General features: G+C 39.5%; 1 protein-coding gene and 1 long non-coding RNA gene across 4 annotated transcripts; one reads left to right on the top strand and one right to left on the bottom strand.

The window, feature by feature from the left end:
• The first annotated feature begins 26,228 nt into the window (after nt 1–26,228).
• On the top strand, nt 26,229–110,332 carry Itprid2 (ITPR interacting domain containing 2). Of its 3 annotated transcripts, XR_001783177.2 has the most exons (21): nt 26,229–26,370; nt 59,485–59,593; nt 72,106–73,110; nt 73,399–73,444; nt 76,623–76,672; nt 77,512–77,568; nt 79,328–79,367; nt 79,457–79,555; nt 80,770–80,978; nt 81,771–82,474; nt 88,754–88,826; nt 92,453–92,541; nt 94,513–95,715; nt 96,036–96,212; nt 97,599–97,676; nt 97,759–97,886; nt 98,220–98,370; nt 99,005–99,070; nt 99,675–100,130; nt 108,096–108,213; nt 109,125–110,332. XR_001783177.2 is itself a non-coding variant. In NM_080558.4 (18 exons), exons 1-17 carry the CDS (start codon nt 72,906–72,908, stop codon nt 108,198–108,200), a joined length of 3,759 nt encoding a protein of 1,252 aa, NP_542125.3. In that variant the 5' UTR covers nt 72,791–72,905; the 3' UTR covers nt 108,201–108,213; nt 109,125–110,332. The 3 variants fall into 3 exon arrangements, 2 of the variants coding, with proteins under 2 accessions (NP_542125.3, XP_006500228.1); NM_080558.4 differs by lacking the exons at nt 26,229–26,370; nt 59,485–59,593; nt 96,036–96,212 and having other exon boundaries at nt 72,791–73,110; XM_006500165.3 differs by lacking the exons at nt 26,229–26,370; nt 59,485–59,593; nt 72,106–73,110; ... (7 more) ...; nt 88,754–88,826; nt 96,036–96,212 and adding an exon at nt 89,331–89,424.
• Gm46751 lies at nt 67,085–72,428 on the bottom strand. The gene is made up of 2 exons (XR_001783386.2): nt 72,348–72,428; nt 67,085–68,831 (listed from the first exon to the last, which is right to left on the bottom strand). It is a non-coding gene; the product is annotated as a predicted gene, 46751 (long non-coding RNA).
• Nucleotides 110,333–144,179: the final 33,847 nt, after the last annotated feature.

Consider the following 144,179-nt stretch of genomic DNA (forward strand, 5'->3'; position numbering starts at 1 on the left):
GTTCCCTTTCACTATTTGTCCCTAGGAGCCCAGCATTTCTGAAAAAAACTAAAATGTCAGTGTCTGGAAATAAACATCTTTATGTTACTGTCTCCCCTCACCAAAGGGATTAGAACACACATTTATTTGGAAGGTTTTTGGTCCCCATGTCATTTGTTGCTTATATATCATTTATATCATTATGTACTAATAAAGAAGTATGTAGAAGAAGGATTTCTCAAGAAGGTGAAGATTAGCCGGGCAGTGGTGGCACACACATGCCTTTAATCCTAGCACTTGTGAGGCAGAGGCAATTGGATTTCTGAGTTCGAGGCCAGCCTGGGCTCCAGAGTGAGTTCCAGGACAGCCAGGGCTACACAAAGAGTCCATGCCTTGAAAAAACAAACAAACAAACAAACAAACAAACGATAAGGTGAAGATTATTAGAGATTTACTTGCTTAGTTAGTGTTTTCTCTGCATTTGTTAATGATGCTGAGATTAGCATTGTACGTACATGATTGTGGTTAGACTTCATGACAGCATTCCATGGCATTGAAGGCTGAAATTCACCTTTAGCATGGGACTGCAAGTCAAAAGCAAAGTTCTTAGCATCTGTGTTGTATTGGCCTCCATAATCTCCCTCTCCCTTCTAGTCTAAGAATAGAATAAAGAGGGAGAGAATAGTTGCAAATCAGTGAATAGTGATTAGAGTGGGTGTTTGCCTATAATAAGTTACTGTTCGCTAAAGGCCTGGATTGTCACTGTTCACTGTCATGGTTCCTGACTGCATGATTGCCTAACATCGCTCAGCCTAGGCAGGAGCGACTAATTTCTGACAACTGTAGGTGGAAAAAATGCTCTTAGGCTGGTTCCAGGTCAAGACCCCCCTGGGATTTCTAATGTCAAGCATTTGGTCAGTTTCCTAGTCTCCACTGTGAAGCTCTTAGGTCCCAGGCAGGTTAATCTGAGGCAAGATAAGCTGCCTCATTAAGCACCTGATCATGGGCTCAAGGTTGGTAGGCTTAAGTTCTTGCCTGAAGTATCAACAACAGATTCTTGTTCTTGAAGTCTGGGGGTAGATACAAGTTCATTCTGAATTCAGGTAGCCAGTTCTGACCTGAAGCTGTCAATAGGAACAACAGAAACCTATGTTTTTGGAGCTGAAGGATAAATGATATAATACTGATAGCCATTACATATAAATACGTGGCGATTGTCTGAGTCTCCATGCTTTTCTAGACATTAAGCTTCATTAACAATGATTTTTTAAAGAGACAGAATATGTGAAGAATAAACTATAATTTTATTGTATAAAATGCATGCATATCACAATTAAGTTGTGAACATGTAGTCTTTTGTTTTCCAGTCTTATTTTTATGTGTGTTTACATAAAATTATTGTTGTTTGTACCTTTTAACCAAACCATTTAATGAGTCATAAATTTCATAATAAAATAACTTGAACACAATGCCATTGTGAGAGTAATTTGGCACCAACATTTCCACTTATTGAGAGACTATTAATGTGGTCAGCCTAGTCAGGCGTGGTTTGTTTCTTTGATCTCTCTGAGGAAGTGAATGTTTTGCGCATATATATATATATATATATATATATATATATATATATATATATATATATATATATATATATGTGTGTGTGTGTGTGTGTGTGTGTGTGTGTGTATATACATATAATCATTATCATCACTGATTTACTGAGTAATTCAGATACAATGGAGAAAGTTCTAATTACCCTCCACTTACTAACTTAATGCACTAAACAGCACTAATCACTACCATATGTCACTAAGGAAGGAACTAAAATGGTTTTCTCCACTGTCCCTGTAATGCATAGAAAGTAGAATAAGAACCCTGTCAGGTTGCGTCCAAAGCCTTTGTGTGTCTCCATGATCTTTAAGCTGCTCACTCTGCACCGCAATGGTTTCCTTCCTTAGCTTTTTCACTTCAAGTTATCATGACTCAATTTGAGTATATTAGGCAGTGATCTTTCTCATTAATTTTATCACTGTGTTTATTTACAAATCTTGTTGCGACATTTAAATCATTTTTTGGATGGATTAAGATAAATATGACTCAAACTGGATTAGATGAGTGGTTCCCAAAGTCAGCCTATATCAGAATTGCCAAAGCCTGACTTGTTCAACCCCATCCTGTCTCTGATGTTCCGGAAGGTTGTAGAATTTTCACTCTAAGAAGTTCCAGCAGAGGCTTGTGTTAGGTCTCTAGGACTAAGCCTTGAGAAAACTCATTGTTCTTCGAAGTCAAGATTTGTGCAGCCTTGGGTTGGCTGAATCCAGTTTCCCCAGCCCCATTTCTTGGCATTTTTGTTAGTCACTCTCCCCTCAGAGCATCTTTTTAGCTACAGTCACTGGTTTCATGCATTGGATCTATATGCAAAAAGGAAATATGCAAGACAAAGGAATCTAGTCCTTTTGTTCATTTTCATAGGAACAAAAGGTACTTACCAAACTTCCAAAACCTCTCCTTTGGATCTACATTAATACATAGAATTTCTTCATTCTGAACACATTCTTGTTCCTTTGTGTGTGTGTGTGTGTGTGTGTGTGTGTGTGTGTGTGTGTGTGTGTGTGTGTGTGTATCTATAGGCATACACTTGCCATAGCACGTGGAGGTCCATTCTTTATGGGAATCAGTTCTTTCCTTCCATCACATGGGTTCCAGGGATGAACCGAGGTTTTCAGATTTGGCAGCATGAACCTTTATCTACTGAGCCAACTCACTGCCCTGGAAGAGCACACCTTTAAACAGTGCTGGCAACACCAAACAAGATTTTTTTTTTTCTCCTAAACAAACCATGTAACTGCCTAGAACCATTCTCCTTTTCAGTGGACACTGAACATAGGGCCTTGTGCACACTGGACAAATGTTCTACCATTGACTTACATCCCAGTCTAATCTAAAATCTCAACTTAGTTATAGTAAATATCAGTAATTTATAGGGTAGCTTAGATTAATAGGAGCTATACTTCATAAGCATTATATAATTTTATATACTTGCCGGCCAGGCCTAATTAGGTTATATAACTATTTCTGTTATATATATGTAAGAATTATATAGAATTATGCTAATATATTATAAAGCAGTATGTAATATCTTATGTAAGTAACTATAGCAAGACATTTTCTTGATAACTACATACTATATGTCTTAGTATAACTCATAATAATAATTTGTTTTAGAAATTATCTCTATGAAGTATATATAAAAATAATAACTAATGTTAGGGAGTCATGATGACATTTATGGTTATCATATATTTTGCTTCATTAAACCTATACTTATGTGCTTACTAGGTATAAGATATTTTTTATTGTGTATCATATACAAAATCAGTCATGTAATGTATGTTTATGAATTTACATTAAGTACCTGCATATGTCTACACACACATATACACACACTCAAAAAGAAAGCAAAAATAATCTCCATAAGGCTCTTAATACAATGTTTAGCTCATAATACCTGACAATAACATTAACTTTTATTAATATGTCTGTTTAATACAATGTAGCAGATATTTATTGAGGAACTATTAATAGTGAAACATTGTTCAAGGAAATAAGTACTTATTTATACAAACAAGCATTATTAAAGAGCATATATTAAGCATTAGATCCCCTAATATTGGCTATTCTCAATATACTCATTCCAGAGGCAATTTATCAAGCTAATTAGTCATGTAACTTATTTCTTGATAGCAGTAAAGGGAGCTAGCAGTGCCAATATCAACAGTCCATTTTAAAGGCTTCCAGGTTCTCTGTAACAAAGTCTGAGTAAGCCATGACTCATAATCTGGAAATTTCTATTTGAAGGCTTTATTATCTCCCTTCATTATCTAGGGTGTGGGAAAGGCTGGTAGCAGTGGGCAGCCAGCAGGGGAGGAGTTCCGCTCAGTTTCCAGAGCTCACAAAGTGAGTGAGAAGTGCATAGCTCAGGTTCGCCTCAAAGGGAACTCTGGGAGTAAAAAAAAAAAAAAAAAAAATCCTCAGGACTATAGAAACAATGAGGTGAACCCTAGCAATCTTCTTCAGTATCTAGCTGAGCTAGCCATGCTTGACAACCTGGTAAACTTGCCTCTTTTGTCTTGCAGGCAGCCACTAAAGTTCCTGCTACTCTGGTCTCTGTTTGATTCCTTTGTGTTGGGGGCCAGGGTGCGGGTGAGGCTCCTGTTTGAAGCAGAAATGTTGTAATTGAAAGAGAATGGTTTCCCAGTGGCCCACAAAGCTTAAATTGTTACTGTTATGTACTCATGTAGCATTGTGGCCTTGGGCAAAGTCTTAACAGTTCTGAAACAGTTTCTTGTGTTTTAAAACAGTGACATTATCTACTTGGTGGATCTTTGGGGAACAATGAATTATGTTGAAAATAGAAAAAAAAAAAAAAGGAGAACATCTCAGTGCCTGGCATAGGTAGATTCTCTCAAGACAAAATAAAGAATTGAAACAAACAAAAACAAATAAGCAAACTCACTTGAAAAGGGGGATTGGGAGATAGTTCATTGTGCAAAGTGTCTGTCATACAGTCACAAGGAACTGAGGTCAAATCCTGCACCCATGTAAGTGACAGGCTCAGTGGCGGTGGCTTGCCTGTAACCTCAGAACTTGAGATGCAAGGACAGGGGATCCTCAGTGACTAGCTACACTGTGAAATAGTGAGCACCCGGTTCAAAAGAGCAATCCTGCCTCCGTAAATAAATAGATAATGGTTGAGGAAGACAGTCATCAACCTCTGCTCTCTCCATATATGCATACATATGTATTTGCATGTACATACATGCACAGGTGCGTATGTATGTGCACCCACAAACACCCATACACCCATGCAAAGAAAAACTACTAATGAGTTTATGCCATGCTAAGTACTATTTGTACTCCAATGCCCACGGAATTTACATTTCAAAGACTTTTTAGAGAGCCAAGATTCCTCCATGAATAGTGAGCCCAGCTAAGGACAACAGGTCAGACAAGGACCTTGTCAGCAGAGGTGAAGGCATGCACTCTAATTATAGCCATGCTTCTCTCAGCTGGGTCTGAAAGGAGTCAGAAATACTTTTGAAATCATAATTGCACAATCACTTAGACTTCCTATTGGTATTAGCCTGGAAAGCTCAAGGATCCTCATCTTCATGATTATCCGTGAATAATGCACACAATATAGATTATGGGACATGGTAGAAAAGAGTACATGACCTGCTTTTCCTTCCCCTCATCTATACCATCAGCCCCATGCACTGAAGGAAACCTGAATTCACTTCTTGTCTGTACAAGGGCAACAGCCACAGGACTTAGAACCCACACATATTCTATCTACTCCAGACCTCACAGAGGTGTCCTCAGAGGTAGAGGGCTAAAGGAAGGAGGGGGGCTTCATTTGGGCCTGCTTCAGAGTTCTGCCATTCCAGCTCATGGTCCAGACAGCATTTCCTCCTTTTGGGCTGTTATTTAACCCAAAATATATTTTCAAGATACATTTGATGCCATTCAAGAGAATGGAAAATTTTGAGGAAAAGGAAAATGCCTCTGTTTCTTGATTCATTTCCCTATTTTATATGGAAAAATATTACCTGAAAATAATATAGGTATAAAACAGAGACAAGGACAAGTATCAGCTTTAAAAATATTTAATGCTTTATAAAATTTTTAGACATGGAAAAATATAAAATATAAAGTAGAGACATGACCCTCCATATCTTTTCCTATTTTTAATTTTATTAATTCTGATCCTATACTGTCTGAAACTTTGCTGCTAACCTTGGCTTTCCTAAGAAACCAAAGCAGGTTCTTCTAAAATTTATGTGAAATCATTTAAAAACCTTTTTTGAGATTATAATTCAATTACATAATTTTCCTTTCTTTCCTTTCCTTCCTCCAACCCTTCAATGTAACCCTCATCTTGCTCTTCAAAATTCATGGCCTCTTTTTCTTTAATTGAGATAGATAGATAGATAGATGATAGATAGATAGATAGATAGATAGATAGATAGATAGATAGATAGATAGATAGACAGATAGAGAATATATATTTCTAACTACATAAAACCAACCTGCTCAGTCTGTAAATACACTGTTATTGGTATGTATATCTTTTTACTTACCATTTGGCAATGGACAACATTTCCCCTGGGGAAAACTATTTTTCCAGCTCCCTGCATTTCTGTGCTGCCTGTAGTTATTTGTGTAGGGCTGTGGCCTCCTGTATGTTCTCCCTTCCACATTAGCATGTCTATTGGTGTCATCCTTGCTCAGCTCATGTTAGGTGAGACCTCATCGGTGCAGCTTCTTACATTAGTAGGAGACATAATCTCAGAGCAAACTTCCTGCTCCTCTGGTTCCCACAGTCTTTCCACCCACTTCTCTGCAGTGATCCCTGAGCCTTAGACACAGGAGTTGTGTTGTTGATAGTAATCGGCAGCTTCTAATTAGACTTAAGACCCACTCAACAAGAGGGAACCATAGCCAACTACCCAGGGCTAATGAAGCCACTGAAGGACAACCTACAACTGTCACCGTACTAAACCAGCATAATCTCTAACTACATTTTAAACACTCCTTATATCCACAGCTAAGTGCAATCCTAACCGGTCATCAAGGAAACTTCCCTTTGCAACAGATGGAAACCAAAACCCAATCAAAATGCGGAATTGTGGAGCCCATTCCCATGTGATATAGACAACAGAGCTCCTACATCTAAAAGCAGGTTATAGAAGTCCCATTCAAGAAACTGTCTATTCCTTCTATCTGCATTTAAAAAACTATCTAGAAGAAGCTAACTGTTGACCTGCAATTCAAAGGCTGGGAGCTGCTCAACTAGTACCTGGCAACTCTCAAACACACAAACACACTGGAGCAGATCCTTCGTTTGTCTGTGCTTTATACCACAGGGATTTGCTGTGCTTCTAGCAAGTGTCCTTGTTTGGGGCTAGATTCTGGGGATTTACACAGGCTTAAAATCCAGTGAAGAAGACAGCAGTAATTTAAATAAATGTTACAAAACACACGATTAACAGCACAAGATACTTAAGGAACTTTGGTACCCAGTCATCTAGGAGCCAGGGAGAATTTTATAAAAAATACAGTTTAAACTGAGTAAAATGAATGATGTCAGTTATTTTAGAATGGAAATGAGGTTCTGAGCAGGACAGACAATGTAAGGGATGGGAGGAGAGAAGTTGGTGTGAAGATCTAAAAATAGACTAGCTGTCAGCATGAGGCTGGCAAGGAGAACAGAGCCAAATCATGAAGTCATATTAGGAGTCCAGACAAATGGCTTTGGCGCTAAAAAACCAACCCATGAGATTTTCTGCATAGATTCTGACATGACCAGAATCCCATCCCATCAGGGGTTAACTGATAAAAGGAAATCAATTAAAGAATGATATGATAGTTAAGCTCAGAATAAATGGAAGTTCCTACAAACATCGCATCAGTGGTAACAGATCAATTTAGGAAGAAATATTCCAGGATATTGATTCCTAAGTATATAGATAGTAGAACCCCTAACTGAAACAGAGACTATTTAAGGAAAAGAAGTGACCTTGAAGGGTGGTGATGGCTCAGTACCATTCCCACACAAATTGAATTGAAATGGCCTTGATATAGTCAGGTAGATATTTCAAAGAGAGAGTTGGATGTCTGAGCCAAAGGCAGGGAATGGCTTTGTAAAACATGTTTACAAATGTGAAGCTGTAAGTGTGTCTGTGTTTTTAAGCCCTATAGGATAGATGATGACACACCCTGATAGGGACATGCCAAAATAAGAGGGCAAGAATCACAGAGAGACTCCTAAGGAACATCAGCAAATAGAAGGGAAGGGAAGAAGGGTAGCTCTCCTATCTGTCCATACTCAAGGTTTCAAAAATTCTACAAAGCAGGCAGCAGCATGTGAGCACATTCTAACTGGTGATATGATATAATGGAGCTAATATGTGTGGGGTTAGAGCACCAGTAACAATCTACAGATGTTTTTAAAGCTAGATTCCAGCTCAAGAAAGGCATCTCTTGCAGTAGCTGGATGTGAAGAGCAATTGGCCAGATCGTCTCACAGATGCTTTTTGGCTATTTCTTTGCCTTTCTCTCCCTTGTTTGGTGATGGTGTATCCAGGAGGCTCTACCCTGGTTGCATTCCAGGCTGAGCAGTTTGAACTGCTCTTCTTTATTAGATTCTTTTCTCATTCACAATACAAAAGGAAGAAAATGTATAGTCATAATAGTTGGAAAATGGAATCTGCTTCCCCTAGCCATGAGCTATAATTAGAAAGGCCAGAAATACCATAAGAGTATTTCAAGTTTCGCTTTTCTCAGATATCTCACGAATGTTAAGGAATAACATTAAAGGCCCTGATAACAACTTTCAGATGTTCAGAGAAATGAAATGGATGTTCTTTTCTTGTGTTTTTCTAGCCTGAATCATAGAGTCAGAGTGTGGTAAATCTGATAAGATCTCAAAGACGAGGCAGTTTCTAATTCAAGTTCTTCCTCCCTGGGACATTTAATGCTTTTTAGAGGATAAACATGAGATGTTGAGATGATTTATATGTTGCTATATATTTAAATAATATTTATACTCAGAGGAAAACTCACTCAATTGGTTGCTCTGGTTTTAATAGGAAGCCAAGCCATGAGAATCTTTATGCAGAAGGTTGACAGGATCAGAGGTGCATTTTGAGAATTATCTGAAAGGTCACAGGAACTCCTACAGAAATCCTACAGTCAAGGAATACATTTAGGAAGAAGTATCAGGACCCACTGATTTCTAAGTATATAGGTAATAGGATTTCTGAATGATATACAGAATATCCACGAGAAGATTTACATTAAACAATGGGAAACTCATACTATAAGCTCACACACACTTTAGGGACAAAATGTTATGAAATTTGAGTAACTTAAAAATCCACTTTGGCTTCTTTGTGAAAGACTCAAAATCAATTTCTAAGTTTCATATGTCACATAATCTCTGAGTTCAAAGAATCCTTAGTGCTAATTGGTAGATTTCTAAGTATTTCCCTAAGACATTTTTGATGAGTCATACTTCTAATTTAGTATTTTGCATCATCATAACAATGGGAACAACAGTGTCTACTAATCAAATACTTGTTTTGTAGCTGATTCACAGGCAGCATTTTATGTGCTTTCTGTTATTGAGCCCTCTCAACACACACCCACAAAGTAGAAGGAGTGGTAGGTGGCCTTTGTTTTCCTGTTGAGAATGTGAGGTAAATATGTGGGAAGTTCCAACTAAAAGTAGTACATAAATTGCAGTCCTTGCTCTATCCTCAGAGTGCTGCCACCATCCTTCAAGTGTGTTTGTCACTGAATGACTGTAGTAAGAAGTAAGGTTGAAATGAAGGAACCAGATTTGTTCTTTCTACCCACTGATAGAGGAAAATCACTCGCCATAACCAACAATACAAATGTCAACTCTCCCCCATCTCTTCACCAAGCTGCTCAGCAGCTGCCTGGCTCCAGCTATGCACTCTAAAAATATGCCTCTCACTCCGTTGATTGTCCTCATCTCTTGCTGCTTACAGGATCTCACAGTACCGCCTCATCCTGTCTTCAGTGCTGAAGAGGTTCATCCGGGATTCTTACGACTCATAATTCTCTAATTTTTTAATGTATTAATTTTTAAAATAGTTTTTTTTCTGACAATTTCACACACAAATACTCTGCATGTGCCTCCTTATTTTTATCCTTTCGAGAACAAGTGATGCTACTATACACTTTAGGATGTGTGGCCTTTCACATACAACCCACGAGAAGCTGAACTAAAGAAAACCTGATTCTCATTTGCCCAGAAGCCATTAATTGCCAGTAGTGCCTTAGGTAGGGGTGGGACTTTGTGCCAGTCTCCACTCTCTAGGCTGATATTTTTATTGCCTGGATTTTTACAGGTCTTGTGAATTCTGTCTTAACTGCGGTGAATTCATATGTATAACTTAAACACTTATTTTTTTATATATATTCACCAATTACCTCTGACTATTACAACATTTTTTGACCCTCTTTTAAAATGCTCTATGAACCTTGGGAGGAGTGTGTGGGATATAAATGCTCTAGACATGAGTAGTTGTTATTATAAAAAGTTCCTTACCAATTTGAACTCTGAAGACAAGGGAAAAAAATCAGGAGTAAGGTAGACAATGTCAGGGGTGAGAATTCTACACTGAAGCACAAGGAGACAGAGAGGTCAAGGATTTGGAAATGCTTGAGTATTTGCAAGGCCTTATTTGTCTCCCTCTACTGCCGTGGTTCTCAACCAACCTAGTGCTGTGACCCTTTAGTACAGCTCTTCATGTTGTCTTAACCCCCAGCTATAACATTATTTTTGTTGCTACTTTCTAACTGTAACTTTGCTACCTTTATGAATCACAATGTAAATATCTGTGTTCTCTGATGGTCTTAGGTGATCCTGTTGAAAGGGTCATTTGACCCTCCCAAAGGAGTTGCAACCTGAAAGTTGGTAACTGCTTATCTGCAGGGCAAGCATTTAGATGATGGTAACTGTAAGACATATACCTTGCCTTTAAGGCACTTTTGGTATAGCTAGAAAAACTAAGCCTACAATGCCTATGTAGAAATTAAATTACTATGTTATGTGGTGTACACAAGACTGTTGATCACTCAAAAAAGGAGGAAAAATGATCTCTGTATTCCCAGTAGTATTCTCTGGGAACTGCATGGAAAAATGAAAGAAAATGAAGAGGGGTGGTAGTCAAAGATAGAAACTTGAATATCTAAACGGCCTTTTTCTACTAGAAGTGTTGTTACTGTAAAGTTAGCCATGAATGTTTTTCTTTTTTCCGTACAATGTGGCTTTAAGATAGAGATGTCTAAAAAGAATATTTGGGTTCCATGTGTAGCCATGATTCACACAAAACATGGTTGTTTCATTTCTGTATTTGTAGAAGTAAATTAATGGAAATTGGTTGCTAACCATCCTAACTCGTGGTGTACTTGGCTCCATTGTATGATGGCTGGCATTACCCACAAGCAGGTCATGTGCCAATTTCTGTATAATGACTGCAGTAAAAGAACTCCATAAACTCTTGCATTGCTCTGTAGGTGAGTAATATTGTCACTTTAGGAAACACCAACAACAGAGGAGTATCATTAGTGTGTTGTTGTACAAGAAATGAACTGGAGGGCAGTGTGTATATTGAAATAGTGTGACTCACTCTCATTCTCCTCAAATTCATACTTCTTTGCAAAGTGTCTGAATGAATATTCGGATAAAGGTTAGAAAGCTTTCTCTAAGAGGTGACAGTTTTGAATCCTGACAAGATAGATATGGCTTTCAAGGTTTGCTCTGTTCTTGGAAACATTTCCCAGGTAATTGCTACTGGTATTGATTTTATAAGACCAGAGTGTTCAAATTGAAATAATCTAATTGACTAGAAGGAATATATCAAAAGAATTAGAACAGAGGGTTTTAGGAGTTTTAAACCTAAGCATTCAAACAACCTTATTTTTCTTGAAGACAAAGTATTTGTAATACTGAACACTATCATAGGGAAGAAGTTGTCAGTAATTCTCTCTCTCTTTCTCTCTCTCTCTCTCTCATGTGTGTGTCTGTGTCTGTGTCTGTGTGTATCTGGGTTTGACGTCATATACTGAACAGCAAAATAACTAGAACTAGATACTCAAGTTTGATGCTTTTTTTTTTTTTTTTTTTTGCAGTCTAATGGAGAATTTTGGGTAACTTTTGTATTCAGAACAATAAGGAGTCACCAATTTTGCAAAGTTTATAACAAAAGTAGGCTTGACAAGGAGACATCTTTTTTTTTTTTTTTTTTTTTGTTTTTTGTTTTTCGACACAGGGTTTCTCTGTGTAGCCCTGGCTGTCCTGGAACTGACTTTGTAGACCAGGCTGGCCTCGAACACAGAAATCCGCCTGCCTCTGCCTCCCGAGTGCTGGGATTATAGGCGTGCGCCACCACGCCCGGCAGGAGACATCTTTATAGTTAGTTAAATGCTATATGATGCTATTGGCTGTATTTGTTATCTGGGTTTATAGCTAGGAAATGTAGATGACAAATAAGATTCTTTCTATTGTGAGAGTTTTGAAGTTACTAATATCCGTGGGGTTTTTGGAGGATAAATAGCCTTTCACCATTCCGGAACTGAAAGTCTATGTTCATTTTATGCTTTCTTCAGAGTTCAACACCTACTGCACCATTATCAATTAGGATAACTTTGAAGAAAATACTGTACAAAGACACAGAAGTCATAAACCTAGTTAATAATATTTTATAATAATATATAATAATACTTTATTGGTTTTGTGAGTATTTTTATGAATGCTTACAGTTTCTTTATACATAAACCTGCTTCAGTTGTACTTCCCCCTCTTATTTACTTAGAAAGAGTTCTATATGTTGTAAAAATAATTAAAAAGAATAAAGAAATAAATGAAGTAGAAGAATAGCTGAATCATCGGGTAGGAAGAGTTTCCTTGTGTATTTTCTGCAGGCATGAAGGAGATGATGTGCTAGACAGCTTCTGGAACGTAGCAAGAGCTTTGATATATTGCTTCTCGTTGATTGATATGCCCAGGAAATGGTTGCCCTTCCCAACAGCGAACATAGGATGTGAAAAGTCAACAGAGTCTGAAAGGGCAGCTTGTGTTATAACACTGAAAATTCCCTCACCCTTCCTCCTCCCAGCTCACTTGATAACGCCTACAACACAATGAGACATCTAGGGGGTAAGAATAAAGGAACAGCTGAGAAGGAGGAAACAGAAACGATAGACTGGATCTTAATAAAGAATGATAGCAGAGCTGAGAGTAGAAGGAAAATAGTGCTCTGGGTGAAAGTGATATAATCTGAAATTTGAGACTTGCATGGGACATATATATATATGTGTGTGTGTGTGTGTGTGTGTGTGTGTGTGTGTGTGTGTATGTATATGATGTATATGTATATAATAACATATATAACATATATAATTATGTAATATATAGTATATCACATATCTTATCATAAAATACGCAATATACATAATATATTTATATATTGTACAACAATATTGCATATTATTAATATAATTAATTATTAATTATTAATGTTTATTATATTAATATATTTTCTTTAGGCATTAATGTTATATATACATATATGTGTATGTATATATGTATACATATACATATAACTGCACACACACATATATACATATATATATACATATATATATATGAAATAAGGCATAAGTGGAATGTGGAATCTGGGGCTTTAGACCCAAACTGTACAGGGCTCTCCAGCACATGTTCTGTGTTCCCTGCTAACGCTAAGATAGATGGTCCTGGGGCTTCAGACCACTACTCACTTTAGGGTAGATGGAACTCAGAGTAGGCAAAAAGCTATCTATCTATCCTATCTCCTGACACAGTCCCGAGACAGTGGAACTCTGCACTCTGATCATTTTCTTTCTTACAACTACAAACTACCAATAAAGCCCAATTCACTAGGTTAGTGAAATTTTTCTTTGCAACCCGACTCGGATGCCAGTCTCAGGATTTAGAGACAATCTGAAATGTTTGATAACAGCCGCTGGGTGTCTGCTTTCCTATAAAAGTATTCTCCACTCATATCCGATTGTTAAGGTTAAATGAGATCAGAGCATGAGATTTCTTTCTAAGTTTATAGACTTATTTTATGCTTAGCATAGGAGGAGTCTCAGAAAAGACACCTGTGTATAAATTCAAAGGTACGTGCCACCGTGAATACGGTTCCCCAAGTTTTGCGTGTCTGCAGGGGACTTGTGAAAAGCACAGGCGTGGGAAAAGAACAAAGTCAGGTGAACTGACAGTAGGAAGGCTGTGGGTTACCTTGAATATTGGGAGAGCATGACAACTCTTTCTCTGTTATCCATTCTGAAATAAAATGGCTAAGGCTGCCTTTCTTCCTTGTATCATAATAACTTGTGCTTCCTATGTACTTAAGAATGACAAAGATAAAAGCCATGTCTTGTATCTTCTAATCTTAGATAACCCGTGACATATTCAACAAATATCTAGTGGGTGAATCATGTCTGTTGATTTTCTCAGTTTCCTGTAAAGATAAGTCTTTGCGCATATGTTGTTGATGTCCTAAAAGGTAGCAGACAGTAAAAGGGAGCCGCATCTACGGAATAGAGGAAGCGTGGCTTCCACTGCCTCAGAAGTGCTTCCAAGCAAAGTCTGAGCAACTGCTAAAAAAAATCAACCTTTGTATCTGGCTTTCACCCCAGTGTCTGGACATCTCTTCTTAATTACAACCTACTATCAGTTGCAGAATACGTGTTCCTCAACAGCCTAGCTCCAGTTACGTCCTCTTTAGGACAAAGAACGCCTGGTCTGTTTCACCGCTTTAAAATGCAGCCTGTCAGATAATACTGGATATACCCATACTTTATCTAGCATGCCTGTGCCACTTTGTTATGTTCTAGCTTTGACAAACACTAATTTCTAAAAGAAAAGCATCCCAAAAGACAAATTTGATTATTTAAATTTTCATGCCCAAAGTGTTCCAAGGATCATAACAAAATGAAAGATAATAGATAATAGTCAGCAAATGATTACAGATTGCAGTTTTCAAACTCTGAAAGCAAGAAGTGCTTTAGACAAAACAAAACCAAAAAACAGACACACAAACAAATCACCGCCACCACCACCACAACAAAACCTTCCAGGAGGGTGCACACTGTTGGTGAGCACACAAACGTTTTCTAGAAAATTTCAACACAGTCTAGACCATCCACAGAAGCAAGATCCCTTCTCACACTGACAAACACACTTGCAGATGACATTCCAGTTTGTGAGGCAGACTTAAATAGTGTGTGAGCTTATTATGTCTGGAAAACACAGCCAGTGAAAGACTTGCCAGTGTGGCCCTTTTAAAGAAATCCAAACCTAAATTTATCTCCAAGTCAATCATTTTTAGTAGTAGTTATTAAACAGTAACTAAACTATGTTGTAGGACACATCTTAAAACATAGAAACTGTCATCTACACTACAGAGAAATCACAAGGAAAAAATGTGGTTGTGGTCAAACTAAGAAAAGATTTCAGGACACAGACTCCCTCGTGCCACATTTGTGGGGTTTCTCTGGGCTGTGTGAGTTTGGAAACTCTCTCTTGCTTGCTGTTATCTCTGCCGTTGCTTTTACTCCATAGTCACACTATGTCTCACTACGTGAGAGTAGGATCTCACGATGGCTCAGTTATTAGTTTCCTTCACCTCGATGAAGGGAATGTTTGTTTTTGCTGACAGTTCAAAGGTACAGTTCACCATCTTTAGAAAGTGATGAGGGCAAGAGCTTATGGTGGTTGATCATGTTACATCCACAGTCAGGAAGTGGAGAGAGATCAGTGCTGCTGGCTGTCCAGCAGTTAGGGTGGCTTACCCCACTTAGCATGTGCAGGAGCACCTTTCCTAATGGTTTTGACAGTTTATACAAACTGTATGTATGCACAGCATGTTGTTGATAATGAAGGCCTACTTCTTCCAGTAAAGACTCTGACACTAGAGAAACTGACTCTCATGTGACTCACGGTGGAGTTAGTAGCAGGGGAAACCTTGTTGATAGGAAACAACAGTAGGAGATTGGCTTGGATCTGAGGAACACCTTTGGTATGGGTATTTCAAAGCCACAGAATCAGATGCAATGGCAAGAACAGAGGAGATCTATACTATCATGGACACTTAGGTGATGAGTTGGTCTCAGAATTAGTGCTTCTGTGTGACAAAATTTTATAATTCTGGACATAGTTCCTTAAAGGAGGTAGCTACTGTACTCTCCCTCTCCCCTCTCCTCTCGTGTGTGTGTGCGTGTGTGTGTGTGTCCTGGTGAATACATATGTGTGCATGCTTATGTGTGTGCATGTATGTATATGCATTTGCATGTATGTGTGTGTCTTGGTGAATGCACATATGTGAATGGTGTGTGTGTGTGTGTGTGTGTATGCATGTGTGTGTCCTGGTGAATACATATGTGTGCATGCTTATGTGTGTGTATGTATGTATATGCATTTGCATGTTTGTGTGTGTCTTGGTGAATGCACATATGTGAATGGTGTATGTATGCATGTTATCTGAAAAAGTGAGAGCATTTATCTCCATGAACAAATGAGTAAACAGAGATGGATTTTCCATGGGAATTAAGTTCTCTTACATTAGAAAAACTTCATACGGTCAATCTAACTTTCTATGACTGGTATGTCATAGAATCTGTGATTTTAGTATAGCTAATTGTAAAGGAAATTGAGATTTCAATAATGTATTTCAAAATAGGACTTTAAAAACATGTATAATAGCAATATCTATCACTTGAATCCTTGCTAAGTCATATATTCTAATAGGTTCTGACCAGGCATTATCATGTTGTCGTCACAAAGAGACAGACAATGAAGTCAGTATGGAGACTCCAATGGTTAACACATTCTGAAAACCATAGTAACAGTAGAGCAAGGGGCTGTATCCAGAAGTCAAACACCATTCTTAATCCTGGACTGTCTTATGGATTCAATCAATGGGTGTTTTAATAAATTTAAGCTATTTACTCATTTTAGAATATGAAGTGATAAGCCCCTTCCAGAGGCTAAACAAAGCCGAACTTTGACATACCATTGCCAAGGATGTATGTGGACAAAAATACTGCCAAACTCAGGCCCTGATGTGAGCCCCACATGTACCCATATAAACACAGAAAGACAGGAAATTCTATAATATCATGTAGAAAAACAGAAATATGAAAATTACAGCAAAAACATTTCTAAAGGGTTCACCACAGAAGTAAACACATGAGAGAAAAATGCCGAGACACTGAATTTTGGGAGTAGTCACATGTTCTGAGACGAAAACACCACGGGGAGTTTACTGCGGCAGCATTTAAACGTGGCCCCTAACTTTAAACACTAGCACAGCTAAATCCCATGTTTCTCTCCTCACCTATCCTTTACCACATCCCTTCAGCCTATACATTACACATTTGTCTTCTTATTTGTTTAAAAGCTCAGAAGTGTTGATTTTGTCTCCATTGTGGACCAGGAACCATGCTGGATATGCACTGCTGTAGGAGGAAGAGCAGGAAGATACAGAATAGAAAGGGCACTGAAGGCAGCGGCCCACACTGTAACAGTGGGTGGCCAATGAAAGCATACCTAAACGGTAAAATATATAATGTATTATAAATTCAAACAAATGGTTTGAAATAAAACAGAACAGAACTGGTCTGTCTACAGGTTGTATTTAAAAATAGATTGGAGTCACTTTTTTTTCTCTCTCTTTATGTGAAAAACCTCCTGGAGGATAAGGTCCCTATTTTAATTTTGAAAAACATCTTGCAGTGTCTTAACATCAAGTCATCACTAAAATCTTCAAGTTAATTTGCTAAGGGTATTATTGCTAATCCTCTGAGAAGGGAAGCTGACCTATCACGTTAAGGAGAAGACTAAAGGGCTCTGGAGCCAGCAGGGAACACACCCAAACACCAAGTTTTCAGCACAAAGATTTTATTACCCCGGAGGGGACAAGCAGTGTGTGTGTGTGTGTGTGTGTGTGTGTGTGTGTGTGTGTGTGTGTGTGTGTGTGTGTACACATATGCATGTAGGGGTGCTGTTTCTGGATGGGCAAAGACAGCAGCAGTGAGAGATTCCAAGCTTCCAGCCCATGGGCTTGTGGAAGATAAGCCATCTATCTTTAAATCATCACACTCTCCCTACATCATTAGACATTTCTTCTGACATTTGCACATCTGGGATCTGCATCATTGCAGATTGATGATCCCAGCAGTAGAGAAGAGGCTCTGAAAAGTAAGATTCTTGCTGGCTAAAATCATCAGCTTCTGGGTGGTTTGTCTGTTCCTGGGCCTTCCCTGTGTAATTCCAGTCTTCAATGGGAGCAAACATCCAGCTTTTTATCCATGAGGCAAATTGAACTGTCAGGACCACGTGTCTCCTTCTCTCTTCCTTATTTTGTGACCTTGGCCCTAGATGGCTAAGAAAAGAACCCCAAAGCAAGTGTAATTTGCTAGAGAGGATGATTTTTCAACAACCAAATTTGAAAAGTGGAGAGGAAATGTTTTCATTTTATTCAGTAGCTCTGGATGCCTCCAAATTAAAGGTAGTTTTTACTTAGATCACCACAGATGATTTCTTTGTGATTATATTTCATACACTAAGAGTAAATTACTAGATATAGCTGGGCCCTGGGGCTTTATTTGTTATGGGTTTGGGCTTAGAGCTAAAGGCTAGAAATCACTATGCTACTGGCCAATAAATATACTAACTTTGAAAATGATTAGCTATTATCATTAATGCCCCCATTCTTGCTATGCCTCCAATACACTCACTGCTTGGTTTGGTTCCATATAATCCTGCCCTTCCCTTTTCTCTACTCTCTGAATCTGTTCTTCCTAAAAAGGAGAGCTCAGATTTCCCATGGGCTCCAAAGCTTCCGTAATGACGCTTCACTGGACATTGCTCTTGTAATAACCCACTTTGACAAAACCGGACTTTCCAATCTGCTCAATAGTACCTCATCATGTGGATCATTGCAAGGATTCTAAGATCAGCACGTTTCCCAAGAGTTTTTCTCCTTCCTGTTAGTACCTAGTGGGCCAGTGGATGTACGAGTCCCAGTAGTACTCCATGATATCAGGGCAGTCAGAGTCTCATTACGCATGTGAAGCCATCAGGTCCGAGGTCATGAGGCTCTCCTAATGCCAAGTCCTGTCTATTTCTGTTGATTTCCTTATACCCCAGCCTAATAAACCTACCAGTACTGTATCTTAAACTCTGCCCTGCAAACTGACAATCTTTGTTCTTCTAACTGGGCTTCCTAGGACTCTGGAATTTGTGGTTGTTAGTATAGCAACTTCTGGGTTCCATTATATACTTGGTAACTGGCTTGGCATATGTCCAGGATCAAACAGACTCTGATTCAAGATGAAAATCATGGTTCTTCAACAATAACAACAACAACAAAATACTTCGGTGTCCATAGAGGTAAACATCTAAAAAGCAACCCTTGTATGAAATAGTGTTTCTGCTTCTAGTTCCTGCTTTTATCTTAAAATGTTCAAGACAGCTTTTGCTGTCTTTTTTTTTTTTCTGTCTTTTTTTTTGTCCCTGTGTAAAAGCAGTAAAGCTGATATCAATAATTTCTACCACAGGCACCCTTATGAGTGAGGTACGGAAAATATTTTTTAAAGTTCTTAAAATGCTATTATTTTAAATAGACATTCCTTGGGTAACATCCTGAAAACCAGTTGAAAGTTTTACAAGTCTATTAAGAAATCACCTTAAATTACACTGCTATCTTAAGAAAGGTTGTTGTTGTTGTTGTTGTTTTTCTTAATAAAGGTTTTTTGATCACACTCTTACCTTGTTATTTACTGTGATGTCATGCTTTGGACTGCATTATAGTCTTGATTTTTACTCCAGTATTCTTCTTTAGTTTTGAGAGTTTTCTCCTAAAGGGATCTAGAGATAAAAAAGCAATCTTATTTTGTAACCCAGCAAACCCTGACCCAATTTTGGTTTGTTATCTCTAATGAAATTGGGCAATTTAGTCTTTAGCTTCCATTTGTCTTCACTTTATGATGATATGCAGCAAAAAGCAACTGTCATTTCCAACACACATACCAGAAGATTCAGTAGTCAGCTCAACTGTCTGTTGGGTAATTTCTATTTCCTATGGATGAAAAATCCCTCAATCTTTCAAATATTATATATTGAACATCTCCTACGTTTCAGACTTTAATAATATTTGAAACTGCTTACAGCTTTAAATGGTAGTCTCTGTGAGGCTTTCTGGTCCTAGTAAGACCTTAATTCCAGGCACCAAATTTCTGTTAGTATATAACAAATCCATCTAAAATCTACTAACATAAAACAACATTTACTTTTCTTTGCTTATAATCTTGTTTGATTGCAATGGTTAGAATGACTTAAATGAGTAGAACTTACAGGAACTCTCAGTTGTAATCACTGTTAGCCAGTGCTCCAGCCAGAGAAGAGTCTATCAAACTCCTTGTTCACAACTCACTCTTTGCTAACACTCTAGCAATTTGTCTCATTGTCAGCCATAGTTGTCTATTAGTGGTCTCTATGCATTCCTCACATCACCACAGCTTCCGGTAGTTGTACTTCTACATGATGACTCAGAACCTTGTCTTGGAGGGTCCTCTTGAACAAGATGGGAGTTGTTATCACCTTTTCTGACATAGTTTAGAGGTAGTATAACATCGGTTTTCTTACATCGTCAATGTAGTTATAAACCCACTCTTATGACAGTGGCAGATCTGTAGAAGATTATGGTAGATACTTGCTGAAGTAGTGAATTTGCATAGGAAATAAAGGAGTCATATGGACCATGCTAAGACTATGAAGCACTAAATGGGATTTCTACCTCTGAGATCCACTAGAACACCAAGCACTATGCTTGTCTAAAGGCAACAGGCCAACCCTGGTGTTCTCTTGATACTTTTACAAAGCTATGCTGTGGGTGGGGTTGGGGAGATACTCTTCCATTATTAGATACTTTGTTTATACTAAAGGAACAGTCTCCTAAACTACAAAATTTATGGAGTTATGATAACCTGGAAGAAGCCTTATGATAAGCAAGTCATCTTAAATTATCAGGGATGATGCTGTAGGGACCAGCATCAGCCACAAATATCCAGCTGGGTTGGATCTTTGTTCTGTGTTGAGTATAAAAATTTGTTTTCATTTTCTGATGTGAAGAAGAACTGTAGGAATATTTTATTCTGGGACCAACTTCCTAGATTTCAGGCTAGGACACATTTCAATGAGTGCACTTTAAAATTATCATTCAGAGACATAAGCCGAACAAATGCTTGTAAAAAGAGACTTTATTATTGTTCCTTAATGCTCCTACCCAACCAGTTACCATATTTCTAAGTGGAAACATCCACTGAGAAACGTCTGGCTTCATGTTTGAACTTCTGAAACAAAAAAATCTCTGTGTGCATGCACAACGAAGCCAACAAGTCCATCTGCCAGCAAGAATTTCATCCTTTAAATACCTTGTTATGGCAGCAAACACAATACAATGAGATTTGTTTAGAATGTCACTCTTCCATCTCAGGGCTAAAAGGATTAGGTCTAAATTGAACATCATTACAAAAAGCCATGCATGAAAATGTTTGCTTTTTGTCCTTAAGCACTTTGTGCTGTTTAAATACCCCCTCCATTACTTGGACTAATGAAATTCATTCAAAGAGTCATAAGCAGTGGCTTTGTCATGGGTTTTAATTTATGTGACCGACTATTTATTTCACACAGCATGGAGTTCACAAAGAATTGTTTGTTGGCCAAGTCAGCGACTGAAAGTAAAAGGTGTTAGTTAAAATCTGGTTTAAATCTCTCTGGTGAAGATCTGATCTTTGTGAATTTACTTTATCTCTCTATGGCACATTTTCCACCCATGTAACAAGGCATAAACATATGGATCACCTACAGTTGTTTCAAGGGTTAAATAACTCTTGAAGTTCACCTATCAGTTCTCAATACAGAGTAGAGTCACAGTTTAGGTTAGATGAGAATGAGCATATATTTTCAATAGACTGTGTGTTGGGTGAGAGAGAGAAAGGGAAGGGGAAGAAGGGGAGGGAATGCTTAGGAGCAGATCCTATAGGGAATACTACTGGAACTGAAGTATGGATGTGATGGTGAACACTGAGTTGTTAACCTTGACTTCAAAGCAGGATGAAACAGGCCTGCAATGATCGGAGGCACATGAAGACGTTTGTCGTTTTGAGAAAGTCACATCTCTGGCAGAAGGATTACTTCCCCAGAGCTGTGTTTCCAGGCGTGCTCTCATGTCTGGCTTTGTTACATGGCTTTTGTACATCAAAGCCAGGTCCTCAGGTCACATAGCAAGCACTTTGGCATCTAAGTTAGCTCCCAGGCTCCCTCTAACACTTCTCTGCATCTGTCATGTGAACAAAGCTTAGTGGCTACTAGATACAGAAGTTGGGGAGATATCAGGCCACTGTATTTTTATCTTAGTGGCTGGAGATGGGAGGAGTTCAAAATGATACACAAACATAGGGAACTTTACAGTGAATCAAAAGTTGAAGGAATGATTCTGAGGGAAGCTAGACTTTTCTTCTTTTGCAAATGAATGGTGAGCCCCACCCCCTTTGTTTTTAAATTATATGTTAGGCATTTGTACAAAAGATATCTGATTGTCAAACCTGCTTCAAAGCAATACTCTCACCATTATTAAGTAGAACAACTAGTTCTATTCCTAAAAGCTACATTCTATGATAGTTTTGTTCAAGGAACAATAACAGTGTCGTTAAGTTGCGTCTGTAAAGAAACGGGACATAAGTGACAAATTTCTGTGTTCTTTTCAAAGCTCCCACAAAGACGGATTTTTATTTCATCTCTGTAGTACTGAAAAACAATTCTGTTAACACCATGCACCTTATCGTTTAAAATATTACTTATGAAATCTGTGTACCTTGATAAAACGTTTCCTGTTTTTCATTCCCCAAGGCTAGTGTGGCACAATTATTAGCTTTCAATGAGGTTAAACAATAACTCCTCATGCTTACCTTTGTGAGGACTAAAAAACAATATACCTGCAAGCATTATAGCAGCACGTATGCTTCCTTTACTTTGACGTTTCCCTGGAAGGGCAAACAGTAATTTTTAAAAACTCCAATAGCTCCGTGCTTTTATTGCCAGTGCTGAGTAGTTCCTTTTTATGGATACATTTTAACTATATGATACTTTATTACCATTGTGTTTTATTTGGTCTGGACTTTCCCAAGGTTCACAGTCGCTAGGCAAGTGCTCTCCCACTGAGCTGTGTCCTTCAGGCCAGGCTCTGTACTTCTAATTCTTTGCAGAAACAGAATGCCAAGCATCATTCTAGAAAGGAGGGATACTCCATTAAATAAGAAAGAACAATACCTCTCCCTCTGTGACTCACAGTATGGAGGGGAAGACAAGAGAATGAGCAGCCTCAGTATAGAGGGTGTTAGTAAATGACACAATTGGGAAGAAAGAAAACATTATCAGTGGGAGGGGGGCAGGAGGTGACTTTGGGAGGTCATTTCCCAAAGATTTTGAGAAGGTAGTTATTAAAAGTTATGGAGAGTGTAGGAAATAGAAGCCATTGTGCTTGAGGAACAATCAACAGGCCAAATGAGGTCAGCAAGTAGAGCCCTGGAGGAAAGGGAAATGTTATGAGCAGGGTGACCTGACTGTCTACTACAAGGACTCGGGCTCTAAGGCCACACTTTAAATGGTATTTCAGGTACAGGATCAGAGTCTCCACAGTTATGTATGTCTCTGTTTATCTCTCAAGAAGTTACTCTCTACTCTTCCCCATTCTGGTCTCAGGATCAAGAAAGCCGAGGTGCACTTTCGCCTTCTATCCTAATAGGCACGTTCCTCTGCTTACAATCCTATAAATGTTCTCTTTTAGACAAGCCAAGACTACTAGCTTCCTAGATTTTCCTGAATTCCTAGTTCTTGAGTGTGGCTATACCCCCCACCCCAGGACATCGGTTCCGGGGGGGGGGGGTCCTGAAATGTATATTCATTGGTTTTGCAGAGGATCCTTAGTGTTTTTAGAATTGGACTTCAAGAGTCTACATGTTCCAAAAGTTTTCCCACACAGTTCTTTTTCCTGGACTTTGAAAATTAGAATCTTGGATTGTAGAAATAGCATACTTCCAATGGAAAAATTAAGCTGTTTCTTAACTTCAGGGTTTTTTTTTTCCTCCCCAAACAACTTGAAAATATTTGGTTTTGACACTCTATAATCTCTGATTGAAGACAAATATACTCGGTGCTTATAAAATATTTTATTATGTGAAGTATTTGATCATTAAACTGTCCAGAGGAGTCAAATTAAAGCCTCCATCAGTTTATGTGACATTCATATGAATACCTCATTTATGGATTATGGAAAGGTTATTTGTGGCAAATCTATATTTTATATATTATTGATTTTAGTTGTCTGAATGTTGATGTCCTCATGTATCCTTATTCTGCAGCATCGTCACTGAATTACAGGCAAAGGTGCCCAAAAGTTGTAATATAGCCAATTTATCTCATTAATTTTTGCCTGTTTTTCAGTTAAGCTTTATGGAGTAATTGCTTTCCCAATAGTTCAGACAACCCACCATCCACATCACCCTGCCCTCTGGGAGACACCAGGTTACCAGGTGGACTCGCTGCAGGGTATTTGTTACAACTTACACTCAGTCTTCCGACTCCTCACATGAATCTTGTCCTTTTGGCTTATTTTCCCTTCTCAGACTTCACTGGTTAATTTCCCCTGTCCTGTTCTACTTTAAGATGCAGGGGCAAATCAATGCTATCAAAAATAATGAGTGAGGGACTACTGTCCCATGCCAATAAACACAGAACTGGATCTCTCCTGGCCAGATTGGCTTAGTTAACCTGCTTCTAATAATTCTGAATTATTTCCTAGCAGGGATTGGGTATGAGATTTTGACTGAAACAACTACTTCATGGATTGGGCTAGAATCTCAGAGTTAAGATTAAACCTATCTTCTGAAGTGGAGAGGATTAGAGCATAATGATCATAAATTTGTAAAACAAAAATAGGATTACAGTAAACACACAAAAATATGCAATTCCTCTTAAATACGAGGCTTTGCAACAGCTGTTTAAATCCATTCAAAGCAGAAGTAAATGGCCACATGCTTTAAGAATATAAGAAATAAAACTGTGACCCTGGTGATAAAAACATTGTGATTATTCACCAAGTTCAGGAATACCAATAACAACACTGCATTAATTATATCCTCTGAACACTTACCACCCGCTGGACAGTATTTTAAGAAGCTTTACACATGCAGCCTTAGTCAACCCTGACAACACTCCTATGATGTAAATATTATTACCTTCGCTTGGCAGATAAGAGACCTGGACACAAAATGTTTAACAAATCTGCCTGAGGTCATAGAGCCAGTGAAGAGTCAGTATTAAGACTGAAGAAACACTTGTAAAATTATCCCGGCGAGATCGACCCATGGAAAGTGTACACAGCTGTCGGGAGTCTGAGTTGAAGGTGCCAGCCGGTCTACTCAAGTACATCACCTTCCCCAGCGTACAACACTGCCTTAAGTTCCCACCAACAAAGAGACTGCTTTGTGCTGAGATACTGCCTAAGTCTACATTTTAAACAGCGTGCCTAAGAGCTGCCTGTCAAGAATAGGAAGACAAGGTAACCAACTTTGAGAGATATTTATATTAAAGCTGAGAATATTGAAGAGAGATAATGAAGGTAAAAGCATACTTTTACTGAATCCTGGCAAAAGGGCAAGGGTAATGAAGAAAAAAAAATCATCCAATTTGATGTTGCTTGGATATAAAAATTATCCATATTGTCTGCTCATTTTAAAGACATAATTTAACTAGGTAATTAAGTCATTATCATGACAACTAGGATAGATTTTGTGATTAAAAAAACCCAACTATGACTAGTTTATATCTTTCCCATATGTTTTTTAAAGGTGAAGTCCTCCATAGGGGCCCTTATTAATAGAAATTTCTGATACATATGTGAAACTCCAAGGCATCATAAGAAGAACATTCACACTCTTGGGATTCTCACAGGTACTTGTGAATTCTCCAGATTTGTCAGATTAGAGTAAGATAGATCTCACACAGCCGAATTTACTACCTATCAGCTCAATTGGCATCCATTGGAGCCAAGCCATCTTCAACAGCTAAGAGAATATAAGGCATGATAGTTTGGCCAGTGCATCCTAATGAACATCAGGATAACATTCATGTTGGTGTTTTAGAAAGCAAAGGGAAAATAATCAAGACCAAGATAACACCACAAACCTCTGGTTGGCAAGACCTGGTCATTGCTTTCTCTTTGTTCAGATAGCACATAACACTCAGGATTAGGGCTTCGACTAAAGAGTATGAATCAACAAATAAGATGGGTTAGCCCATAGGTGGTCTTTGGGAAGCAACGGCGGCTGGAATGGGGAGAGATGAGAGTCTTCTAATTAAACAAACAAACAAACAAACAAACAAAAAACATGCTTTCCAAATAAACATACTTGAACTTGAGCTACCAGGCTCTTTTCAGTTCTTAAAGCATTTTCCTCACTCTGTGTAACAACAAATGCGGGCCAATTGCTGTGAGTTAATTGAAAAGGATTGTTTTCTAGTTGCCAAGAAACGGTGCTTTCTTACATTATGCAGACCATTCTGTGAACAGATCAAGCTTCCTGATTTTTCTTTGAGAGTTTGAGAACATGGGCTGCTCTGGTTCAGTTGTCCCTTGAGGAGCGTAGCCCAGATCAGGAGGCTTACGAGGGTGTTGCTCCATTTCAACTCTCCAGGTAAGATCTGAGTTTAAAGAGCTACCTTCTTTCTTTGCCTAACTTTTCTTAAGCTACTTAAATGCTTTTATATTCAACAAATGAGCAGTTCTAAAATAATAAGCTTACTTAAGGGAAATACTTGTAAAATAGTGTTAAACTGATCTTTTTTCATTACTTGAAGGTTTTGATTTAAAAAAAAAAAGAAAAGAAAAACAAAGTCTAAAGCTTGGTTCCTCTTGGTTTGAGAGTAGAAAATGCATGCAAAGCAAGAGGTTGTGAGTGTGGATGGTACTGAAATATTAATATTATTGCTATGGAAGGAAGTATCACTATCTCTATCCATAGTAAAGATTTCAAATCTTGTTTGACCGGTTCTAACTATAAAATAAGCTTTATGATTTATGAACTTCAGAAAGACATGTTAATCTCGTACAAAAATGTAACCGGTTACATAACATCTCTCTCTCTCATACGTGCAAAACAATTTTTCAGTGAGTTGATTTTTTCTTTACTCTGGTATGGGGTTCTCTAGGCAAGTAGGCAAGTAGGGAGTAACACTTACTATCCCCCTGTGTGTTTCTGCTTGCTGGTTGAGTGCTTGGTTCTTATCATTTCGAGAAAATACCATAAGCCACACTGGCTTCATGCCCTGCACCACTGTCTCAGCAGCCTTAATGCCAGCATGACAGGCCATTTTGCATTTTGATGTTTTCTTAATGAAAATACAATTAAGATAAAAATCAGACTCCATACACTTAGTAGGTGCTTACTAATTACAGACAAACTCAAGGTCCCACTTTTATCCTTAGGAAGCAAGAAGACATTCCTAGTGAGTACCCCGCAGGCTCCAAGAGATCATCGGGGTGATGGTGGTGGTGGTGGTGGTGGTGGTGGTGATGGGATGGCATAGGTAAAGTCACTTCTGCTGTTGAGGAGCTCATGCTGGACCCTGTTCTCTCACTACCTTGCACTTAGAAGTCACAGTGTGCATAGCCTGTGCTTTGAGATTCTGCCAACTCCAAAGAAGAACCGAGTCAAATGCTGTTACTGATCTTCTCTGTAGCATCTTTTTCTACTCCCTGGCATGTGACTAGATTTCCTCAGGTGTGCATTTCCTCTAAAAGGAAGATCACCAAAAGGGATAAAAAATTGGATAAGCTTCCATTTGTTCAGGGTTTGAAGCCACCTAAGTATAACCATGACATGTGAAATGTGAGCACGTCTTTGTTAATGCTGGAAAGAAATTACTATAGCATGCCTTTACCTGACAAGGATATCCGAATGTTCCACAGGTGAACCAAAACTTTCATAAGAAAATTATGGCATGAAATAATGCCAGTGAAATGACTACCTATTAATTTGGTTTTAACTCGTGAAACCAGTCTCCTTTCTTAAACTTCTAAATGTTTTTGTTTGTTTGTTTGTTTTGTTTTGTTTTGTTTTTTGAGACAGGGTTTCTCTGTACAGCCCTGGCTGTCCAGGAACTCACTTTGTAGACCAGGCTGGCCTCAAACTCAGAAATCCGCCTGCCTCTGCCTCCTGAGTGCTGGGATTAAATGCGTGTGCCACCACGCCCAGCTCTAAATCTTTGTTTTTTTTTTTTTTTAATTAACCAATGCTGTCACAGTATCATCAGCTATAATGAAATTGTCAGGCTGCATTTTTGACTTATGCAGTAGTAAAGTTGAAGCAGGCCACAGAAACTGACGCATGGCTCCAGCTGTCTAGGCTTCGTGGGACTGACTCTGGTTTAGTATTGGCGGGGCTGTACTTGATCTTTGAGGACGTGATTAAGAATTTCCATTTTGGTATACAAACTCTCTCTTCATCTTTTTCTTTTTAAAAACTGCTCTTTTCCCTGAAGCCATGCTTTGATTTTACTATTGTGGGGGCTAAAATAGCTTTGCTGGTAAACTTTTGCTTAGTCGTTATTTTTGTAATTATTCCAGAGAGATGATAAAAGAATGTATGGGGTGGGTGAGGCACAGCAAACATCAAGTGGAACTTGAATCAAGCCAACATCCATGGTATTTTAGTGGGAGATTGTCCACACCTAGCACATGACTGCTTCTTAGGAAGGCAGAGTAATTGTAGCATTTAAAATATAATTATACAGGGACTATATAATGCTTCTATCAAAGACACACCATTTAAGTGTGGGATTCTGCTTGGTTGTTGTCAAATATCAGTGAGTCACTCATATTGATTGACCTCAAGCCAGGTTTTGGTGGATTCTACTATAGGCATTCCACAGTTTTCAAATTTCCTCACTCAGCAGCTCATCAATTTTATGATGCCATTTCTTTATTAAAATATTCTTTGAAAACTAGATTATGTGCTTTATGAGACATCTCAAAGCAGTGCTTCGGAGACTCATGAAGACATCCCTAGACCTTTAATTCATTTCCTCATATTTTTCAATATAAAAGCTACCTAGCTTTAGAAATTCAGAGTAATAGAGTGCCTGCTTACTCTCTGCCTCCCTAAAAATGTTCTCTTTAGAGCAGAAGGTTGTTTGTCTAAATGGAGAATATGTATTCAATTTATAACATGTCAGAATGCCCTGTTGTTTATGCATGATCTGCCTCTTCTTTCCTCCTGTTCCCACAAGACAGGATGAACACTGCTTTTTTCCCCCCGTATTTCCTTCTTAAACTGAGATTTCAATCCTTGTCTAAGGTGCAATGATATGATTGTGAGCTGCTCTTATATCCTTTTCCTTAGAAAGCCTTGGGGTCTCCTCACTCTCTTCTGTTGGGTGGTTCTTAGTCTGGCAAGCCCTGAGCTGTTTTTCAGTTGTCACAACATGAAGCAGGGAAATCCTGGCTAGCATGAGGAGGGAGGGCAGGATAGCTGCTGCACATCAACAGCACAGGTATGGCCAGGCCCACCCCATCCCTACACACACACACACACACAAGAAGTGTCCAATTCCTAATGCCCAAAATAAGAAATCCTGCCCAACAGGCCGCACACATCTTATTGTAGCTCAATGAATGGTAAAATGTCAGAATTTGGTTTGAAAACAATTTAATTTAATTTCTCATGGCACCTCTCTCTCTCTCTCTCTCTCTCTCTCTCCCTCTCTCTCTCTCTCCCTCTCTCTCTCCCTCTCTCTCTCTCTCTTTCTCTCTCTCTCTCTCCTTAAATATTGGCCTACAAAATCACCTGTATTCTCAAACTGAACTTTCTGGATCCTGTCTATTTAACAATAATGATCTGACTGGATTGTCCAGTTTTCCCTTCCTTGCTCATTACCAACACCAAAATGACAATGGTCACATTATCTTCGCGCTCCTGTCGTGTCCATATTACCAAGGCCTGCTTTGTGTGATTGACTGCTGGATAATTTCCCTCATTGCTTCTACTTGTGGATAAAGAAAGATTCATCGGGCCAGAACAATCATCACCTGTTTAATCAGTGTGCTCCTGGATGTCGGTGTGCACAGTCTTTCTTTAATAATCATGTATTCATTGGGCAGACACTTAGGAAGCAGCTCTCATTTTTCAGAAAACACTTGTGTTGGAAATTCTGCAGTAAATTAGATAAAATCACATTTTAATGGTGATTCCATTTCAGTAGAAATCAGAGCAAAACAAAACAAAAACCTAAAAAACAAAAACCACCATCAACAATAACAACAAAAATACTGCCCAGTTTCCTCCAAACATTTGCATTGTTCTGTTATATATTAAAACTAAGACATCATTAACATCATCAAGCTGGAGGCTTACAGTTAGCTTAAAAGTTTCTTCATGTCATTTTTTTTCACACACAAAAAAATGAAAAAACAAAACAAAACAAGATACATGTCAATTCCCCAAGGCCAACAGAACCTTATTCATCACCCTCACCTTCTGCAGATGCCACTCCACGTTTGCTTACAACTTACTTGGTGTATATGAGAGAGAAGACTGGCTTTGAAGTAAATGCTGAATGAAGGGAAATGAAATATTTGATGAACTGAGATAGTGTTAGTGAGAACAGCCAAAGCTGGCTGTAAGGGAGAAACCTGCCATAAAATAAAGATGGAAAATTGTGGAAGAGGCCAGGCATTGGAATTTGTTTCTATGCCATGCCTGAAAGAAAAGGAAATCTCTCTCTCTCTCTCTCTCTCTCTCTCTCTCTCTCTCTCTCTCTCTCTCTCTCTCTCATTCTCTGTGTGTATATGTTTGTGTGTGAGAGAGAGAAAGAGAAAGAGAAAGAGAAAGAGAAAGAGAAAGAGACAGAGACAGAGACAGAGACAGAGACAGAGACAGAATAGGTTATCCTGGCCCCAGCCCTTAAAACTGATTTATTCTTCGAGAAGGTTTGTGGAGGAATATTGGGGCTTTACCCAAGGCTTCCCATAAGCTAAGCAAATTATCTACCATGGAGCAATACCCCAGCCCCTAGAACTATATTTTCATAATGCTTTCTAGCAGCAAATAAAACTAAGTCTACATTCTAGGCTATCCATCTATCTCAACCATTTTTCATGTAGAATTGTCTCAGAAATTAAATCTTCTTTTTGTATTGGTTGTTTCATATAAAATTTACTGATATTGGACGAATGTGACAATCTTACTTGTCTTGACATGATTTTTACAGTAGTTTTGACTATTGCCTTTTGTAGGTGATATGCTTAGTGAAATAGCAAACCACAGGCACAAGCTAATGACAGAGGACGTTATCTACGCAGTTTCCATGACAGAGAGTTTTGGCACTCCAGATATGTTAGGTTCCTACAGGATGTTTTCCATCATAAAGGAATGATGACAGTCTGAAACTGAAATATAAGGAGCAATATTATTTTATTATTTGATTTCTCTGTATACTAAACTGCATTATCATGTTAAGTCTCTATAATGATCTTTTGGGTAAATATTTTTGCTCAAACCACAGTTGAAGGGATCTAGATTCATGGAGTCTGAGTAACTTGCCCACATTCAGAGCACCCATTGCCAAGGAATATTGGCCTTGGAGAATAGATTTCACTGCAATCTGTCACTCCAACTAAGGGTGGTTAAAATTTTTTTTAATTTAATGATCACTAGAAAACCAGTCTTAAGCTATAATGCTATAATTTCTGTCATTTTCTAAAGTCAAGAAAATATGTTCACAGAAATATGAATTTTCTATATTTATATTTATATTATTTTTTGGAATTCTGTTATACCAAGAAGCTGCAATTTGGGTAAGATTATAATCTATTTCTACATGGAAAAGCAAAGAAAATGAGAATCTGTTTTATAACAAAATGCACCTTTAATAAATTCAATGGCTATTGAAATGGGCGTAGCTTTACCAAGTGTGAGATTTTTTTAGAGTATCAGTTTTTTTCCCCTACATTTTAACATATCAGTAGAAAAGTTCATATTCTCTGCACACACTAAAAAAATAAACACCGGAGAAAGTAGGAAACTACAAAATAAAATCAAAACTAATACTGAGTTCAGAATGCTAAAACTAGACTTTTCACATTTCAGACGTTTCTCAGTCTCTAAGAAAGAAACCAGTAATCTCATGTGTGACATAGAGAAATAATTGATACATCAGCATAGCCTAAAGCACTAACCACACACAGAGGTGCCAGCTTAGAGTAAAGACTCAACACGAGTTACAGTTGCTGCCAACAGAAACACAAGTGCTCTCTTCTTGCCATTTTATTTTCCTTTATTTCTTCGTTCTACACCACTGCCCTCCTTCCTTGCACTAGTACTGCTTTTAAGGGATCTGAGTCAAATCCATCACCACCCCTTCTATACAGCCCATGATTTAACTATTACATTTGCAGGGTTAGGTTGGGAAAAGGTGAAAAGAATGCATTAAATGCTGTGGAGAATTCCAGATTACAAATAAATGTGAAACATAGTATGCGTGGCATACGAGGATTATATGTAATTTAAGTTTCCGTGTCTATAAATAAGGTTTAATTGAAATGTAGCCATGTTCCTTCGTTGACACATCAGGTCACTGTCTCTCTCCCAGCGAAGGCCTAATTGGTTAGCTGCTTGTCAGTTGTTTTATGTCTGGCGATTTGTAGGAAAGGCGTACTGACCCCTATCCTAGTCTAAGAGTGCTTTTATTCAGATGCCAATGTTACAACTTCATCCTTGTATGAGTTAGGCAAGTTATGTACTATGTCTGAACTTTAGTTTCTACATTTAAAATGATCAATGACTCTATGCGGCTAGTTTTATGTCTACTATTGTGGATAGTGCTATCCCCAGGCTGGTGGTCCTGGGTTCTATAGGGAAGCAGTCTGAACAAATCATGGGAGCAAGCCAGTAAGCAGCACCCCTCCATGGCCTCTGCATCAGCTCCTGCCTCCAGGTTCCTGCCCTGTGTGAGCTCCTGTCCTGAGATTCTTCCATAATAAGCAAAGATGTAAAATGCAACCCAACTAAACCTTTCCCTCCCTAAGTTGTTTTTGGCTAGGGGTTCAGCACAGCAATATTAACCCTAAGACAGACACATCAAAGATAGCTGTCAAGTATTCTACATAAGTTACTAATATTATTAAATTCTTAATACTTCTCTGGGGATTTCGCTATACCTAATTTAAAAAAAAAACCCTCTAGAAGCTAGAGATTTTAAGTAGGCTATAAGTTGAATTACCTTGTCATATGAAATCTAGGCAGCTATTTATAATAGCCAGAAGCTGGAAAGAACCCAGATGTCCCTCAATAGAGGAGTGGGTACAGAAAATGTGGTACATTTACACAATGGAGTACTACTCAGCTATTATATATTATATCCCATAATCAGCCACCAAACGCAGACACTATTGCATACACCAGCAAGATTTTGCTGAAAGGACCCTGATAGAGCTGTCTCTTGTGAGGCTATGCCAGTGCCTGACAAACACAGAAGTGGATGCTCACAGTCAACTATTGGATGGAACACAGGGCCCCCAAGGGAGGAGCTAGAGAAAGTACCCAAGGAGTTGAAGGGGTCTGCAATCCTATAGGTGAAACAATAATATGAACTAACCAGTACCCCTAGAGCTCGTGTCTCTAGCTGCATATGTAGCAGAAGATGGCCTAGTTTGCCATCATTGGGAAGAAAGGCCCCTTGGTCTTGCAAACTTTATATGCCCCAGTACAGGGGAAACACCAGGGCCAAAAAGTGGGAGTGGGTGGGTAGGGGCAGTGGGGTGGGGGGAGGGTATAGGAACTTTCAGGATAGCATTTGAAATGTAAATGAAGTAAATACCTAATAAAATATGGGAAAAAAATAAAAGAAATCTGGGTAGTAGCTATTGGTGTTCTTGCTTTGTACTTATTTAGTAAAATGTAACCACTTGTATTTATAATCTCACTCAGACCATATGGTTCACTTCAAATGAAAAAATATTTAAGCTTCAAAATGTGCAAATGCTAAGCTGCAAAGTAGGGGTGAATTTTCCCTGGGACAGTGAACATCTGCTGAAATAACTTGTCCAATGGAGCGGTCGGTTGTTTCTGTTGGCTTTCTCTCTCTCTCTCTCTCTCTCCCTCCCTCTCTCTCTCTCTCTCTCTCTCTTTCTCTCTTTTCTCTTCTATTCTTTCTTTCTTTCTTTCTTTCTTTCTTTCTCTCTCTCTCTCTTTCTTTCTTTCTTTCTTTCTTTCTTTCTTTCTTTCTCTCTCTTTCTTTCAACTTAAAAAAAAAGATTGTTTAACCTTCACTCTTGTCATCTTCCAAAGCAAGAAATGGTTTCTCTTGGGATCAAGTATTTCTAGAATAGTAACATAGCCTTAGCTTTTATTCATTGTTTTGTATTTTCGATGACGGCTAAGTGAAATTTTGAATATTGCTTGAAAGACCACAAAATTCACTCTGGTATTTCAAGACCCCTTAAATCAACTGCAGCACCTTTCAAATCTAAGGGTTGGAGTGGTAATTTTTACTCAGCAGGAGTCAGATTTTAAATGAGACTGGCTTTTAAGAAAGACCTCATTTCACTTGTTCTTTGTACCCAAAGGCAGATGAGTCTGGAAGAAAAAAAGATCTCAAACCTTAAAAATAAAATACTCCCAAAGGTAGAGTTCAATAGCATCCTGGAGATAATGAGAGGCTAAGTAGAACTGATAAGCTGGACTCAACTCCTACCAGTCTTGTTCCCTTTGTAACTTTTAGGCATCTATTTCCCCAGAGAAAGGGAAGGCAAGACACTCAGAGCACTTAGTTTTATAATGCATAAGAAGTCAGTGGAGAAGAACTATCAGAATTCTCTGGGTAAACCAGTTTGAATTAAAGATGTTGCTTTTGTCTCTGTGCTTTAAAGAGCCTCAGGACCTTGGGGATTACATCAAGAGCAATGAGTCATGTCTGAAAAGGGAAAGAAAGGGTGTCAAATTTCATGCTTATTCATAAGCCAAGGAATTGTTCCCTGTGTTCCAGTGGAGACAGGATCATGAGGAAGACCTGAGAATCCAGGATTTAAGTGTTGAAAGGCCCTATTTGCTATAAAAGATTGATGGAATGGAGCCCTTCATATAAAAACCATTCCTGGTTCTTTTCTTTAATTTTTCTTATGAAGCAGTTGAAAATATAAAGAAAAAGTTCTAGTACTGATCAAAACTACTTTGTCGCTTGCTATATATTTGCCAGTCCATTAAAATCTTTAGCCTTCTTTGGCACAGAGCCTTCGATGCTTGTAGAATGGAGAGTCTTTTTCTTTTGAGTGAACTGTTAGAATCTTTTGGATGGCAGTCAAACACTTCTGTAATTTCCTTCACTGTTTTTAGCTTCTTCTGGCATTAGTGATTTCAAGTATGTCTCTGGAATGTCAGGAAGAGTCCAGATACTATTCTAAATGTTGTATTTTAATGCTGTTTGTTGTAGATAATTCAGGAAGCAGAACTTGGCATTAGGCTATAGAAAGCTTTTTTTTTTCATCTCCACATAAAATGTAAAATCTTAATAAAGTGCTGAATGGAGCTTTTGATCAGTAGCCTATTTGTGAAAGTAGATTACAGAGGAATTTTATCTTTGTCCATAGGCAGTAACAGATTTATTGGCATGGGAAAGGTGAGCAGCCTGATTTAAGGAACACCAGAAGCTGGACTTTGAAATGACCAAACGGCCTAAACTGAGTGGAATTATTTTATTCTGGAATATTAACATTTCAGTTCCCTTCATTTCTATTTTTGAATAATATTGATGAGATTTCGAAAAGGAACTTAGGTTAATTCCCGCTTTGACTCATCTACACCGTGAAATTCCATCAGTGCTATCTGCTTTGAGTTTCACAAGCTTGTGTATGAAGTCGGTTGTGCTAACACCAACTGGCATAGGAGATAAAGACCCAGCAAGGACAGGCCTCGTGTGATCACTGCCTACAGAATAAAATCATTCGCAACCAATGATTGTTTAAGGTTCCAAGGGATACTTATACCTGCAGTTACAGCACAGCTCTGGCTACTCTGACCGTGAGTGGGTCTTGCTTGCCCTTCTCATCAGGAATCACTGCAGAATCAAACAAAGGATGAATTCTTTCCTAAGAAGCTTACGACTAACTCAGGTTTCTACAAGTATTCCAGGAACAGGATTCTTTCTGGTTACCAAGGTTGTAAGTGTGATTTTGATTTTGGCCCAAAGACTTAAAAACTAAACCCCATATGTTGTCCTACTTGTTCTGTGAGCCAATAGTCAATATTCCTTCCTCCTCTCCCCTCCCCTCCCCTCCCCTCCCCTCATTGTATTCTGAGACAACTGATCTGAGGGGTTTTTTTTTGTTTGTTTGTTTTTTGTTGTTGTTTTGTTTTTTGCTGGCTTACCTGAATTAATCTTTTCCTGAGCTAATGTTATGCGCTAACAATGGATATTTAACAGAAAAAAAAAATCTTCCTGCTTAATGTTCTCTAACTCCTTGTCTACTAACTTTTAGCCTATGATTTGAAGAGATTCGTTTCAATACCTTGGATCTCAGTTTTTCTGTGTGTAAGACAATGGTGGTGTCTAGGTGACTACAAGAGTTGCTTTTGGCTCCTGTACTTCATAACCCAATCTGATGCAGAGAAGACTGAAGCAATTCTATGACCTTTAGTGTGAAGAAAGAGCAGTAGGAGGGAGACATGTCAGGAATTTTGTTTTTTCATCTCTCCCACTCTCAGAATTGCAGCAAACAGCTAAAGTCCATGCCTCGAAATTTTATTAGTTATGCCAATTATTTTTGGTTAAGCTTCGTGTAAAAGCTTATATATTTGAAACAGAAAGAAAGAGCTCTGAGTTGCAATATCTTATTTTTACCTACTTTTACCAGTTTCATGGGATGAACTGCGTTTTGTTTCATACTGGAAGAGAGAAATAGCATTACCATGTATTGAAGGTATGGCAATTAGCTCAATGTCAGCAGTCAACAGTAGCACCTTTCCTTCCACCCAGCAATATGAAGTTTGTATGTTTTCTCCTAATTTCTTATAGCTGATAGGCTTAAACCTGAGACAGCCTCTTGTTGTGCCTGCCCTTCAAAAAGTTCACAGTGTTCACACTCCAGTGATAAAATATTGCTAAAGATTTACTTTGCATAGTTCCATCCCATGCACACAGTAAACAGAAGGAACTCTGCTGTAGTCTGACTTCTTTTCTATGGCCAAAGAGTTGGAGGGAATTGTTTGAGTAAGTGTCTCTGGGACAGTTCTCTTGCTTTCCGGAAATGAAGACCATATACAAAGACCATGCCTCTGAGAACATAGGCTGGAGAGACCTGAAGATTGTTAAATCACAGGTCTGTTTCTAACAATAGAAGGAGCAGACTGGACTCTAAAGAGAGCTGGTTGCTTCATTTCCTGAATTTTTGATGTCTAACAACAGAAATACTTTGTCTATTTCCTACTTTGTATAACTACTACAAAACTTTTCTTCTACCACAAAGTTAAAAATGATAAACTTAACTTGCTAGTTTTGTGTGGCCTTGCACTTGGGAAGCTGAGGCAGAAAGATCAGAAGCTTGAGACAGCCTGGGCTATAGAGACAGTTCAAGGTATATCGTTAGTCTCAGGCTTGCAAAATCAACAAACTATGGTCTGAAAAGCCTAACCCTGCATACACAACTTCTACTACAGACTTAGTTTGCTGTGAAGCATCATTCTGCACAGCCTTTCCATCGGATGATTCAGACTAGAGATAAAGCAATGTAATTTTGTTTGGGGTTTGTGTGATAACTGAAGAGCTATTACTCAGGAAACAGTGTGGTAACTCCATAGGTTTGTAGAAATCAGAATGAAGAACAAAACTGCATAAAATACTAACTCATGAGGATAATTTTCGAGAACGTTGTTAAGTAACATTCATAGGCTGAGTACTTGTTGAGAGTAGGAAGTGATCGTTTTATGCTGGAATCAAAGAAGAGGACTTTCTCTCACAGCAAACCTACCACCTAGTGCTAAGCAACACCAGACAGCCCTGCTCACTAACAGTCCTGGCCGGCTTCATGCTTCTGCTCAGGACTTAGCTTCAATGTCTCCTCAGCTCATCCCTTTTGCTTTCTGCTATTTTCCCTGCTTCTTCAGTGCCTGGAACACCTGCTTCATTCCTATCAAATTGAAGCAAAACAGTCTCCTTTATCAGGTGCTTTTTGGTTTTTTGTTTTTTATTATTATTATTATTATTATTATTATTTTCTTAAGCACTTTTTTAAAAGATTTATTCATCATTATAAATAAGTACAGTGTAGTTGTCTTCAGATGCACCAGAAGAGGGCATCAGATCCCATTACAGATGGTTGTGAGCCACTATGTGGTTGCTGGGAATTGAACACAGGACCTTTGGAAGAGCAGTCAGTGCTCTTACCCACTGAGCCATCTCGCCAGTCCCTCTTAAGCACATTTTTAACATTTCTCCCAAAACAGAAAAAAAAAAAAAGCCATTGTCTTATAATGACATCTTTTTTTTCCAGTAGAGGTCAGTTTTTTTTTTTAAATTTCCTAAAACTTTATTAACCATTTTTATTGGTTATTTTATTTATTTACATTTCAAATGTTGTCGCTCCTTTCTGGTTTCCCCTTCCAATCCTATAGCCCCTCCCCCTGCTTCTATGAGGGTGCTCCCCACCCATACACCCCTACTGCCTTACCACCCTAGCATTCCCCCTTCCCTGGGGCATCAAGCTTCCACAGGACCAAGTGCCTTTGCTCCCATTGATGCCAGATAAGGCCATCCTCTGATACATATGCAGCTGGAGCCATGGGTCCCTCCATGTGTACTCTTTGGTTGGTGGTTTAGTCCCTGGGAGGAGGTCTGGTTGATTGATATTGTTGTTCTTCCTATGGGTTTGCAAACTCCTTGATTTTCTTCAGTCCTTCCCCTAACTCCTCCACTGGGGTCCCTGTGCTCAGTCCGATGGTTGGCTGTCAGCCTCTTTATCTGTACTGGTCAGGCTCTGGCAGCAAGCACTTCTTGGCATCAACAATAGTGTCTGGGTTTGGTATTTTTTAAAAAGAAGAAAATTCTATTGCTTGCTCTTAAGTTGTTTGCCCCCAATCTCACAGTCATGCAAGATCTTGTAGTTCACTTTAGGTTTTGACAGTTATGTAAGCCAGGAGAACATTCTCGATTGAAAGGTTCTTGAAAGACAGCAAAGATTCATAGCCATGTCTCTCTATTCTTCCTTAAGAATGCTTTAAAGCCCCAGGGCCTGCTGATTCTGCTCTTATACGTCAGTCTGCAGCTACCCTAGGACAAACCACTGTTGCTTTCCCAATAGAAAGTCTGTGAAAACTTCTCAACTCATTGTTGGGAGAAAAAAAGAAAATCTCCCAAGTATTCCCAGAGGGTTGGACGTCAGTGCAGACAGACTGCAAGTCGGTTGCCAGTAGATCAGCATGGTGAAAGTATATGCTCAGGAGTGTGGGCAAGCATCCAATGCCTGACTCCCTGAGCAGCCAGGGGTAAGGATTTACATAACAGAAGGAATTTGGGGACGCAAATGAAGAAGGTTCTAATGAGGCTTGTTTATACAATTTCTTGGAATGTCCCCAGTCAAAGCCAGTTGCCTCCCTGACAGGAGACTTCCTGGCAATTTGTGGCAGCTGACTCTCATAAAGTTCTGTTTTGGTCAGATAAGGGAAGTTTAGATAAGCCTTCTATGTCCATTGTAGCTGTTTTCGCTTTGAAATCTTTATACTGTTTTACAGGGCTATTGGTCTCTAGATTCTCTCCCTAGATCAAGTCTCAGTCTTTATAAATCTGTCTCACATCACAACTAGGGAGGTAACTCCAAAGCAGCTGATCATGGCGCTGCCCTTCTTAAAAACACTTCAGTGGCTTCTCTCTGCCAAGGATTAGGATTTATAATCCTAGATTTACTGCTTGCATACTAAAGCATAAAGAGCCAGAGAGTAAAACTGCATAACTACCTGTAGCCTGGGTGGCAAATGTTGATTCCCATGGAGGAGCAAGGGGTGAGCGAGGCAGGTAAATTACGACCACCAAAAGATAGCCTGTGGGGCCCTTCCACATTTGTATCCATTTCTCAGGTTTTACTTCTAAAAGTCACTGCATTGGGCCGTATGCCAAGCACCGAATCTTTTTTCTCTTCCCTTAAATTTTAATTAACATTTCATTCCTTCAGGGCCTCGGTGAAATGCCTGGCTAAGTTCATAAGCTTATTCATATGAATGTTAAGAAGTTAATGTCCTGTGCATTTCCATGTACAGGGTTCCTATTTTGGCTAAGGCCCTTCATGACTGATTTCACAGGATAGCCGGTGAAGTGAAATGACTCCCAGACTCTAAAGCAACTGGGAAATGAGAATGTGAGCAGTGAGCTATTGTTCTGGTTCTGAATCATAGAGATCTTAGAGGGAAGAAGAATTCTGTTGCCTCTACACAACTGGGACCCCCCCGGAGGCCGCATGCTCGCCTCTATAACCCTATTATGTGGAACAGAAGAAATATTTTTGGCACCTAACTGTGATTTATATTTTTAAGCCCATATAAAAATATAATTTAACATGTCAAAGAATATATCAACTAAAAGTATCCATTGCAGTACGGTCTTAAAAACAAACTTCCACTGTTTTCCAATTGTGTACTATCTAATTTCTTACTCCATAGATTTCCCGTTCTGTGTTCTTCATACAAATGGAGTTAAGATTTTTACCTTCCCTAGTGGTTTCAAAGACCACTGAGCCCCCCTCACTGTTCTGCCTCTGCCTTCCAGCACTAAGATTAGGGTGACTGCTGCCACACCAGGCTTTTTACGTGAGTTCTGGGGATCAAAACTTAGATCTTCCTGCTTGACCAGCAAGAGCTTCACCAACTGAGCCATCTCTTCCCCCTTGAACTTTTGTGTGTTTATAAGAGTATAATTTCTGAAGGCACAGCTTTGGTCCCACTCAACGTATTTTTATCAAAGGTATACCTTTTTCCCCCAGACCATAATCTGTAGACCATGCTGTGGTTCAGAGTTTACACCAGGGGGTTCCTGGCTTGAATAATTGAGGACGGCCAGGCTCCCATGATTTATGCTAACTATATTTTGACATGTGGAATGGAGTGAACACTGCCACTGGGATGGTTTCATTTCAGAGAACTATACGCTGAGGAATCCAGATGGCTTATGAACATGTACTTTGAACATCATCAGTTATGACACATTGGGTGTGTACAGTGTGGTCAGCTCATCATTTATGCCATATACGGCTCTGGCAATTTAATGACTCACTATGGTTAACATCAGAAAATCAGATGTTGTTGCCCGTGTACTATGATGCTACTAAATGCTAACATTTAAGAATATCTGCTTACTTTGAAGATACAGGCCATTTTACACTTTGTTTTTGTTTTTGTTTTTTTTTTTTGTTGTTGTTGTTGTTCTGTTTTGGTTTTTTTGTAAATAGCCTTACTTTTCTGAAGCAGTATCTGGAAAACCTATGCCCAGTTTCTCTCATGATTGTAGTCTCTCGTTCAGACTGCTCTGGTAGTTGTCTAGTGATATGTGAAAGCAAGATGATAGAACACCTTCCCTATTTAGAATGAGGACACTCCAGAATGGCTCAAGTGTTCATAGTTATCAGGTATTCCGTAGGTTCACAGACACTCGCTCTCTGTACTGGGGTAAACAAGGCAGGCATCCATTAGCTTAACCAGCTCCAAGTGGGGCTGATGGCAAAGAAATGTGCTACGGAGCCGTGTACATAGTCCAACAGTTTAAATGGCTTGAAGCTGAAGCTGGAGGATGAGGGGTTTGAGGGAAACCTGGCCCTCGTGGTAAGAGCCTGTCTACAAAGCAAAGACCATTATGGTACTCTGGGGTTATAGAACACTCTCTTGCCCTTTATCACACCCTTCCTCCGTTTGACTCACTAATGGAGGTGAGTCCCTCTTCCCATCTTAGACTAGCACTAAGACTGTTTTCTTAGCCAGTTGTAGCTGTGCACATTTGGAAACCGATGCAGGAGGGCTACAAGTTTGAGGCCAGTCTGTTTGTACATCATAGCAAAATTCCCTCTGAATTAAAGTAAAAATAGGCTAAAGGTATTGTTTGGTGCTAACATGCTCGCAGGGCATGTGTGAGGCCCTGAGGTTAATCTGCAGCACCACAGAAAACAAACAAAGCACCCACTATTTTCTGTTGCTTAATATTTATTATGCCATATTTTCCACATGGCATTGTAAGTGTGTCCCTTGGTTGCCTGTAGCTAATTCTCCATAAATTGACACAGAAGTATTATGAGTATGGCTTGAAACAGTTTCTCATGAATACTGTAATGATTGGGGGGGGGGTTCAACTTTGTTTCTGTTTTGGAGTTTTCCATTTTGTGTGTTTAGAAAAAGTTTTAACGTAAGTTTTGTGTGGATTAAGAAAATGAAAAGATGAGTGGGAAGAAAAGAAGATGTGTTATTCCTACCTGAGGTTTTTTTTTTTTTTTTCCTTCAGTTTTGCCTACCCTGTGATAAGGTATGGAATTTACTTAAAATCAAACCTAGACAACATTGTTTTGAGTCCTAATGGCCCTTTCCTTTAAATGTTGCTGAACTGCCAGTGTCAAAAGGGAGTTACCAGCTTACGTGGTGCCAAGTAGCGAAGGTGGGGCTGCATGGGAATGAGGTTTTGATTAATCAGGTTGTACAATATTACGCTGAGACATGTTGGGAAAGCAATTCAAAATAACGTGTACGCCATATGAAATCACAGGCTAGTGTACACTTTAACAATCTGAGATCACTTGCTATATCCTCTTGGATGTTTATACAGAAATAATGTTAGAGAACATGAGATCTATGTGTGGTATATATATAGGTTTTCATCTAATATTTATGAGCCAAGAAAGAGAGTACAAATCAAGGCCCACATACAATATATGGACTTATTTATCATGATAAATACCTTTAAATGAAATACTTTCTGTTCTTAACACTTCTACCTCAAAAAATGTAGCTCAGAAAATCTTCCAACTTAAGGGTTTTTGGTACATTTGGAGCTCTGTGCTTAAAAAATAGGGCTGTTCAGAGAGCTTGCTCCAAGACCTACAACCTTTCCCCTGCTTCTATGCTGCCCTGTGGCCTTCCTCAAAAGCAAGAGGTCTCAAGCCAGGCGTGATGGTGCACACCTTTAATCCCAGCACTTGGGAGGCAGAGGCAGTCGGATTTCTGAGTTCGAGGCCAGCCTGGTCTACAGAGTGAGTTCCTGGACAGCCAGGGCTACACAGAGAAACCCTGTTTTTTGTGTATTTTGTTTCAATTGTTTAGATATCCATGATCATCTAAATGTTGTGATGAGTAACCCCAAATATGTACATTTTGCATTCTGGAATCATTCACTCTTCCACTCTTCCATCCCCATTAGGTAATACAATGTGATATATATATATATGTGTGTGTGTGTGTGTGTGTGTGTATGTGTGTGTGTAATATCTGTGTATATGTATATATTATATATGTGTGTATATATTTATATGTACATATATGTGTGTGTATGCAATAGAATTTGGCATAGTTCAGGCATGTGTATATATCTGTGTATACTTGAATATGCAAACACCTACCCCTACACTTCAGGCAAATGTGTTTTTAGTCTTCATGCTTGAGCAAATCTTTCTGCCTTCTATTTGATCAAACCCAAAGACCCTGTGATATGCTCAACAGAATAGTGAGTAGCACTCCTCACATACTCTTCTTTACTTTCTGTGGTTACCTGAAGTCTCACAGTTTCCTGTCAAACATTCCTGAGCTTCTTTCCTAGGTCAGTCTGAGGTGTGGATTGTTCAGTGTGTGTGAAGCACTACAAACCCTGCCGGATGCCCAGCTGGCAACAGTTGCAGGAAGTCTTAGTCGACCCTGGACATGTGACCAGGAATGGCCACTTTGAGACCTCTTGCTTTTTTTTTTTTTTTTTTTTTGGTTTGGTTTTATTATACCATATTTTCCACATGGCATTGTAAGTGTTATTTTTACTTATGAGCATAAAAGTTTTGAGATAATATTTCAGCTAGTGTCTGTATTTTGGGAGCAGAGAACTGAAAACCTAGATTATAAGTCATAGGAAAACCTATTAAGCATATTAAGGACAGTAAAGTAATTCCTAGTAAAATGAATCATCAAATGTTTGAGCAGACATTACGTTTACAGCCACATTTAATACTGTGTTTAGTACCTTAAGAAACTTTTAGATAATGAATGTAATATGTTGTGATATGATTTTCTAGAATTTATGAGATGTATTTTACTCTTTCCAGTGTTTAATATCCTTGATTCTGACCACTAGGACTATTTTTGGGTTTATTATCCAAGCAGTTTTCAACTATTTTATTTCTCTGAAGAAGAAAGTGAATCTGTCTCCAGGTGACACAGCTTATGGAGTAGAATCACCATTTATCATGTCAGTATTCCCATTGCCTCAGAAGACATTTTTATCCAACATGATATTTTTATTAATTATTTGGGAGTTTCAGGTAATGCACCCCAATCACACTCTCTTCCCCAGCCCTCCCAGGTCTACCCCACCCCCACTCCCCCCACTATTGTATGACCTACTCCACTCCCCCACTATTGTATGACCTTCTCCCAGAGCCTGGTAAGACTTTCATATCTCACACATTTGAATCTCATTAGCTTAGTCCTCAGTGAATTCTTTTTGAAGCTAATTGCTGGTTTGTTAAGAGGTTCCCAAGTTGTGCTCTAAACTGGCAAAGTCCTGGGCTCTTGGTGGGTGTCCCTGGTCCTCTGCTTCAGTGACAGGTAGAACTTCTTTCTGGTAGCACTCTGTGTTCAAGGACCTGCATTTGGAGAAGACAAATGAAGTCATCCCTTTTCTGTTCTTTTTGTCCTGGAGGTTCCTTTTCACTTCAGTCTTCCTGGACCCTGGGCTCTGCCTGTGCAGTCCTTGCCAGCTAGCACTTGCCTTGCCGGACTTCCCTGGGCTCCCACCTAAATAACAACTCTGTCCCTCCCAGCCCCCTCTCTGCCTCAGTGAGCTTCTCTAAGCTGGTATCTGTCACAGCCTACCTACCTAGTTAGGTACATATGTGCGGCTTTGCCCTGTGACCTCCTTATCAGTTAAAGAAAGGAAGGCTGAAAACCTTAGAAATTCTTCCACAAACTAACAAATAAATTGCCCTCAGTTTAACTTCTGTTATCTATTATTGCATGCCACATTTCCATGTGAGTGTTTCCTCTGTTCTGTTCTAGTTTAGTAGATTTCAGGCCTATCCATCAGAACTAGTAACTATTTTACTATTCCTTTTACCTCCAGTCATCCACACTGAAAACAGACATCTATGTGTATGTGATAGGCCATTTGGGGTTGTTTTCTTAGGGTGTTCATAAACGTTAGTTTGTGCTGAAGTTTTTTTAAATGGAGTTATATAAAATATTTCAATTGCAAATATTGATCAAAGCAGACAGATATTGTGCTCAATATACACCATTAGCAGAGAGCAATAGCTCATAGAATGGTATAGTAACTGTCATGGTTTAGAAATAACAATGCTAAAAAGTCGACTAGTATCACCAATAAGCAGAATATTTCTTTTCATTGCCAAGGATGGGTAGAGAAGGAGGGGGAGACAGTGTAGTCACTTAGCCTTGCCTGGCCAGAGTTAGTGCTAATGTTTCACTATAATGTTTTCCTAAACTGCTTCACTGTGAATTTATGTGCTTAAACTATTGTGTGAATCTTATCATTCATAACACCATTTCAAAACACCCATGGGAAAGACAGTCATGTTTTCTGGTTTCTGACCTGAGAAACTGAACAACAGGTAGATAAGATCTGGGAAGTTGTTCAGGTGAACTAATTTGCTTAACAACTGATATTACACACGTGATTAAAATTGTTCTTACGAAGTTCTGCTTACATAGCTAAGTCGTTCTGGAATTTTAACTTGAGAATGTCTCAGATGACAAGGCATAGACAGGCTATGGCTAGGTTAGTCTATATAGGAAAACGTATGAATTTTTAGAATATGTTGAGGATTGAACTGCTGTTATCCAGGAGTTTCTAAATTTACTGGGAGACAGAACAGCACATACAATGTTCACTGGAGTAGCAATGAGTGTTCTACTTTTCTCCTGGCTGTAGCTTTGCCAGTAACTAGTCTGGTGAGCATGAGCAAGTCCTTTGACCTCCTTTAGGCTTAGATTTTTTTTTTTCTTTGCAAATAAGGGGTTGGGCTCTGATTTCTAAGGTCATTAGAACTATGAAACCATGTGACTTCTCTTAGAATTTCTTTCAAAATCCACATTACATATTTATTTATGTCTCGCCCTATCTTAAAGGTATTACTGGACCATATCCAATCGCAGCTCGGGCAAACAATGCAGCCACAGAGAGGAGACTACTTGCGTCATATTATTTTATTTTTTTTTCACATTCAAACAATACCTGGCAAATAAATAAAGGTTTCTGAAATTGTGATTGGCACAGGGATGCATGATCTGCTGCACTGAGCGTGTAGGCAAAGCACATACATATTCAGAGGTCAGAATGAATCGAGAGCAGATTATATGCCCATGTTTGTGAGAAGCCTGCATTAGGAACTGTGGACATAGCACAAGTGCTCAAAGCTCCACAATTTCAGCCTGCCTTGCTCTTCAGCCTTTCCCATCACGTGCTCACATCTCAGCAACTTTCCCTCACTCTCCCTTTGATCTTTCTGTGTCTCCACCTGTGCTCTCCCATTTGGGTAGCTTCCTTTTTTCTCCAAATTTTAAATGCATAACAGATTTATGTACATTCTCATTTCTGTGTTGGGATAGAGCATAGACTACTTTTAATAGGACACTTTTAGGTATAACAGACTGTCTAAAAAAAAAGATTTTTAATGATTTTATTTTATTTTTCAGAGAACTTAGAAGGGGGCTCGCTAAGACTCACCAGCCCCACTGAAAGCATATTCAACTTTGTTTTAGTTAAGCCCAAGGCAAATACTCTACTGCTGAGCTACATCCTCAGGCCCACTGAGGGATATTTTAATATGACATATCTAGAAAAAACCGATGAGTTTCAGTTCTTGCTAGAAATTTTGAAAGTATTCTCAATTTTGTAGATTACTCTATTTGATATTGTATTTTAGGAATATAATGACTAATTTTGTGATTAAGAAGTTACTTAAGGAAAAAAGAATGTAAGAATAAAATTTGGGGTTTGACTCTAGAAATCAGTTTGGTGGTTCCTCAGAAAATTGGACATAGTACTACTACCTGAGGACCCAGCTATACCACTCCTGGGCATATACCCAGAAGATGCTCCAACATGTAATAACGACACATGTTCCACTATGTTCATAGCAGCCTTATTTATAGTAGCCAGGAGCTGGAAAGAACTCAACAGAGGAATGGACACAGAAAATGTGCTACATTTACACACTGGAGTACTACTCAGCTACTAAAAATGATGAATTCATGAAATTCTTAGGCAAATGGATAGAACTAGAAAATATCATCCTGAGTGAGGTAACCCAATCTCAAAAGAACACACATGGTATCCACTCACTGATGAGTGGATATTAGCCCAGAAGCTCAGAATACCCAAGATACAATTTACAGACCACATGAAACTCAAAAAGAAGGAAGACCAAAGTGTGGGTGCTTCGGTCCTTCTTAGAAGGAGAACAAAATACTCACCGGAGCAAATATGGAGATAAAGTGTAGAGCAGAGACTGAAGGAAAGGCCATCCAGAAACTGCCCCACCTGGGGATTCGTCCCATATACAGTTACTAAAGCCAGACACTATTGTGGATGACAAGAAGTGCATGCTGACAGGAGCCTGATATGGTTGTCTCCTGAGAGGCTCTGCCAAAGCCTTACCAATATAGAGGTGGATGCTTGCAGCCAACCATTGGATTGAGCGCAGGGTCCCCAATAGAGGAGTTACAGAAAGGACCTAAGGAGTTGAAGGGGATTGCAACCCCACAGGAAGAACAACAATATCAACTAACCAGTCCCCCAAGAGCTCTCAGGGACTAAGCCATCAACAATGGCTCCAGCTGCAGAGGATGGCCTTGTCATGCATCAATGGGAGGAGAGGTCTTCTTTGATCCTATGAAGGCTCAATTGATGCCCCAGTGTAGGGGAACTAAGGGCGGGGAGATGGGATTGGGTGGTTGAGGGAGCACCTTCATAGAAGCAGGGGGAGGGAGGATGGGATAGAGGGCTTCTGAGGGGGGACTGGGAAAGGGAATAACATTTGAAATGTAAATAAAGAAAATATCCAATAAAAAAGGAAAGAAAAACCTAACAAAACAAAACAAACTCAACAAACAAACAAACAAAAGATTTGGGGTCCGTAGGACTTATGCATGGTCCAGAACCAAGTGGATTCATGATGAAATAATATGGCTTCATGAACTGTGCGGCTTTGAGCAAGTTACTGCATGTTTTTAATTATTAATACACTATAAAGTACTCACTAACCTCACTACTGAATAAGGTTGTACTAAGCAATAGGATAATGCATTCAGGGACTTAGAAAAAGCACCAAATATATATTTGAGTGCTTACTATCAACTCCACACAAAAGGCAATGTGAGCTCATTTTACAGGCAATGGAATGAAGCCTGAGATTCTGCGACCTGCTCAAACTAACTTGGCAACAAGCTACAGACTCTGCAACTTCAAAACCTTTTCTCCACATCCATGCTGACTCACTGCCTTCATCTTATCAAACTGTGATAATGGATGAGTAAGTCACAGCCCCTAAAGACAACGTATTGAAGAGGAAGTAAAAAGAGAACAGACTTTTTTTTTTTTTTTTTTTTTCACATGAGCTTTTGGTGTACTGTTCACAGGACTCTAACCCAGGGCTGGGGGCTGGCTTCCATGGACATTTCTAACTAACCCTGGTCTTGAAGTGTGAGCTGGAATTCGATCCTGGGCTTGGGTGGGACAGAAGATGCCATGAGCAGGGCATCCAGGGGGAAAGGGCTGGAGAGCTCGTTCTGCATGTGAACGTGCAGAAGCTGTGGGAGGATGGGGACACTGGTACTGCGCAGGTCAGCGTGACGGAACACGGAGTCTCGGGTGAGGGGAAGTCTGGTTATAAAAGGCACAGTAGGAATGTAGTTCCTTAATCAAGGACACTACCGGAAAGTGTACACAATAATGTATATTCTGGGGTCAGGCATCTGCACCTCAGGTGTGCAGGCTGGTGTTTATGGACACTGAGGCATGAGTTAAAGTTCTCTTATGTATTTTTAATCTGTATGTGTCTGACCTCAGTCTTGCCGAGGTCAGACGTGCCTATAGATAATGTGTATTCTGTAGGAAAATAACCTGATTAACAATTGAGAGAAATGCTTTTCTCACTTCCAGGAATTCTTTCCCCAGGAAACTTATCCACATTAAGATCATATGCTCAATTGTCTTTGTTTCTAATGGGAAACAATCTTCATGACTTCTTGTGTAAAGCTATTGTTTTGAGTGTTTGATTTAGCCATTCTTGTGGCAGGAGATCATTTATGAACCAAGATTCCCAAGCTTCAGAGAAATACCAATTTAAAAACCACTGTAAACTCCACTCTTCAAGATAGAGCACCTGAAGGCTGATTACCAACAGTAGCCTTCCAGAATCAGGGTAAATTTACCATTTCAAACTCGTTGAGATAATTACAATAAAATGATTTGGATGGTTGATAAAATTTCAGCAAAATCGCTTATCAATTTTGAAAAACATCTTGAAAGAAGAAATGGTATTTCACTAATTCCTCCATGTGTAGCTTATACACAAGTTACTTGTATGTATCAGTATTTTGAACAATACAAGTATTAATCTCAGAGTCAGAAATCCTGTTATGTGGTATTTAACTCAACTATATGAAGAAAGTATATACCAAATGCCAGGCACTTTTCTAAACATTAGGGATGCCAGAAGATTTAGTTGGGCCCACAAAAATCCCTCTCTCTTTATGTAGATAAAAACAAAATTTTTCATAATGAATTATGATAGGTACTAAAATACAGGCATGAATTACATACATAGTAGAGTTGATACTGAAGATAGGACACCTTCCAGCCTGGACTAACACAAGCTAATTAGGTAACTCAGCATAATTTTTTCTCCAGTAACTAGAAGGGAGGACCGAAACTCTATATAGGTCAGGGAAACATCTGAGTGGTGCTAATTTGTCTAATGTTTTATCTTAATTCCAATGAATGATAACATTATTGGGACTGCCAGCTCCCTGGTCTTTTAAAAACACCCAGCTTCCATAAGTATTTTAAAACTAAACTGTACACTACACATCTGGGATTTTTAGGTTATGGAATATTTCATAAAAGACTGTAAAAGTCAAATCAGTAGCATGGTATTTTTGAAAGTATTTTATGCAGACATCATAATTGATAGGCACTAAGATTTGTTTTAGATTCTAAAAATGTTTCTCCAAAACTGTAAAGTATATCTTGTTGTCTTTGAAGCAAGATATTTCATTGTGAACCTTTGACCTATTTTCCCTGCAATCTGAATTCCCACATTCATTATGAATAGAAGAAGAAGAAGGATGCATTTCAGTCTGGACACTCTGTACATTAGAAACATGAAGGGACGTCATTTGGATGGATAATCAGACCTTTTATTCAGCCAGTTGTCACTGGGGTCTCCATACCTGGCAAGCCCTTTCCTGTGTTGTTTCCACTGTTGCCCACTGCCCTTGCCTCTTCCGAAGACGTTTCTTTCCTAATTAATTTCTTCTTAAAGTATCTTTGGTCCTAATAATTAGATGGCAGCAACACTGACTTTATAATAAATCCATGAGCTTATTAGATATGAAACTTCTCTCTCACTTTAATACCTTTCTATTTTAAGTTGTAGAAGGAAAAAAAAAACCACAATCAGTAGCCTTTCATGTTTCTACATAGCCTTGAAACTGTAAGGAATCCCCAGTCAGCTCCTGCTGCTTGTTTCTTTGTTTTTCTCTCACCTACAGACTTGTGTTGTTCAAAATCACTCTTTTCATTGCTTTAAAACAACAACAACAACAACAACAACAACAACAAAAAACCCAGAAATTTGAAATCTTATTGATGCTCATTCTATTAAATAAATAAATAAATAAATAAATAAATAAATAAATAAATAAAATCCAAGGGAGAAGGGGGGAAGAAAATGTAATAGGAATCTCTCATTGCTCTTCAGACAGTGTTCTTTGATTTGTTTCAGATCTCAGTTGCTTTGTGGTGTCTCAAAACTGTGATTGATGTTAAAGTGGTTGGCTGACCACTGAGAGGAAAAACTTTATACCAGTTGTTCTCAACCTTCCTGATGCTGTGGCCTTTAACACAGTTGCTCATGTTGCCGTGACCCCCAACCATAACATTATTTCATAACTGTAAATTTGTGAAGCTACTTCATAACTGTAAATTTGCTACTGCTATAAATCATAATGTAAATACGTGTGTTTCCTGATGGTGTTAGGGAACTCTTGTGAGAAGAGTCATTCAATCCCCAAAGGGGACATGACCCACAGGTTGAGAAACACTGCTTTATCGTTTGAAGTTCTTCAGTGTGGTCCTCATTTGTCTAGAGTTTCAAAGGGTCTAAACGATCATGTTGTGCAAAATACAACACAGCTATTTTCAGAATGAACGAGAGTGTACATGGACATTATAATCTGTATTTAACATTTTTTTCTACTTAGCATTTTACTAGTAAGGTATGGTAAAAACACATTTTTACAAAGATGATTAAAGTGTATCTAATATTTGTTTGCTAAGCTTAATTCACTAGAAATAATTAATTTACAACGAATATTTCTAAATTTATAGGTAAACATATAACCATGCAAATTTACACATACACACACACACAAACACACACAGAGGTATGTGTGTAAGTGAGATAGAGAATGGCTTTTCTATTAGATTTTCATGTTATAAATCTGTTTCTTAAAAATGAAAATTTTCAGTGCAAAGATTAGATGTATCATCAAATTGTTTTGACGAAGCTCAATTGACAGCCACGTCACTTTTTCTATTGGAGTCAAGTTGATCTCATGGGGAAACCAGAAATTCTAAAAAATAAATTTATAGATGTTGGCAGCTACATTAAAGTTCTCTGAGGTTAAAAGCAGTGGCAGTTTATTTAACAGGTGGCCTGAGTCAAGTGAACTTACTGTTTTGATATTTTGCCTGACATTTTTTTCCCCATCTACAAATGAACCAGTGCAAGGTGGGAAATAGCTTTTAAATATGACCAGAGTAAAATGTCCCAATTTCGAGAGCATATTTTGTTACCCGATGGCGTAGTATTTTTTAGTGGTATTTGTCTGACACCGGTGCTTATTTCCTCACACGTCCTGTTAAGTGCTGTGAGGGGTTGCCAGTGTAGAAATCTGAGTAACCTTTATACCATGTTCCACTGAAGGTCTAACCATGGAGCGTTAGAATTGGTGACTGTTGGACAAAAATCTGGCCTACTTAAAATAAAAAATAGAAACCCAAAATAGATTTCTAAACAGTGAAATTTACTGTTAAGAATAATCACAAACCAGAAACAAGATAAATCATTACAGCTATTCAAATTGACAATCAATTCTGAACGCTACTTTGTATCAGATGTCATACAAACAGTTCTAAAGAAGTATCTAAATGTGTTGGACATTTATAATAAGAAAGCTTCGGAATGGATTTTGTCATTTGTTCTGGGTATTGTTTGTATTGCCAGCATTTGTTTGTTTCTTTGTTTGTTTATATGCAGCCTCTAATGAGATCATTTTTCTGAAGGCTGGAGAAAGTGGCTTAGGCCTTCACAGAGAGGGCAGGGTTGATGCTAGTTCTGGACCCCCAAGAATTACTGAGCTGTGCACAGGATGCTGCTGTGACATGACCAAGCAGGTCTATCTCACCTACAGGATGTACACTTGCTAACATAGGCCCCTTGTGTCCATCTAGTCCATATGATTTGAAAGTCTGAGGAAGAAAAATATGGAAAGAAAGAGAGAGGGAGAAGGAGGAAAAAGGGAGAGAGGCAGAAAGGGAGACAGGGAAGGAGGGAGAAAGAGAAGGTAAGTATGTTATGGTGCCTAAATCACAAATGATGTCACTGTGTACAAGATAGTACGAGAAAAATCAAGAAATCAAATTCTAAACTAAGGAAATACCTAGTGAATTTGTTTTGTTTTTGTTTGGCTTGGTTTGATCTGACACAGGGTTTCATTTCATAACTTAAGTTGGCCTACAACACACTATCCTCCTGCCTCTGCCTCCTAAGTATTAGGGCTACAGTCACCTGCCCAGCTTGAAATGCAGTTTTATATATAGCTAAAGCCTTCTTTTCTCCCTGCCCCCTTACATTGATTGCTGACTTTTGTAGTAGAAATCCGAATCATATAGTCATGAGCAATGGATAAGCATTCATTGGTAGGAAATTTTCCAATGTTTCAGAGCACAAGGACAGCTGGGTAGGTGGGTGCACTTAAGAGATCATTATTGTTTTAAAAATTTGGCAGTGGGAAAAAGAACCAAGATGTCAAAATATGTTAAAATACTCTGGAACTTTTTTTTTTTTTTTTTTTTTTTACTACTTTCGTAATTTGTTGAGGAAAAGTTTTAGGCAGATCAGTAATAATCTAACCAATTTTTTATAACATATTTTTATTATTCTTGTACTTTTTCATTAGTATGATGTTTACTTACTTATTTGTTATTATTTTGAGAAGGGTCTCATGTACTCAGGCTAGCCTCAAACTTGATAGGGTGACGTAAGTCAAAGTTGAGAATGGCTTTGAACTTCTTATCCTCCTGCCTCTACCTCCTGAGTGCTGAGACTGAGTGTAGGTGTGTACCACTATACCCAGTTTATGCAGTCCTAGGAATCAAACCTATAGTGTGTTGTAGGCCAGCCTGAGTTATGAAATAAATGAAACCCTGTGTCAGATCAAACCAAGCCAAACAAAAACAAAACAAATTCACTAGGTATTTCCTTAGTTTAGAATTTGATTTCTTGATTTTTCTCATACTACCTTGTATGCAATAGGCAGGCAGGCAGGCAACTGAACTATATTCTTCAAGCCTTGTCACTTCCTTTAAAAACAAAATAAGTAAATATACTAGAAACCTTGTCTATAGTAAGCCCACTCTCTCTCAATTCCCGGCCCCTCTGTGTGTGTGTGTGTGTGTGTGTGTGTGTGTGTGTGTGTGTGTGGGTGCTCACAGAGACCAGCCTTTCCTCCATCCCTTTTCTTTTCTTAAGCATATGTATCTTACTTGTGGGTAGGTATGGTTTTGCCTGTGCTATGATTCTCTTTTCACAAAGCAAATGCAAAAAAGTTGTCTAGGCTGAAAAAATCCTGGATGAATACTATGATATGTTTATTGGTGGGGGCTATCTACAGGAAGGCTGGCAAAGATAGGTCTGAGAGTACTGGTATTCTAGTAAATGCCTCCTACAACTAGTACCTTCTTTCTTAAATGTGCATACCTGAAAAGACAGTTTACTTTCATTTAAGCAAGACAGTGCCCAGGAGAAGCATAACAAGTTAGAGAGTGCTATCTTCAAGGAGTGCTACTAGGCACAAGGACAGATGCTGTGGACTTTGTAGTGTTCTCCTTCTATCTCCATCCTGTGAAAATCTTTAGCAAAGAGACTTCACTTGCTCTGGTATTTCGAAGATGCCTTCAGTGTAGTCATATGGGGAGAATACAGGCCTCTTATGGAAGAGAAGTGCTCTTGGAGCAGGGCATTAGCATACACACATATTGATTGGCATGTGCATACTTGGTCACAAATGCATACGTTGAACTGAAAGGATTCCTGTTTGCCAGTGTGAGCTACTCCCTGTTGATCCTGGGAGCTCAGTTAAGAAACTTTATTCTCTTCTTGAACCTCTCTGGCCACAGCCATGGTACTGAAGCATAGTGACTACAGCTATGGTACCAAAAGATCTTCAGAGAATTACCTGATAAGACTTGAAGCTACTTCATTCTTAGTGATACTGCCAGGCACAGTTGTATATTTACATGGATACAGGACTATGATTTAACTTTTAGTCATAATTCAGAAATATTCAGAAGGCACAGAATTACTGCTTCCATGATGGCTGGTGTTACAAATGCATAGCTCCATTAATTCTCAAAACAAATGACTGCTGTTAAAATGGGCCCTTTACATAAATAATCTTCATGCCAGATAAAACCTGCTGTATACCAGAATTTTAGGTGTTCTAGCAAATAAAATATCCACTTCACCTTAGCATATATTATACTATGTATTCATTTGTTTCCGAAGAATAATCTTTTTAAACTAGGAACCCAGAGAAAATCCAAACCAGTTAAACTGTGCCAATGAAGACATTAATGTATAACAAACTGTACACAATGATCCTTGTGATATGCTACACAAAGGTATAAAGTTGTGATTTTTTTTTTTTTTTTTTTTGGTTTTTGGTTTTTCAAGACAGGGTTTCTCTGTCAGTCCTGGCTGTCCTGGAACACATGTATTTCATGTTTAAGAAGTTTTGAACATGTTAATTAAAATGTCTAAGTTGTTGCTTGGTCTGAACAATACATATTATCCACATGCTGGGAGTGAGAGATACTATTAGTTAGGATGCATTTGACCGGTAGTGGCAGAAAATATAGAAATAGATCTGACTTACTACCAATATCAAAATATTTTGAATTGAGGTATTCTGCAGAGTTGACTGGGTCAGCAGCTTAGGCAGTTCTTCATGAAGGTGGGGGTCTTTGAAAATGCCCATTTTGTCAATCTTAACACCCAGGCTTACAGAATTAAATATACAACATCTGGCGGGATTTGAATTTCAACTAAAGAAGGCATAATTTGTGACTATATGCCGTGCAATTCTGCTGTCAGAAGTTCTAGTTTAGCTGACTGCTACACATTGTTTCTCAAACCCAAGGAACTTCTCAGCAGATAGTCTTCTGAGCTTGCTTCCCTTGTGGTCACAAGATAGCTGCTTTGCCTCTTAATGTCATATTTCATTCCAATGCACAGAAGGTATAAAAATGATTCAGTTGCTAAGAAGGAGAAGTGGTGGCTTAGTTGGTAACCAACAATTGATGTTACCAAGACAAGTCTGGATATTTGTTGACTAATGCAGTTTCCTCAAGAATATGGACTTTGTTCTGTAACAGGATATAAGTGACCTTGTTTTCTGATTCAGGGACAGAATATTGATCAACTGTCATACGTATGCAGAACCCTCTGCCCTTTTGTTATCTGTAAATGTTAATATTTCCTTTGGAGACCCTTCATCTTGTAAGAGCTGGGAACTGTCCTCAGACCCAACCTATGTACTTGGAACAATTAAAACAGTTTCTGTTGAGTGTGTGGAACTAAGGACCCCAGCTCGTTTGTTCTTTCCTTTCTCCCCAGCATTGCCAGGACACAGCATTAGTCAGTTCCCCATGCTTATGCTTGCTTGGTAGTTGTTTCCTCCTGCCTAGGGCTGTTTCCTATGTTTCTTTCCTCCTTCCACTCCCAGACTTTCAAAAGCTATCCACACCTTCAGAACCTTATTTGTGCTTAAAGCACTAATAGTTTTAAATGGGCTTGATAGACTAATCCTTGTTAATATTTACTTTACTAATGTGTTGGACCTCCGAGGTAATTTAATGCTTTAGTCATTTCAAAAGTTCAGCCTCTCAAAAGCTTTTCAGGAATGCTGCCAGTGCAGGCACCTTCATGACATAGAACCTTCAGCTTTCCTACCACATTCCCAGGGGCAGGTAGCTACAAGAAGGGCTGGACTGGACTTTGCTCACTGCTAACCTAGTCTTGTGACTTCCTCTGTCTTTCGTTCCTCATAGCCTCACACTGCAGTACATTGGGCTCTGCAGGCCTTTCCTCCACCCTGCTTCCTGTCTCATCCTGCATGATTCATACATGACTTCAGTATTTTATAAGGGTGCCCCACCCAACACCCTAGACTTACAATTGCTTGACCTTCTGAGGTGCGTAAGCCTTTTCCTTTGGACTTAAGTGTTAGCCACCAGTGACATGCCCCACTGCTACCTAGTCATCCCCAGCAAGTCCTCACCTCCTGTAACTACGACACAGGGTCAACATCTGAACCTCAGTGCCTGCTCCTCCAACTGGAACTCTTCGCCTCTGCTATCAGACAAGTCCATTGGCTTCACAGGAATCTAAAACCTCAGAAAAACATCACATAGTATCATCTCTCTGAGGCCCTCAACTAGCCTTCTTCCTCCCTTCATGACTTTCCTCTTCTATCTCAATAGTTTATCTGAAAATTTAAATCCTGAACTCTTCCCATTTTGACAGTCTCCATCACACCCAATCTCAATGTGTCTCCATCACACCCAAGCTCAATGTCCAAATGCCTATCTTAATGAACTTAAATTTTGCTCTTGAAGTTCAACACCTGTATGTCTGAAACATACCAAATAATTCTGAAGAGGGCCTCTCAGATACTCTGCAATGTGGAAGCATCACTAGATATGTTAACAAGTTTGGAGCTTAGCTGCTTTTGGCCCCCATTGTAGCTGGGAGCCCTTGAGAAAATATGTCCATTCTGTATTTTCTTTGTTTCAGCTGCAAGAAGCAAATGATAATTGGACTTGTCTCACAGGAAACTAATGAATAAATGTACTAACTCACAAGGAATTGAGTGTTAGCTGCTTAGAGAGTAATCTAGCTTGGATAAACAAGTTTTTATTTCTCTCTTTAGTTTTCTGTTCTGATTTGAGAATAATTCATAACTCTGAATCTTTCTTTTTAATCTCCATACGTCTTATGCTCTATTACTTTAGTAGGTCCAATGAGGTCTCTTTCTGAAAACCTCTGAAATGTTGTTCATCCAGGCAATGGTTTTGTTGTTTTGGACATAATTTCTAGTGCACTGCTAACAAAAGCAAAATTAAACAAAGATGGCTACATTAAACTATGAAGGTTCTATACAGCAACCAGGTGAAGAGACAAGCCTTTAGGGAGAACACAAACTGTGCGTGTATATGTGTATGTATGTACAGTGTATATACATATATATATAATAAGGGGTTAAGTTTTAAAATATATAAAGAATGTAACATAACAGCAAGAAAATAAATTGTTTTTTAAATGAGAAAAAAAACCTGAATGCACATTTACCTAAAGAAATGACCAACAGGTATTTGAAAAACTATCCAACACTGGTAACCATCAGGGAAATGCAAATTAAAGCAACAAAGAGATATAATTTTACATCTATTACAATAACTTTTAACTAAATAAAACTAACTAGTATTGGCAAGTATAGGGAAGACCTGAACTGATGAGACTGTAAGTTGGTAGAGTCACTATGGAAACTGGCATGGAGGTCTCTCCTTCTACCTTTACAATGGAATAGGTGACTGCAGACTCACTGTTGAGAAAGAGAAAAAGAAGGCTCTGTGACAATCCCTACTCCCAACCCACCCTTTCCCAAAGTAACAACCTAGACAGAAAGCTATTAAAGAAAATTCTTTAAAATTGTGATAAGAATGTTCTTCATGATTGATGGCTTCTGGCAGGGGTGCAGGTGGAGAAGGACGCAGTTTTCTTTAAGGAGCTGGCCACTGGAAGTTTGACCATGTCTCAGTGATATGGGGAACAAAATTGAATTTCTTCTTCCTCTTCTTCCTTCTCCTCCTCCTCTTCTACCACTTCCTCTTCTTTTTCTTCTTCTTCTTCCCTTGTGGAGTGGATCACACAGAATTACTGTATGATCCAGTGATCTCATGAGTGTATTCCCAAAGGAAATTATCAGTATGAGAACCCGGAAGAGACATCTGTGCTCTTGTTTGCTGCAATGATGTTTTTAATTGGAATGTACAAAATAAACCTATGCCGATATGATAAATGATAAGATGTGATTTGCAGTCATGGTAGGATACTACTATGCTATAGAAAGAAAAATAACCTTTCATTTGTAGCAACATGGATGGCTATGGAGGACATCATGTTGAGTGAAATAAGTGAAGAACAAAAACAAATACTATATAAATTTTACCATATGTGCAGTCCAAAATTTATTCTCAAGTAGAGAGTAGTAATATACATGTAATTCCAACTCTGTGTTCTATTTTGGCTATTGTGTACAAATTTCTTGTTGTCGTGATAGAACGTCATCACCAAAGCAATGGAAGAGCTTATGTTAGCTTATGGTTCCAGAGGAGCCACAGTCAGTTGTGATGGGGGAACATATTAGCAAGTGATAGGCATGGTGTCAGGAACAGGAAGCTGAGAGCTCACATTTTAAAACAGAAGCACCAAGCAGAGAAAGTGAACGGGAAGCAGCACAAGACTCTTCAGCTCAGAACATGTCCCCAGTGATATATTTCCTCTAGTGAAGCTGTACCTCCTAAACTTCCTTAGGCAATGGCAAAACTGGGGACCAAGAGCAACATCTGAGTGCCTATGGGGGTAAGTCTCATTCAAAGCACTACATCTGTTCTTATCATGTATTTCTCTGTCATATATATAAACATTCCATGTGTGGATGTGTTCCTGCCTCCTGACTAATTGATGATAATTGTGAGGCTAATATTAAAATTAAGACCAGAGGGAGTCCAAACTTTAGCACTTGCTCTTTCCTTCAATGCCAGCTGAGAAAAACTCATTTTTTTTTATTTTTATGGCTATATATTTATATGATGGTTTTCCTGCATTTTTGTTGTGTTAGTGAATTGTTTTAGTGTGAATACCCATATTGGTTCTTGTTTCATTCTCAATGGAACTAGCTCACAGATTTTCACTCTAATCAATTCTCCATTCTTCGCCATTCCAGCCACAATCTTTATCATGATCACATCAGGAATAATCTCTACACAGCCAAACCAGAAGCCAGTTCTCAGTCTTCATGCTAATTAGCACCTCAGGGGGTGAAAACTGCAAAGGTAATGATTTTTTTCCTCTTTCAAACCTATTCTCTGAATTCCACTTTTTCTTTTTCTATCTCATCTGTTTATTTTTTTCTCAGCCTCCTTCTGTCTAGCTAAGCATCTAAACAACTCTTCAAACTTAACACATTCAATTATCTTTTCATTTTCAAGACTGTCCCACTACAAGTCTTTGCCTCATTCTGAGCACAATCTCTAGTTTCCCAATAAGTAAAATAGTTATTACTCCCCTTCTGTCTGTTATAAACCACTTCTAACCCACAGCAAGCACTGCTGGCTTTATTTTCAAGATATAACTTGTCATCTTGTTATGCACCAAGTCCAAATTCTTACTCTGATACAACCCTGTTACTCGATTCTTTTAATTTTTGTTTCTCCAATTTCTATCTTTACCACATTAGTCACATTTATAAAAGAACAGCCAGAGTCAGTCTTCAAACACATGAGTCAGACCAAGCAATCCTTCTGCTTCACCTCTACTTACATTGAAATCAGAACCACATTTCCTCAGGCACCTAAAGCGCTACTGTGGTAGTTATCTCTTTCTCTCCTCACCCAGGGAGAGTTGACCTGATGGTGAAAATTTTGAGAACACAGGAATATATCTGGGGTGAACTGATCTAGTTACAAGGACAAAAATACAAGGAAAAACAAAACAAACAAAGTAACAAAAGAACAGGACAGAAAGGAACAAACGGCAGTGAATCCTTCTAAAGGTTACAAGGCTAGCTATAAAGAGGGCTTTGAACATGACCACTGGTGTTTGCATTCTATAGGTCTTTTACAATTTCAGCCTCACTGGGTATATAATAGCTTCCATAGGAAGTAGGAGGAAGACTTCCTGACAAGAACTGTGAAGATAGGAGACTGTCAAAACACACATACTCTTTAAGCCAAATTTTATCCACAATTGTAGTTCTGAACTGTCTTTTTGAGTGCTTGAAGACACATCTCAATCAATCCTGCACAAACACTTGCCATTCAGTATGTCCAGCAATGTACATACTGCATTTTATCTGCCTGGTTCGCCTTCCTCAAAAACAAATTAACATAAAATATTCTTTCCTTAGAAGACTTCCGATTTGGTCAAACAACACAAATACATAAATTTTTAACAAAAATTGAAAAACAGCCTTGTGAATTCATTCTGTTTCTTCCCTCTTCTAAGCTGCTGGCATTGTGTGTAGAGCCTATCGTTACTGCCTCAACCCAGGTGTTTATCATCTGTTCCAAATACCAATGAATATATTCCCTATCTGATTGTCATGCCTGAGGCCCGCCCAACTCTTTCTAAAGTCACTATCTTTCAATAGAGTGCTTTAGTTTAAAAATGAAATAACACAAACATTCAAGATGATGACTGAAAATGGGCTTTTACCTACTATTTCAATCTCAATTATGATAGTTCTTCACATGTATTAATATAATCATACTGAAAGATATTATTTGGGTTCATGTATATACTTCCCCGATATTCCCACTTAAATAGCTATGGCTGTCAAAGTTCAAGTAGTTTCCCTGCCTATTGCTATATTGTTCATACAGTCTCAAACAATTTGGAAGAGTTAGCCATATGCTGTCACTTAAAAGTCTCTTGATTCATTCGCCTGTTTTCTCTATAAACTATGTATTTTCATGATGAAATATAACTTTGTATACTTTGCAAATATACTTGACTTAGTTGTTTCTTGTTATATTGTAGAAAAAGATGTTCAACAAAACAATACAAACCCCCTAAAACCCAAAATGCTACTTTGCAGAATAAATGAAAGTACAGAGAGCAGGGTGGGATGAAACAGGGCAAGGTTTAAGATGCATACCGTGACAACCTACTCATCTGCCTTGTATAAGTCACATGCTTGGCACCGTTTCTCTAGCAGCCAACACAGCACAAACTGTCAACTCTCTGGTTTCCAGTACCAGTGAGGTTAAAAAATAAAGCCTGGTCATTTCAACAGTCCTTGCAACAAAATCAGGAGGAGGAGGAGGAGAAAGAGGAGGAGGAGGAGAAGTTTCTATGGAAATTCTCTTAAAAGGGAATCAAAGATGAAAAAAATCTGTTTTGTTTTTGAGATGCACGAAAGTGCTTTATTATTCCTGATGGGTTTGCTAATGCTGAATGCTCTATGAAAAGGTAGACCCCTCATGCTAATAAACTTTCTGATTACCCCTACCAGGATTTTATGTAATTTTTTCTCATGTCTGTTTCCTCATATGTAGAGTTTTACCAAACATGAAGGATGACATTCTTAATGATCTCTGAAAGATTCGCTTTCTGAGATAGTGCATTCTACTTTCATATCTCTGTTCACATGCAGAATTGATACTGGCAGGTGTTACTGTGTGAACCACAGAGAAGCCCTGTAAAAAAATCTTTATGAAAACCACTGATTATTATCAAAGCAACAAAGCAGCAGGCTATTTCCTAGACTGCTCTTAAGTCCTGGGTAAATATTGATATATTGTAACAATCATGTTTTCATACTGTTATTGAATAGTTGCAATAGAAGCTAAATCTGTATCCTTTAGAAAACTTTGAATTTTGTTCCTCTTCCAGTTAGACTGTTTTATTTTAATTACATTGTACAAGTTTTTGGAGTACAGTGTAACAGTATTTGTTGGCAACATATGATGATCAAATCTGGGTAGTTAATATTTCCATGCCCTTCAATATATGTTTGAATATTAAATATTTAACTTTTAAAAAGATTTACTTAGTTTGTATGTATGAGGGGGTTTTGTGTGTGTGTATGTGTGTGTGAATGTATGTCTGTCCACAAGATGTGTGTGATGCCCCCTGGAAATCAGAAGAGGGCATTTGATTCTCTGGAACAGGAGTTAAGCCTGTGTACATCTTTAAGTGGATGCTGGATCCTCTGGATCAGGAGCCATTGCTCTGAACTTCTCAGCTACTGCTTCAGCCCTGACAGTAAGTCCTTCGTGTCAGGTCCTATACCTGCCATTTGAGCTTTGCTGGGAAGGCTAGATATTAGGTTCAGATGCTGTATCATTCATGTTCTTATCAAGAACCTATTCCTCTTAGATAATACTTCTAAGTACAAGAAAGTAGACAGATCATATATGTTACAGTCTTAGCCTTTTGATTCTAGTGTAGAATATTATGGTTGCCTAGAAGGATGGAACACAAGTTAAACAATATCCTCAGATTGACAGAGATTCTGTCCCTATCCCTGGGCACTTATGTGTAGATAGAATGAAAGGTTTGGGATCTGAAATATATCAATTTTACCAAGGCGTTTTAATATTGCATGCTTGTGAGGAACTTAGATGTTAGAATATTATGACTCGTTTTGAGGATTTGATAATATAAAAAGCCTTTTCCATCTTTACCTTTATCAAAAAATATACCCCTTCAAGGTAGATGGCTTATATGAAAGGAAGATTTTTCTTACTAGCCATGAAGTATCTTACACACTTAATATATATGGTATTGTAATCAATAGGCACATAGGTTATCTAAATATGTTTCTATGCTGGATGGCTCTCAAGGCAGTTCTAATCACTTATAGGAATGTTATCAAGTCTAATACAATTGTTCCCAGAGAATGAGAGGGAGAAATGTTGCATAGCTATTGAACGACTATATCTCTATAGATATAATATATATAATATATAGATATATTATAAATTTTGATATATATATATATATATATATATATATATATATAATCAAAGAAGCCACTAATAAATAGAAGCTTGTAGTACTTCAAAAGACTGTGCAAAATGGTGGTAAATTTACCCTCTCCACCAGACATCAGCTGAAAAGGCTGTGTCAGAATTGCCATACTTCTTTCTGAACCACCAGCATATCATGCTACCCCTTGCCCTAGCCTAATTAATCCTTAAAGTGACTACATGAGCTCTAACAGACAGAGCTTCCCCACTGTGGTTCACTTCGGGTGCAGCTGCTTCCAAGCTTTTTAGCACATAGGCATGAACTTGGGCAGACAGGGGTGGGGAAGATGACAAAAAGCTAGCAAAGTGTATCCTATTGCTGGACTGCCTTGACTTTTTTCCTGATGGTTATAAAATATTTTATAGAGGAGACTTTAAGTTTTATGTATAAAGAAGACCAAAGTGAACATCATACTCATAGTTTCCCTACTCTGTGAGCCACATGGTAAAGGATTTTTACATGATGATGCAATAAGAAATAATCTCAGTGTTTGATAGGCAGACGTAGATTCATCATGAGGTTCAGGCTACATAGAGAGACTTCATTTCAAAACACTAAATACATCTGAATAAGTCTAGTGTAAAACAATGAAATATCTAGTGGCGTCACATTGATAAAAAAAAAAAAGAATTTTTTTCCCCTAGGAAGATAGGAAAACTGTCCTGCATTTAACCAGAATTCTCCTGACTATAGATAAAGAAATATTTCAAAGGGTTCTGAAACACTCTCTTAAATGATGATTGCAAACACTCTTAGCACGAATGGTTTTGTCATCTTGGTATGTTCTTGTTAATGCTTTTCAACTTATCTAATCTTTAAAATATTTATTTATTTAATATGTACATGTGTGTGCCTGTGTTCATATATGTGTACTATGGGTACAAGGAGCCAACAGAGGTCAAACAAGGCATTAGATTACCTGGAACTAGAATTACAGACGGTTGTGAGGCGCCACGTGGGGGCTGGGGGACAGATCCAGGTCTGCTAAAGGAGCAGTTAGGGTCTTTAAGTGCGGCTCTCAAGCCAGTATTTATGTGTTACTGTCATTATTTTTCACCATGTGTATGCCTGTATTTTTGTCTAGGGGTATGAGCCGCATGAGTGTACTGGTACCCACAGAGACTGTAGGCATTGGATCCCCCTAGGGCTTAAGTTACAAGCTGTTGGAGACTTTGGTATATGGGTACTGGGAATTAAACTTGGGATCTCTGCAAGAGTAGTATATGAGGTTGCTGAGACCCTAAATGTATTCATTTTGCTTGCAATATTTCTTTTTTTTATTAGATATTTTCTTTATATACATTTCAAATGCTATCCCGAAAGTTCCCTATACCCTCCTCTCGCCCTGCTCCCCTACCCACCTACTCCCGCTTCTTGACCCTGGCGTTCCCCGTACTGGGGCATATAAAGTTTGTAATACCAAGGGGCCTCTTTCCACTGATGGCCAACTAGGCCATCTTCTGCTACATATGCAGCTAGAGATACGAGCTCTGGGGTACTGATTAGTTCATATTGTTATTCCACCTATAGGGTTGCAGACCCCTTCAGCTCCTTGGGTGCTTTCTCTAGCTTCTCTACTGGGGGTCCTGTGTTCCATCTTATAGATGACTGTGAGCATCCACTTCTGTATTTGCCAGGCACTGGCATAGCCTCATACGAGACAGCTGTAACAGGGTGCCTTCAGCAAAATCTTTCTATTTAAGACAGAAACAAAAAAACTAAAAGCCCCCAAATTCATGTATGGTTTCCCAATATGTTCAATTTAAAGCGTTAAGATGTGTATCAATTGTTGCCTAAAACTTCCTGGTAGGATCCCTGAGAGGTAGATCAGCAAGCACACTGAAGGCTGGTATGGACTCTTGACCTACTTCTGTCACTGACCACCTGTTGCCCTTAGGCAATCTTTCTGACTCAGTCTGGTTGCCCTGAAAAAAAAAAAAAAAAACCTGTTCCCAGGAGTCCATGGGCTTTGAGCTCTCCTGCTCCTCTGCCCAGGAGCTGAAGTGAAGAGGCCCCTCTGTGCCCTAAGCAGCTGCTGAGCTTTAATAGCTAGCCTGAAGGTCCATGAAGGGGTCTGTGCAGGGTGGGTTAGAGTGTGAGCTTTGCTGGCAGAAGCCTTGGTTGTACTCTGACACTCAAGCAATGTCTTAGTGTGTGGTCTGGAACACTAATATCTCAGAAAATCTCTAAAACTCCAAAAACTAGGGCAAGACAGTTAAAAAACATTGTTTAATTAAATGAGACACTGTTAGTATAGCTCTAAATATAATGACTGGTCACAAAGCAAATACCCAGTTAAAGCTATTCATTTTAATATTGCCATGAATCAATTGAAATAATTGCTTTATTAGAACTTCTACAAGCATAATCAAACATATCAGTAATACAGTGTGTTTGAAGGGTTTAAAGTACCACTCTTAAGATGATTTGATAAAAAAAATGATAGGAAATTCACAGACTCAGAGAGATATTTAAAATCAACCAAAACAACCTGTTTCTCTGTGATTCCTTTACTTAATAACAATCTCCTAATAAACAGGCCATCAAGCTGTTTGATCTGTACTAATGTAATTTGGGCCACACATTGCTACGTCATAGCTTTAGGAAATTTTCATGCCCTGAGGAGATTCGATTTCAGTGGGTTTTTCCTTTATACTTTTACTCCTTTGATGCAGACTATGGAGGCGTAGTTTTTGTTGGTGTTCTTAGTTCTTAATGGTAATATATATTAAGTCCCCTTATTGTCTGAAACTTTATTATATGAAGATTACATTTAAATAAAAATAAACAACATAAAATCACATCTTGATAGAAGAGATACATTTTAAAGGGAAATGCAAGTTCTTATTTTACTATTTAAAAACCACCACTTTACCCCAGAAGAGAAGTGAAAGAAAAGAAATTCTCCAAATATAGGAAATGGAATACTATGATGTTTTTAATTAGAACATGGTATCTATTTATTTTGGCCCTTGTATTTCTATGGGCAGATTAAAATTTCAAATATAGAAATTTTATTTCCTCACTAACAGTTGTTACCCTGACATGTGAAAACTGGTGATTTTCAGGACCCAAGGGTAATATGTGTATATCAGTGTTTCTTGCCTTTCCCTATAACTTGGAGATGGGACTTTTGTGACTAGGATATCTTTTTTTCTTTTTCTATTGTTTATTTTATTTATTTATATTACGAATGCTATCCCTCTCCCTAGTTTCCCCTCCACAAACCCCCTAGTCCTCCCCTGCCTCTATGAGGGTGCTCCCCACCTGCCCACCTTCTCCTGCCTCAGCGCCCTAGCATTCCCCTACCCTGGATCATCCAGCCTCCACAGGACCAAAGGGCTCCCTTCCCATTGTTGCCAGATATGGCAATCCTCAGCTACATATGCAGCTGGAGCCATGCATGGATCCCCCCATGTGTGCTCTTTGGTTTGCAACCCCATAGGAGGAACAACAATATCAACTAACCAGACCCTCCAAGGCTCCCAGGGACTAAACCAACAACCAAAGAGTGAACAGGATACTTCGTACTGTAGGATCCTCTACAATATAACTTAATAAGCTCACAATAATATTTGGGTCAACCTGTTGATGATTTAGACATGAAATTTTTTAGCAAGAGTTTTTAGTTATCATAATTTTTTAAATATGATGGTTCAGTGGCTAAGGGACCTTGCTGTGCTTGTAAAGGGTGTGAGGGTTCTGTTCCCACCATCTGCCTCAGGAGGGTCACAAAGCTTGTAGCTTTTCGGGACACATGCATATACCCACGTATTGACATGCACAAATACTCATAACTAGAATAACAAACCCGAGTTTATATCTCCTTGTACATTCTGAGTTTCTCCTCGCTTATGAGATGTGAGTACCTGTGCGTGTGATCTGCAGTGTCTTGTGGACAATAAGATTTCTTCACAATACTGGTTGAGTAATATGGTTAATAGGAAGTAATTCACAGTGATTTATAAATCTTGAATACCTCTATGTTAAGTATCTCAGGCTCACAAAGCTATTACACAGACTTACTTATTATAAAATTCAACTTAAAATTTTCGTAGGAACTAGCTTATTTTCTGTCTCCATAGTTCTACTTTGTCCAATACTTTGTTGCTGGGTTAACTTTCATGCGACCTCACTTACTTAAAAGCTATTTTAAAGGAAGAGATATTACATTTATATATTACTTTTTAATTATTTGTCAAAAAGCCTGAAGACAGCGATTTCTCAATGTGTGTGCCCCAGAGCTCTGCAGGAAAGAAAGACACAAAAGGAGTCTTAAAACAGTTTTGAGCTACAAGACACATGGGCTCTGCAGGGGCCCTGCTGTGAAGGTGCTAGTCGAACGGTCATTATGTTGATGTCTTACCTGTTCAACTTTGCATTTTTTGGTTAGTGGTAACAAAAGGAATTGGTGAAGTTGGTAGTTAAGAGATAGCCAAAATCCTGTCTGTGGCTGGCAAAAGCCCCACTCTCTCCCCATTTTACTCTGAAACTTGCCAAGCCTTGTTCACTTTGGCTTTATTTTTAAAATGCATTTCTGGTGAGTGAGGAAAGGTTTTGTACTGTGTTTTCAATGACTCACCCAGAATAACTCCATTGAACTTGTGAAGGGTCCTGTTCTGAATGTAGATTTTGTTTGTTCTGCAGTGGGCATGAAATAGCTGCAGAAAGGAGATTAGACTCAGGAAATGGGCTGGGAGAAGCCAGGAGAGTTCACATTTCTCAGGATCAAGCACGTGTCAAAGAACTGATTTTCCTTAATATATATATTATTTATAAATATACATTAATATGTACAATATATGTGTGTGTGTCTATTTGTGTGCATGATTAGTGCACATGTTCATGTTCATGCCTGCTCACATGAGAAACAAACATAATGAACACTGTACGCATAAAGAAAGCCTTTAAAATCTACCTGTGTTAGATAGATGTGAGGTATATCCAGACACTAAGACCTAGAAAGTTTTAAATAGGAATACATAATTGTAAACCTACATATAGTAAATTTTTAAGTTCTAAGTGATTTTAGTGGTAAAAACCCCACTCAATCATATATAAAAATACAAGTATTTGAAAATAATCAGATTAGGAAGAAAATGTGGTTCAAAAAATTAATCACATTACAGGATGGTGTTAATACCTGGGAACTTAAGACATTATCCTGTTTTGTCATATATTGCAGAAAAACTGCTATCAGTAAGTACTGTCATGGTGTGGGCATTGGATACAGATCCCATATACCTATGTAAAACCTTGTATGATTAAAAAAGTCTGAGATCTTTAAAAGCAACATTTTCGGGCAAGACTGAGGAGCAAGAGAGAAGAGATGAATCCATACTTGAGTATCTAGACTTCACAGTTGGATTACAAATATTTTGGCCTTTCCATATAGCTGTCCCATATATCCAGTAGGAATATTCCAAAGCCTCCTTTGAGCAGTTTACAAATTCACAAACCAGGTCAAAGGGAGCTTGTTTATTCTGTTACGTAATCTTGCTTCTCCATTGTGGATGAAGAATGGCTGGACACTCTTACCTGTTGCTCAGAAACAAGAGAGAACAGAGTCAGTGAAAAAACAAACAAACAAACAAACAAACAAACAAACACAAACAAAACAGCTGGCTATAAATTCACTGTGGAGAGGGTAAGACTAGTATTATTCAACAAATGTGACCCTAGAACAAGTGGGAAAAGTGGCAAGCCTCCAATGCCCCAACTTCAGAAAATCTGTAATGGGGTAAGTACAGGATTGTGGAGTAAATCATCTCTAAGGCAGTTCTCTTCTCCTATTCAGCCCTCTCCCTCTGAAATGGACTTGATGAAATACAGAAAATACACATGGCAAGTGGCTCTGCTATACTCGTGTTTCCAATAAGGAAAGGCAAACCAATCACTACTACATTTTTACTAGTCTGTAAAGTCAAACATAGTTTGAATTATATACCCGATATGATTTTATTTCTTTAAAATAGGTACAAAACTAGAAATAATAAAACAAAACAATGTTAATGATTAATAATAACTTAATGGAATAGATCAAAGAACTGATTAAAATTAAACTAAGTAGCTTTCAGCAGAGTTTATTTATTATACTTGTTTTATAAGTAAATCATGGGGTGTTTCTGTAGAGTTTATTGATTCATATTGATTGATATTTTTCTTAAATTCTATTTCATTCTATTTGGAAAATATCCCCCCCTGCTATCATGGGAAATGCTAATAGATGTAAAGGGGCCCACAAGGTTTCCTTCTGAAATGAATTTAAGAATCATTGGGCTAAGTACAAGTAAGTCATGTTTGCTTAGCATAAACCTTGAAGATGTCTTATTTGTACAATAAATTTTATACCAATCTCACATAAAATATATTTTGAGAAATTTCCAAACATCTAATGTCAGGATAGATATTGAATAGAAGTGGACAATATAGCAATACAATATGTGGTATTATCCCAAAAAAGGGTAAAAATTATTTGATATAACTACAATTCTGCCATTCAGATCAGACTTTTAATACAAATTTGATTTACATAAATATAACTGAAATATTTGATTTACATAAATATAACTGAAATATATTTATAATTTATAAATATAACTGAAACAGTTTCTTAACTAGAACCAAAAGGCCTCAATTGAACTACAGTCAAAGTAGATCTTATTTTCTAATTTTGAGGCCTATGTTAAAGTTAGAATTTTTATATTATATATCACTTATTATTGAAGCTTTTCCACCTGAAATTTTGTTATTTAATCAGAGTATGTTTTCTGTTCTCCCCTGAATTCATTAAGCTTTTAAGGAACATTTACATAAAAATGGAAATAGAAGAAGCTATTCATTAGTATTAGAATATTCCTCCATATGAAATCGACTTATTTTTGTGTTTTTCAACATAATAACTGCAATGGCCCTAATAAATACCTACTTCAGTTTTTAAAACCCTTGCAGTAACTTGGTAAGGTAGTTATGATTGCAGTTTCACATACGAAGAAAATGATATCCAGAGAGATCAGTTATGTGTAAAAATAGAAGGAAAACATTCAACTTTAGTCTGATACCAAAAGCCTTCCTCTTTCCACTCTACCTTGTTAGGTTAAATTGTCCATTAATATAACTATATTTCTCTTCTTCATAAGCATCAACAAATGAGACAATATTCTTAATTCAGAGTTTATAGTTGCTATACTCTAATTATACTTTCTGGGCTTACTTCCCTTTTTCTTTGACTGTGATTGAATGACCTATAAATTAGAAGCCATACTTCATTACTGCCTTTCCCCAGAATTCTTTGTTCTCTAAAAGTACAAGCAAAGCTAATTAAAAAAAAATAAGCATTGGAGAAAAAACGCAAAGCAGACAAAACCCGAGTTTGTCTCATTTAAAGAAGAACAATAGCAACGGACATCTTGCCTCAAGAGTAGGCAGTATTCTATGTAGACTCAGCATTGTATTGTGGATACATGAAAGATATGAAAATATGGTCCATAATCTCTCATGTTTACAAAGTGGCTGGTAAACTAAACATATTGTCTGGATCTGATCATATTATTTACTGCTTAATCCATTCCCCTCAATGAACAGCGTGTACATTCTGTTGTACATCAAGGAACTGTAAATAGGATGTGATCATGACTGGGGGAGCCACAGAGTGAAGACATCCCGGATCAGCTGGTTCATGCAGGCAGTAGACAGAACAGGAATGATTTAAAAAGCAAGGACAGAGAACCAGCCACAGCACATGGATGTGTCAGAGTGGAAGTTGGAGACAGCAAATGGATGGGACAGAATCCAACAGGGCCCTGGATAAAACTACTGGAGCCAGTGTCCTCTACAGCCTTTGACCAACCACACCAACACTTCTTTAGGCACTTTCTTTTCATCTGTCTCATATTCCACAGGCAGCTGCATTGGAAGGATATGAAAGAGGTACCTTCATCCTTAATATAGAGCTCCTGAAAGTCTAAGACATATTAATAACTAAATGATCCCTTACCAGTGAAAGGTCAAGTCACTGAGTTGCTGGTACCATCCTTGTAGCTCCCCTTACAGTTCACTGTAAGTGCAGGAGGGCCATGATAATGCTGGGATGGCTCCGGGAAGCCAGCTTGGATTTTGGAATTGGTCTTGGGGATATTGATAAACCATCAGGAGTTGTTGTTTCTATCAATGATTAATGATATATTGGGAACTATCAAACATATGGACCATGCTAGAAAGAAGTAAGGACCAAAGACAGGAAGGTCCCTGTGCTACTTTAAAGATGAATAGATTATGTGCAAAGGCCTGCACAAGAAACTAGGTTCCATCTCATCTCAAGGACACTACATTCTGTGTTCCAAAAACTATTTCCTTCATTTATGAATGCACACTTAACTTGGACTTTTATGAACTGCAAATATCTATTTCAAGTGGAAAATTTCTTCCTTAAAATATTATTTATGTAAAAATGTCCTTTTTAGTCAAGAAAAAGCATAAAAATAGACCAAAGCAAAAAACTATTCTCACTTTGCTTGCAGAGTTCAATAAAATGTTGGAAGCTTTCTATATTGTCTGTAGATGGTTTAGGACATTCACTGTTTGATATGTAACACTTTGTCTCAATCTGGATAGAATTTTAATCTTTTTTTCCTCATAGGAAATACAAGTATGATAAAGGGGACGGAGGAAGCTGGGATTTAAGAATTGTTTCAGAAGCTTGGCATGACCTGCTTCTTGTTACATCTTCTAAGTCCCAAATCCAAGCAGTTAGCTTTCTTTATACTCCCAGGTCGCTTTCTTCACTTCCTTTTTTTTTTTTTTTTGTCTGCAGCTTCAATGTGACATACCCACTTTTTTCTCACTGGATTTTCATACCTCACATAACCAGGACACACAGGTTTCTCAAAATGTGCGAGCAACACCAAGGTAAGCTTTGACAAGCTGACAGTACAATCTCACGTCTCTTTCATCCTTGCCCAATCCTGTAGGCATCCTACACTGATTAAGTCTCAGCAGCCCAGTCACTTGTTTGCACGCGGGGGCGTTTTATGAGACTTGGCCTTGGCACTTTACCTCTATTTCTGGACGAGAGAGGAGTTGAGAGAAGGAAAAGCTGTAAAGCAAACAAACAAACAAATCTGGCTCTTTCCTGAGGCCACCGCGAAGGGGCGGTTCGGCTCCTAGCCCGTCAGGACGTGCCCCGCCCCAACTCTCGTCCTCACCTCCCGGCAAGACCGCCACCGGAAGAGGGCGTGGCCTCCGTCGTGGGCGTGGCGCACAGCTGCGAGAGGCTGGACTGTGCATTAGCGGGGGCGTGGCTAGAAAGGGGGCAGGGCGGGGTCTTAGAGTAGGCGGGACCGGGCCGGGCGGGCGCTCGGCGCCTACCCGGCTTGCCGGAGCCACTCGCGCTCCTGCGCCCCGCCAGGCCGGGTTCACGTGAAGCGCCGGCCCTCCGCCCCTCCCTCCCTTCCTTCCCTCCCCCCCTCCCTGTCCCCTCCTCCTGCGGCGCCCGCTCTGGCTCCCCCGGGCCCCCTGCCCGGCTGGGCGCTGACAGCAGCGGCGGGGGTCCCCGCAGCCGCCGCTGTGTCCCGCGCAGGCTCGGGCTGGGCCCGCGGAGCCCCCGGCGCGGCCATGAACCGACCCCTGTCGGCGGAGGCGGAGGAGGAACTGGAGTGGCAAGTGGCGAGTCGCAGGAGGAAGGCCTGGGCCAAGTGCCGCAGCTCCTGGCAGGCGTCGGAGACCGAGGATCTGTCCACAGAGACGACGACGCAGGACGAGGACGAGGACGACGAGGAGGACCTCCCAGGCACGAAGCTGCCGGCACCCGCGGGGCGAGGTCGGTGCGCGGGACAGGGACGTGCGATCAGGGAGGTGGCGTGCTCCGTGCCACCGGGCGCGGGGACCGGACGCCCCCGAACTTTAAATGCGCGCGTGACCCGCGCTTCAGCTCCAGCATGTGCACCTGGCTGCCGGCTGGCTCCCCTGGGTCGGGCGCCGGGAAGGCTCTCGGAGGCTACGGGTTGCCAGGGCAGATTCTCCTGCAAGGGAGTGTCAGGATGGCACAGCCTCTGAGTACTTATGTTTGGGGTCTTTAACGAGCTGTCCCTTCGCTCTACTCCCGCAGGAAACGTGCCCAACGAGAAGATCGCGATATGGCTCAAAGACTGCCGGTAAGTAAAGCGGGGGTTGCCTGGGGGAGAAGCGAGGGGGTTCGACTTCGTCTCTGGGTCCCGTGGTCACTGTAAGCTAGGAACCGGAAAGTGAGCCGGCCGATAGCTTCCTTCTAGAAGCGATTAGAACTGGAAGTGCTGTGGCCGCTGATTATTTGGTGACCGAGTTGACGACTTCAGCAGTCCGGGCATGATGTCAGCAGCAGATCAGAAACTAAAACAGGTCACAGTGATGCTACTTTGGCTGGTCGTGCTTTCTCTTGAAATAATTTTGATGTTTCACAGAACCTTTTATTTTTCTTTATTTTGGCATCTGCATATCTGGCATAGAATCATTTTCCTTTCAAACGTGTTATAGACGAGTTTAATTTACTTAGCTACACTAACTGGGGTTTAATTTGTGTTGTGTGCCTTAGGTCTCTCTGGGGACCTATTAAAACTAGCCAACTTGCTCCTTGGAGTTTAAGTCCTGGGACAGGGTTTTGTCAGATGGCATTGGAATTCGCAGAAGGAAATGGAGCTTTGAAGGCATTCATACTTTATGAGTCTGTTTAGTTACATACTTTGGCAACCTGCACAAAAATGTTTGATAAAATACAGAGGAGATGGGTTTTATTACAAGTAAATTTGACTAAAGTAAAATGTGTTTTACTTCTATTTTTTCCCCCAGTTTATTTGCTCTTTGAAAAACCTTGTGTGTGAAGACTATAACTTTTAAACTTTGGTTGGCATTTGCTTCTGGGCATATTATTGTTTTCGCAAATTATGTTTATCCTAGGGATTATTTGGTTGTTGGTTTTTTTTTTTTTTTCTGTTTCTTTTTGAAAGCTACTCACATATGGAATTATTTTTTTTTTTTTTCCCTGTAAAGACCAATAGCTGTCTCTGTCTTAGTTCATAACTGGAGCCATACTGATTGTTAGCTGCAGAATTTTACTTAGGCATCATAGACTCGTCTGAAATATTATGGGATGTATAGGCATTCCTTTTAAAGATGCACAGAGGCAAATACATTGCTTCAAGACATCTTTAGGTTAACCATCAGCCTCTTTTAACCCCTTGATTTTCAGATGACAAGAATATGGCCTTTACAAAGCACAGTACTATACTGTGTGCCAGGGGCTCGCCATCAAACAGTGTTAGATTAGAAGGCTGAGATTTTTAAATGTACATCTTCAGAACTTTCTAGGAGAGAACTTACAAAGCAGCATCTCTGACGTTTCCACATCAAGGAGGGAACGGAGTAGTCTGTCCTTGCGTTTATTCAGGACTTTAAAGTTTACATCTTGGTCTCATTTAAAATCCACTCCTTAATATGTTATTGGCTTACACTGAAAACAGGTCTTAAAATTTCTAGCGTTTTTATCTCAAGGGGATAGTCGAAGGATTTTTCTTTTTCAAATGTAAGAACAAGAGAAAAATCACATTTCAAAAATGATATATAGGAATTGAGATTGTAGAAGAAATCATATCAAGGAGATGGAAAATAAAAACAGTTTTTAGATAAATGAAGTAGTCTAATGCTAACACTGACCAGGACTCAGGACTGGTCCAGAAAATTCCAGAAGTATCATTGCTAAACTTAATGTGCACAGATTATATAATTATCTAAGGAAACCTGTCGTAGATTTCTTTCTTGTTCATGTACTTACCCCTATTCAATGTACAAGTAGTTTTTGTGTGTACCTGAGATGATCATTAACATAATTTGTATATTGTATGCAGATAGATGATCTGAAAGACATTTTCCTTCCTTGGTAAATTCTGCAATACTGTTTCCTCATTGCTATCCATATTCAGGGTAAAGATGTCATGTTTTTTCTTTTCCAGTGGAGTCTTTATTCTGATAACTATATTGATTTATTTACTAACCAAATGACTTGACACAATGTCTAAGAAGCAGTAGAAGATTCTGGTGGGATTTGGAGGGAGGTGTCCAGAAGTAGAGAACTGCTTTTGAAGAAGTCCAGTTACGTTCTGCCTACTTGCCATTTTCTGTCAGTGAAGAATAGCATGGGCAGCTGTGGACACAGGCCACTGTAGTGTTTGGGCCCAACTAAGGAAAGAGCTACCAGGAGGGAAAAAAAGATTTTTAATGATACAAATGTGAAATGTTTGCAAAACCCTAAAATTGAAGTTCTGTCAGGGCCCATATGGTACTTGCTGGTGATTCTTCTTCAACTCCAGTCTCAAAAGCACTGAATTTCACAGGACCACCTTGCTTAGGGATTTGCTTGCGTTTGTAATTGGCATTGAGCAGCGTAGTTGAAGCTGAATGCACCCCACTTCTAATGCAAATCATTAGAACTGTTACTGAGAAACTGAAGCCTGTATCACAGACTAGACCCTTCAGAATACAAGAATATTTCTGTGATGCAAGTCACAAAACTGGGAAAAGTAAAGATATCTTTGTGTTTGAAAACAACTTGGGAGACATTCGTGTTTGAACTACAAACTTGAGGGAGAGAAAAGTCAGTATTGGCTGATCCCTGACTCCGATTCCAAGGGGAGCTGAGGACTTTGCAAAGCTACGGGAGGAGAATGTGTACTTGTTAGAGTTTAAAACGTTACAGAGATGCTCAGGCTTCCCTGTGTTTGTGAGGAAAGGCGGCTGTGGAGGTGGCGAGGCTGCCTAGGTTGTGCTCTGAGCTGCCAGCTCCACTGGCAGGCAAGAGTTAAGAACTCTTCCTGACGCCTGTAACCGGTTTGTTTTACTAAGTGAAGTTACTTACCACTGAAAAGGCGCTTTCTTCTAATCTTGGTTTTATATTTTTGTTGTTGTTCTTGTTGGCTTGTTTTGGTAGGAGGGACTGAGTGTTTCTTTAGCCTTCTCTCTTTCTGTCTCTGTCTGTCCGTCTCTGTCTCTTTCTCTCCCCCTCCCTTCTAATTTTGCAAAGAAAATAACAATTCATTTCATATGCTAAGGCCATCCCAGCTCTTAATTGCCTCAGAGCAGACCTGTGATTAGGTTATTGCTGGTAAACTGACCTGACAGCAGGTATTTGCTGGGTTAGAAGGACATTACTTATGTAAGCCGCTCACATTCCTGGTGTTTGGGGAGGAGTGCTGAGTTGATTAAGATGCTTGCTTAGCTATAATTCTCAAGTGAGGCTACCCAGGGACAGTTCTGCAGATGGGTGTTCAGGAGACTGAGGCTTTTGTGTTCCTGTGATTACAGCACCCCTCTGGGAGCCTCACTGGATGAGCAAAGCAGTGGTACGCCGAAGGGTAAGAGAGCATTGTCCTCCTTCAAAAGTTAGAATCGCCCATCGTCTTTTAGCTGAGAGTGTCGTGTGAATTGCACTAGTGAGGATCATGTTTATAAAATATGCCATTGTGAGCTAGAAGCCCAAAGGGGGAGATATTGTCATAAGTCATAAAAGAATAGTAAGTAGCTTTCAGTAACTTTGTTTCCCGAAGCTCCTCACAATGCCATCCTTATGTTCTTATTGCCCAGTTAGATATTATAAAGATGGAGTAAATACAGACTCTGATATGTCAATAGAAAGAAAATATATCGTGAGCGAGCCAGGTTAACTTTAGTGTAGCATTTCTTTGCTTGTGCTAACTGAAATTACCACACCTGGGATTTTTGCACCTGTGCAAGACAAAATTCTCACGTTCCAAGTACAGCAAGAATGTGCAGGTGATGACAAGGTGAAGGAGAAGCATTCACCGTGTGAGGAAAATATAGCTTGAGGTCCTGACATACCGTGAAGGTGTAAGGAATGGCTGCTTTGGGACCTAGTTTTTTACGGAATTCTTTGATGAAGTAGTTTCTCTAATCAAATGTCTTCAGAGGCATAAGGGAATATAAAGTATGAACCCCGAATTCTGGAAAATTTACCTGGCCACAAACCTAGTTTCCTTACAACAGAGAAAAGGCTTGTTTGCTCTTTGAAATGACATAAATAATTTTTCAGCGTAGTCAGGTTTGAGATATTTTCCTAGGTTTTGTGAAATATCTTAGTAGACTTGTTTAATTAATGATGTCATAAAGTAGCAGGGATTAGTGGTAAACAGCACAGCAGGGGGCGTGGTTTCTGAATTTTCACCCTCTGTTTTAGGTGTGCTTGTGAGAAATGGAGGAAGCTTTGAAGATGACCTGTCACTGGGAGCTGAAGGTATGTTTGTTGAGGAACTATATCTATATCTAATCTTTATGGAGTTTTAGTTACCTTAAGAAATGAAGGAAGAACTGTCAAATCGAAGGCTCTTGGAGATATATTTAAATAAAGGCCTTGACAGTGGGTCACATTCACTGTCTTACCCAGGAGGATTCCTGCCTGGACGCCTGTGAAATACCATCTTGCCTGACCTAAATGTGCAGAGGAATTGTTTATGACAAAACTATGGTGATATAAATGAGAGGAAAACTGACCCAAAGACAGACGGGAGCTTAAATATTTACGCAGGAAAAAACTAAGTTGAAGCTTCGTTTTGGTTTAGGGACATAGACTCATGTCACACTTAGAGCTGTGGTTTGTCTTTCTCCTGATATTTTCCCTCTTTTAACCCCTGACAGTTACAGATTAAAGGACAAAGCCCACATAGAGTTACAAGTCGGATCCTTATGCTGCTGCCTCTTTCAAGCGGCTTCAGCACTGTAAAAGTATGTCATTAAATCCTTTGTAGGTGCCAGTAGAGCTTCCAGTCTATAAAGCTAGCTTTCTCCTTTATAGCAATTTTGCTGTTATTATAAAAGGTAGTTTACTTTGTCCTGAGACAGGTCGCTACTGTGGAGCCAAGGTGGCCTTGGATTTTCTGTGTAGCTTCAGGCTGACCTCACAGTCAAGGTGCTTTGGCTTTTGCCGCCTTGGTACTGGGGTTGCACGTGTCAGCCACCATGACTGAGCCCTTTGGTTTTTGTTTTAGTTTATGATATAATGAATTTATTCACTGAGTTTAGTGTCCTTGATTCTTTAGACCTGCATTTCCATTTGTAAGATGAGTTACTTATTTAGAACAGTCTAGCATCAGAAAGTATAGTATGCATATTTTCATTATCCCTGTCAATATGTTTTTCAAGGAATAATTGAAAACTTAACTTCCTTCTTTCAAGTCAATGCTCTTAAAAATCTTGTCAGTCCTTTATGGAGATGTACATCAGCATCCCTGTAAGCAATGCATTTGATGCTTTTGATATCTGCCAGGGAGGTTTCATGATATCAAACGATATTATTGGTAGGAAGTATAAAGAAGCAAACATTTCTCACAGTTTTGCACATCAGAAATAAAAAAATCAACTGCTGAAGTAGACATTTTGATTATTACTCTTACTTGTTTTGTTTTTCTACAGTTATGATGAAATTAACTCTAAACCTTGACTTCTGTTTGCTTTGACCTTGTTAATCTAGGTTAAAGCTGAGAGGAAGTTTTTAAAGGAAATGTTACATTGAAAGGTGGAGAGCAGTTCACATTATCCTCTAAAGGCTGATACTAACTTTAAAATCACAGAAGAAATATGTGAATACTGTGGTTCTCCTTAATGGCACCCAGTCCCTTTACTTTTAAGATGTTCTTGATTGACAGCTTTGAAATTTAATAGCATTACATACACCACTATATGCTGCTCATCTCCCTCATTACTCATCAGCCGGGTTCCAGAAATTTAATTGATTATTTATAGATTTTTTTTTTCTTAATTTTTAAATACTCGGCTAGAAGTAGTTTTGCATTGCCAGAAAGTACAAGCCACCTCCAAAAGCTGCTGGCGCAGTTATTGCCCCTCTGTCCAGTGGTTTCAGTAGTGGATATCTAACAAGCCAACCATGACGATGTAGATAACCTGTCTTCTCCATAACTATGCCATTTCCTTCTAACAGCTGTGCTCTCTGTCTGTTTGTCCGTCTGTCTGTCTGTCTTTTTGTTTATTACTTGTAGCCAATCACCTACATGAACCTGATGCTCAAGTTGAAAACTGGTATGTACTTGTTTGGGTCAGCTCCTTTCTTAAAAAGTCAAAAGGGATCATAGAAAATCGAGTTTTAAAGTATCTTATTATATTTCTAGCAACAATATCTTGGCCAAGGAGAGAAGACTACAGTTTCATCAGAAAGGGAGAAGTATGAATTCCACTGGGTCTGGGAAAAGCAGTGGTACCGTGTCAAGGTCAGTCCTGGTAAAACTGTGACCATGCAGTATTGAACCTGTCACCTTCTGGTCTTTGATTTGATGCTGAGAGTGTGAATCAAAGGGCCCCAAGTGTTTCCTAGACCATCATAACTGACAAGAGCTTCTTATGCAAAAACCAGTGAGATACCTGTAAGGAACCAAATAAAAAGCACTAACTGTTCATACCAGTGCTAGAATCTCCTAAGGATCGGTTAAAGTTATGTGAGCATCCTGAAAGAGAAAAACTCCATAGTGGGATAACTTGTATTTGTAAGGAGCCGAAACAAACTTCAGAGTGCCTTGAGGAACTCTGACATAGAAAGCAGCATACACAGCCACTATTAGCAGCTTGATATTGAAGGCTAAATTTGTTTTCAATGTGTTAAACCAATGACCTTTAAAATGTAAATTAAATCAACTCTGTGGGCCTGTGGACCAGTTTTTAAATTGCTATACAAATTATTGCATCACAGCTCTTTCTCTGAAGCAGCTTTAGCCATCTTCTAGACACGTTCCATCTTTCTTCTTTCTTACTCCCTTGTGAAGCCCCCCCAAAACTCGGATTATCACTGCAGTGAGAGGGTAGGTTACTGTTGAATTCCCAGTGGAATCAGGGACAAGTTTCTCTCCGTATAACCCACTTCCTCCTGACTTTACTCCTCCTACTTCCTTCATGGCTGTGGGGAGAGAGGAGCTGGAGGGAAGCTCTTCCTTGGGTTTCTGACCCAGCTTGTCTCCTTCTTTGCTTATGCTAAGATAGTTGCCTCCTATAAGAAAAACAAAGTGTGAGCAAAGCTTAGGTTTCACAGCTGGGTCCTCAGTACACAAGCTGTATCAACTCCCTATGATGTTTTCCCTTTAATCTATTCTTTCTTTATCATGCTTGGTCTGAACTACTTTCCTGGAGAATCCTTTAAAAATGACCAAAAAACTAAGGTGAGCAGTCCCTTAGAGGATCTGTTTTGTGTTCTTAGGGATTAGGCCTTCTGACTTTTGTTTCTGATTTTCCAACACTAGTATCATGAGAAAATGTGCCTGTATATCCTTTCTAAGGACTGTGTATCTCATGCATGCGAAGTATCGGAAGATACAGAAAGATATGATGTGAAGACCTGAGCCACGGGGAGTGAAAACGGGGCTGTGGACTGATTGACGTGCAGTGTGACCTCTGAGCACACTTGACATCTCTACGTCTTCTTCCTTTGTTGCAGTGTCTCAGAACTGCTGGAGCTTTACGAGGAAGATCCTGAAGAAATTCTATATAATCTTGGATTTGGACGAGATGAACCAGATATTGCTTCTAAAATTCCTTCCAGATTTTTTAATTCATCATCCTTTGCCAGAGGCATAGACATTAAAGTATTTCTGAGTGCACAGATGCAACGGATGGAAGTAGAGAACCCAAACTATGCTCTGACAAGTAAGGGCTCTGATGTTAGTGTGATGTTTGAAACGTTGAGCAACTAGGCCAGATGATCTTTGTTTTCACATCTGACATTTTAAAAATAAGGTTAATAATAGACTAGGTTTTTTGCTCATTCTGAATTAATTATTCTAGTTATAATATCTATATCTTTATATCTATCTATCTATCTATCTATCTATCTATCTATCTATCTATCTATCTACCTACCTACCTACCTATCTCAGTCCATTTCAGGTGCTTTTCTGTAAATCTAAAATACCTTGGCCAGTTGAGTCTTTTCTCTTAGGCCTCTACTTGTTTTTTCTCTGTTAAATGGTGTCTTGAAACAGGATTCCTCCCAGGTTGCTCGTGGACCAACCTTATGTGTGCTTTAACTGTACTCTGCAGTTCAGTGTAGAATATACTCGAATGTGTATTTTCTTAGGAGGGCATTTGAAAAAGTCTTAGTGGAGCCCATGACCAAACAGTAAATAATTCCTAACTAGAGATAATTCCTAGCTGGTTCTGTTATCTTCAGTACTATCATCAGTTTTTGTGCTTATTTCTAATTGCTTTAAAGTACGAATTCTAATCTCCACAGTAAAATTCCTCCTCTCTATCCTCTGAACGTAGTGGCTTACATGTTCATTTAGGAAAAATATGATTTCATAATATTTGGGGTCTAAATTAAATTACTAGAATTCTAAACAGCATGTGTTTACTCTATGTACCTATAACATAAGCATGAAATTTGTTTACAAGACGTATGTATAACATAAGCATATAATTTCTCTTTTCCTTTTGTAGGCCGATTTCGCCAAATTGAAGTCCTGACTACTGTGGCCAATGCATTTTCTTCTCTATATTCCCAAGTCTCTGGAACTCCACTGCAGAGGATTGGAAGTATGTCCTCGGTGACCTCCACCAAGGAGGTGGCAGACTCCCCGCCCCCTCTAACTCGAAGCAACACTGCAAACCGTCTGATGAAAACACTATCAAAACTGAACTTATGTGTTGATAAAACAGAGAAAGGAGAAGGGGGCTCTTCCCCCGCCACTGAGAAAGGAAGGACTCTAAGCATCTCACTGTCTGAAGATGGCGGCGGCGGCAAGAGTGACCCTAAGCTTCAGAAAGTTGTAAAGAAGAAGGAGTCGTCTTCGATGCTGGCTACGGTTACAGAAGAAGTCTCAGGTAGTTCATCAACCGTCACAGACAGCGTTGATGCAGACAGACTTTCCGAGGAAGCAGACAGTACCATTAGCCACCAGGAGGAAAGTGAAGAAAGCAGAGAGGCTCACAGTCAGGAGAAGGACCCGCTCCGCAAGTCTGCTGTGACAGATCCTGACTTGGGTCATGATGGCCGCGTGTCCAGCCACTGCGAGCTGGAGAGCAGCAGTGAGCTGAAAAGTGCCCAGGCGTCTTCGAGCGAGAAAGAGCCTTGTGCACCCCTGACAATCCCATCCATACGGAACATAATGACGCAGCAGAAAGACTCCTTTGAGATGGAAGAGGTAGGCAAAAAAATTTCCTGGGGTTCCTTTGTAAGTAGATAGTCAGGAGGAAAAGCTCCAGGAGTGTTTATAGAAAGGCAGGTCGCCACCATTCATAACTGTGGAATAAACTCATCCTCCTGTTGACACTCCTGCTGCTGCTCCCAAACCAAGAGCTGGTTGAAAACTGTGTGCTGTGACGCCCCTCAGGCTCAGCTGGCATCTATCCAGTGACATCTTATCTGCCTAAGGCTTTGATAGCAGACAGCCTTGAGAGTGTATATGCAAATCCAAATCATTTCACTGCATAGCAGATCAAACAGGGCTGCAGTTCAGGCTTCAGGGGTCCCAGCGAGCAGGGCGAGGGTGAAGGCAACTTGTGGATGGATACTGGTGATGTGCCTGCCTGAGAGGAAAAGAAGGCTCTGGAAGGCTGCTGGACGGGGTTTTATAAGTCCAGATTAAACATTGGGCGACTTTGTTTTATCCATCGATACTCCTGCTAATTAACATAAAATCTAGAATTAACATAAAATTAAAATAAAATCAAGACTGTAAAAATACTCGGGAGGTTTATCCAGAACTCATCGGCACAGGGACTCGCTGCTATACAGTATTTAGCTGTGTGGACCAGGGCACTATACTGTGGGAGGGACTGTGCTTGGCCCAAGGAGAAAAGCTCAAAAATGCTGTCTTTTGTTCCACAGGAAGAAGCTGAGGTATCTGTGTTGTGGCTATGCATAATGTAATATGTAATTTCTCTTATTGAAAATATGGAAGATTTGCTTTGGTAATAGTTCCTGTTAGCTTCAGAATCACGTTTTCTCTCTGGGCTTGGAGAGTAAATAATGGTGCCCTAATGTTCTCTTCGCTGACTTTTGTATTAGTCACATTAGTGTTGACTTTTTATTTATTTCAAAGTTTCAGTTGCTGATAGAGTTATTTATGTTTTTGGTGGCTTCTGCATTTTTTATATGTTAATTATGGCTAAAGAGTAAAGTGAAGGAATAGAAGAAGCTCTGTGGAATGTTGTCCATTTTCTTGTAGGCTACTTTTCCCTAAATTACTAAAGTGATTTCTGCCTTAGCAGTGTGAGCGTGGGAGAGGATTCTGATGCCAGCTTGCAAACCCTGGCTCTGGCCTGCTGATTTCTGTTGAGTGTTGTTTTGGCCCAGCTGGTCCTAAGGACTGAGCATAAGTTCAGCCCTTCCTGTGCCCACTCCTTCGTGTTGAGTGGCTCCTGCAGCTTCCATACTTTAGCCCTGCACCGAGCTATGCAAATCTAAACAGTGTGCAGTGGCTGGGAATTTCATGCTGGTGACTCAGTTTTGGATAGCAGTAGGTTGACAGTGTCCTTTTTGTAATCTCTAGGTTTTTAAAAGAACTCAAATTCTAAGCAGAAGTGTAAGGCTTGTCAAATGGTGGGTGCAGTTTGGTGGCACTCACCTTTTTGCTTGCGCCCCCTGCTGGAAAAAACATTAATGACAAAATAACGTGAACCCTTTTGTGAAGTGAAGATTAACATGAATAGTTAAGGAATGTTAGATACTCTGTGTGTGTGTGTGTGTGTGTGTGTGTTGTCACTAGGAATGGTGTTGTATGTTGGTAGTAACTAGCATCCAAAGGATTGAGGCACAGTGACCATGAGTTTGAGATAAGCTGAAGCTACATAGCAAGCTTTAGGCTCGGAGCCTGGTGTACCTATTAAGATATTTTCTCAAATATGTATGACAAATTCACTTTCAACTTTGTCTATTGGAAATAGAGGAACTTTAAGGATAATGAATCCTTGCTTTTTTCATATCTATTTAAAATATTTATTAAAAACCTCCTAGAATTGTGTTTTTTTCCTTTGGAAACTTTGCAGAAACTTCTAGAACAATGGATAAAGCAGGGAAATGTGTTATTTTCATTTCCTCTGAGGCATGATATGAATTGTACTAGCAGACAAACAGTCTTCCCAAGGCCGGCTTGCATCCCATCTGGAGTAGCCTGTGCACGTCTCTCTGGCACTGCTTTGGTTGGGATCTGATCACCGAGGAGAGCATTTGCTTCTGTGTGAGCAGCGAGTAGATACAGGTTAGAGCTCTCTGTCTCTCAGAGCCAGCTCACAGGAGAGCCCTCAACTGCAGCAGCTCCAGCTGGGGCTGGAGTCGGAAGGAAGGAGGCTGCAGTCTGGCTTTGTGGGTGAGGCTGCCTAATCAGGTGAGATAGGAGGGAAGCCTGAGGTGGCCAGGACCTAGCAGGATGCCATTTAAGTGTGAAGAGCGCTTCACAAAGGAGGAGACTGAGTGAGACAGGCTAGAAGCAGAGAATGCCTTTCTTATATTTAAGAAATGAAAAACAGGAAAAAAAGTTTGTAGACTGTTTTAGTTAAAAGTCAACTTGCCTTCTAAAAAAATGTTTTAGAGTATCCAGAATTATTCAGAAATTCTACACCTTTTGTCATTTTTTGGTTGGGGTGTGGGAAAGGATTTTAATTCTTAGTGGTTCGGATCTCTCTCTCTCTCTCTCCCTCTCTCTCCCTCCCTGTCCCCCCTTTCTCTCTCTCCCTGTCTCTCTCTCCCTGTCTCTCTCCCTGTCCCCCCCCTCCCTCTCTCTCTCCCTGTCTCTCTCTCTCTCCCTGTCCCCCCTCTCTTTCTCCCTGTCCCCCCCTCTCCCTGTCTCTCTCTCCCTGTCCCCCCCCACCTCTCTCTCTCTCTCTCTCTCTCTCTCTCTCTCTCTCTCTCTCGTTTGTTTTGGTTGGCTTGTTGAATACAGCATGGTAAGTTCATAGAGTTAGACATCAGCAGTCAGAAGGGGTCACAGTTAAGGTGATCCTGCTGAGTGAGCAGTTGCTCCTGCTTGGGGGATGTGTGTGCCTCTGTGGAGGCTCCCGCCCCTCACTGTGCTGATGAACTATGTAAAAGCAACTGTTAGTAGGTGCATACATAATCCTGCTTGAGCTCCTAAAATAACTGTTTGTAAGTCTCCCTTTGTACTTATACAACTTACTACTTTTAGCTTCTAAGTTTTAGGGTTTACTCATTTATTTATCTGAGTTCGAATAATCCCGAATCAGTGGGGTATTTGAGGAACAGTGGAATTCTGCCTTTGGCCTTCCAAATTTGTGAATTTTGTTTCTTTAGACAGGATCTTGCTATGCTGCCAGGGTTGATTCTCCTGCTTCAGCCTCCCAAATATTGGGATTACAGGCATGGGCCACCATGCCTATTTGTAGCTGTAGTTTCTGAAGATAAGAATTTAAATATGAGTTCTGATATTTGGTATCTGTCCTGATATCCCAAATCCCAGATAGTCACTGGGTTGTTTCTGGCTGTTTTGTTTTGATTTTTTTTAAATCTATAATTTCTTGAGTCTTTTTAAAAATTACATAACAGTGGAAACAAACTTTGTGTGTCGTTTATTTTAAAACTTAGTTTTCTTTTCTTTAAGGTAACTTAGAAGTAATTACAGGATAATAAACTATTACAAAGGTTGTTTGAAAGCATTCCCCTCCCCTTACACCTTCCTGACACTAAAATATGACTTCCCAGCAGTGGTTTTCATCTTCTCTCTGAGGGAAGTCATATTTGCTCCAGTGTCAGAGCTGCAGGAGATGACTGCCGTCCGTGAAGGAAGCTGCTGAGGGATGCTGTCCTGGGTCTCTGCTGCTCTGTTACTTTTGTAGTTACTTTTGCTTGACTTAAGGACTTGTGGTAGAAGAGTTTTCACCCTTATTTTATAATTGCAAAACACAGATAGTTTTTAGAAGCCGGCGACTGGCTAGTAAGACTTGAACTCAGGTCCGGCTCCTTTGACCTGCCCCGAACATTTGCCATGGGGCAGAGGTGAGGAAGGAGATCAGTGAGATCAGTGGGCAGAAGCTGAAGGGCTGTCACAGCCCCGTACAACTTAGGGCAGAGCAGTCTTGGCTTTCTTTCTTTTCTCCTTCCTTTCTTTCTTGTTCTTTCTTTCTTTCTTTCTTTCTTTCTTTCTTTCTTTCTTTCTTTCTTTCTTTCTTTCTCTTCTTTCTCTTCTTTCTCTTCTTTCTCTTCTTTCTCTCTTTCCTTCTTTATTTCTTTTTTGTGATACCACACAGAATTGTAATTTCTAAGACTCTCATTCAGATTTTATTTCAGCATTATTTTGTATTTAGTATGTTTAAAATGACAGAGTGGTTAGTGTTGTTTTGGTCCTGAGTGGAAGGACAGGATGAAAGCTGTATCCACTCGTGAATTCAGAAAGCAACTCTGTTGTTTTGGCTTAATGTGTACTTTCTTTGTTTTCCTTTTATTGTGGGAAGTTTTGAACTTAACCTAAAGTTTCAAGAATTGTATGATAAAAATCTATTACTTGTTACTGGCTTCAGTTTTGTTTGATTATATTTGTAAAACTTTAATCAAAGGCTACCTAGAGTACATGGCCAACTTACCATACAGCACTAGGAATGCTTGCTGTGTAGATCTTTATTCTGTACTGTCTTCACGGTTTTACACTGAAATCTGACTTTTGCATAGTCATGACCAGTAAAACTAAGAATAAGTCGTCACTCACGCCATGGACTTAATACAGTAAGATTTTGCTGAGAATAGTCTTCCTGATATTAGCAGTTGTGTAAGAAAATATGACCCTCTCCACTCTCAGAGACTGTCTAGCATTGATGAAGGGCTTTGTAGTAAGAGGAGAAATTTTTTCCCCTCTTAGCATCATGAAGGATAGATGGCTAGAGAAGGTAGCATGTTCTTTAGATTCTCACCACTTTGTGGTTAATTTATCTCTAAGGAAATAGAATATTTTATAATCCTACATTTATAAAGTGGGAGGTCATAATTTGTTGTGTCTAGCTGAGATTCCTAAGATATAAATAGTTATCTGGATTGCTTCTGTATTCTTTCAATCTAGCTAATGATTGTTATTTAGAAACCTGTATTAGGCTGGGCCAGAGTAGCAGCTAATAATAGGCCTTTTGTTGAATATAAAAAGAAAATGTGTTCTGTTCCCTTGCACTAAAACAATGGTTTTCCGGTTGGACTTGTATCTGCTGCTTTGAATAATATAATTTTTGAGTAGTAGCAAATAAAAGTAAAGCTGACTTTATGTGTCAGACTCAGGAGGGTGTTAAATGGTAACGACTTTCAGTTTCTTCAGATCATAACTATAGGTTCATGAGACTATATACAAAAGTCATCACAAATCAGAAATTCCTGAATATGGGAGTACTGCCATTAATTTTTGTGGTGGTGGTATATGTATATGTATGCTTTCTCTCTTTTTGTCTCCATCTCTGTCTCTGTCTCTGTCTCTCTCTATCTCTCTCTGTCTCTCTGTCTCTGTCTCTCTCTCTCTCCTGTGTGTGTGGTTGTGTGTATGTGTGTAGTAGTTGTGTGTGGTGACCTTCTATTCATTCCTATAGGATATTTCTTATTTTTAAATTAATTCATAGCTTCAAGTATACCAGGCTTCAAATCAAAAGTTTGTTATTTGTTGATTGATTTGTTCATGTTTAAAAACCTGTGTTTTACCATTTTGTTTCCATTTAAGTGGTAAAGTGGTAGAAATGAACAAATAACTCCTCCACAGGGTGAGGATGGCATTAGAATCAAAATTTCCTAAATAATGATATAGCTATACAGGTAGGAAAATGGCAACTTTTCTAGGTTTGGTACTTCCACTAAATAGAATTTTTAGAGCGACTTTTATGGGTAAGACTCTTCAAGATTTTAGTTGTATTAAGATTTCCTTCCCACTTAAAATACCACTGTATCTTAAAAGAACATTTTTATCAGGACAGAACATTCTTATACATGAGTAACAATTGACGCCTCAAACTGGAGGACTTCAGAAAACTTAATAGTGGAAACGTGGTGTCCTACTTACATAGACACCAAATTTGTGTTTGCCTCCAATAGGGCTCAGTCATCCATCATCTTCTATGATGCACAGATTACCGTTTTCCCTCACATGGGAACTACTTTAATGTTTAACATTTGGGGCAAGCTCCTGGTGTGGGCCATCTTACACATATAGCAACTTTTGAGAAACAAAGTCTTTCTATGTGGAGGTTTGTATACGTTTGTATATAAGCAATTACTTTATATGCTGTTTTTCTCTGCTAGCTCCCTAGGTTGAGTGCTACATGTTAGCGGGAAGTAGGTGGGAAAACGAACCTGTGGGACATGCTGCCAATTTTGAGATAAAGTGCCTACATAATGTTTGGAGCACTTCAGCTAGACTGACTTGTTTAATGAGTAACCATCTAGAGACACTCTTCTTTGCCACAAATTCTCTTAGTTTTAAGTACATATGGTTCTCTTTTAGGTCCAGAGCACAGAGGGAGAAGCCCCTCACGTGCCAGCCACTTGCCAGCTAAGTCTTGCCAAGTCAAAAAGAGGTAAGTGGACCATTGGCCACTCCTTCCTATAGTTGCTCTGTGTTGTCAGCTAAGAAGGAGAGGAGTGTCTCTCAGTGTGTGGAGCAGCAGTAAGTGTGAAAAGATGAGGATGCAGGGGTGGGGTGTGGGGAGGAGGGGCGGAACGTGCTCTCATCTCAGCATATAGTTTTTGTGGAGATTTTATGGGGGAGACTTTTATGCTTACAAACTTATTCTAGATTGTTTATCCTGTAATAACCCTCATTAAAAATTGCTCGTTGCTCTAGTTTTCAAATCTGCACATGTACTGAAACAGACTACTTTTACATTGTTATGATTGTACACTCTCTTATGTTCTCTGAGTTTTTTATGCAATATATCTTGTAAGTATAATACATGTAGTATAACTCTGGCAGAAACTCGCTGGCAAGAGTTAAGCCAAGTTAAATACAGAGGTGTGGATCAAAGGTGAGCGGGTGCAGATTCTGCTCTTTTCTTGGATCATTAATTATTGACCACAGAACCTTTGGATCCACTAGAAAATGCTGTCTGGTTTTAAATTTACAAAGCATTTGATATTTAGAGAAAGAAAGAGGAAGAAGTTAAATGACCACTGAAGGTAGGACTGTTTATTTTTAAAACTTCACACATACCACCTGTTGTTTTTTTTTTTTTTAACAAAAATTTATATGTATGTTCTTAGAATAGAAAATTACATGTTAGTCTTCCTGAGGAACAGTTTGCATGTGACTTTTCTGTCATTGCAGTGTGGCATTAAAGAACAGGGCTCCCAGTCACTTCAGCTCTGGTCAGACACAAAGAGAAGTTTCTCATTGGATATTCTGATTCTGAAGTGTACAGGGAATAGACAGAGGCAATATTGAACAAAGCAACTGACTCATATGTGTCAAAGGATGATAAAGTATGGGCAATTTCCATTCAGTTGTTCTAGGGAAGCTGTGAGTAGTGCAGAAGATATATTCAGGTGATGGTCAAACTGGAGTTTCTCCTGGCTACCAGTCTTCAGTCTCTTGTTTATGAGGACACAAATAAAACCATTTACATATTTGCCAAGAAATCTTCTATAAAATTACAGAAAAAGAGTCTTGCCTGTGCAGTTGTGAAAAGGGTTACAGGAAACAGTGACATTTGGTCCATTTTGGAAGGTAGTCTCTGGAATTGTGGTAATGTGGTACATCACAGACTGGCCATAACTTCATAGTTAGAATTAGCAGCATAGTCATTTCACAAGTAGAATAGAAACAAGGCGTGCCCTCACTGGTCGGCTTTGCAAGTGCACTCCTGTAGTCTCAGTGCAGGGACGCATTCTTGCACAGAGAGACGTTCAGTGGCTCAGCTCATGTCCTGGCCTAGTGTTTACTGGGCAGCCTCCTATTCCTAGAAGTCCTACTCTGCTCTCTTTATAGAAGATAACTGTTTTTTCATGAAAACCTAGAAGAGAATATACTGATTTTGATACTAAACAGGTGGCTTCCATATTTTGTTTTGGTTCATACTTAAATGTTTCATCTAATTTTTAAATTAAGGTAATATCCTATGTCTTCAGAACTGAGCATCAATCCTTAGGTCTAAATTTCTCTAGTAAAGACCTGTGGTTTCCTTTATAAGATTTATTTCCTTTATCAGTAGGTATGTTACTGGTACTTTTGCTCTCTTACGTGTTTTGCACATATGTCTGTGCACCATGGGTATGCCTGATGCCACAGAGGCCAGAGGGAGGTGTTGTAGCCCCTGGAACCAGAGTTAACAGTTGTGTGTGAACCTCCATATGGGTGCTGGGAATTGAACCCAGGTCCTGTGCAAAAACAAATGCTCTTAACTGCTGAGTCATCTCTTTAGCCCAAGAGAACTATGCATTTCATGGGACAGAAATATCTGCCTAAAGACCTTAGATTGTGATATTTATACTTTTAGAATGTTTGCTTATATTTAGCCAGTCTTTCTCTTTAGTTCAGGCTGGCTTCAAACTCAAGCTCCACTTGCCAGTCTCTCTGGGTTTGTAGATGAGCATGGCACTGCCGGTGGGATTTGTAGCTCTGGGAACACATGCCTATCTTCCCCTGAAGTAGTGCTGTGCAGGGAGGACTGGGCTCCCAGTCTGCAGAGAGAGAGGTTACTGCTTTGCACCATGAAGCAAAGAAGGAACTTAAGCTCTTTGTGCTGCTCAGTTCCCCATGCCGACTCGGAAGCCTGCTCAGTCTGCACTGCCAATCAGACTGTGGGACACGTGGTACTCAGCTTTGAGGGGAACCGGCCCAGACCTTATGCTGCTGCACAGTCAGCAGATCTTTGAAGAAACTGAGTCTGGCTTCTTTGTACCTCAGAGAAGTTCCCTTTTCCCTACCAATAGGCCCTTCAGTTTCTAGACCATTTCTCTAACTGTTTAATTGTTGAGAGTTATCACTGAGTCATCAAGCAAACACTGCCATGTTGTTCTCCATACCAGAACAGTAAGAATAAGTCAAGTTCCTGTCTTCATGGGCTCACAGTCTAGTTATAAACAAAACAAAACAGAACCATGCACACACAGCACAGAGAGAGACAGTGGCAGCTGCTCTGGCTAGACGGCGGCTAGTTGGTTCTGAAGGAATGTAATGCCCAGTTAGACTGCTGGGGACAATCTGTTACAGTCCAGTTCCATCAGGATTCCAACATTTCTAGGTCTGGTAAGGAGATGGAACACTTCTTTAACTAATTATCCAGCTGTACTAATATCAGAACACTGTTGAAGTTTTTCTCAGTTTTTAATTGGGATATAATCACTATTTTTTTAAACCTTCAAATTCCAGCAAAATGTTTTTAAACCCAAGTGAAGTTTAATTTTGGATTTTATTTAGTCATATTATCTGGTTTAGATTATGTGGTAAACACTGTATTTAGCCTGTTGCTTTTGAAATTCTGAAAGAATTTCACACAGCCTTGCAAATGTACAAGATATAAAATCCCCTCTTGGGTAAGCGTAATGTAGATAGAATGCCATCTTGCTTGCTATATGTAAAAGAACATATCTTTATTTATATATGTATTATCTTTCATAAAAGAACATTTATGCATATATATTTAGAGATTAGAACTTTAAGACATAATGATAAACATGTCTTTGTTAAATTAGCAGTGTCATATATTAATTGAATCTTTGGCTTCTCTTTAGTTATGAAAAATTATTTCCTAGCACAGATACTTGCATCATAAGAGACACTAGAGATACTTGAATACCCTCCTATTTCCAGTGATTTTAGTTTATAGCCCTTACTTTCGTTCTTTCAAATACAGAATATTTTACTGAATTGTGCATATAAACTTCTAATTTCACTTCTTAACTATTTTTATAGATTTTCATAATTTGTAAATTGTTTAGTTTTATTTCATCCAATTTACATTTGTGGTAATAGGATTTATCAAATACTTTGCCATTAGAACTTACTAAGCAAATGAATGAATGCTGAGAGTTTCTGATAGAAAGCCTGATTCAGCTTTTATTTGAACCTGAGTTATTGCTGTGCTTTGAAGCTGCAAGTTTTCATAAATAATTTGTGCTGCTCTATTGGGGACCGTATCTGTGACGATGTCACTGCCATTGCAGGCCTATGCACTGGTTTTGTTTAATAATATGTTTCTACTGACAGATCATCTGTTGAGAACTGCAAGTCAGCATTCCGATAGCAGCGGCTTTGCTGAGGACTCCACAGACTGTGTCTCCCTCAACCACCTCCTGGTACAGTTTTCCGTTTGCATTAGTCAGTACTGTCATTACCCTCACTTTAAGGCAGTCAGTCTGTCCATGTGTCATATTGTAAGGTTGGCTATCAAATGGGAATAGGAATAAAATGTCTAAAATGTAGATCTTGGCTATAAATTTCAGGTTTCACTTATTCATGATCTCTGGGTATAAAAAAATAAATAAATCTTAGTTATTTTATTACTAGTAACTAAATTACTTTGGTTTTAAACTGGTCTGATGTTTTTCTTATTTGCTTATAGTTATTATACTCTAGTATTTTATAATAAATTTTATTTACTTTAAAACTCCCATTCCTTCTAGTTCTATGAACTTTTATGAAAATTAAGATGTTTTAGGCAATCCAGAAATCAGGTGCTTTTTCACTCGGAAGCTGGTGGTTGGTAGGTACATAGAGTCATAGAATGCACAAGAAAGGGGTTCAAAATGTCATTAATAAAATCTGAAAATTGAAATATGGAAAACAAAAAAGGTTAAAGAGCATGGCTAAACAGGCAAGAAATACACCTAAGGAGACACAGGAAGAATCACGTGGGAAGAGGGGCTCACAAGAGTCTACCCTAGAGCTTTTGGTAGTTGGCTCATTTTGTTTGGGGGTTCTAGCCACTAGTAGGTTGCCATGTTCCAGTGGGTAACCCTAAACCCTTGTACATATGGATAAGACTGGTACTCAGTGTGTTACCAAGAAAAAAATTAAGACTGAAGTTGGGAAGGAGACATGATATGGGGATCTGGAGGGAGTTAGAGTGGAGAAATAGGATATAGTTGTGATCATAATTCATTGTATGATGTGCAGGACATTCTCAAGAGAATAAATTAAAAACTATTAAAGAAAACACTGAAGAGAAATATTCATGTTAAAATGGAAACGTGATAGTAATATGAAAGTAATGTAAAATGTATTGATAAAGGCAAATGGGTATCTGCTCCAGGCTGGAATTCCTTGATCAGAAAGTTGCAGCTTTACAGTGCTGCAGGAGTGGTGTTTGTTGTACAGACATCTTTGGATTTCAGTGTTTGGTTGGGCCTCTCATGCTACAGGACAGTAACAGTGCATGTAATCCAGTGTGGGTTTCTGGGAGTGAATGGGCAGTGCTCTGCGTGTACTGTGTGTGCTCTGTGTTTTGAGGTTTTGCATTCCACCATGTTCACAGAGTGGCCATTTATCTCTCTCGTACTGATATATTTTGTTTCCCATTTATTATTCAATAGGGTATATGATACTCAATATTTTATTAAAAAGTAAGATTTATTTTAAGTGGTTTTGCTTGCTTGTAAGTTTATGTAAGTGGTCTAAGCATGCTTAAGATAGAATGAGCTAATATATGTTACTTGACAGGGTATGTATATCACATGCATTTAAAATAAAGGATAATGCAGTACACAAACAATTGGCCAATGGGAAGAGTGCATGTAGTTGTGATGAAATAAACAAGGTAAAGGCAGCCTGAGGCATGTGTCAGTGATGAGGAAGGAAAGGGGAGTCTCTGGCTAGGTTTGGAAGTAAGTCTGACTGCTTGTAATGGTCTCTATGTCTTAACATGGGAACTAAGTTGGTCAAGTTAGGGAAGGGGCCATAGTATAAGAAGAGTTTGACCCAGAAGAATCTGGGATGAAACAGGGATGTTGAGAGACCCCTGGTCCTGGAGCAAGGGGATCCAGGTTAGCTGTGGAAAGGACACACAATTCCTTTCAAAATGAAGAGAAGATGGTGAGAACTAGGGAAAGTATGTGTGTTAGGGAAGAATAGGAAGACATCTCTGTCCAACTCTGATAGTCAGTTTCATGTGTTGGAAAGGAAATGTAAGAAAAATCTATCTGAGACAATCTTGATGAGTAAGTGGGGGGCAGGGTGGTAAAAACCAGAACAGCTACAAATCCCATTTGTGGTCTTGTCAGTGGGGACTCTGACTTCATCCTCAGCCTCTCAAATGCTTTCCTTCACAGGTGAACGAGTCCCTGCAAGCCATGGGGAGCAGTGCTGACAGCTGTGACAGTGAAACCACCGTCACATCGCTTGGTGAGGACCACGTGACTCCTACAGCGCAAGACCAGCCTTACTTCAATGAGTCAGAGGAGGAGTCCCTGGCTCCTCTGCAGAAAGGAAGAGCAAAGGTGGAAATAGTGGCTGAGAAAAGGAAAGCCGACAACCAAGATTTCCCTCAGTGTGTGACCGCAGAGAATGCTGGAAACAATGAGTCCACAAAGGGCCCGTGTGAGCCTGGTCATCAGATCACAGAAACAGGGGAGCATCCACCTCTGGCAGCCACTGGAGAGCTCCCCAGGGAAGAGAGTGTCGAGAGTGATGTAGAGAAAGGCAGTGAATGTGAATTTGCCCAGTACACCACACACCATATTCTCAGATCCTTGGCTTCCTTTGAAGCGCAGGGCAGCGGTATGAGCTCTGAAAAGAAAACTGGGTTTCCCTCTTCTGTGGACAGAGTGAACACTGCCCTGCAGAGAGCTCAAATGAAGGTCTGCAGTATGTCTGGGCAGAGAGTAGGGCGTAGCCTAATAAAATCAAAGGATCTGTTGAAACAAAGGTACTTGCTCGCAAAAGCTGGCTATCCTCTGAGAAGGTCTCAGTCTTTGCCCACCACTTTACTGAGCCCAGTACGGGTGGTGTCTTCTGTCAATGTGCGATTATCTCCAGGAAAAGAGACCAGGTGCAGCCCACCGTCCTTCACCTACAAGTACACACCCGAAGAGGAACAAGACCTGGAAAAGCAAGGAACTGAACACGATGGTCAGTCTCTGGTTAAATCTACCATCTTCATCCCGCCACCCTCTGTGAAGAAAGAAGAAGCCCCTCAGAGTGAGGGGACACGACTGGAGGAATGCCACCATGGAAGGCTTGCCCCCTGCCCACAGTTCGCTCCAATATCCCAGTCCACCTGCTCCCTTCACTCTGTCCACTCTGAGTGGCAGGACAGACCCCTGTGTGAACACATGAGGACTCTGAGTGCCCACAGTGTCCCCAACATATCGGGTGCCGCATGTAGTGCCTTCTCTCCTTTCGGGTGTCCCTATTCACACAGACATGCTGCCCACCCATACAGGGCATGCTCTGTGAATCCTCCTTCTGCCATTGAGATGCAGTTGCGGAGAGTGTTGCATGATATTAGAAGCTCACTACAGAATCTTTCACAGGTAAGATAAAAATGATCTGTTTTATTTCTCTGAATTCCTCCTAGTTCCTCAGCAAGTTAGGATGGGACAGACAAGCCACCTCATCTTATTTTCCTGTATGCTCTCCTAGACGTGTCTCTCTCATTTTGTGGGGGAAAGCTGTCACTAATCCTGAACCAAGTTCATCTGAGAATCTCCTCTTTGTAGAGGAGGCATTGTTCCATGGTATTTCTCCTCTCGGCCTTTCCTTCATTCTCTCGGTGTGAACCTCAGAGTGTCTTGTTAAAAGCATCTTCCTTCTCAATCCTTTTTGTCCTTTTCTCTGCCATTTGGATGTGCAGCTCTCCTCTAACTTTCTAAGACTTCTCGTTGACTCCGGTGGCTCCCTGCTCTCCTGAGCTTTGTAGCTCTCTGCCTAAGCTTTCCTGCTCACCTGCTCATCTCTGATGCTGGCCTCCTGGCACAGAATTAGTCTCTTTCCATGGGCTCAAAGCTGGAACCACTCCAAAGAGAATCAGGTAAAGTGGGAATTCTGAATGCATGCCACCTGTGAGAGTGAAGTAGTGGGCAAGAAGCCACTTGGGTTAAAAAAAAATCAAATTTTCAGTTATGAAAAGATAGACCTTTCAAATACCTCTTTTTCCTCCTGACAGGTGTCCCTAATAGTTTGCAGGCTGACCCGAGCATACCCATTTCTCCTTAGCAAGCATAGTTCAGGCTGTGATTATACTTCCTTGAGGCTGGGGGATGTCACAGCCATCTCAATCTGTACATCTATAGTGTGCCTTTCCAGGCAAGCTATTCCAGCTGTGGTTTGTTGGCCATGAGTATCCTATCAGTAACTCAGTTGATAAATCTCCCCACTTCCCACCTCACCCCAGTGGACAGATAACTCTACAGTCTCTGCTTTGGTGTGTATTCCAGTGCTACTGGGCAGCAGAGCCTTCAGGGTCTCAGGATCCTTGAACTTTGGGTGGTCTGCACATATCACATGGTTGGTTGGTTGATTGGTTGTTGGTTGGCTGGTTGTTGTTGTTGCTGTTGTTGTTGTTGTTGTTGCAGTTTCCCAACTGTGGGGCTCTGTCCTTGCCATTTGTTTCATGAACTGCAAAGTCCTGATAAGTGTCTAAAGCTCAGGTCACGTGTTACAGCTACAGGCATATTTACCTACTGAATTTTCATTTGCTTTTATGATACAGCTTCTCTCTCTCTCTCTCTTCACACACACACTCACGTCCACACACTCATGCATGCACACTCATTCACATTCACACACAAATGCATACTCCCACTCACTTACACTCATACACTCGCTCACAACATATGCTCATTCACACAATACTCACATACACATACACACTCAGACATACATTCACTCTGGTCTCCTTTTCACCGTTAATTTCCTTACACTGAGATGAGGACTTTGTGGGCTTTTGTCTTCCCTGCCTATAACAGTAGAGTGTGTCTCACTAAGAGTGTGGATGGGGCCACTTGCTGCTGTCTCCAGCCACTGCAGTGTGATGCAGTCTCCCCTTACTTTTGCCGGCAGATCTCTGGGTCTCAGTTTGGCTTCTCTATTTACCTTCTCAAGGCAAGAAGGAAGTGTTCCGTAAACATACACTTCCTTGTGCATGGACACACACACACACACACACACACACATACGTATATGGTTATGTTTTCCTTTACGTCTTCTCCCAAACAGTAATTTGGATGTAGAATATTGAATAATCAGTAGCAGTAGAGACTAATTTCTTTTGTTGTTGATTATGATATACATCATTGTGGGTTTGACTTAGCTCAAAAAGAAATGATAATGCATGCCTTACATTACCTTAACACCTTAGAGAACTTGGCAGTAGTCACTTTGACCTGGGTTTTAATCCCGTTTCATCTGTTTGAAGTATCCTATGACGAGAGGACCTGACCTTGCTGCTGCTCCATACAGTACTCAGAACTCGTCTGTCCTACCTCTTTATGAAGTAAGTTCCCCCTTAAATCTTTGAGTTGCAATAATGGGTGTGATTTTTGAAGTGTAATTCTGATTGATACATTGCATTTCAGAATACCTTCCAGGAGCTTCAAGTCGTGAGGCGGAGCCTGAATCTGTTCAGAACGCAGATGATGGACTTGGAGCTGGCCATGCTGCGGCAGCAAACCGTGGTGTACCCTCATATGACAGAGGAGGACAGGTTAGTACAGTCAGAGCCTTTTCTTCAGAGAAGCAGGCCTTAAGCATAGCTTCTTCAGAGCCCAGCTCTGTCCACACTCTGAACTGTGTGTAGTGAAGCAGTGTAGGTAAGAAACAGGCATGTGAAGTTCACTGACCTATCTCCACACTGAGTAGTCTGCTTTTCAGAGAGGTGAGAGTGCAGGGGACCAAAGACCTAGTCAGTACTCAGGGTCGCTGTCTGAACTTATAAGATTGCAGTACCTTTCCTTAATTCATACTTTTTCAAAAGTGTGGTGACTAGAAATCATTCAGCTACTACTTTTCCAAAGTTATGCTTGTCCCAATCTGACAGGTATGAAGTTGATCAGCTGCAGGGTTTGCGGAACTCTGTCCGAATGGAACTGCAGGACCTGGAGATGCAGCTGGAGGAGCGCTTGCTGGGCCTGGATGAGCAGCTCCGTGCAGTGCGGGTGCCATCACCTTTCCGCCCCTCTGCACTCCCGGTATGCTGTTGGGGTCCAGAGTCTGCAGTAGGGTTATTCATGATGTGGGACTTAGGACCAGGGACCTCACTCTACCCATTGGTTTTAATGCTTTACAACCATGCCTACTGTTCAAGTAACTTTCATGCACATTAGTTTTATGTGCAGTCTGATAAATTTCACATTTAGTATATTTAGCAATACATGGAAAATTTTAATGATAATTTTCAGTAATCGAAAAAACAAAAATCAACACAAAAGCGTTATTTTTGAAGGAAAAATTCTAGTGAACTAAAAGATGACTGCTTTAAACTTGTGTCTCTGCTTGTAACTCCAAAGACCAAATTATTCCTTGTACCCCCAGTGCCCCTTGTTTTAAGTAAACAACTGGCCCTTTGAAGTTTTCCTTTGTTTTCAGTTTAATTCTTTTCCATGACTTATTTGGGGGGAGTAGGAGGTGTTCTTCTTTTTTGTTGCTTTGTTTTGATGCTGAAGATTGAACCTTAACCTCCCCTAGGACTGCAGGGTGGCTGACTACAGTGTTTGTGACATAAAGATGTATTTCAAGGAAATATGTAGTCAAGTCATTATTAGGAGCACTTGCAGTTTGAGGAAATGTGTCTGTGTGTGAGCCTGCGCTGTTCTTACCTTTCAGGGGATGTGTGGCAGCAGGAGCGTAGATAACTTATCATGCCCGTCTCCACTGAACGTCATGGAGCCCGTAAGCCTCTCCTTCAGGTCCCCGGGGAAGGGGTGCTGTAATAGCTCACGGTTGGTTGAAGTGCAGACTTTAAGAAGTTAAATGAATTGGAAGTGAGATTGCCACTTTGAAGTGCAGTGCCAATTTGGGCCTCTAGAAAGCTGGCTTCATTGTAGTGGTGATTTGTCTTTATAACCAAAAGAACATAAAGCATCATGGGAACAGTTCATCTCTACTCCAAGGCCTCCATTCTTGTCAGATGCTGGGTCCTTACAGGGCCTGCAAAATGAGGATGTGTTCAGTGCATTTTAGACTCACTGGCAAGGCATCCTGAGTAGCTGTTTTAGTTTTCACTAATTTCCCTTCCATGAAGTAATCCAGACATCTCTATGTTAACTAGTAAAATTTCACTTCACTGTCAGTCTGAGATTTCCAGGGTATGGCTTGAGATTACTATGAATTTAATTTTGTGTGTGTGAATAAAATTGACCAGCTAATAAGTTAATGAAATAGAATTATGCCTTTAAAATTCCTCGTGATTTGAGACAGTAGGATAGCCGGGAATGTAACCTTCTTAATTGCCAGTGATAATAGTGAGAGAGAAGAATCATGTTTTGGCTTCCAGGTCACAGAGCTAATTCGGGAGCAATCATACCTGAAGTCTGAGCTGGGCCTGGGCCTTGGAGACATGGCGTATGAAATTCCTCCTGGAGAGAGCTCGGAGTCCGTTTTCTCTCAAGCCACATCAGAGTCATCTTCCGTCTGCTCCAGCCCCTCCCACACCAACAGAAGATCTAGAGGGCTACCTGGGAGCAAACCCAGAGCCCGCTTAGTGGCGAGAAAGAAGATATTCCGAGCCTCTGTGGCCCTGACACCAACTGCCCCCTCTAGAACAGGCTCTGTGCAAACACCTCCAGATCTGGAGAGTTCCGAAGAAGCTGGAGGAGCTGAGGAAGCATCCCCGGTAGTGGGGCTTGCATCTCACGTGGAGGAAGAGCCAGAGGATCTCTCACTGATGCCAGCAGCCGAGGAGATGCACAGGAATGTGGAGCAAGATGAACTGCAGCAAGTCATCCGAGAGGTGGGTCCAGGCTGAGCCGTGCCAGCTGCAGATGTGTGCCGTGGGGGAGCTATTCAGGGGCTGCTCACTTGCTAGACTTTGATTTCACCATGTACAGTAATTTGTAGAAAGCTTTAGGTCAGCTTTCCCATGGACTGTGCATTTCTGCAGATTTGAGACTGCCAGACATCTCACTGCTTTGTCCACTGTAGCCGAAATAGTGTTCATAAAGTTTAAAGGAGGGAAAACCCTTAGACCTCTCATTGCCACATGCATAAAATAAAGAATTACAATTTAGACCTCTCCCAGAGTTAGAAGCTGTCTTTTGATAAAATTCCAATTGGCATGAGGAAAAGGAGGAGGTTGATAATGGTAAGGAATTTGTTCTCTTTTCCTTTGATGGCTGGAGAAGCGTAGAAATTGTGATTTGTTCATAGACTCAACTGCAGTGTGAAGTGGGGTTTACCCTGGATGAGGAGAGCATGAGAACCTAAAGTGTTAACCAGAGTTCTGGGTTCCCAAGGGGCCACCAGCATGTATGAGGGTTACCGCTCAGGGTCAAAGTTAACTGAGAGATGTGTAGAATGACTGTGAGCTTTCTGCTGCTGGGAGAAAATGCCTGAGAAGAGCAAGCTAAAAAAAAGGGGGGAATGTTTGTTTCTGTTGGTGCTCTCGAGGTTTCAGCCTGAAAGCACTTGGTTCTGTTGTTCACGGGCCTATAGTGAAACGGAGAACATGGGAGACAGCTGGGCTAGAACAGGGCACAGAGAGGGTGGGAATGGAGGGTCAGGATAACACAGAGCCTCCACCATCCTGAGCCCAAGGACCTGGCTGCTTTCTGCCTGGCCCTGCCTTCTAAGTTTCTCTGGCCCTTCTGAGGACTGACTAATTTATTGACTTCTCAAAAGCAGCACCTCTGAGTGTCATTATATAGAGGAGCAAACCTTCAGCATCAGAGCCTCTGGGACCATTACAGATTTAAATTATAATGGTTTTACTATTGAGTTCCATTACTACAAACTGGTGTATCCCCTTTAAAAAGAAAAGCACCATGAATAAACCTCAGAGTGGCTTGGACTTGCTCTCTCATAAGGTATATATGTTGACTATTGGCTTGGACCTTCTCTCTCTGTGGGTTATATGCATTGAATGCTCTCTGTAGGTTATATATGTTGAATGTTTTTCTGTTTTGTCTCCAAAGAGGAAGTGTACTTTTCATTCCAACCACTCCTAAAACTCCTGATGATAAATACTCTTTATTTTATGTTATTAATTAAAAAGAACAACATATATATTTTAAAAGTCACATTAGGGGTTGAACTGTATCTTAGTGACAATGTGTAAGGCCTTGAATGTGAATCCAGCTAAGGTGGCCCTTAGCATGAATGGGTCCCTGAATGTGACCCCCAGCAGAGGTGACACTCAGCAGTATGTGTGAAGCCATGAATGTGAATCCCCCCACCCAGCACTGCCCAAACAAAAGGAAAAACAAAGAGAAACCCGCAAAGCATCAAAGGTAGTAGAAAATACCTGTGAGCTAAGAAATCCTTAAATTACAGTGAGGTAAACAAGACCAAAAAACTCAAGAAAAATTAAAAACTTGCACAATGGCCCTGAAAAAGTTTTCAGGTTTTTGGGCCTTTTTATTTTGAAGACTTGGGGTTCTAAAAGTCTATGAAAGCATTACACACACACACACACACACACACACACACACACACACACCACACACAGTATGTAACATTTCTTACCTCATAAATGCAGATTTCTAAATCTTATTAGTTATTTAAGAACTAATGCATTAGGAGCCAAGTAAGTCAAACTAAGCCATAGAAATTAGACCTGCCTATTTTTCAGACTGTATTTCCAATGTAATTGTAAATGTGATACTTTTAGAATCAATTCTTGGCATAGTCAAAAGGGCCATTGGTCCTCTGGGGCCTAAGATTAGTGCCTACACATATGGTACCATCATTTCTTGCATAGTAATAGCGTGGAAAGTACATTAACATAAGCACTGGGCTCGGCTGTGAACACACAGATGATAATATCTTCCTGAAAGTATCTGTGCTGGGAAAACAAGCACTGAAACCTGTAGTACTTGTCGGGGACAATAGGATTGGAAGGATCACATTCCAAACTTACCCAGTGACATGGAAAAGGACAAAGAATATAAAACTAATCAAAGCAGTAGCATGGTTTATACATAGTTAACACAGTCAGGAAACATAGTGCTACAATGAAGAAATGGTACTTAACCTAGGGAGCATTTGACTTGTGCCTGTGGATCAGGCCTGGAAGGGCTGGAGCTTGCTGGGTACCAAGATGGGGTTAAAGAATGGCCTGGAATCTGACCCAGCTGCAGTGCCAGGGCTGAGTGGAGTGCCTTGTGCTTAGGACTGACCTTGCTGCTAGACATCTTTTTTTTTTTTCAATCTATCACTGCATTTTTTCATTGGATACTTTCTTTTTTACATTTCAAATGCTTTCCCCTTTCCAGGTCTCCCCTTCAGAAACCCCCTATCCCATTCCCCCTCCCCCTGCCTCTATGAGATTTTTAAGTTGCTTATATTTTGTGTTCTAAGTTCCTGGATTCAGCTGACAGCTTTCTGTGGCCACCCATGTATCTTGAGGATGAAATTCAAATAAACAGATGTGTCATTTGTGTTACACGCAAATTGTTACCCAGGATTTCTGATATGTTGACACAAATGACCATTTTCAAAATCAGTATAGGTGCAGGGTGTGTGTTTTTTATTTCTTCTCCTGACTTGACTACAGACTAGTGGAAGGCTTCAATTCTATAGTTATTTGTTCTGAAAATGGAGTTATTTCTGTAAGTTGATTGTGGCTGACTAACATTTCCCAAAGTGTTTATTTAGCGTCCTCAGTCAGGTATGCCTGAGTAGGAACATGAGCAGGGGACCCATTCCTAGGAACTTGTCTGTACTTGGGTTAGATTAAATAGTTACTCAGCCTGAACTGCCTCTTGACACGTTTGCTAACTCCTTTCTTCTACTAAATTCTGGTACTTTCGTTCCTCTTAATGTGCTTTGCTTTGAAGTTCCCCTGAAAACTTGGCTTCCCATTGCTTATTTGGCATAGTTACTCCTTTAAAGCATGCCTGAGTTTTCATTTTAAAAAGTTTATTGGCCTGATGCATGTTGCAAATAATTGCCTAGGAAGAAAGCGTTTGCCTTGGACTAGCGTACAGATTCTTTGGCCAGCAGCACAGACTATAGAAGGAGCCATTTGTTTGCATTGTGCTGCCTTGGTCCTAGGGAATTACTTAATCATTTATAGGAATCGCCTATTAAATATGAAAGATGTTATACTTTGTCAGCGTTTAAATTGGCATGGAAGGCAAATGTTTGACAAACTTTTCAGAATGTGTTACTAAACCCTTCGAGAGAAGCCGTTCATCTCAGAATGTGGGAGCATGTGAAGGAGATGTGCTGTAACGGTTACCCTTGCAAAGGAGGGCTTACCGTGCGCAAGGATGTTGATGTGCATAGCAAATCAAACTTTCTGAAGTATTTTGAGATCACACTTGAATAGATACCTTGGTTCATTGCTAGCTCAAATTCAAAAACCAGTTCATATTGTTATCCTAACTCAGCAAGGTGGTTTTATGTTTAAACATTTGCTTATAAAATATTTCAAATACTGATATATATATATATATATATCTCCATTTATTTCCAGCTGGTAATCCTTTAAGTGTCCATGGTACTAAATTTCAAGTTGCTAAGCTTATTGTATTTGTTACCAGGAAAATAAAATTTGATTCTATCTTCCCAGTAAATTTGTGGCCCTTAACCCCATTAACAAAGCCAGCATTCAGGAAGGCAAGATCTGATCTTGGATAGAAGAGCTCTGCAGGTGAGGATTAAGTGTGTTTGGCAGGCACTCTCAGGGACCTTTTCTTTTCCTTACTGCACTCCTGGGTGCATGAAAACAATGCCAGCTGTCAGGCCTCTGTCTCCATCACTGCGTCCTGGGAGGTATAAAGAGTCATCAGCTGAATCCTCCTTGGAAGGAGAACATCTCACAGAGTCCTTTCACACCGTGGTGAATACACAGTCTCCACTTAAACTATTGTCAAACCAAGGATGTGTCTTCTCCTTTCAGATTGTGTCCACATCCCAGTTGGGAACAAAACAGTACTGCCTTAGAATTTGTCAGAGTCGTTTGTGATATGTGTGATCATGGCCAAAAACCATTTATAGATACTTTAGAATGTACGTATGTGTAGGAATAAAAAGATGGTTTATAGGATACGTGAAAATGTGCCATTCTCAGAGGAAATTCAGTCAAGAATAAATAGCATAGACTGGCATGCTTTCTATAAAAGTTTTCTGTGTTTATTTTAGCTTCTAGGCTTGGTTTACAACTGTCAGTAGCTCTGACATGTTTAAACATGTGTTTGGGTGACAACACAGCCTCTCATGTATTCCTTTGGAATGATTTAGAGACCATCTAAGGGTTCTGGCTTTGGGGCTCTAGGCACTTTGTTGATGCAGCTTCACATGTCATACCTGCAAGTCACTGTGTGTTGCAACAAACAGTCTTTTTTAAAGTGCCTAGTAGTCTCTACACAACCTTTGGAAATTGTGCTCACAGAAGTCCTTTTACTAGCTAGTCTAGAATTTTCTTACTCTGAACCCCCATGTCTTCTCTAAAGCATGGGGAACTTTAGAACTAATTTATTTGTTCACAATTCTGTTGTGAAACGGTTTATTACAGGCATTGGGCTGTTTTCACTTTCTTTTTCTTTTTTCTTTTTCTTTTTCTTTTTCTTTTTCTTTTTTGTTCTTGTTCTTACTGCTGTTGTTGTTGGTTGGTTGGTTTAGGTTTTGGTGTTTGAGATAGGGTCTCAGTATGTAGCCTGTCTGACCTGGAACTCTCTCTGTAGACTAGGCTGGCCTCAAATTCAGAGATCCATTTTCTTCTGCTGCCCAAATTCTAGGATTAAAGCATGCACCAGCATCCCCATCTTTCTTTTATTATTTTTGAGGCGGTATCATTTCTATGATCATCTACAGTAAAATATGCTTGACAGTAGAGATTCATGTTTATTTGTTTCTTATCTTTTTTATTGAGACGGTGTTGTTCAAGATGGTTTCAAGTTCTAGGACTCAAATAATTCTTCTGTCTCAGCCTCCCAAATGCTGATGGGACTACACATACCAGGCTCTTAGATACTTTATTATACTCTATACTAGGAATATCTGTGTTACCATAATGTTTAGCATTCATCTTTAATTGAATGATAAGCACAAAGGAGATGTAATAAAGTTGTCTTATTAGACACTGCTTAACATCTTGTATAATACAGAATTTCAATGTCTCTTTTTCTATATACTGCATTTGCCTTATGTATTGTGGCTACAATACTCTGATTTTCATGTTTTATACCTACTTAAAATGGATCTCAAGTACAATACATCTGAAACCCTGTGTTATTTAATGTTCACAAATGATGGTAGAAGGTAAACTTCAGATCTGATATTTGTTTACATGTGCAGCAGGGCAGATGATGATCGACAGCAAAGGGCGGTTTTGTTTCTATTGCCTTTTTAGTTATGAGCCTAGCCTTTTGCCATGGAGTCATCTCTCCAGCCCTATTCTGCTTCTGTGAAGAATCATATAGAAGTCTATGTGTTATGTACCGTTTTTCCATAGCACAGCCATGTTGAGAAAAACTCCAATTGAGGTGTTTTCAGGATGTATTTAGGAACGTTTTAGGAAATAGATGAGGCTGACAGGAAACTGTGGAAATGTAGAATTTTTAAGAGCTGGTTGAGAGTAGCACAGTGCTAATTTGGGAATGCATTATCAATTTACTCCAGGAAATGTACACCCCCAATGGAGAAGCTAGAGAAAGCACCCAAGGAGCTGAAGGTGTCTGCAACCCTATAGGTGGAACAACAATATGAACTAATTAGTACCATCTGGAGCTCGTGTCTCTAGCTGCATATGAATCAGAAGATGTCCTAGTCGGCCATCACTGGAAAGAGAGGCCCCTTGGTCTAGCAAACTTTATATGCCCCAGTACAGGGGAACGCCAGGGCCAAGAAGTGGGAGTGGGTGGGTAGGGGAGCAGGATAGGGGACTTTCAGGATAGCATTTGAAATGTTTATAAAGAAAATATCTAATAAAAAAAGCCTTTACAAAGAGCTATTTGGAGGTGAAGCTATATCATTGGAAAGCAAGAGAGGAAGAAGGCATGTAGTATTTAGCATTTAGATATCTGGACGTGATTGCTGCCTCATATCTATGTGATTTTGTCTCTGTCTGTTTGTTTGTTTTATTCTTTTTCTCTATTTTACATTTTTCAACACCCCATTCCATCCATCCCCCACCTCAAGTTGCTGCAGGACTAGGCACATTCTTTCCCACTGAGGCCAGACAAAGGCTCACAGCCAGGCAGGCAGGTAGGCAGGCAGGCAGCAGGCAGGTAGCAGGCAGGCAGCAGGCTCAGGGACAGTCCTTCCTCCAGTTGTTTGGGGGGCTCACATGAAGGCCAAGCTGCTCATCTACTACATAGGTGCAGGGGGCCTAAGTCCAGCCTGTGGTTGCACTTTGGTTGGTGATTCAGTCTGTGGGAGCCCATAAGGGTCCAGGATAGTTAACTTTGTTGGTCTTTGCTGTCCTCTTTGGGTCCCTCAGTCTTTCTCCTAACTGTAAGAATCCCCAAGTTCCGTCTGTTTGGGTGTGAGTCTCTGCTCTGTTTCCATTGGCTGTTGGGTACAGCCTCTCTGAGATCAGGTATGCTAGCTAGGTTACTGTCTACAAGTATAACAGAGTATTAGTAATAGTGTTGGGATTGGTGCCTGCCCATCTGTCTGACTTTTTTCAGCCATAAAATGAGATGTATACTTTCTCTGTGTGTATGTGCATGTATGGGTGTTTATTTGTGCATGGATGTGTGCATGCATGTGGATGCTAGAGGATAACCTCAGATGGCATCCTCAAGAGGCTTGTACATTGCTTTATGAGACAGGGTCTCTCACTGACCTCAAGTTCAGTTCCAGAGCCACCTGGCTCTGCCTCCCCAGTGTCTAATTATAAGCACATGTCACTGAGGTTTTCGCTTTCCTGTTTTTCGTTTGTTTTGTTTTTCCCATGGGTTCTGGGGATCAGATTCAGATTCGCCTGCTTGCATGGTAAGCACTACACTTACTCAGCCACTTCCCCAACTGAAGGTGAAAGTTCTTACCTAAGTGAGACAGGAGACAAGGGCAGCAGGTGACAAGTAACACTAAAAAAAAAGTAGAGCAAAGGGCTGTTTGATGTATGTTATAATATTTAAACTTTGAGTATCACTAAATGAGATTGTCTTCTGTCTACTGAAAATGTGTGTTAGGTTAAACTTGTGTAGATATTCTGTTTTTAGTTGGTAGAAACAGGCAGAGCATCTCTGCCTGAGTCTTGCTTTGCCACTTACAGGTTTTCTTAGCATTAAGAACAGGAATGAGTCCTGCTGACTTCCTGCCAGCCTCACATTTAGTCCGCAGGCTGCTGTGCGAAGTGACTTATGAGAAGCTCTATCATACTTTCCCAAAGAATTGTGATGGCACAGGAAATGGTGGCACATGCCTTTAATCCCAGGACCCAGGAGACAGAGACAGCTTGGTCTTTGTGAGTTCAAGGCCAGCCTGGTCTATAGAGCAAGGTCCAGAACAGCCAAAGTTACACAGAGAAACCCAGTCTCAAAAAAAAACCAAAATAATTAAAAAAAAAAAAAAGACGTAAAGTGATTTTTTTCGTAATGCCTTCGGCTGGGTTGTGCTACACAGGACTCTGATGTGACACAGGGGGTGGGCTTTCCTACCAGGTGTCTCTTCTGTGCTTGTCACTTGTACACTGTGGCCTTCTGTGATTTAGCTGACTGCCACAATTAAGCGGTATGTACTTTATCTGAAAACAGGAAAAATAGCGTGGTCATATTGTTCAATGCATATTTTTCGTTTTCCATTGTAGATTAAAGAGTCTATTGTTGGGGAAATTCGACGAGAAATTGTAAGTGGACTTTTGGCAGCAGTGTCTTCAAGTAAAGCACCTGGTCCTAAGCAGGACAGCCACTGAGCGGACGCCTTCGGTAACGTTTGTCATGTCTTACACATTGACACTTGATTCACAAGTCTTTGCTTTCTTAGGGAAGCTGTTAGAACTAGCTAAACTTGTATTTTTAAAATAGATGTCATAGTTGTCCTACAGTATGAAAACCATATGCAACCCATATGTATAAACAATTCAATTTAAGAACAGAATTGCCTGCAGTGTATTCTTACATAGAAAGTCCTTATAGTAAATAAATCCTGGAGTTGGACTGTAGACCAGAATCTTACTTTAATATTAATTAAATTGTATTTCAAATGTACAATGTGTGGGCAAGAATTTGAGAATTAGTCAAAAAATTTTAATGCCTTACCTTATTATTTTTGTCATTTGAATAGATATTCTGTAGATCCATTTCTAATCATAATTTATTAAGGATTGTTTTATGTGACTTACTACAATAATAGCTATAACTGTATTTTATAAATTATATATATATTTTATTAATAGCAATGTTTATTGAACACACCAAGGAATAATAATGTGTACAACACTTTCAAAGCTGAAGGTGTTTATTCAGTGTTATGAAAAATGTTGATATATAATTTCAGCTATGAAAAGTAAGAAAATATTTTATAAATATTATGTCTTAGCAAATCATACAATTTCTTTTCAAAACCTAGGGTAAAATTATTAACTTTCAAAAATGTATAACACCCAGAAAATTGTGTATGTATATATATATATATATATATATATATATATATATATATATATATTAAGTGGATGGATAGATGATAGATAGATAGATAGATAGATAGATAGATAGATAGATAGAGAAACATCTATGCCATATATATGGATTTATTTGAATAACTTTCACATTTGTTTTAAAGAACTTTCAAAATAGTATTTAAAGAATGTTTAATATTCATTTTTCCTTCTTTTTAGGGTTGAGATGGATCCCATTAACTAATATAGGCATTGTCAGTGATTTATGCTGGTGGAGGTGTTGTTTGTCCTATGGAAGATATTTTCTACTGAGCTGGGCTACTGTACACAATGGACAGTGTGCATTTCTGTACAGGTTACGGTTCTATGCATAAACATTTTAGAAAACAAACATAGAAACTTAGGCACTTTGCTGACTCCTTTCTGAACTATCAGACTGGCCATTTGAAAGCCTAGTATTTATTTGTATGTCAATATTTGCCCAGTTGATGTCCTATGTAGAGTTAATTGTAAAACTTGAAGAATTTCAGACATAACCAACTTATAAATGACCTATTTCTTCAGGCTAGCTTCTACAACACTGACCTCCATGAGGTATTTACTGTGCAATAACAGATTCGTCTTCTGAGAGCTTGAAGCAACCCATGATTTGTCCCTCCACTGCTCTTCACTGGGTTCACTTCCAAGGAGACTAATGGCTCTATTGTAAAAATTGCTCTTAATTCTTGAAGAGGCTACTGAGAAGCAGTGGGGTAGATCTCATGAGGTTACCTACAGCTACTTCATGTTCTTACACTGTAAGCCTTGTTGCTTTGCCCCAACAATTGTAATTTGATTATAGCTATGAGCCTTATGGTAGACACTATGTACCCTCTGCGGTGTAATTGCATTATAGCTATGTGCCTTGTGGTAAGCACTATGTACTCTCTGCATTGTCCAAATGTCTTACTTTAAGGTGTTTCTTCTGTCTTTTCGACTAAGTAGTATTGTCAAGATAATGGGGCCTGTGACTTGAATGGATAGAATAGAAATGAATAAGCTGGTTTTTGTTTTTCCAAATGAGATTTAGATTTGTTTTTCTCATGCATAAATGATTTTAATTCAGTTTTAACCAGTGAAAACTCGTGGTTTTTCTGAAAGAAAAAAGAAAAGGGTTTCCTATCTGGTATTATATATGTCAAATAAATGTATAAAGTAACACCCAAATGTTATTAGAAACTAGTCTTTTAGTATTTGTAATTTTCAACTCTTATTGTGTTACTTTGTGTGAAAATTTTTAGTCAAAAGTGCTTGGAATAATGGAATGGTTAGCATTCTTTGAAAGAGTATCTAAAAAGTTTATAAATATTTGAACTATCACACAAAGGTTGATCTCTAAAAAAACAAAAAACCCCATTAAAACAATAAAGAATTTATTTTGCCTAAAATGTTAAATTTATTTTTTGAGCTGTAACATGAAGAATTTGGATTACATTTGAGGGCTAACCAATGAAGTCTGAAAGGTTTATTGGGCCTTCCCTCCCTGAAGAGGCTTTGGCAGGGCTTTTAGGAAAGTCGGTGTCCACCACCACGAGGACACAGCAGGACATCACTCTTGGGCTCAGAAACATCCAGGGCTATGATCCCATGTTAAGCCAGTTTGAACTTCTACTAAAAAGTGTACAGTTAAACTATGAAGAACAGATAAGAAGCCAGGTATCACATGCATGCCTATAATCTTGTTATTAGACAAGTAGATGCAGGAGTGTCAGGAATTTGAAGCCAGCCTGGGCTTACAAGTGACTGTCCCTCAAAAGACGAATGAAAAAGAACAGATATTAAAATATGGTTGTCATCTCTGTTCTCCCCCTCCTGGCCCCCTCTTCACCCAGTCCCACCTCTCCATCCACCTCTGAGGACTATTTTGTTTCCCTTTCTCAGTAACATTCACACATCCTCCCTTGGGGCCTCTTTTTTACCCAGTTTCTTTGGGTCTGTGAATTGTAGTTTGGTTATTGGTTATTCTGCACTTTATGGCTAATGCCCACTTATAAGTGAATACATACCATACCTGTCTTTCTGGCTTTGAGTTACCTCACTCAGGATGATAGTCTCAAGTTCCACCTATTTGCCTGCAAAATTGATGATATCTTTGTTTTTAATTTTTAAATAGTATTCCATCCAGCAGATGTATCATATTTTCTTTATCCATTCTTCAGATGAGGAAAATCTAGGTTGTTTCCAGTTTCTGGCTGGGGTCCAGTGTCCCTGAGGGGCATTGTTTGGGTATATGCCCAGGAGTGGTATAGCTGGGTCTTGAGGTAAAATAGGTAGGGGGAGATGGGAGGGGCCGGGAGTAAGAATGGAAATAGGTGGAGAACATCTCTGGGACCAGTTGGAGACCTGGGCTGGGGGAGGAGATGCAAAGTCTATGGATGTGAGCCTAGCTGAGATTCCTACCACAGGGGGATATAGAGACTGAAGTGGCCACCTCCTATAGCTAGGCAGGACCTCCAGAGGAGGGACGGGGCATCAATCCACCCACAAAATCTTCAACCCAAATTTTGTCTTGCCTACAAGATGTGCAGGGGAAAAGATGAAGCAGAGACTGAGGGAATGGCCATCTAGTGACTGTCCCAACTTGAAATATATCCTATGTGAAAAAGCCAGCCACTGACACTATTAATGATACTCTGCTATGCTTGCAGACAGGAACCTAGCATAACTGTCTGCTGAGAGACTTCATCCAGCAGTGGATGGAGGCAGATGCAGAGACGTACAGCAAAATGTCAGGTGGAGCTCGGAGTTTTGCGAAAGTGTGGGGGGATAGAATTGAACAAGATAGAGGGTTCAAGGACCCTGAGTCAACTAACCTGGGACCATGGGGGCTTATGGGTACTGGACCACCAATCAGGGAGCAGGCAGGACCTTTTACACATTTGTAGCAAATATGCAGCTTGGTGTTCATGTGGTTCCCCTAACAAGTGGAACTGGGGCTGTCTCAGTCTCTGTTCCCTGCAATTAGGTCCCCTTCCCCCTACCTGAACTGCCTTGTTGGCCCTCAGTGGGAGAGGATGTGCCTAGCCCTGCTGGGGCTGGATGTCCCAGGGTCGGGTGGTACCCAAGGGAGGAGAAGGGGAGGAAACATTGGTGGGGGGAGGGTTTTGTAAGGGTAAGGCTGCAAGGAGAAGGAAAGGGCCTGTGATTGGTAAGTAAGTGAATAAAAAAATTGAAGAAAAATATTGTTAGTCAAATTATTCAGCAGTTTAACAAGTTGATTATGATGGTGATGGCAAACATGTAAGCCAGATATTCTAAACAAATAGGAACTAATGCAAGCATTGACAATCTTAGCTATTCAGGTTTTAAGCCAATTTTGGGTTATTTCTAACAGAATAAGAATTTCAAGTTTTGATATAAAAACCATTGGTCTAACAACTGGCATACTAGGCTGAGCCAACAGACCAATCACTTAGTATATAGATAAAGGGAATCTCATCATTGGTATTCTTTTTCTTTCCTGGGTTTATTGGGAAGTTACCATGTTCAAGCCACCATGCTATATAGAGTGAGTCGTGAAGGGGGCTGAAAAAAACATGCATCTTTTAATGTAAGGTATGCTTAGCAGTGTCCATTTCTGCATTCAGAATTTGAGTGTCATTTACTGCAGTCAGAAAAGTCCACCCATGTCTTTTGGTTTGGGTGAAGTTGTTCGATTAAAGATGGAGACCTGGAGCATATGAGGTTATAAGGAACATTAGTAAATGTTATCCAGAACACCAAAAGTGATTTTAAGTTCCCATGTGCCTGATGAGAGTGATGTTCTCAGAGATGCACATTGTTCATAGCTCAAGGATGCTGTGCCAAGAGCCTTCCCAAAGAAGGCACAGAAGGAACCCTGAGATTATTTTTGAAGGTTTGTCTACTGAATGATACACCAACAATGGGCAGCTCCTCAGATTGAAGTACATGCTGTACCATTCCTTTTTAGGAAGCGATTAAGTGATTAAAAACAAGGCCAACCACGCTAAACACTGTTCGTGAGGTAATTGCTTAGTAAGTCCATGAATTCATGATTCATGATTCCTTCTATTATCTCTACAGCCCAAAGATACTATTTTTTTAAAAAAACAAAAACACCTTTAAGTCTAAAGCAGATTCTAAGTTAGACTCACAAGCATATAACAGCGTGTGTGGGCACAGTTAGAATAATTAGGGTCATTACTTAAACCTCAGTTGTGAATATGTAGATTTATATTTGGCCAGAGATTATACCATTATTACTTATTAATATATATAAAATACAGGCATTCAAATGGAAGTAATGTTTATTCAGAGCTCTGCCCGTGAGGACAAACAGATGGCATTAATAATGAGGAAATTGCAGTTTTCCATGTGAAGGCAAACCTGCTTCTCCACTGGGTTCTCAGTGGATGCCATTCTGGCATGATGTGAGAAGGAGAGCCCTTCCCTTGCTATCAGTGCCTACCTTGGTGGCAAAGCTGCACTGCTCACTGCCCAGCTTGCTTTCCGAAATCCTTGGGGAAATCATGCTCACTTCTGCTCTCGGCTCTGTCTCCTTGGATGTGCTAGCTGTGGGTATGAACCACCCATGCGGGTACCTCTACTGGTCTCTGCTATACACCCTCATTCAAATCAACAGAGTCAGATATTCCTGGGCGGAACCTTAGAATGGAGGCAGTGTCAGGCACGAATTCTTTCCTTCCTGCCTTATTTAAGAACAGAAAAGTGTTCAAATGATGAATATTAAACATTCATATTTTTATTATTTTCTCATCTAAAATCTCATCACAGTTTTACTTATTTAACCATCCTTCCTTGTTCAATTAAAAAAAAAAAGGAATCAAAAGAACCGGTAATAAAATTTCTTTAATTTTTAAAATTTTATCTCTGTGTGTGAGTCTGTACCTGTAAGGCTGTGGCACAAGACTGAGGGTGCCACTGAGGCTGGAAGAGGATAGACATCAGCATATCACGATACTTGTTTTATAGGTATTGTTTTGTTTTGTTTTGTTTTGTTTTGTTTTGTTTTGTTTTGTTTTGTTTTGTTTTGTTTTGTTTTAAGGCAGTGTCTCTCTGTGTAACCCTGGCTGTCCTGGAACTCTCTCTATAACCAGACTGGACTCAAACTTAGAGATTCCCTGCCTCTGTCTCCTGAATGCTAGGACTAAAGTGATGTGTCATCACTACCTGTCTTTATTATTTTATATTTAGAAAAATATTCTTGTGAAATATAAACTAGAGAAAACTTTCAAAGCCTTATTTATGTGAGATGGCTCGTGCCTGTTATTTCAGCACATGATAAGCTAAGGCAGGAAGTGTGTCACAAGTTCAAGGTGAACCTGTGAAGGAATACATAGTGAGTTCAGGCTAGCCTGGTCTACAGTGTAAGACTCAGCCTCTAAAGAATATAGTCCTTGCGGGGCTGGTGAGATGGCTCAGTGGGTAAGAGCACCCGACTGCTCTTCCGAAGGTCCGGAGTTCAAATCCCAGCAACCACATGGTGGCTCACAACCATCCGTAACGAGATCTGACTCCCTCTTCTGGAGTGTCTGAAGACAGCTACAGTGTACTTACATATAATAAATAAATCTTTAAAAAAAAAAAAAAGAATATAGTCCTTGCAAAGGAAACAAATTAAGACAATTACTGTTTATGGAGTGTGTGTGTGTGTGTATGTGTGTGTCCATATGTGTGTGTGCATTCGAGACCACAGGTGTGTCACTGAGTGTCTCCTTATGTCATTGGCCACCTTGTTTTGGGGCCCATGTGTCTCACTGAGGCTGGAGCTTTGTAGTCTCAGCTAACGTGGCTGGCTACTGAATTCTAGGGACATACCTGTCTCCCTAGCTCTGGGATTGTATGCATAGGGCACCACATTGATGTTGGGAATCCAATGTAGGTCTCCATGCTTTCCCAACCAAGCCATCTCTCCAGCCCCATTTTATTCTTACTATGAACTCTAAATTAAATGAGTTGACTTACTATTATAGCATGTATATTGCAAACAAAATATATTCAAACTAAACTGTAATTGCTTTGTGAAATGTTCAGAATGTTAGATACTAATTGATGTATGGTAGCCAACTGACTTTGAACTTGATGTAATTCTGAAAGGCATCAACTCTGGAATAGAGTAAATATTCAATTGCTAGATATTGGAAATACCTTAGACTGTCATTTATGAAAACACTTTAGACTAGGCACTATCTTTGGTAGAAGGAAATGGGCAGTTCCAGCCAAGAGATGAGTAATGGAGTGACATTTAACTGTGACTTGTCTAAGAGACAGAATCAGGAAGTGTGGATATCTATATTTCATGACCTTGACATGACATCTCTTACCTATACTAAAAAGAGAGCACTTTTGAGAGGTGGTGCCAACTGCCAACTTCCTGTTTCTTGTTCAAACAAGAAACATTAAGGCATCTTCAAAACATTCTGGTCCAATCCTAGATAAACCTCCTGTCACAGTAAGTTCTCCACAGCCTGTCTGTGGGGTTTTAAAGTTGCTTAGCTGAGATTTCATACTGATTGCCAAAAAAGTTAAGTAGTTTCTGGTTGTTTATCTTGAGTTGTGGGAATGACTACCAGAAGTTTTTACGTAAGTATGTCATGTGGGATTTAAAAAGAAAAAAAAAAAAAATGTTGGTCCTGTAGAAATTGAGACTGGTATCTACTGGGAAAAGGAAAGAGGCAGGAGGAGGTGAGATGTCTGAGCCCTTAACTGGCTGACACGAGACTCTGAATCCCCAATACTGACAGGAAAAAGGAGGAGGTCACAGATGAGGCCTGAGTTACAGTCATAGTAGTGTGAGAAAGTACACACACTGGAGTGACTAGGTGATGCACTGCATATTTAAAAAGAAATGATAAAAATAATTTTAAATATTTTAACAAAGTAAACAATAGGAAATATACATTTAACCTGACTTAAATAATGTACACATCATTTGAAATATCACATAGTACTCTGTAATGTATATGATGTTTATGTATATATGACTTTAGAAATAAAAAAAATCAAAAGAGAACTTTATCCATTCAAAGCCTACAGCTTAACAATTCCTTTTTTTATGAAAATAAAGTTCTCCTTGAGTAGAAATAGGTACATGAATTTATTATAATCCTGAATTTAGTATGGTTTTGTTTGGCAAGAATATGTAAGAAACAAAGACTATAGTTATATCTGCGTTTAGACATATATTTAGTCACAGAGGAACATGAAATAATACAGAGTTTTAAGTTTTTTTTCCTATAATTTGATCATCAGGAATAAGGAATATATCCCTAAAATCGATGTCCTTATACAGTTATTTTTTTCTCTTTCTATAGCAAACTGTGTTTTCTGAATATGAGTCCAGCAGTACCCCCCATTTTCTCTTCTGAAACTTAGTTATTTTTTCATTCAGACCTGGAGTTTGGGGTTGGAGAGATGGCTCAGTGGTTAAGAGCACTCGCTACCCTTTCAGAGGACCCAGCGTCCGTCACTTTCTGCCATCTACACTGGATGGGTCACAACCACTTGTAACTCCAGTTCCAGGGGATCTGATGCCGTCTTATGCCTTTATAGGCACCTGCACTTGTGAGTTCATATAAGTATATATTTTTAAAGGGATTTAAGTCTTCCCTCTGCAACTGTTTGTGTATCTATGGCTGCAGAGGGACAGGGAAAGAGGAGGTGAGAGCCTGCTACTGTCACAATTATGACAAGATAATGTCGTGTGATTTCATGTTATTCTCATTAGATGCATGTTCTCTGGGTCTCACCTACTGTTCTGGAACAGAAAGATGAGCCTTGGGAGAATGAGCCGTGAAAAACAGAAGCTATGGCCTCCGGCTCTAGATATATTCCTGTGCAGTTGACTGCACCACATTGCCGATTCTGGGAGCCAGTTATACCGAATGTTCTTTCCAGCTTTCAGTTAAGTCCAACCCCGCCTGGGGAGGTGACGTCACATTAAGTAGTTCCTGCCAAACATTGGCAAAATTGTAGGTACATGAATACTAGTTACTGTTTGGTATACTCATTTGGAGATAGTTTATGCTCTTGTTGGATTTTGTACCCAGACGCGAGATGCTGCCGTAACCAAAAGCACGGACATTAGCTTTGGGGTGGCATTAGTGGAAACCAAAAGTCCTCATGTAGAGTAGTGGGAATCTGAATGGCTTCAAGGCAGGTTCAGTGAAGGCTCATGGGAAAGTGAGGAAGACATTGGAAGGTAGAAGAAGGTTAAGACTGGCTCCTCTGATGATAACGTGGAGTCTGCCCTCATAAACATCTGTGATAATGCAGCAAAGAAGAAATGTACAGGGGCTGGAGCGATGGCTCAGGAGTTAAGAGCATTGGCTACTCTTCCAGAGATCCTGAGTTCAAATCCCAGCCACCACATGGTGGCTCAGAACCATCGGTAATGGAGTTTGATGCCTTCTTCTGGTGTGTCTGAATAAATGTACAGTCGGGTGAAGTATACAACATAGCAGCTAGAAAAGAAACTGAGTGGGGTAACCCAGAAAGACAAATATCAGATGTTCTTTCTCAAATGAGAAAGAAGACCCCTGCTCCAAATATTCTGATAGAACTGTATTCCTTACCCTTTGTCAAGAAAACTTCTCTTCGCAGCAATTGAAGACCATTGCAGAAAACCAAAACCAATCAAAGTAACAGAGCTGCAGAGCCCAACCCTAACCAATACATCTACAAAACAAGATCCACATATAAGGTTTAGGGGACATTTCTAAAAGAGGAGACAGAGGATTGTAAGGGCCAGAGGATCAGGGAGTTTGCTCTAAGACTGTGTCTCCTAATAATGTCAGAAGCTAGACCAATAAAGTCTCACCAACATGACTGTCCTGATTAAGTACAACAACCATAGGTATGCCAAATTGGACAGGGACTGACCACAAAACCTCAACCCTGCACCAAGAAGTACAGGCAATTAAGACATGCTGAGAACAGGAGAAATAGTCTTCTCCAGGAGAGAGCACATCAATTGGTTATCTAATACCAAATGGCCACCCCTGAAAACAAAACATGCAAATAACATTATACAGACCAACATGGTTGTATTTAAAGGCGCGAGAGCTTGCGAGAGCGTGTGTGTGTTTGTGTGTGTGTGTGTGTGTGTGTGTGTGAGAGAGAGAGAGAGAGAGAGAGAGAGAGAGAGAGAGAGAGAGAGAGAGAGAGGAGAGAGAGAGAGAGAGAGAGAGGAGAGAGAGAGAGAGAGAGAGAGAGAGAGAGAGAGAGAGAGAGAGAGTATTCATGTAATACTAATTAATGGAAAGCAAGCCATTAATTTGAAAAGAGAACCATGAGTGTTACATAGGAGCATTTGGAGAGATGAAATGAAAGATGAAAATGGATTAATGATAATCTCAAATGAAGCAATCTTTAAAGAGGAGAAATGGGCCTTTTTTTCTTTTTCTTTTCTTTCCTTTTCTTTTTCTCAATGAAATATAAAGATCAAGACATGAACTTAAAAAAAAAAAAAAACCTAAACAAACAAAACCACTTTAAACAGGACCTGAAAGTATCTACTTTAAAACTGTCATATATACCTTTTTCTCATTAGAGTTACTTTTAAAATGCAGCTCTGAAAAGGATAAAACCCAGGTTGAGTTATTAACTTCTTTTGTTAATACCTCAGAAGGACTAAAGGGGGTAGCTCATAAAACATTTCAAACAGCAAAGTTTCTGTAAGGACGTTTAAAGCCCTGCCCACCCACGGTCTTGCTGTGAAGTAATGGAGTCTGCAGGACCCGCACAACATCATGAAAGAAACCAGAAGAGAGAGGCTGCTTTGAGGATCCCGCTGTTGTCTAATGGTGTTGCTTATCAAAAGACAGGAGAAATCTCAAAGATTCTTGAATTTCTACATGTGAGCCAAAGGCAGGTGAAATGACATGATATGACAAAGCTGCTGGATCCCCCAAGGTTCAGAATTAAGCCAATGCCTTACAACTCCTTATCACACTTTTTTTTTTAAAGTGAACACGATGATTATATTGTCTTAAGATATATAGAATACTTGAAACACTACAATTTCTTACAGGGAAATGATAGGGTCGTGTCCGTAATGGAGACTAGTTCGTGGACTTGGCAAATAAAGTAGGAATCAAATATGTTATCAAATGTGGCTAAGACGAGCTAAATTTTGGCAGAACCATATTTGCATGGTGATGGACAGTTATGCAGTGTGATTTCTGATCATCACTGCACTTCACTGGAGAAGCTGCATTGCAGTGTAAGTCTGTCTGAACTCCCTCCCTATACATTTGGCATGCGGAGGGTAGAAACTGCTGCAAGCAGCTACATATTTGGAATTGTCGGAGGCTCTGGGTGAAGTATTCCTTTTCTAGTGCAGTATGCATTTGAAGTGTCTAAAGTAACTCACCCAGTACCGGCTGATCTGCCTTCCTTGTAAACCAGTCTTGTTATGGCAATCCTGAAGACCTGGACCTGGGTGATAATTTCCAGAGTGAAGTGTCCACAAGATGAAGTGGAAAAATATCAGCAGCTCATCTTTTTCTCTGTCAGCCTTGTTTATGTAAACCTATAAATGAATGAGCCTTCCTTGTTTGTGTTCCCGAACTTCAGAAGGACATGTATGGGGATCGTAGCTGAGGGCGAGCATCTCTGTGCAAGCTCTGTACAGGTGGATTTCTTCTGGGTCTCCATAGGCAGTCATTTCTTTCGGGTCTCAAGTTATTTTCTTGCAGAAAAATATATTTTTATAATATATTATATACTAGTTCCCGCAGGACCTTGTGTTGAGTAAAGGTGGAATCTCTATAGAATTTTATTTGTCCTTATTCTTATAGTGAAACCAAGGGAATGTTAGTCAGGCATCTATCCCTAATGGCCCATGGAGGATAATAGTTTTTATATTATTTTGTGTTTAATTCCGTAATATTTTCTTTATTTCAGTAGGGAGACAAGAGCCTTGGCTTACATCTCCTTACTTCATCCAGACATAAGCTGTTTGTGAATCTCCAGCCACAGGGAAAGCTGATTCTGGTTTCTGAGCTCCATGGGATTCAATTCTGGCCTCATCCTTTGAAGGATATATGAGATGCTAACGCCCCCTCCCTTGAGAGTGGCCATCTTTATACCACAGGGCTTCTGGGAAGTTGGGTATGACGCAGCTGAGGCTTCTCTGGTGGGATTCCATTGTGTCATCCATGTAAACTGCTTTCTCAAGGCACGGACTCTGAAGAATGGTCTCAGGTAGGTAGACCAGCTTTGTCTAGGTAATCTTCAAGGAGATGGAGGGAAAAAATTTGTGATCTCCATAATTTAAGTTAAACATCTGTCTAAGATCACAGACCTAGGGTGTATGGGCCTGAGGTAAAACAAGGGCAAGTTCAAAGCCAGTCAGGATTACCTAGCAAGACCCTGTCTCAAAATAAAATGAACGGACAAAATGTACGATCTAAAGCAACTGCTTATGACTAGCCATGGGGAAGTTAGGAATTCTAAGCAAAGAACAAGAAAAGTAGCATTGCTACCGTTAATAATTTCCCCATGAGTATAACTGGTGTTGCCCACATGTACAGTGGGACCTTCTACTAGGGGTATGGACAACTTAACTAGGAGCCATGTCCTCAAAGGACAGTGACCCTCCCTCTGCATACATCAACTACCCATAGCCACTTCCCCAAAGGAGAAGGTCTCAGGAGACCCTCCCTGCCAAAGCTGGAATTCTGACTGGATTCGTTAGGCCCTAAGAAGGGGCCAAAGCTGCTGTGGTGTGCATCAGAGCCAAGCCATCTCCAGAAGACAGGATTTCATGGCTATACCCATTCTTCAGCTGCCAGCCCTTCCATTCTTTCTGACTCCTCTTCTACAATGTTCTCTTGGCCTTAGATGAGCAAGGTTGCCATGGATACTCATCTGCAGCTCAGTCCTCATGGTTACGTACACGCAACACATTGAGCAGCTATGAAGACTCTGCATTAATCAGCACCCATGGTGAAAAGAACTTCCTGTGATAAAGTTGGGAGCAGCACAGGTCTATATATGTGTGTAGCTGGGATTAAACGGCTTCTGTGGAATTGTTGGCGTTCAAAGCTGTCTGGTAGTCTTGATTTTTATGTACATAGAAAAATGAAGAATCCTGGGAGAGAAAAGCTAGCGAACTTGGTTGTGAGCAGAGAGAAAAAGTTAAGGTAGTGTTTGGTCCCAGAAAAAAAAAAAAAAAAAAAAAAAAAAAAAAAAAAAAAGACAAAGAAAAGATCCCTTGGTCCATGATGACATAAGGTCATCTTTTAGATGCTCCTGGGGCCCAGTATCTGTTGCAAGGTTTTAAAAATGAATTCATAAGATAATATATCAATGCCTAAGGAAAAGTTACTTTTCTGACACAATGTTTAAGAAGATGACTGAGATACTGGACTAGCCACGTGTGACTTGCTAAAAGACAAGAGAATGCTTCTGCTGGCCTGCCCATAGGCCCCACCTTGAGGAATAGGACCATGCTGCTGAGTAGAGAGACTTCTTTGCATGAGATTTGGATACGACTTATTGGACATTCCCTCACCTTATTGTACCCCCAGCTCAAGCCAATGAGAACCATGATGAGATTTTTTAAAAAATTTCTGTGTATTAAATATTAAGGCAGAGGTTCTTAACTTGTGGGTTGTGACCCCCTTCACCGGAATCACATACCTTGCATATTAGACATTTATATAATGATGTGTTATATCCATAACATGAGCAAAATTACAGTTATGAAGTAGCAACCAAAAAAAGCTATGGTTGAAGGTCACCACTACATGAGGAGGTATGTGAAAGGGTTGTAGCATTAGGAAGTTTGAGAGCTACTGCCAGATAGGGAATGCCAGTTCCATTTCAGTCTGAGAAATCTGGAGTCAAATGATAGGAAGAAAAGTGCTCGAATGGGGTTTCTATTACTTACATTGGCTCAGTTTATCTGGCGTGATCTTAAAGGAGTGGATCTTTTCCAAAAGGGAGCTATGATACATGAAGCCATGGAAGATTACCAGATGCTTAGAATGGAGGCAACCAGAGAATGTTTAGGCAAGAGCAGGCCTTGGTCTTCAAGATAGAAGCTTCCAGCCCAACAGAATCAACACACCAAAGAGTCAGAATGTGCCTGCAGCCCTAGAGAACAGACACAATTACCAGAGAGGCAAGACACTGGTGAGACCTGAACTCAGGTGTCTGCAGTACAGAAAGAAGCAGAGTGAGACTATTCAACAAACCAGCCATGACCCTTCCTCATTTGACCTTGGTCTTCCATATAGAAAGTAAGGAAACAATGATACTTCCTCTGGGACTGGATATTGTTTTCTTTATGAAAGTGGACTCTAGCTTTGTCATTACTGGAATAGACTGGATTGCTCATGGTCACGAGATCATCAAAGAATAAATTAAAAAGTCATAGTCCCATGAACTTTTTTTAATAATTAGAAATAATACATCATTGTCTGTTTACATGTTACCGCTGACTGAAGAATGATACAGTCATTTTTAACAGCTCTGCAAGGTAGGTATTACTGAGATAGAGACTGCTCTCTACCTTGTAATTGAAGATCCTGAGCCTCATAGAGAGTGTTTTCCAGGTTGTCATTAGTAAGCATCAGAAGACCAGGGCTGTGGAACATGTCTGAAACATGCCTAGCCTACATCCTGCACTGTGGTAACCAACAAAGAACTTGAGAATTTGAAGAAAGAAAGGTTTAGACTGAGAGTTTCCGTGACATGGAAGTGCCATGGGAAATGGACCTTTAGAATGATTAGGTTAATGTAGTTCTGATTAACAAGAAAAGAGAGAAATGCAACTTCAGGAGAGAAGTGACTGGACTAGGAACCCGAGGCTGGGAGGGTGTCAGGAGCACACTGTGTCAAGACATGTAGACAGACATGTTTATTGAGTTCATGATGTACAAAGAGGCCTCACTGGGGGCAGAGCTAGAAGGACTGATATATATATATATATATATATATATATATATATATATATATATATATATATACCAAGAGTCTCTGGGAGATTAGATAGCAAGTCCTACTGGCGAGTCATTGGAGATGCCAAAGATCATAGGTTTGAGCAAAGCTCTAACATCCGTAGAGTAGCAGCAGAAACAGACATGAGGTGGAAGACTGTGGAGGGGATAAGTTGAAGTGCATGACCAGGTCCAGACAGATGAAGGGATCGACTCACAGTAATTTGAGGACCCAGAATCAGCAGTGCAGATGAAGTAGAGCTTCAGTAAGGCTGAGACAGTCCTGAATGTTTTTGCCTTTGAGTCCCTTGACATACACACTGGATGGTCAGTTGACAGATCAGCAGTCTTTCTCCATCACAATGTTAGGTGTCCTGTTCCTTATGGGTTCCAAGCGAGGTGGGCTTCACCTTTTCCTTGGTTTGGTGTGTTTGATAAGCTCTTGGACCTGCTTTCCCTAATATGATTTTAGTGTGCTTGTGTGTTCATATGGCCCCAGTCTCTCAGCTTAAGTTGACAGGGTGATATACAGTTATAGTTTTAGGGATAATTTATTTATTGGTCTGTGCCTCGTGGATGGTGCTGAACAGACAGTATTGTTTATATCCACAACATGCAGAGTCAACCTGTCTCTGTGTCTGTACTTATAATGATTCAAATGTTGCTTATAAAATGGTGTCCCTGGGCTGGGGTTCCATCTCTCCATTGAAAGTCTTGCCTGGTTATAAGACGGAGCTGTGTCAGTTTCCATATCCTCCATTGCTAGATATCTTACTAGGTTACCCTCGTAGATTCCTGGGAGTTTCTATTGTCCTTAGTTTCTAGTTCATCCCACGAAACTGTCAACCCACAACTTTTCCTGCCCACAGCATATGCAGGGAGGGCCTGGGAGGAGATGAGGGAGGGGAAGGTGTACTATAAAGTAAATAAATGAAAAAAAATTGACAAAAATGATTTTAAAAAGGAAAGAAAGAAAAATGAGTTTTAAAAAATGGAGTCCCTTGGGGCAAACCCTGAAGAACAATGTGGAGTGACTCTGAGGTGACACAGACCGATTTCAACAGAGGGTCAAGTGCAGGACTATGCAAGTCTAGTTTCGACGTAAAATAAATGCTGGAAAGGGATGGGATGTGGCCCGTCTGGGAACTTTGAGGCAACAGAATGATAGACTTTAAACATGTTCTTGCCTTCATCCTCTGAAGCTGCTTCCTGTTCTCTGAGGGGACATGGGGGTGCCTTTTCTAGGCATCCTGAAAAGTCAGAATCCGGGGCTAGGATCTCACTCATGTAAGGGGAACTCGGGAGAGCTTTGGAGACACTAGTAAGATTTAGTTTCAAGTCTGTTGCTGTTGTAGGAACACAGGGTTCCAAATTTCAATTTTGTTGTCTAAAGATCAGGGAATTACAGCCCTGCCGGAAAGGATAACTAGAGACAAATGGAAAAATCTCCAACAGACACAGATTTAGGAACTGCTTTCACTTCAAAACACTGGATCTGTTGGGCGTGGTGTCACTCACCTGTAATCCCAGCACCGGGAGCCAGGAGGAGAGGCTGAGAAGAACACTGTGAGTCAACACCAGCTCAGGTGTGACTAGGAATGCTTGTCTCAAACAAAACATAGGGTGGGAGGAAGATGAGAAAGGGCTTCAGTGAGAAGAATCAGAATTCAATATAGACATTCATAAAATTATCAAAGAATATATTTTTATTACTAAATTAAAACCAAAACCAACTAACTAGACAAGCAACAAAAACACTGGGTCTAAACGGCCTACTAATTAACATTTCTGCCCTCATCTTGCCTGCCCCCTTGGTCTTAACATGGGTCAGATTCCTGCTTAACTGCGCATGTAGGTATGTATACTTATCATTCGAGGCATACGTCATTTACCTTATCTTTATTTAAGGCAGACAGCACAGAAGGTAAAGAGAGGTGTTTTACCGACAGCATTTGTAATGCCGTGTTCCAGACCTCCTAAAAGTCTCTGGTGGTTGTTATAAACCTTAGGTTCCAATTCACCGTGTTGGAGCAGGTCACCCAAGATGAGATTCCCCATTAAACGGAAGCACTCACCCCAGGATAGAAATGAAGACTGATCTTAAGGCATGGACAGTAAGCTCATGCGGATAAGAATGGCCCTTCATGCCATAGAGATTTCTTCAGAGTCACCTTGGACTTAAAATGAGTGATGACCAACTAGAGACCGACCGTTGCTTTGTATTTTTGCATACTCAGCACACCCTGCCTATTTCCTCCTCTGTTTAAACCCAAGCTCAGAGCCTAGTCTTGAAAATACACTCTGATTGTGATCTTTCTTGTCTTCCCACTATGTATCTGTTGGTTAAATCCCTTTCTTGCCTTTTACCTCGGCTGCTTTCTGAGTTGGGTAGCCTGGTCTAACTCGTCGCTCACAACACCCTGAACTGAACCTCTGGCCTAAGACTCAGTTAAAATATGACCTTAAGTAAATAAAAAACATCACGTTTGGGTTTCTTTCTTGCCAGGCCATCAGCAACACTGGGCTTTAGTGTCTGAAGTATGTCACAAAGGGAGAAGGGGAGTTAATGACCTTACTTAAAATGAAGAGAAAAATAGTTAGGAAAGGCAGCGCTTATAGGTTTCCTTATCCTACGAAATCAATACTCATAAAGTTCAAGGTTATAATTGAGAATTAAAAACCACAGTAAGCGAGTTTATTTTAAAACACATAGCCTGTCATCTTTGTTTTCTTTCTGGATAACATAGTGTTTATATTCTGAGGTCTATTTCTGTTGCTGCAGCTCTTCAGCTGACTTTGAAGTGAACCTCATATGGTGTTAAAATCAGAACATTAGGGCTCAGAGAGCAGGCAGTCTGACCCGCATTTTAAAAACACTACATTGAGGGCAGCAAAGAAAGAGAATGGTTTCCACGTTTCTGATTCCCACGTCCTCAAAGCCTCCTGTTCATAACAACCAAACCCACCTCAATGTCTGTGTGTGTGTATATGTGTGTGTGTGCCTGTGTGTGTGTGTCTGTGTGTGTGTATATGTGTGTGTGTGCCTGTGTGTGTGTGCCTGTGTGTGTGTGTGCCTGTGTGTGTGTGCCTGTGTGTGTGTGTCTCTGTGTGTGTCTGTGTGTATGTGCCTCTGTGTGTGTGTCTGTGTGTGTGTCTCTGTGTTGTGTCTGTGTGTGCGTGTCTCTGTGTGTGTGGTTGTGGTGGTGTTTAAAGTGTGAGCCACCTCTTTCTGATTCATCTTCCTCAGAGCCTTTCTCCATTCCCTAAGCCTGGAGCATGGCTGGCACTCAGTACACACTCCAAACAACAGCCCTTTAGAAAAAGACAGTTCATATTACTGCAAAGAGAGCATCAGACATCACCGTGCCTGAACCCTGAGATCTGCTCTGATACTGGACGTCCTGGTTAATCTCTTGAGAAGGTTGGCTTCCATCACAATTAGGAGGGTCTGATGCTTCCATTTCTCAAAGTGTGGACATCAGCCAGAAGGCTTTGGGTCGGCTGTCACCCCTAGTGAGGCCATTGTGTAAAAGGGTCAGAAGAAATGGTCTTGGTGGTGAATCAATCAGTGACAAGCATAGCATGAAGAAATGAACATCCTTGCTTTGCGATCTGCAAAGTTTACTATGGTCATCATATGGACTCATCAATGGAAATCTGGCCACACTCTCCACCTCTGAAGAGGCTTCCATAGTTCCTGATTGCTCACCTCCTGTGTAAGCCAGCCTCTCAGCCCGGATGGCCTTTTCAGAGGAGAATCCTGCTGTTTTCCCACCAGCAAGCTCAACAGAATGAAGTTCTGTGTCTTCCCCGCCTTCGCCTCTCCACTTGCTTCTGCTCTGCAGTCTGAAGCCGTCTGAAGCTGTGAGCTGTTGCATCAACAAAGCTTGATTAGAAGAAACCCTTCAGCTCCTTGGTATGTCTCAGAAGAGTAACTAATCATTGATAATAAATGAAACAAATCAAACTCTTCTGCACATCTAAATGTCATGGGGGTGGGGAACAGATCCACAGGAAATCTGTCCCTGCGAGGTAAAGCTATCTATTTATGTAACTTCTTTGCAGATTCACTTAAACTTGTTTTGCTCCTACCTGAAGCATTTTCAAATATGCTTAGAAGAATGACTATCTTACACAAAGTTACAATATGTACAAAATCTAATTTTGATTTTATTCATATGGAACAGAAATCTGTTTTATTTATTTACTTGAATTTTTTAAGTGTTTGTTTGAAGATGTGTGTCCTATGTTGCCCAGGCTGCCTCCAACCTCAATATGTAACAATACTGCTGTGCCTGTCTTTATCCAGTGTTAGAGACAGAACACAGACCTTAGTGAACGCTAAGCAAGAACGATATCTGCAGCCCATATTATTATTATTATTTTTAATTGGATGTGATTTGAAGAATAATCCACAGGCAGTGAATAAGGAAGGGTAACACAAAATAAATAAACTTAAGAGGCATAAGTTTAGACCTTTCTGTCTAATGAGGAGATAGCTAATCTTTAGATGGTTTCCTGTGTGCTTCAGTAGGGGACAATATCTGCTCTCCTTCTCTACCATAGTAAGAATATGGTAAAAACTGAACTTCAAGCATACACTGGGCATTTTCTTTTCAGAACTGGTGTCTATAATGAGGAAATGGCTTCTCCATGAAAGTCCTTTCACTTGTTTTCAAATGTCACCATTCAAGGTCAGTTCTGTGGCTTATACCACCTAGAGCTGAAATCCGTACACTATACTCAATGCCCATATGTAACCTCCACGCCAGCATGAAGTTCCAGCAGCACTGTGGGTTCAGCTTTCCAGGGAAAGCACAACAAAATCTGGCACCACATCAAATGCTCTGACGCTGGGACATGAGTACATTTACAAATGGTTAGGCAGCTCATTTGGCCTCTGAACATGGACATTTTTATTTAAACCTTAAGGAGTCACTAAGAAAGGCAGGAAGCCTGTCTTCTAATCAAGAGTTAAGAGACATCGGAAACATCACAATTGGCTTTTCTTTTTAATTCCAAACATTTCCCATTTCTCAAATCTCAAGAGAATTCTCTGTTATGTTATATTTTCAGAGATGTAAACAAAGCCATAGCTCCAGGATGGGGAGCCAGGTTCTTCTGGCTTCTCCTCTAGTCATCAGTTTAGTGCAGCTTGCCTGCTTGTGGACTCCTTCTGTGAGATCTTTTTGTCTATGTCTATAGACCCATCTGTACACACACATAGGTATTTTCCCCAGGGCTGTGCCTCTTCTCACCATTTCTAAGAGTTAAAGGCATGAGTCTAAATTGCTAGGATGGTTACTGGTCAGTTCTCAAATTTGAATCCAGGCCATCATGGGAAGGGTGCTTACAGGAAGCCAGCCTCAGCTTAGGTGACCATCAACTTTATGAGCCCTTTGGTAGCTTATCACTCCGTTTACACAACAACACAAACAATGCAGATGTTATTGAGGTTGTGTTTATAAAATATTCATTGATGAAAAGGTATGAAGCATGACTCACAGGAAATGCCAAAAGTGAGATAAACTATCCCACAGCGTTTCAGCTGTTACCTTTCAACGTGATGGAAACTTGATATCTAAAAACTCCCTTGACAAGAACCATGTTTTTATCAGCTGTGCCTTTCTCTGAAATGTTCTTTATATTATTTCTCCTGTATCATGGGTTGACATGTACAACCAGGCATGTAAGGTCCCACAGAAGTGACTTAAAGGAGCCCTGCACAAATAAAATTTCCCTTCTGCCACATAATGTCACATGCATGTTTAAATGTCCTTACCCCTTTCCTTTTATAGTTGTCAATCTAAGATGTTAGAAAAGTGATTGTTAAATATCACCACTACCAACAAAAGCAGTTCTATTTACTTTCAAGGCTTCCCAGTTTAGAGTGTTTTCAGAGCAATGTATAATGAATTGAAAGGACTGAAGTACATCTCTCCAGCCAATTCACTCAAAGCTCTTGCGATCTTTCTGAACCATGTCCATGTTCATGGACATTTACTCACTAGGTCATTAGTTAACAGAAAATTGAGTGGGAACACGAGATGTTCATAAACAACTAAGTTTTTGAGAATTAAGAAGACAGTGGGGCTTGGAAACTTGTCTGGGTTGGTCAGGTGGAAGCATGGGAACCCCAGTTCCGATTCAGCACCCACATAAGAAACCATGTGTATCTGTAACCCTAGCACTGTGTGAAGCAGAGACAAGAAGATTCCTGTGGCTTGCTGGCCATCAGCACAGCTCCAGTTCAGTAATGGATTCTGTCTCAAAGGAATAATATAGAGAGGTGTAGAGCAGAAAACCTAATATCCTCTGGCCTCAGTGAGCAAATAGGCACAGACCTATGCAACTACATACAGTCACATACACTGTGAATTCATATTCTACACTCACAAAACACACATAGACACACATAAACATAGACAATATGAGCAGAGAGATACATATGCACACAAACACACAGGCACAAATAAACCTGTACATATACATACACACAAACACAGGCATACATATACACATAAATAGACACAGATATACATAGAGACACACAAAGACACATACACATGCAAACACACAGGCACATATACACACATGTGAGCACACACATACAAACATACAAAAAAATAAAATAATGATCTCTAGTTCTAGCATGCTCGCCTTGGCACCCCTCATATATTGTACAGGATTTGGCTTGTCTAGTCTGTGCATGTTTTGTGTTTATGAATTTTTTTGGTTTTCCTCATTTTCTTTGCATTACAGTTTTTTTTTGCTAATTTTGATTACCATCCACTGAATATACTATTTATCATGTAAAATGTCAATTTAAGACTATGTTAGACACCACAAGTAAACTGAAATTGTGAGCTATAGAGTTGAAGTATATTATTTTTGAAATTTCCATGTGAAATATTACATAATTTTATGTTTATTCGCATTCTCTGTAATTATTTCTGAAGCCCATGCTGCCAGCTGTTCATATTGTTAAATGTTAAAATAGATAGTGAGGGGGAAAGAGGCAGAGAAAGGAAAGCCTTCTGTGGCACCAGCATGCTTTCCAACTGTGAGCTCCCATCCAGCAAGCTCTCAATGCATGGAGCCATCTGGGTTTCATCAAGGAGATGGAGAAAGTCTCCTGTTCTCCACCACCTCACGATGATTGCAAGTCCCTTTGATCTATTAAATCATAATACATTCATCTCACTGTCCATAAAGAGAATTGATGAATATTCATCGTTCCACAGTTAGTTCTCAATGAAGTTCATCAAGTTGAATTTTATTTTAAGCAAAACTCTTTCTGTCTTGGGGATGGAGCACTCTCTGTATACACTGTCCTAGTATGAACTTGGCGGGGAGAACAGTGAGTGAATGATGCCCGTGAGGTCAGAACAAGCACAGATATAGACTGTTCAAGAACTTTAGAACTCTTTGTGGTAACTTGATCCAACCCAAAAACCAGAGGTAACAGTAGTTAGTGCTCTTATTACAATCAACTTTGCCTGCTTTTTAGTTTCTTATGAATAGATCATACAAGATGTGTTGGTTTGAGTGAGAATGGCCTCCATTGACTAGGTTTTTTAATTTTGTTTTGTTTTGTTTTTCGAGACAGAGATGTATACAGATGTATACAGATGAGACAGAGATGTATACAGAGATGTATGCAGAGATGTATACAGATGTATACAGAGATGTATAGACCAGGCTGGCCTCGAACTCAGAAATCCGCCTTCCTCTGCCTCCTGAGTGCTGAGATTAATGGTGTGCGCCACCACGGCCGGCTTCATTGACTCGCATATTTGAATATTTTGTCACCAATTAGTGGACTGTTCGGGAAAGATCATGAGGTGTGTCCTTGTTGGAGTGGGTATAGCCTTGTTGGACAACGTGTGTCATTGGGAATGAACTTTGAGTTTTCAAAAGTCCACACGAGGTCCAATTTCTTTCTGTCTGTCTGCTGCCTGTGGATCAGGATATAAAGCTCTGAGCTACTGCTCCAGTGCCATGCTTGTCTGCCATAATTCTCATTGATTAACCCTCTGAAACTATAAACACACCCTCGATTAAATGCTTTCTTTTGTAAGAGTTGCCTTGGTCATGAAATATCCTCATATCAACTGAACAGTAACTAAGACAATATATATTCTTCTTGTTTTGGGTATTTAGTAATAAACCATGCTCCCCCCCCCCACTCCCCGCTCGTAAATATTCCTTTACAGTTGTTTCACAAGTTTATTGCTGATAAACATTTGTCCTGTTTCCAGTTTTGTGCTGTGATGAGAAATGTTAAATTCCTTGTGAGGGTGGGGGTGGGGCAAACATACCTGATAGTAGAATTGGTTATTTTACATGTTATTCAGGTGTTGTCTTATAGCTTCCTCAAGTAATAGTAACATTTTAGCTCCCACTAGCATTAAAGAATTTCAGTATTCTATAACCTTCATTATTATTCCATATTATTAATGAAATGATTAGGTTTGTTTCTTAAATTACATGTGAATTCAACACTCAGAAAACTTTTGTTAGAAACTTCCCTTAAATCTAGAACTCTCTCTCTTCTCCCCCTCTCTCTCTTCCCTCTCTCTCTTCTCCCTCTCTCTCTTCTCCCTCTCTCTCTTCTCCCTCTCTCTCTTTTCCCTCTCTCTCTTCTCCCTCTCTCCTCTCTGCTCTCTCTCTCTCTCTCTTTCCCTACACACACACACACACACACACACAAGGAGATCTAACTAACTTTTATTTATTCTACTGATCAATTTTACTTTTACTTTTAAGCCACCTGGATCCAAAGCAAAAGAATCTCTCTTGCATTTTGTACTCTTACTCGTCAAGAATTGTTCTGGAAAACTCAAACTTTAGTAGTATGCAACTTAGTACTATGGAATTATATATGCCCATTAAGATTTTTATTAGGTTAACTAGTCCCAAGAGCTCTTTTGGAGCTTGCACATGGGGAGTAGGGGTTGGATATAGCTATTCAGATGCCATCAACTGAAAACTACTCGTCTCCTATAGTGGAAACACAATCTCTACTACTGAGTGCTCAGTTTGGGAAGGAATATGCATAGAACTGGAATGGAGAAGGGACCTTCACCTAGCAAGTGAGATCAGCTATCCATTCTGGCCATGGGAGCCGTGCGGGGAGCCTCGCCGATGTTATAGCTGGATCATGATAGTCTTGCCATAGCACTTTCTGGTTCCAATTTAAGACTGGGGTGGCCTGACAAAAGTATATGGAAATATTTTAATATACATAAATGTAAAGAATAAGAACGGATCATTTTAGTGTCTACTGGGGGGGGGGGGAAGAAACCACATTTTAGGTTAAATATAGAATTTTAAAAATAGGTATAATTTTTCTATAGACCTAATAACAGGCAGGATGGAACAGACTGTTACTCAAGGACCTGTAATTTAAGAACGATTTGAGCAGTGTGCCCGTCTTTCCAAACCAATTTGATTATGCGGTATATTATTTAACTAGTCTGATTTTTATCTTTTAAAGGCTTTGGGTTTCTTGGTAGTAAGTTTATTATGGTTTTGATTTATGGAGTCATAATTAGAAGCCATCATTTGAGGCTCCAAAAATCTAAATGAAAATTAGCTTTATAATGGCAAATTTATTCAACTACATGATTTTTGGGGGGGGGGGGTAACTTTTCTCCTTATAAAGACTTTTGAAAAATAAAAGATTAATATTGCCCTAAAAATCTGTATATAACTAACAAGAAACATTTAACCGGAGTTTTTATCTGGCGAATCTTTTAGTATCATTTAATGCCTTATCAGAGATTTATAGACATAGCAATAAAGTAAGTCACAGGGAAATTGTGGTTGAAATAAAGAAGGAACTAAGGACTACAGGACAAAATGTACACACAGAGCTACTCATAAATTGCAGGGAAGGAATATAAAGGACAGTCCTTTTCAAAGTTCACCAAGGCCCAGTCACACCCGTTTCAGGACAAGCACAAACCATGCATGGCCCCTGTCTGGAGGCACCAGGTGGCTCGATTGATTTCCAATTTTTCATTCAGATCATGTAATTAAGATGAAGAAGAAAAAAAAAAGGTCCTGATAATTTTACAGGAGACATTCTTTCCTCCAAGTAGGAGAGCTGAGGTTCAGCAAGGCATCAGGATCAACCTTCACATCATCCAAAAAGATCTTCAGCTACCGCATCCCTCATTCGTTCCAAACTCTCAGCATCCACCCCTCTCCTAAAATGTTTCCATTGATGGTTTCCATTAACAGAAAAGTCAAACCTATCTCTCCCTTGATTCCTTCTTTATGATTTTTTTTTTTTAGTTTTGTGTTTCTATTTCCACTCTCTCCATTTGCTGAATCAGACAATGGGGAGTTATAGAACTACTGTGTTCTTATGGAGGACATGTACACTGATATAAATTTGTGAGAATTAACAACAAGATAATGCTAGCCTTCTGTCTGTCCTATTGGACTTTCAAAACCTGTTGAGATGAATTACTATGATAAAAATATTTTAGTACTACACACCCACACCCACCCACCCACACCCACATGCACGCAATCATGCATGCACGCACGCATGCACGCACGCACGCACGCACGCACGCACGCAATGTCCAAGCTTGTACTGAAGACAAGGAATCAGTGGTTCCCCTTTTCGTTCCCTCCTTGTTGTTCTAAGACAGCTCAGGCTCTTAGGCTCTACTTCCTGTTTCTCCAGACCCTGCCCACACGAGGGACTTCCCAAGGGAAAGAAATACATTGTCTAAAAGCTGTGTGTGTGTGTGTGTGAATATATATGCCATGTGTATATAAATTATATGTAATAAGAAAGAGCTCAGCAGAACAAAATTTTTGATGTATAATAATGGAAGCTAAGTTGTAGATAGAACCATCTTTTTTTGGAGGAGTTAGAAAAGAGAATTGTAGGAGAAGTTGCTATTTTGTCAAACCTGCCTTTCTCAAAAGAAGCAGTGAAGAACAACAGCGCATAATGATGAAGACAGGAGAAGACCCTCGCCGCAACGCTCTGGACCTCACTTGATACCTAGTTCAGGAACATTTGGCGGCAGCAGGGGTTGCCTAGGATAAACCCTAGAGGATTGTTTAATATACATGGGAGATTCCTTCCCTTGGAGAGTCCCTCGTGTGTGGGCAGGGTCTGGAGAGTCAGGAAGGGGAGCATGAGCCGTCATCAAACAGCAAAGAGGGAACTCAAATAGGGAAGCACTGCTTCCCCCTGTTCTCAGGACAAGATCGGACAGCTTTGAAATGGGGTTGACTTAACAACTGACATACAACCAGGAGGGCCTGCGATCCAGACCCTAAATAAAGTTATTTGTGTGAAAAGTTTCCTCAACTTGATCCTGCTCCTAAATACCCAAGGACAGCCTCTATTTTCAAACATGTATATTCACTTAGTAAGAGAGTAGAATCTATCTGATGAGATCTATTCTAATGATATTGCGTGAGGAGCATGCTCAGTGTAAGTATAAATAGCAATCTCAAACCACAAGGTTACTGAAAAAGTTCAGGATGAAATGAGTCATCTAAAATATTGGGAAAATCCAAAGTGTTTTAGAAGCTTGAATAGAAAACTGCCACCCACATCCATACACACCCTAGCGTAATTTGAGAATGTTAAGGGAAAATACACTGAATGTTTCTCAGGAGATCAGACCTTTCATGACAGCTTTCTCTGAAATGAAATCAGTAGTCCTAGATTTTATTTAGCAGTAGAGAATTATCAAAGTTCAAAAAACAAAAATTCTGAAACTTGTAGCATTTCATTCAATCGAACTAACTCATGTAGAAGGGCAAAAAACATTCTAGAAATGCACAGGCTTAAGAGAGTTTACTAGCCATGAGCCATTACTAAAAGCTTATGAAATGGTACATTTTGGTGGACAGACTGAATCCAAGACAAAGTATTCTATTGAAACAATAGTGGCTATGTAGAAAGAGGTGATGTTGTCATGACAGACGAGTAATCAGTACAAGGACATGCTTAGCATCTTACTTTCTTGGGATTGGATGTAAACATCCATGTATATCCATCAATAACAGTAAATATTAATAATTAGTTTCATGTGTATATGTTCATATATGTGGGTGCACACGTGTGTGGGTACCTGTGTGTACATGTATGCATAGTCATGAAGAGGTGAGAGGCCAATCACCTTGGTTTTTATTCTATCTTTAGTTTGAGACTGGGTTACTCAGTGGTCTGAAATTTTGCCAAATATGCTAGATTATCTTACCATTGATTTCCAAGGGTCCATCTTCACCTGCCCTTATCACCAACACTCGGATCACAAGTGGGCGCCACTGGGCACAGCCTTTTCTGTGGTGTCTGGGCATCCAGACTCAGGCTTTTATGTTTGAGAGGCAAGTGCTCTACTGCCTAAGCCTTTGCTCCTGCCCCCAAATTACTTTTCAACTGGGAAAAACAAAAACTAAAACATGTATGAGCACACTCCTGTGAAAGCTTAGAAGACGACTTAACAAACTACTTGGAGAATTCCGAGATGACAGCATAGGAGAAGGAGCCGCTGAGCACAGAACTAAAAGAAGAGGTGGCTGTTGCATTGGACGAGAGGGATGGAAGGATTCTCCAAACAAAGAACTGATGTCTAAAGACTATAGCATTGCGAAAGGCCTTTGGTTACTCAAAGTAAAGTTCAGTAGTGACTGAGGAGCACATGGTTTGTGAAACGCCTAGAAAATAACATTTTATTTTTATTTTCTCCAAAGTACCAAGGAAGAATGTCAGTTGATTTTCTTATCACGTTTTCTTAAGTACCCACACCTATCATCACTTTCACCTCATGACTCATTCTTGGAAAATAAGGCTCAGCACATTCTGGCCTGTCAGAAGTTTCACAGTCTTTCTACTGAGAGACTGCCTTGCTTCCAAGAACCTCATGCATATATTGCATAAGAGGACAATGAGTCATATGTTAATTTATCTGCTTTAAAACTAGGTGATTGGAAAACCATAAAAAAGGGATGAATATTTTAAAATATCTTAAAGCAGAAACTCTGAGATGACACTAGGGATCTTGACAACACATGGCTGGGAGATAAATCAAGAAGCACTTGTGACTTATTGCCCAGACCAGAATCCTGACAAGCCAACTAGATGAGAAACAGGCAAATGTCCTCAGACATCCAATACAGGTTTCATGTTCTTACGAAGAAGGCAGCTGCTTTTGCTAGAAGTGACTCATGCTAATCAGTAAATTATTCTACTTCTTAATGCTCCATTACTTAAGATCATGTGTGGACGTGAAGAAGCCTAGGCACTGCATGGAAATGCAGACAATCTGCTCCAGCAGAGCTCCTATTTCAGAGTCTACTCAGAGCCAGAGACTGCTGAATTACAACATGAAACCAAATAGTGTAAACCATGTTTTAGTCATTTGACATTAATTTCAGAATTTTCAGATGCATTTAATATTTCCTTTTTTGGATTAATCGATATCCCATCATTGCTAGCAATGTTCCTTTTTTATTAATGAAGTTAGTTCTTTAACAATTTTATGGCTGTATATCATGCATTCTAGACAGTATTCTGGTCCTACCCTTTCTTATCTCCCTTCTAGCCCCAACCTGTGGCTTTCTTGACTTTTGGTATGGTTTTGTGATTATAAAAGTGCTCATGTGTTTAAGTAAAGTTGCAAACGGGAGGACAAACACTTTACAAGGCAGTTGTGCATGTAAATGAACTGGGTAAGGCAAAAGAACCCTTTATAATGATATTTTTTTAAATGCATACAAGTACCATATGGACTGGGAAAATCATATTTAGGTATATGTGTATATACGTATATATGTGTATATATGTATGTATATATATAAATTGTCAATAAAAGAAAGGTCATGAATTTGAAATAGAGCAAAGGGAGCTGCATGGGAGGGGTTTGGGAGGAAAGGGAGGGGAAATTGATGTCATTGAAATCTTAAAAATAGCCAGGCATGGTTTTAATCCCAGCACTCGGGAGGCAGAGGCAGGTGGATTTCTGAGTTCGAGGCCAGCCTGGTCTACAAAGTGAGTTCCAGGACAGCCAGAGCTATACAGAGAAACCCTGTCTCAAAAAAAATCTTAAAAATAAAAAGTTACTATTAAAAAAGACAAAGTGATGGATGTTTGTATCAATTGGAAGTTAACAATTTTCTGAGTTATATAGAAAACAAGTTATCTTTTTATTGACAAAGTAGGCCTTTCTACGCCAATAAGGGCACAGAAACAATTCTCTACTTTATACAGAGATGGCCTAATAAAAAATAATTTCTCTAAAAGGTAAACATATATGCAGTATAAATATAGTGTTCATCTGATGAATCACATGAATGACATCAGGGTTGAATTTAATATTTAGGGTAATAGATGTATGTAGCAACAATTAAATAAAAGAGGCCAGGAATTTTAAAGAGAACAGGAGAGTACATGGGAGGGTTAGGAGGGACAAAAAAATTAGTAAAACAATGTAATTATATTATGATTTCAAAAATACAAGCAACATTGTACACATTGTACATTCCCCCCCTCAAAGTGACATGTATTTTAAAAATTCTTCACTTTATTAGGAGTACAGTATTTTCTTGTCTTATTTAATCATTTAAAACAGTCTTGTCTAAGGAAAGATCCAGAAATGCTTTTACAGATACCTGCAAAAAATTAACCAAAGTGCTTAAAAGTCTGTCAAAGTTTTGATAGTTATCATATTGTGTCAGACGTCAATCACATGGTGTAACAGGTCAATGACTATAAATGACTTACAAAACTGCTTTGACAAGTCTTGTGTGTAGTGGTGGAGGCCATTTGTTTCTTTATGGGGTTTGATGGGATTTTTTAAAGAACTATCTGGAGATAATATACTAGCTGAAGGAGTAACTCACTGTCCATTTGTTTTTTCCAACAACGTTTTGTCTACCATCTAATTTTGAAAGATATTTAAAAGGTAAGGCTGAGAACAACTTTAGGAGACCATGTCACTGAATTCTCCTTTATTAGTGTTGCTATCATACGGCTCACTGTCCTGAAGTCATTAGTGATGTATGATGTTATTGTCAGGGTATCTTCTGAGTAGAGTGGAAGTTGCTTAAGGATAACTTCATCTTCTAACTACTTTGATTCCCTTGTCTTTGATTCTGTTTTAATTTTGTAAATTATATAGTTGCATACATAACAAAAGTAGAAACCATGTGTTGAACTTCCTATCAGATCTTAGAAAAGTACCAAAGCACTAAATGAATTTTAAAAATGGCTATTTAGAAGGAAACCACAAGCTTGCTGGTCTGCTCTGACAAGAATGCATGGGCAGTCTGTAACATGCACCCAGTGCATGAGCCTCTCTGTTAGGCCTTCCTTGCTGTGATAGATTGAACCCTGAAAACCATGAGCTAAATATAGATTTTTTTCTCTTTTAAGTTATTTCTATTTGGTATCATGGTCATAGCAATACAAAAGGAACTGATGTAAAATACTAGTGCCATAGATGTGGAGGACATTGCTCTGATCAAACCAAGCAATGTAGCTCTTTCTTGTGGAAGAAATCTAAGAGAGCTTGGGTTTGCAGGCTAGAGAAATCTGAGAAGGCTGTGAACAGGGTTGAATGTCTGATTCTGATGGATCTCAAGAGAAGACAATGCTTACAGAAATGGAAGCAATTAAAGACAGACTAATGATCTTTCAAATGGGGGAACTCTATCTTGGTGTAGATCTTAAACGTTCATGCCAGAGTTTGTCAAATAATTTGTTTATGCACTGTGCATATCCTAAAATTGTGACTGAGCCAGAAATAAGAAGGAATGGATTGATAATTTGTCAGAAGATTTAAGACAGCTAAACTCTCAGGCTGTGGAATTGATATAGCTGGCTGCTTTGGGCCAGATATGCAGTGATAATCAGGGACAAAAGTGGAGCAGAGATTGATAAATATTGCTGTTTATGTGGAAAATGAGCACAGGTGGGTTCAGCACTGTGGCCAAAGGACTGCAGTTGTCATAGAGGCTGTTGCTGTTAAAAAGCCCCAAGTTATTTTCATTGCAACAATAAAAAAATAAAAAATAAAAAAAAGGCTTTGATGGAATTTCAGGAAATGAGAAGCCATCACTCGTTGCAGGCTACAGGATTCAAAGCTTCAAGTTCATCTAAAAGACTGGCCTATGAGGAGACTACCTGAAGGAGGTATTTTTCCATGTTTAACCACACAGGCACTTAGAAGCTGCTACAGTATTCGTTCACAAGACCCCATCTACTGACTAAGCTGGAATCAATCGTGTGCATTGTTCATGAGATACCCAATTTGCATGCATGTGAAACAACACAAGAGTCATGGAGTCATAGAGTCTAGTACAAAGATTCCAAAGAGCATCCTGGGAAGCCAGATAATGTGTAGCAGAAATGGATTCCCTGTGTGGTTCTCCTGACTAAAGTAAAACATAAAACCACAATTACCAGTGAAGTGTCAGAAAGAAACCCCAGGATGATAGAGATGCTGGGAAAATGTAAACTGCCAGAAAAAAAAAGCACTAAATGGGCACATCTCAAGAGAGACTATGTTGTCTGAAAACAGTAAGACCAATGGGGTGAGGACTCCAAATTTGTTAAAACTCAGAGGATGTCACCATGTCCTCCAAAATACTGGTCATAGAGCTACTGGATTTAATGTTTGTATTGTACAAATTTGATCTTACTTTGTTTCTAGTCTTCATTTTTATGCTTTTATTTCTTCCTTGTGGACTGGAACTGTATCTACAGTAGCATTGTATATTTAAAATACACAACTTTTTATTTTATAGGAGCTCATATTTGCCTTGAGTCTCAAATGAGGGTTGGACCTGGGGAGTTTTCAACGTTGTGGAAATGCTAAGATATGGTGACTAGTCAAGTCAGACTTTAGGTATTTCATATTAAGTTGGCCATGAACAATCGGGGTCTAGCAATGAAATGTTATAGTCAGAATCTGAATGCTCTCCATGCCTATACTCTTGCTTTGAATGCTTTGTTTGTAGATAGTGAAGCTAATTTGAGGTTCTGAAATCTTAGGCAATGATGAGAACCAGCAAAAGAAATTGTGCCCCTGGAGCAGATCCTGTGGGTATATTATCCCTGTCAATTTCCTGGCTTCATCTCTGATTCCTGCTCCAACATAGTGTGTAAAACTTCTGCCACAAACATCTACAACCATCATGAACTAAACTGGTTTTCCATTTATTTTTGGCCACAATGGATTAAAAAAACCCTCTGAAAGTGTGAGCCAAAACAAATCTTTATTTTCTTTAAATAAATAAGGAACTAAAAGACAATATAATTCTCCTTTTAATGGCTTCCAATTATTATTGTAGTTTTTATGAAGATAGTTGCACATACAGTGAAGAGGAAGACATGAATTTGAGGAGGGAAATGTCTTAGGGGGCTATGGAGGAAATTGGGGAGAAGCAAAGGGTCTGTGTATGATCATCCTTCATTATATACATGTAAGAAATTATTAAGAATAGAGGAAAATTTAAAAAGAAAATATAAGGAACAATTTTAAAGAATAGACTATCCTTGTTCCTCTCCATTCTCCCTCTCCAATTCTTTTCTCCCATTCTCTCCAACTTCTTCCCTTTTCTTCTTTCCACAAATAAAGCACTTACTATATATCAAGTGACAAAAGGCTGCCCATAGTAACTACATATTTGTGGTAATTGGAGAGCAGTCAGGGGAGCAAGAAATAATAACAGTTTCAGGGTCAACTTTGTATATATGACATTACATGAATCTTAATATGTGTGGCTTGAAAATTGGTTTGTATATGATAGTACATGAATCTTAATATCCATAGCTAGAAAATGGTAACAAAGGGTAAATTATGGTTGTTGTTCTCTCTTTGAAAAGGTAATAAAATTTAAATATGTTTAAGTGGCCATTAAATATAAAAATTATAAAATATGGTCATTAAAAGATGGACAGAAAATTAATTTTATTCATATGTTTTATATTCACTTACATATAATGAAGGTGAAACCTAACTGGTAATGTAATAAGGAAATCGACTCTTGATTCTGTCGTGTTTAAAAGTAGTATGTACGTATGTATGCATGGTTAATGGGGGGGATGTACAGTAACATGGATGTACAGTAACATAAAACTATACACAACTAAATACCAGGAGAGAGAGTCACTGAGTGATTAATTCATTTTGTGATTCTGAGCAGCCCATTCTGAGGAGGTAGAATTGGAGGGTGAATCTATAGTATACAAATACAGAAGGCAGGATAGGAAGGCTTCTCAGGCCCATAGGAGAAGGCACATAATGACCACCGCTGATGTAACCTATAAGAGGATCTTAAGGAACTGTGAGAAGCAGTTTAGGCTAACAGCATGGAGTAAAAGGGTAAGGGCCGTGTTTCATCTTCTCTTTGTTGTCTATACTCACAGTAGTACTTACTTTGAAAAGACACTGTAGGATTTCCATTAAATTAGATTTTTTTCATATCTCTATTTATAAAAATCTATCCTTATTTTAAAGAGAAAGAAAATACTTTGCCTACTAGTCAATTTAAGGCACATGGCCAACTCTCTAGATGATCTTCATGGTGACCAATATCCTGCACACATGCCGTTTTCTTCTCTTAACTTACATGCCGTGGAGAACATGTAATGGGATGAAAGGGGGCTGTAGAGCTCTGGGTGGCTTCCACCAACTGTTCCCAAGGCTGTTGCATTAGATAGTGACAATGACAGTTTTGTGACAAAAATCTAGGCCTTGGAAAAAGTGACTGGATTTGAAATGTATCTGCCGTTCATTAAATGGAAGAACTTAAACAAATCCTCTCAACTCTTTCTTTCACAGCTTTCTCATTTGAAATGAAAAGCATAGTTGGCAATAGGATAAACTGCAACGGCCAGTATCAGTATAAAATAAATTAATACAGGAATAGCATTTAGTATAGTACATAGATAAAGTAATTAACGTATGAGGGACACCTTTATTTATATTATTGTTAATATTATTATTATTTTTAATTCAGAGGACTGGTTTGTGCATATACTTTAGTATTAAGTAAATGTCATATTGACTTTTTCCAATTACTTTAAATTTAATTACATGTATATGACTCATAGACTAACAAACTACCTTTAAAGATTTATTTATTTTTATTTTATATCTATGGGTATTTTTACTGCATGTATATCTGTTAAGGGTTGGTCTTTTGCTGTGTTTTGTAATACTTAGTAAGGCCACCAAGAGCTGGTTGCCCCAGAGAGGAGAGACTAGAGCCAAGTAACACTACGTGGTGTTGCCCCCAAGTTATTTCTGATTGGCAAAGAAAGATGCTGATAGCCAATTGTTGGGCAGAAGAGACATAGACAAGGCTTAGAATTCCAGGGCTGAGGGTTGGAGGAGAACCATGAGGGAGAGAGAAAAGAAGGTGAAAGAGGAGAGGCTGCTATAGGTGAGGTGAGTCATAAAAATGTGGCCCTAATAGCTGGCCAATTGGAGTTAAGAGCTGCCCAGATTAAACATAGTAAACAATAACTCAAGGTTTTCGATAGGGAAGTACATTCTAATAGCATAGTGGGTAGATATCTGCCCAGCTCTTGTGCTGTTTAATGGTTATTGTAAATAATAAAAGTTGAGTGTCTTTTTTCCAGAACTAGAAAAAAAAAAACTGGTCAAGGCAGGGTAGAAACTCAGGGTTGGAGTTAATAATTTCTACAACACATACCTCTGCACCCTATGCTTGCAGTACTCTTGGAGGCTAGAGGAGCCATCAGACCCTAGGAACTGCAGTTACAGATGGTTGTGAGCTAACTTATTTGTGCTAAACACACAATTCTAAGTTCTCATACCTGCATATTCAAGTCTCTAGGCCCAACCATTTAGCTTTAAAAGATCTTTTGAATGAGACTTTTTAACACAGTATCTCTTCTAATGCTGGAGCAAAAACCCTGGCAGAAAGTGCATTGGAATGCTGTGTGAATAGGTTTTGAAAATGTTAAATAATTAATAGAGATAAAGGTAGCTATTGTGCTAAGTGGAGGTATACTGAGTGTTCCATGTTGACAGAAGAGATGCTTTGACCTCTGTGCCCATGCTCTGACAACTCCTGTTTGGGTAGCAACAAATCTATAACATTTTCATAAAAGCAATGCCTCTAAGATGAGCCCATGGGTATGCCAAGGTTGGATGGAGTGGTGAAAAACAACAATCTTAAAAGGTTCAGGACGTTTCTTTATGATACTATCTTTGTTCAAACTATTAAAAGGGGAAATGGCTCCTCATGTAAGGCACTTACTGAGCAATCTTGAGGGCTATATTTCAGATCCCTATCCCCTATGTAAAAGTCTTGTGGGTGAGATGGTGGGCCTGTACTCTCAGAGTGTGGAATGCAAAGATGGGGATCCCTGGAACAGGGTGGCTAGTCAGACGAGCTAAATCACCATGCTCAAGTGGAAGCCGCCTCAATATATAAAGTGGACCATTATTTAGAACGATACCCAATGCCACTCCTGGATTTCATATGCATGTGTGCACACACACACACACACACACACACACACACACACACACACACGCAATCTGCCCATACTATATGGCCATGCATACATACTTTCTGGTCTTCATCATACAATATACACATAGAATTTCACTTTATCTTCTCTTCCTCTTAATGGCATTAAGTTTTCCAATAGGTAGAGATTCTTAGTAGTAACTCATGCTAAAATGTGTATCATTAAGCTCTTTGAAAAAATCTAGTAAAAATCTAGTTTATATCTGCTGTAGAGAGGCTGGCCTTATGAGCAGCTCCTTTTGGGTATTTACTCACTTAAATCTCACAGGGAAAAAATACCATGCTCTTGTGGCCTGCTTTGTTCAACTTGTGAGTTTGATGCTACCAAGTACAAGTCCTTAATAGCTGTGCTGAGCAAAGTTCTGGATTCATTTTTCACTCAAAAATTGTCTGCCTTTCCATTTTGTAAGATTTTGACCAATATTCAGAGAAGTAACTTTATCAATGGTATTGATTTATGAAGGTTTTCTTATTAGGGTCTTCCTTAATTTTTGCCATAGAGTATTTTAAATGCTAATTTTTCTTTCTATTCTGCAGAGATGAGCCCTTTACAGGATTTCTTGCTGGTCAGCACTACTCTCACCAAGAAATACTTTCCCATCATTATCTCCATTTGCTTTTCCCTCTAGTGAAACAGGTTGAATAATGCACATTACTGTCTATACACATCCAACAGAACATTGTATGACAGAATCATTGAAATGTGTTTCTGTTATAGAAAGGGACCTTGGAAACTGAAGGGACTTCATTTGAATAT

This window comes from Mus musculus, chromosome 2 (genome assembly GCF_000001635.26).
Source record: "Mus musculus strain C57BL/6J chromosome 2, GRCm38.p6 C57BL/6J".
NCBI classification, from domain to species: Eukaryota; Metazoa; Chordata; class Mammalia; order Rodentia; family Muridae; genus Mus; species Mus musculus.

Bases quoted from the DNA above. Each gene is read 5' to 3' on its own strand.
- Itprid2 (NM_080558.4), top strand. From the start codon at position 72,906: ATGAACCGACCCCTGTCGGCGGAGGCGGAGGAGGAACTGGAGTGGCAA. The intron at 73,445-76,622 runs GTAAGTAAAGCG...CTGTGATTACAG, and splicing joins ATATGGCTCAAAGACTGCCG to CACCCCTCTGGGAGCCTCAC. The intron at 97,887-98,219 runs GTTAGTACAGTC...CCAATCTGACAG, and splicing joins CATATGACAGAGGAGGACAG to GTATGAAGTTGATCAGCTGC.